The 144,179-nt window shown below is 39.0% G+C and overlaps 7 protein-coding genes and 1 long non-coding RNA gene across 14 annotated transcripts in view; 2 read left to right on the top strand and 6 right to left on the bottom strand.

The window, feature by feature from the left end:
* Positions 1 to 24,771: 24,771 nt before the first annotated feature.
* On the bottom strand, positions 24,772 to 42,149 carry api5 (apoptosis inhibitor 5). 2 transcript variants are annotated; one of them, XM_061894521.1, is made up of 15 exons: positions 41,824 to 42,149; positions 38,010 to 38,171; positions 37,466 to 37,559; positions 37,305 to 37,370; positions 34,821 to 34,972; positions 33,500 to 33,706; positions 32,216 to 32,320; positions 31,477 to 31,566; positions 31,219 to 31,400; positions 29,883 to 29,976; positions 29,731 to 29,787; positions 28,539 to 28,618; positions 28,311 to 28,453; positions 25,515 to 25,595; positions 24,772 to 25,374 (listed from the first exon to the last, which is right to left on the bottom strand). In XM_061894521.1, exons 1-14 carry the CDS (start codon positions 41,893 to 41,895, stop codon positions 25,516 to 25,518), a joined length of 1,584 nt encoding a protein of 527 aa, XP_061750505.1. In that variant the 5' UTR covers positions 41,896 to 42,149; the 3' UTR covers positions 24,772 to 25,374; position 25,515. The 2 variants fall into 2 exon arrangements, with proteins under 2 accessions (XP_061750505.1, XP_061750506.1); XM_061894522.1 differs by lacking the exons at positions 24,772 to 25,374; positions 25,515 to 25,595 and adding an exon at positions 26,544 to 27,097.
* Positions 42,150 to 46,261: 4,112 nt separating this feature from the next.
* On the bottom strand, positions 46,262 to 64,113 carry samm50 (SAMM50 sorting and assembly machinery component). Of its 2 annotated transcripts, none has more exons than XM_061894518.1 (15): positions 63,938 to 64,113; positions 58,485 to 58,595; positions 58,318 to 58,419; positions 58,160 to 58,247; positions 56,191 to 56,297; positions 53,212 to 53,342; positions 53,043 to 53,130; positions 52,841 to 52,969; positions 50,191 to 50,262; positions 50,027 to 50,113; positions 49,850 to 49,920; positions 47,083 to 47,149; positions 46,838 to 46,994; positions 46,518 to 46,659; positions 46,262 to 46,418 (listed from the first exon to the last, which is right to left on the bottom strand). In XM_061894518.1, exons 1-15 carry the CDS (start codon positions 63,956 to 63,958, stop codon positions 46,373 to 46,375), a joined length of 1,419 nt encoding a protein of 472 aa, XP_061750502.1. In that variant the 5' UTR covers positions 63,959 to 64,113; the 3' UTR covers positions 46,262 to 46,372. The 2 variants fall into 2 exon arrangements, with proteins under 2 accessions (XP_061750502.1, XP_061750503.1); XM_061894519.1 differs by having other exon boundaries at positions 46,838 to 46,984; positions 47,082 to 47,149; positions 63,938 to 64,112.
* LOC133549276 (uncharacterized) lies at positions 60,199 to 61,139 on the bottom strand. The gene is made up of 2 exons (XR_009806059.1): positions 60,771 to 61,139; positions 60,199 to 60,698 (listed from the first exon to the last, which is right to left on the bottom strand). It is a non-coding gene; the product is annotated as an uncharacterized LOC133549276 (long non-coding RNA).
* A 2,039-nt stretch (positions 64,114 to 66,152) lies between the features above and the next one.
* On the bottom strand, positions 66,153 to 77,325 carry si:dkey-42p14.3 (EF-hand calcium-binding domain-containing protein 10). The gene is made up of 4 exons (XM_061894515.1): positions 71,820 to 77,325; positions 67,129 to 67,296; positions 66,966 to 67,056; positions 66,153 to 66,904 (listed from the first exon to the last, which is right to left on the bottom strand). The coding sequence occupies exons 1-4, from the start codon at positions 71,920 to 71,922 to the stop codon at positions 66,859 to 66,861; spliced, it is 408 nt and encodes a 135-aa protein (XP_061750499.1). The 5' UTR covers positions 71,923 to 77,325; the 3' UTR covers positions 66,153 to 66,858.
* Positions 77,326 to 77,465: 140 nt separating this feature from the next.
* On the bottom strand, positions 77,466 to 83,731 carry LOC133549274 (ubiquinol-cytochrome-c reductase complex assembly factor 6). The gene is made up of 3 exons (XM_061894517.1): positions 83,570 to 83,731; positions 83,236 to 83,381; positions 77,466 to 77,974 (listed from the first exon to the last, which is right to left on the bottom strand). The coding sequence occupies exons 2-3, from the start codon at positions 83,341 to 83,343 to the stop codon at positions 77,852 to 77,854; spliced, it is 231 nt and encodes a 76-aa protein (XP_061750501.1). The 5' UTR covers positions 83,344 to 83,381; positions 83,570 to 83,731; the 3' UTR covers positions 77,466 to 77,851.
* Positions 83,732 to 87,556: 3,825 nt separating this feature from the next.
* On the top strand, positions 87,557 to 108,076 carry LOC133549271 (G/T mismatch-specific thymine DNA glycosylase-like). 4 transcript variants are annotated; one of them, XM_061894513.1, is made up of 10 exons: positions 87,590 to 87,684; positions 87,890 to 87,961; positions 92,290 to 92,666; positions 96,375 to 96,580; positions 97,587 to 97,656; positions 101,651 to 101,786; positions 104,849 to 104,931; positions 104,997 to 105,091; positions 105,160 to 105,334; positions 107,664 to 108,076. In XM_061894513.1, exons 1-10 carry the CDS (start codon positions 87,674 to 87,676, stop codon positions 107,768 to 107,770), a joined length of 1,332 nt encoding a protein of 443 aa, XP_061750497.1. In that variant the 5' UTR covers positions 87,590 to 87,673; the 3' UTR covers positions 107,771 to 108,076. The 4 variants fall into 4 exon arrangements, with proteins under 4 accessions (XP_061750498.1, XP_061750497.1, XP_061750495.1 ...); XM_061894514.1 differs by lacking the exon at positions 87,890 to 87,961 and having other exon boundaries at positions 87,557 to 87,684; XM_061894511.1 differs by having other exon boundaries at positions 87,609 to 87,961.
* Positions 108,077 to 116,226: 8,150 nt separating this feature from the next.
* On the top strand, positions 116,227 to 129,415 carry LOC133549268 (G/T mismatch-specific thymine DNA glycosylase-like). 2 transcript variants are annotated; one of them, XM_061894506.1, is made up of 11 exons: positions 116,228 to 116,380; positions 119,858 to 119,925; positions 120,132 to 120,292; positions 120,487 to 120,806; positions 120,884 to 120,953; positions 123,235 to 123,370; positions 123,457 to 123,539; positions 123,617 to 123,711; positions 124,738 to 124,909; positions 124,975 to 125,121; positions 125,207 to 129,415. In XM_061894506.1, exons 2-11 carry the CDS (start codon positions 119,867 to 119,869, stop codon positions 125,332 to 125,334), a joined length of 1,371 nt encoding a protein of 456 aa, XP_061750490.1. In that variant the 5' UTR covers positions 116,228 to 116,380; positions 119,858 to 119,866; the 3' UTR covers positions 125,335 to 129,415. The 2 variants fall into 2 exon arrangements, with proteins under 2 accessions (XP_061750491.1, XP_061750490.1); XM_061894507.1 differs by lacking the exon at positions 119,858 to 119,925 and having other exon boundaries at positions 116,227 to 116,380.
* LOC133549269 (patatin-like phospholipase domain-containing protein 2) overlaps positions 123,235 to 144,179 on the bottom strand; it is a 33,983-nt gene continuing 13,038 nt past the window's right edge. Inside the window, exons 4-9 of the mRNA XM_061894508.1 lie at positions 141,438 to 141,647; positions 141,312 to 141,372; positions 141,151 to 141,243; positions 134,506 to 134,632; positions 129,483 to 129,541; positions 123,235 to 125,775 (exon numbers count right to left, since the gene is read on the bottom strand). Of these exons, the coding sequence (XP_061750492.1) occupies positions 125,711 to 125,775; positions 129,483 to 129,541; positions 134,506 to 134,632; positions 141,151 to 141,243; positions 141,312 to 141,372; positions 141,438 to 141,647 (615 nt within the window). The 3' untranslated portion in view covers positions 123,235 to 125,710. The remainder of the gene's footprint in view (positions 125,776 to 129,482; positions 129,542 to 134,505; positions 134,633 to 141,150; positions 141,244 to 141,311; positions 141,373 to 141,437; positions 141,648 to 144,179) is intronic.

Genomic DNA, 144,179 nt, shown 5'->3' with positions numbered 1-144,179 from the left:
TCAGCAAAAATATGGCAATAGCATGAAATGATCAAGTATGACACATGAATAAGAAAATCTCATTTCAGTAGGCCTTTAAACGGCATCAAAAAGCATGTAGTTTCAATGTTGTATATGTGTTGTTGAATATTGGTTGGGAAATGACCAAATTAAATTTCCAACGGACATTCTGCAACACAAACGTTGAAACAAAATGCTTTTTGACAACGTTTATTATATGTCAGGCTCTGATGTACAGTGGGGTAAAAAAGTATTTAGTCAGCCACCAATTGTGCAAGTTCTCCCACTTAAAATGATGACAGAGGTCTGTAATTTTCATCATAGGTACACTTCAACTGTGAGAGACAGAATGTGAAAAAGAAAAATCGAGGAATTCACATTGTATGAATTTTAAATAATTTATTTGTAAATTATGGTGGAAAATAAAAATTTGGTCAACCATTTCAAGCTCACAGTGATGGAAGGAGGTTTTGGCCCAAAATCTCACGATACATGGCCCTATTCATTCTTTCCTTAACACGGATCAATCGTCCTGTCCCCTTAGCAGAAAAACAGCCCCACCCCCATGCTTCACAGTAGGTTTGGTGTTCTTGGGATGCAACTCAGTATTCTTCTTCCTCCAAACACGATGAGTTGAGTTTATACCAAAAAGTTCTATTTTGGTTTCATCTGACCACATGACATTCTCCCAATCCTCCACTGTATCATCCATGTATCCATTTTGGTATAAACTCCACTCGTCGTGTTTGGAGAAAGAAGAATACTGAGTTGGATCCCAAGAACACCATACCTACTGTGAAGCATGGGGGTGGAAACATCATGCTTTGGAGTTGTTTTTCTGCTGAGGGGACAGGACGATTGATCCGTCTTAAGGAAAGAACCAATGGGGCCATGTATCATGAGATTTTGAGCCAAAACCTCCTTCCATCAGTGAGAGCTTCGAATGGTTGACCAAATACTTATTTTCCACCATAATTTACAAATTAATTCTTTAAAATTCCTACAATGTGAATTCCTGGATATTTTTTTCACATTGTGTCTGTGAGAGACAGAATGTGGGGAAAAAAAATCCAGGAATTCACATTGTAGGAATTGTAAATAATTTATTTGTAAATTATGGTGGAAAATAAGTATTTGGTCAACCATTCAAAGCTCTCACTGATGGAAGGAGGTTTTGGCTCAAAATCTCACGATACATGGCCCCATTCATTCTTTCCTTAACACGGATCAATCGTCCTGTCCCCTTAGCATAAAAATAGCCCCAAAGCATGATGTTTCCACCCCCATGCTTCACAGTAGGTATGGTGTTCTTGGGATGCAACTCAGTCTTCTTCTTCCTCCAAACACGACGAGTTGAGTTTATACCAAAATGGATACATGGATGATACAGCAGAGGATTGTGAGAATGGCATGTGGTCAGATGAAACCAAAATAGAACTTTTTGGTTAAAACTCAACTCGTCATGTTTGGAGGAAGAAGAATACTGAGTTGCATCCTAAGAACACCAGACCTACTGTGAAGCATGGGGGTGGAAACATCAGGCTTTGGGGCTGAGTTGATCATTGAAATTTGGTCATTTCCCGACAAATATTTTACAACACAAATATAGCGTTGAAACAACATGCTTTTTGACAACGTTTAATCGATGTTGGGCTCTGATGTTGATTTGACCATTGAAATTGGATCATTTCCCAACTAATATTCAACAACAAAAAAACAACGTTGAAACGACATACTTTTGACTACGTTTAATCAAATTTGGGGTTGTGACGTTGATCTGACATTTGAAACTTGGTCGTTTCCCAACCAATACTCTACAACACAAATACAACTTGGAAACATGTTTTTAAAGATATTTAATCAATGTCAGGTTGCGACGTTGATTTGAATGTTGAATTTAGTCCTTTCCCGACCAATATTCCACAACAAAAATATCAGGACTTTGACTTGGATTTGTTTTGCTGCTTCGACGCAGAGGGAATCTGGAACGAGCCAGGCGTGAATGTGAGTACATGTTAAATTTATCCATCCATCCATTTTCTACCGCTTATTCCCTACAAAAAGGAAAAACAAAGGGCGCGCTCAGTGTCGGATAATAATCTATACTATACTCCAAACAAAACAGCACAATGGCACGACTATATACAAATAAATCAAAAGATACTATCAATGGTACAAAACAAACCAAAAACTTGCACAGAGGTATAAATATAAACAAGATCTTACGTGGCGTGGTCAAATGAATAATCAGCGTGGCAAGGCAGGTGCGTGGTCATAGTAAGTAAGCAAAGTTCCCACGCTGAGGAACAGAAAACAAATGACTTAAATAGTGACTATGATGATGAGAAACAGGTGTGGGGCTGAGGGCAGGGGCGTGACTTGGAGACCAGGTGGAAACTAATGAGTAACTATGGAAACCAACAAAACCAGGAAGTGCAAAACGGGAAACAAGTCCAAAAACGAAACATAACATGATCAAACATAAACCCAGATAAACAGGCATGACAAAAAATACAGCGTTGAAACAACATGCTTTTTGACAACGTTTAATCAATGTTGGGCTCTGACGTTGATTTGACCATTGAAATTTGGTCATTTCCCAACTGATATTAAACAACACAAAAACAATGTTGAAACATGTTTTATGACTATACGTTTCATCAAATTTGGGGTTGTGACGTTGATCTGACTATTGAAACTTGGTTGTTTCCCAACCAATATTCTACAACACAAATACAACATTGAAACATGTTTTTGAAGTTGTTTAATGAATGTCAGGTTGTGACGTTGATTTGAATATTGAATTTGGTAATTTCCCAGACAATATTCTACAACAAAAATACAGCGTTGAAACAACATGCTTTTTGACAACGTTTAATCAATGTTGGGTTGTGACGTTGATTTGACCATTGAAATTTGGTCTTTTTCCAAACAATATTCTACAACACAAATAAAACGTTGAAACAACATGCTTTTTGACAACGTTTAATCAATGTTGGGTTGTGACGTTGATTTGACCATTGAAATTTGGTCTTTTCCCAAACAATATTCTACAACACAAATAAAACGTTGAAACAACATGCTTTTTGAAGATGTTTAATCAATGTTGGGTTGTGACGTTGATTTGACAATTGAAACTTGATCATTTCCCAACCAATAATCAACAACACAAAAACAACGTTGAAACAACATGCTTTTGACTACGTTTAATCAAATTTGGGTTTGTGACGTTGATCTGACTATTGAAACTTGGTCGTTTCCCAACCAATATTCTACAACACAAATATAACATTGAAACATGTTTTTTGAAGTTGTTTGATTAATGTCAGGTTGTGACGTTGATTTTAATATTGAATTTGGTCATTTCCCAGCCAATATTCTACAAAAAAAATTCAGCGTTGAAACAACATGCTTTTTGACAACGTTTAATCAATGTTGGGTTCTGACGTAGATTTGATCATTGAAATTTGGTAATTTCCCAACTAATCAACAACGCAAATAAAACGTTGAAACATTTTTTTTGACTACGTTTAATCAATTTCGGGGTTGTGACATTGATTTGATTTTTGAAACTTGGTTGTTTCCCAAACAATATTCTACAACACAAATAAAATGTTGAAACATGCTTTTTGAAGATGTTTAATCAATGTCGGGTTGTGACGTTGATTTGACAATTGAAATTTGGTCATTTTCAAACTAATATTCGACAACACAAAGTCAACGTTGAAACATGTTTTTTTGACTATAAGTTTAATCCATTTTGGGGTTGTGACATTGATTTGACCATTGAAACTTGATCATTTCCCAACCAATATTCTACAAAACAAATACAATGTTGAAATATGCTTTTTGATTACGTGTATGGGGCTTCACGGTGGAAGAGGGGTTAGTGCGTCTGCCTCACAATACGAAGGTCCTGAGTAGTCTGGGGTTCAAACCCGGGCTCAGGATCTTTCTGTGTGGAGTTTGCATGTTCTACCCATGACTGCGTGGGTTCCATCCGGGTACTCCGGCTTCCTCCCACTTCCAAAGACATGCACCTGGGGATAGGTTGATTGGCAACACTAAATTGGCCCTAGTGTGTGAATGTGAGTGTGAATGTTGTCTGTCTATCTGTGTTGGCCCTGCGATGAGGTGGCGACTTGTCCAGGGTGTACACCGCCTTCCGCCCGATTGTAGCTGAGATAGGCACCAGCGCCCCCCGCGACCCCAAAGGGAATAAGCGGTAGAAAATGGATGGATGGATGGATGGAAGTTCCGAAACAGTAACATGTTACAGTTTCTGTTTTAGCTTTTTAAAAATGCAAAACCCCGCTGACTCATCAAATTAAATCACCTGGGGGCGGGGCGGGGGTTCATGACGGACAATAAAAAATTGCGAAAAAGGTCATGTGACCGTACGGCCATGGTGAGGACGGCGAACCCCCGAGCAGCTGAGATAGGCTCCGGCGACCCCCAAGCGGTAGAAAATGGATGGAGGGATAGATGGCAAACAAAGCCTCCTGTCCATCAACGACAACGTCATCGCCACTTCCTGCTTCATCTTGTCCTCTGCATTTGTCTTTGTTTCCTGTCTTTAGTTCCTGCGAGCACTCTAATTTTGGTTCTGTTTCCTGTTTGTCTCCCTGAGTACTTTGTCCCCTCTGCTGTGGCTGATTGGCACCTGACCACACCTGGTGTCAATCAGCCAGGCACTATTTAGACCTGTTTTCTCCCCCAGTCAGTGCTGGATTTGAGTCGCTCCTACCGGTTGTTTGTCACTAATACCTCTTGTCGATCCTACCTGCCGTTGTCAGTGCGGTAAGCTGTTCCTGTTAGTTCCTATAAGTATTTTCAGTTTGCTGTCTCCTAGCTCCAGGTTTTGTAGTTTCCTGTTAGCCGTTAGCTATTCACAGTTTTCCTGTTTGCTGGATCCCTGTTCCCTATTTCCAGTTTGTCCTCCTAGTTCCTGGTTTGTGTTCTTTTCGTTATTTTTGAAGATTAAATCATGTTTACCTGCCACCATCTCTGCATCTTGGGGTTCGTCACCTACAACTCCTGACAATGACATCATGGCCGTTTCCAAAAGGGCATGAAAAAAACAAACAACACAACAACAAACCAACAAGAGAGAAGACGTCACTGGAGGAAGTCAGGGGCGCTTACGTGTGACCTAGACTTTGGCGACGTGGAAAAAAAAAAAAAACACCTGGAAATGTTGGAGCGGAAATGTTGAGAACACGATGAGGTCACATGACTCCCACTCTCCGTGCGTTCTTCCCCCCCGCCCGCCCGCCCGCACCCGCTCTTACAGGCGCCATCTTCCAGGGAAAGAGTGGGCGTTTGATGTTTACTACTCAGGATTGTCGTTGGGCTGATCGGGTATGAAATGATTGACACATTGATTGCGCAACCGGCACCATGCCTGTTGATATTCATACATTGCTGACATTATTGAGTTTATTCGCAACACAGCCCCGCTCTCACCTGTGCCGAGTTATTTTCCAATGCTTGGTCGGCCGCTGTGGTTGGATTGTGCAGGTGTGCCTATTGTGGTGGCTGGTGAGTGTTTCGTGTTTGAATATTTGAATATGAGGCCCAGATTAAGACGTGAACCCCCTGCCTCCCACCCTTCCCGCCCCACCCTATTTATTTTTCCATCTCCTGCCTAAATGATGTCAATGGAGGCAGCGCTATTTATAGACACGCAGCCAGCAGGCCTGCTTGGGAGCTCTGCTGCACAACCAAGCATCCTTGTCACATGTGCACCCCCCCTACCCCCCCCCCCCCCACACACACACACACACACACCACCCCACATCTCTCTCACACGCACACACACACGCACACACACGCTGGTGAGCATCAATACTTCCCTTCCCATGAGAGAATAAAGGCGGAGGAGAAAAATCTCCATTGAGAAGGACAGACCATTCTCTTTATTCATGACTCCCATGTTCACTCATTCATACGATCACGACCTCATTCACACGCGCGCTCATTCACACAATCCCCCTTTTTGATTCACAATATCTTTCATTCAGTCACACAACCGTTTGAAAAGCACTCGTCCACACGGTCGTCGACAAAATGACTCACTCGATCATAATGTCATTCATTTATTCACACGACGGCTCAGTCGCACTACCGCGCATTCATTCGCACCGTAGGTTATTCATTCATACAACCACTCATTCGCTCACACAATCGTTCACTCATTAAAAAAAAAAAACACTCATTTGCAAAATCACCCACTCATTTATACTATATTCCCTTTTAGGGCTGGGCGATATTGCCTTTTTTTAATATCGCGATATTTTCAGGCCATATCACGATATTTTGAGTTTATTTGAGTTTATAAGTTTATTCACAATACCATATAACATTTACAATTACAATATACGATTTATATTACGATATTTTGCCTTGGCCTTGAATGAACACTTGATGATTATATTATATTATATGTGTCTACATTAAAACATTCTTCTTCATACTGCATTAATATATGGCAGTGGTTCTCAAATGGGGGTACGCGTACCCCTGGGGGTACTTGAAGGTATGCCAAGGGGTACGTGAGATTTTTTTTTTATTCTAAAAATAGCAACAATTCAAAAATCCTTTATAAATATATTCATTGAATAATACTTCAACAGAATATGAATGTAAACTCATAAACTGTGAAAAGAAATACAACAATGCAATATTCAGTGTTGACAGCTAGATTTTTGTGGACATGTTCCATAAATGTTGATGTTAAAGATTTCTATTTTTGTGAAGAAATGTTTAGAATTAAGTTCATGAATCCAGATGGATCTCTATTACAATCCCCAAAGAGGGCACTTTAAGTTGATGATTACTTCTATGTGTAGAAATCTTTATTTATAATTGAATAATTTGTTTATTTTTCAACAAGTTTTTTGTCATTTTTATATCTTTTTTTCCAAATAGTTCAAGAAAGACCACTACAAATGAGCAATATTTTGCACTGTTATACAATTTAATAAATCAGAAACTGATGACATAGTGCTGTATTTTACTTCTTTATCTCTTTTTTTCAACCAAAAATGCTTTGCTCTCATTACTTGAATTAAAAAATTGTTTACAGGGGGTACATCACTGAAAAAAGGCTAAGAACCACAACTATATGCTACTTTTAAACTTTCATGCAGAGAGGGAAATCACAACTAAGTCAATTGACCAAAAGTTATTAAGCAATGGCACAAACATTCAAGTCATTTCCAAAACATAAATTGCAAGATTGTCAGAGACATTTTAAGTGTCAAATAAAAATGAGCTGCATTATAGGAAATCAAATAGTATTCGTCCTTCACTATGTGGTAGGTTACTTACGGTTATGAAATTCCCTTCATTCTCTAGCGAGTGACTTTTCAAATGATGCTACATATTAGCAGTAATGCTACTTTTTATAGCAACGCTTTCCTCCTCACTTGACAAATTACACATCGACATATTCCCACTTGAAGCCGAACCACCACCAGACGATGGACCCCATGCTGTTTTTATTGGGAATTAAGTCTTCCTTCATTTGTTACCAGATCCGCGCCATCTTTCTCTTGTACGGCTATGTTAGCAGCTAACGTTAGCCACGCCGCTGCCTCTCTGCTCTGCGAGGGCGTGTATGTGATGTACAGTGGGGCAAAAAAGTATTTCGTCAGCCACCGATTGTGCAAGTTCTCCCACTTAAAATGATGACAGAGGTCTGTAATTTTCATCATAGGTACACTTCAACTGTGAGAGACAGAATGTGAAAAAAAATCCAGGAATTCACATTGTAGGAATTTTAAAGAATTGTTTTGTAAATTATGGTGGAAAATAAGTATTTGGTCAACCATTCAAAGCTCTCACTGATGGAAGGAGGTTTTGGCTCAAAATCTCACGATACATGGCCCCATTCATTCTTTCCTTAACACGGATCAATCGTCCTGTCCCCTTAGCAGAAAAACATTCCCAAATCATGATGTTTCCACCCCCATGCTTCACAGTAGGTGTGGTGTGCTTGGGATGCAACTCAGTATTCTTCTTCCTCCAAACACACAACCGCTCATTCATTCACACAACTGCTCATTCAGTCACACAACTGCTCATTCATTTACACAAGTAATCGTTTATTCACACAACCTTTCATTCACACAACCACTCAGTCTACCAAATCCCTCACTAATATTTCACACAATCGCTCATTCATACAACCCCTCATTGATTCACACAACAGTTTATTCATTCACACAACCACTCATTCATTCACAATGCATCCACACAACTGCTCATTCATTCACACAACCACTTGTCCATTTACAAAATATATCTTTCATACTTTAAATTCCTTAATTCACACAATTTACAAAATTACACTCAATCATACAATCGCTCATTCAGTCACACAATCGTTCATTCACACAACCGCTCATACATTCACAATTCATTCGCACAACCGCTTATTCATTCACACAACTGCTCATTTATTCACATAACCATTCATTCACACAACCACTCATTGGTTTACAAAATCCCTCACTAATAATTCGCACAATCGCTCATTCATATACCCCTCATTCACTCACGATACATTCACACAACCACTCATTAGGTTACAAAATCAATCACTCATACTTTAAATTGACACAATCGCTCATCCATACAACCTCTCATTCATTCACAAAACCACTGACAAAATCGCACTTCATTCATTCAAACAACTGCTCATTCATTCACAAATCATTTGCACAACCGCTCATTCATTCACAATTAATTTACACAACCGCTCATTCATTCACAATTAATTCTCACAACCGTTCATTGATTCATAAAACCCTTCATTCACACAACCAATCATTCATTTACAAAATCCCTCTCACACTATAATTCCTTAATTCACACAATCGCTCATTCAAACAACCCCTCATTCATTCACACAACTGTTCGTTCAGTCAGACGCTCCCTCATTCATTCACACAAGCGCTCAGTCATTCACACAACCGCTCAGTCATTCACACGACCGCTCAGTCCTTCATAAATCATTCACACAACCGCTCATTCAATAACAATTCATTCACACAGTTGCTAATTCATTCGCAATTCATTCACACACCTGCTTATTCATTTAAAAAATACTTTAAATTCACACAATCGCTCATCCATACAACCCCCTCATTCATTCACAAAAATCGCACTCCATCGCTCATTCATTCGCACAATCGTTCGTTCACACAACTCCTCATTCATTCACAATTCATTCGCACAACTGTTCATTCATTCACAATTCATTTACACAACGGCTCATTCATTCACACAACTGCTCATTCATTCATGCAACCATTCATTCTCACACAACCAATCACTGGTTTACAAAATCCCTCACTCATACTATAATTCCTTAATTCACGCAATCGCTCATTCATACAACCTCTCATTCATTCACACAACCGTTCAGTCATTCACACAACCGCTCATTCCTTCATAATTCATTCGCACAACAGCTCATTCATTCACACAACCACTCATTCAATTACAATTCATTCACACAATTGCTCATTCATTCACACAACTGCTCATTCATTCATACAACCATTCATTCTCACACAACCACTCACTCATTTACAAAATCCCTCACTCATACTATAATTCCTTAATTCACACAATCGATCATTCATACAACCCCTCATTCATTCATACAACCCCTCAATCATGCACACAGCCGTTCGTTCCCTCAGACGCCCCCTCATTCATTCACACAACCGCTCAGTCATTCACACGACCGCTCAGTCCTTCATAATTCATTCACACAACCGCTCATTTATTCACACAACCGCTCATTCAATCACAATTCCTTCACACACCTGCTAATTCATTTACAAAATCAATCACTCATACTTGAAATTCACACAATCGCTCATTCATTCATACAACCATTCATTCTCACACAACCACTCACTCGTTTACAAAATCCCTCACTCATACTATAATTCCTTAATTCACGCAATCGCTCACTTATACAACCCCTCATTCATCCATACAATCCCTCATTCATTCACACAACCGCTCAGTCATTCACACGACCGCTCATTCCTTCATAATTCATTCGCACAACTGCTCATTTATTCACACGACCGCTCATTCCTTCATAATTCATTCGCACAATCGCTCATTTATTCACACGACCACTCATTCAATCACAATTCATTCACACAATTGCTCATTCATTCGCAATTCATTCACACACCTGCTAATTCATTCAACAAATCAATTACTCATACTTTAAATTCACACAATCGCTCATCCCTACAACCCGTCATTCATTCACAAAAATCGCACTCCATCGCTCATTCATTCACACGATCGTTCATACAACTGCTTATTCATTCCCAATTAATTCACACAACCGCTCATTAATTCACAATTAATTTACACAACCGCTCATTAATTCACAATTAATTTACACAACCGCTCATTCATTCACGCAACCGCTCATTCAAACACAATTCATTCACACAATTGCTCATTCATTTGCAATTCATTCAATAAACTGCTAATTCATTCACAAAATCAATCACTCAAACTTTAAATTCACACAATTGCTCATCCATACAACCCCTCATTCATTCACAATATTGCACTCCATCGCTCATTCATTCACACAATCGTTCATACAACTGCTTATTCATTCCCAATTCATTTGCACAACCGCTCATTCATTCACAATTAATTTACACAACGGCTCATACATTCACACAACTGCTCATTCATTCATACAACCATTCATTCACACAACCACTCATTCATTTACAACATACTATAATCGGTCATTCATACAACCCCTCATTCATTCACACAACCGTTTGTTCCCTCGGACGCCCCCTCATTCATTCACACGACCACTCAGTCATTCACACAACCGCTCATTCAATCACAATTCGGTCACACAATTGCTCATTCATTTGCAATTCATTCACACACCTGCTAATTCATTTACAAACTCAATCACTCAAACTTGAAATTCACACAATCGCTCATCCATACAACCCCTCATTTATTCACAAAATCGCACTGCATCTCTCATTCATTCACACAATTGTTCATACAACTGCTCATTCATTCACAATTCATTCGCACAACCGCTCATTAATTCACAAGTAATTTAAACAACGCTCATTCATTCACACAAATGCTCATTAATTCATCTCACACAACCACTCATTCGTTTACAACATACTATAATTCCTTAATTCACACAATCGCTCATTCATACAACCCCTCATTCATTCACACACCCGTTTGTTCACTCAGACGCTTCCTCATTCATTCACACGACCGCTCATTCCTTTACACAACCATTTAGAAAAATCCCTCAGTCTAAACTGTAATTCATTCGCTCACACCGCCAACCCGCTCGTCAACAAAAGCACTCAGGCATGTACCACAAAGAATGAATGTGTGAGGGGGCGTGGCCTCGTGAGGATGAGTACAAAGTGTTCTCTCTGTAGGAGTTTTGGTAGGCCACCCAAAAAATAAAATAAATAAATAAATAAAAAGGCCCCTCCCCCTTCCATTCCCGCCTGACATTCACAAGCTGCGTTACGTAACACTCGGGGTAGGAGGGAGGAGGGGGGGGAGAGGGTATCTATTAAGAACATGGTTAAAGTCTCCTTCATTCAAACGAGCTTTGTGCACAAGCATCTTCAATGGAGAAGCTTTTTTCCTCCCTTTTTTTTTTTAAGCCCTTGTTCTATTTCTGAAAGGCAGTCGTGATAAAAATAGACCCCCCCCCCCCCCCCACACACAAAAAAAAGATCCTGAGACTTCATGAAAAACCTCGCCTCCATCAACAGAAGGTCCGCAGATGGCCATCGTGATTCACCTCAGAATGACGTCGGAGGTCACATTTGCTCCGCATTAGCTACAATTATGACGTCATCCTTTCACGTTCAAAAGCACGGCGGCGAGTGCGCGTGCGCGGTCGCCCGCGCTCGTGCTGAAGTTGACATGTTAACACTCACTGGCTGCTATATTTAGCAGCCTGGCACTGCTGTTACTATTCCCGGCGTTGCTATGAGGGGGCGGACTCACCGCTTCTTATGCACACACTGTACAGTACTGTATATACAGTGCACACACGGCCACTTCATTAGGTACACCTGCCCTGGCAAAGGCCGGCCTGATGTTCATTATTTGCGGCGCCGTGGAAGTGTGTTGCATCTTACACTCTTGGTGACTGTGTGCCGCTAATAATAAAAAAGACATCTTTGTCCAAGTGTGACCTGCCTGGTCCAGACCCTGCTCATGTTCCGCCCCGGACTTTAACACGCCTGTTTAAAGGCCTACTGAAACCCACTACTACCCACCACGCAGTCTGATAGTTTATATATCAATGATGAAATATTAACATTGCAACACATGCCAATACGGCCTTTTTAGTTTACTAAATTGCAATTTTAAATTTCCCGGGACTTTTTTCTTGAAAACATCGCGTAATGATGACGTGTACGCGTGACGTCACGGGCTGTTATGGAATATTAGCGCCGCACACACACACAGCTAAAAGTCGTCTGCTTTAACGGCATAATTACACAGTATTTTGGACATCTGTGTTGCTGAATATTTTGCAATTTGTTCAATTAATACTGGAGAAGTCAAAGTAGAAAGATGGAGTTGGGAAGCTTTAACCTTTAGCCACACAAACACACGGTGATTCCTTGTTTAAAATTACCGGAGGTGAAACTTTACTATGGATCACAGCGGTCATGCGAACATGGATCCCGAAGGAATCTCAACCCGCAGGTTTCGGTGAGAAAATTGTGGTAAAAAGTCACTTGGGGGGTGCGTAAAAAAAAAAAAACGAAAGTCTCCCTGAAAAAATTAATTGTGACCAAGCTCCAACCCGCCCCTTTAATGCAATGCTTCTTAAATAGAGGGGAGGGACCCCCTGTGTGAGGTGTTGAGGGAAAAGGGGCTGTGAGAGGCAATAGCGTAATAATATCTTTAGTGTTAGTTAACACATATCTTGAGAAATTCAGAATAAAATAATAAACATTAACTTTGGGTGGTGGGGGTCAGAGGTGTGTGAAAAAAGTATGGCCCCTGGAAAAATGATGCATCCTAGAAAAATGGAACTGTGAGCAAGTTCCCAAACAGCCTCTTTATGCGATGCTTCTTAAATAGCTAAACGGGGGCCCCCGTGTGAGGTGTCAAAGAAAAGGGGGCATGAAAGGCAATAGCGTGATAGCATCTTTAGTCAATAACTATCTTGACACATACAGAGTCAAAAATAAACATTTGCTTCGAGGTTGGGAGGAAGGACTCTGGGGCGAGGGGGCGATGTCTCTTAGAAAAATGTAATTGTGACCACGCTTAATGCAATACTTCTTAAATAGTGGGGAAGGATTCCCTGTGTGAGGTGTCAAAGAAAAGGGGGCGTGAAAGGTAATAGCATCTTTAGTCAATAACTATCTTGACACATACAGATTCAAAAATAAACATTAACTTCGTTGTTGGAGGGAGAGACTTGAAAAAAATTCTGTCCACTGGGGGGGCGTGAAAAAGTTGGTTGCTGGGGGTCGGGGGCATGAAAAAGTAAGTCTGTCTCTGAGGGGGCGTGAAAAAAATGATGCGTCCTAGAAAAATGTAACTGAGCAAGTCCCCAAACAGACTCTTTAATGTGATAGTTCTCAAATAGTGAAACGGGGGGCCCCCGTGTGAGGTGTCAAAGAAAAGGGGGCGTGAGAGGCAATAGCGTAATAGCATCTTTAGTCAATAACTCTCTTGACACATACAGATTCAAAAATTAACTTTAAATTTGGCGTTGGGGGGAGAGACTTGTAAAAAATTCTGTCCACAGGGGGGCGTGAAAAAAAAAGATGTCTCCCAGAAAAAATTAATTGTGACCAAGTTCCAACCCGCCCCTTTAATGCAATGTTTCTTAAATAGTGGGGAGGGACCCCCTTGTGTGAAGTGTCGAGGGAAAAGGGGGCGTGAGAGGCAATAGTGTAATAGTATCTTTAGTGTTCATTAACACCTATCTTGACACATACAGAATAAAAAAAATAAACATTAACTTTGGGTGGTGGGGGTCAGGGGGCATGAAAAAGTAAGTCTGTCTCTGAGGGGGTGTGAAAAAAATGATGCGTCCTAGAAAAATGTAACTGAGCACGTTCCCAAAAAGCCTCTTTAATGTGATATTTCTTAAATAGTGCAACGGGGGGCCCCCGTGTGGGGTGTCAAAGAAAAGGGGGCGTGAAAGGCAATAGCGTAATAGCATCTTTAGTCAATAACTATCTTGACACATACAGATTCAAAAATAAACATTAACTTCGGCGTTGGAGGGAGAGACTTGAAAAAAATTCTGTCCACTGGGGGGGCGTGAAAAAAAAAAGATGTCTCCCAGAAAAAAATAATTGTGACCAAGCTCCAACTCGCCCCTTTAATGCAATGCTTCTTAAATAGTGGGGAGGGACCCCCTTGTGTGAAGTGTTGAGGTAAAAGGGGGGTGTGAGAGGCAATAGGGTATAGCATCTTTAGCGTTAGTTAATAACTATCTTGACACATACAGATGAAAAAAATGAACATTAACTTCGGGGGTGGCGTTAAAAAAAATGAAGAGTTTCTGCTTTTAGTATTAAACCCCCTCCCCCCTCCCCGTGACGCCAGCACAAAAAAAAAGCAAAGAAAAGGAGATTTCAGCACCAAGGAGAGCTCCTTGTTTAGCACCTTGAGCAACAGCTTGCAGCACAACAAAGCCAAGAAAGAAGCTCAGGCCTGATTGACAATTTTGGGAGGAGTAAAAATATCGCGGCCGCTCTCATTGATGCCAGAAAGAAAGAAACAAGCACTGCTGACGCAGTCTGTTCTTTTTTTAGCCGGCAAACTTCTGAGGCACGATTTTGGACAACATCAAAATACATTTGAATCCTTGAATTTGTAAGCAGATTCACTTTTTCTTTGCTTCTTTAGTTTTTGCCTTTTTTCACGTCTGCTGTGAGCGGTCGCTATGGTAACCCTGGTGACCCGAGTGGGGCCTGAGAACACCACTTTACTTTGACTAACTTCATGTGTTCACAAGAGACTGAGCCGCACACCTGCTTCACAGGTGGACTGGATTCTGTGCTGCTTCAGTCGGACCTCCTGCAAGCATCTCCTTGCTATATGAGCTGCCATCTAAGGCAACTCAAATAGCATTCATTCATTCATATGACCTAACAAGCCACCACACATTCATTCATACATACACTTACACAATGCACTCACTCATTCATACAACCACAACACTCACTCACATTACACACTCATTCCTACAACCAGACAATCCATCCATTCATATTACACTCATCCATTCATACAATCACGCAGTTATATAACCACTCATTATTACACACTTATTCACTCATATGATCAATGTCGATCATGCAATCATACAATCCCTCACTCTTTTATATCACACACACTCACTCATTCCTTCAATCACACAATCATACAACCCCTCACTCATTCATACTATCACTAATTAGTTCACACATAATTCCCACTCATTCATACAAGCAACTAGTCATACAACCATTCACTCATTTATACAATCAAGTCAATCATTTACACAAATTCAATTCACTCACCCGTATATGATTACACAATCACACACTTATTCATACCGTCCACTCAACCATATACTCCACTCACTCATTCATTTAATCAATTACTCATACATTCACTCATAAACAGACATACTCCTTTATACAGTCAACTCACTCATTCACACATACAGTATTCAATGCACTCTTTCATACAAGTGGTCACTCTTTCATACTCATTCATCGTAAGGCCACACAATCCCACTCACTCATTCATACAAATTTAACCCGCTCACTCATTCGTACAATCACAACACTTACTCATATTACACTTGTTTACTGTATAAGACCACAATCACTCATTCATATTACACTCATTCATTCATACGATCACGCAATCATACAATTGTTTACTCATCATTACCCACTTATTCATTCATACAATCAGGCATTTTACAATGCCTCAGTCATTCATACTTTTACACACATTCATTCAATCACCCACACGCTCATAAAATCACAACACACACTGATATTACACACTCATTCATAAACTACATGTTCACTTATTCATATTACACTCATCCATTTATACAATCATGCAAACGTTCACTGACTATCACACATGTATTCATTCGACCATGCACGTATACAATCCTTTTACACATTTTTACATCACTCACTCGCTCAAAAAAATCACAACATTCACTTAATCATAAGACCTCACAATCACTCCTTTATATTACACTCATCCATTCAGACGATCATGCAATCATACAATTCCTCTCTCATTTATTGTATCACTGATTCATTCACATACCTACTACTCAGTGGTCTTGTGGTTAGAGTGTCCGCCCTGAGATCGGTAGGTCGTGAGTTCAAACCCCGACTGAGTAATATCAAAGACTACAAAAATGGGACTCGTTACCTCCCTGCTTGGCACTCAGCATCAAGGGTTGGGATTGGGGGTTAAATCAACAACAATTATTTCTGGGCGCGGCCACCGCTGCTGCTCACTGCTCCCCTCACCTCCCAGGTGGTAATGAAGGGTGATGAGTCAAATGCAGAGAATAATTTCGCCACACCAAGTGTGTGAGTGACAATCATGGATACTTTAAACCACAAAAGCAATTAGTCACTCATTCATACGATCACAATTACACACTCATTCATATTACAAACTCATTCATGATCGCAGTCACGCATTCAAACAATCCCACTCAGTCATGACGTCAACAATTATTTCACACATATCCACTCAACCATATAATTCACTCAAGTCATTAAAGCAATTAGTCACTCATTCATACATCACTAATTAACACATGTCCACTCAATCATATAATTCATAAAAGCATTTAGTCAGTCATTCATATTCCACACTCATTCATACAATCACAAGCATTAAGTCCACTCACTCATTCGGACAACTACACACATTCATTCATACAATCACTCACTTGTTCATGTCACAAAAACTCATTTTCACAATCACCACTGGTCAATCGTACAATCCATTTATACTATCACTCGTTCATTCACACATGTCCACTCAACCATATAATTCCCTCACTCAGTCATACAATCACACACATTCATACAATCACTGTCACACACACTCATCCATTCATATAATCACGCAATCCCTCTGTCATGCCGTCACTAATTAATTCAGACACATCCACTCAACCATATCATTCACTCACTCATTCCTATTTCACACTCATTCATATGATTGCAGTCTATAAATTCACTCCCTCAATCATTTTGCACGAATTCATTACAGTCACACACTCATCCATTTATGCAACCCTTCACTCACAATTACTAATTAATTTACACATATCCACTGAACCATATAATTCATTCCGTCATGCAAGCAATTAGTCACTCATTCATACGGTTACACACTCATATGGTCTCACACTCAACCATTCATATGATCACGCAATCCCTCACTTATTTATACTATCGCAAATTCACACGTATCCACTTAACCATATAATTCACTCAGTCATGCAAGCAATTAGTCACTCATTCATACGGTCACACACTCATATTTCGCACTCATTCGGTCTCACACACAACCATTCATATGATCACGCAATCCCTCACTTATTCATACTATCACAAATTCACACATATCCACTTAACCATATAATTCGCTCACTCAGTCATACAAGCAGTTGGTCACTCATTTATACAATCACACACACTCATCCATTCATACAATCACGCAATCGCTCTCAATCATACTATCACTAATTAATTCACACATATCCACTCAACCATATAATTCACTCACTCATTCATTCGATCAGTCACACACACATCCATTCATACTATCGCAAATTCTTTCACACATATCCCCACAACCATATAATTCACTCTCTAATATTTCACTCATTCGTATGATCAGACATATAATTTACTCTCATTCATTTTAAAAGAACTCATTCAAATAGTCAGTCACACACTCATCCATTCATACCATCATGTCATTCATACTATCACTAATTAATTCACCCATATCCAGTCAACCATTTAATTCACTCACTCATTAATTTGATTGCAGTCACACACACACACACACATAGACACATCCATTCACACTATTGCGAATTATTTCAAACATATCCATCCATCCATCCATTTTCTACCGCTTATTCCCTTTCAGGGTCATGGGGGGGCGCTGGCGCCTATCTCAGCTCCCTGCAACCATATAATTCACTCACTATTTCACTCATTCATATGATCAGTCATATAACTTACTCTCATTCATTTTAAAAGAACTCATTCAAAAAGTCAGTCACACGCTCATCCATTCATACCATCATGTCATTCATACTATCACTGATTAATTCACCCATATCCAGTCAACCATATAATTCACACACTCATTAATTTGATTGTAGTCACACACACACACACACACACACACCCATTCATACTATTGCGAATTCTTTCACACATATCCCCACAACCATATAATTCACTCACTATTTCACTCATTCATATGATCAGTCGTATAATTCACTGTCATTCATTTTACAAGAACTCATTCAAATAGTCAGTCACACACGCATCCATTCATACATCATGTCATTCATACTCTCACTAATTAATTCACACACATCCACTCAACCATATAATTCACTCACTCAGCCACACAGGCAATTAGTCACTCATTCAATATTTTTCACTCATTCATACGATCACAGTCACACACACACTCATCCATTCATAATATCACAAATTCTTTCACACATACCCCCACAACCATATAATTAATTCACTAATATTTCACCCATTCATATGATCAGTCGTATAATTCACTTTCATTCATTTTACATAAACTCATTCATATGATCAGTCACACACTCACCCGTTCATACCATCATGTCATTCACAACATCACTAATTCATTCACACATATCCACTCAACCATTTAATTCACTCACTCGGTCATACAGGCAAATAGTCACTCATTCATGTTTCACACTCATTCATACGATTACTCGGACTCAACGAGTGATAAGAGTGATCCGAGTGATCGTATGAATGAGTGTGAAATACCTCTGGACTGGCAGACCGGGGTGGTGGTTCCTCTCTATAAGAAGGGTACCGGAGGGTGTCTTCCAACTATCGTGGGATCACACTCCTCAGCCTTCCCGGTAAGGTTTATTCAGGTGTACTGGAGAGGAGGCTACGCCGGATAGTCGAACCTTGGATCTAGGAGGAACAGTGTGGTTTTCGTCCTGGTCGTGGAACTGTGGACCAGCTCTATACTCTCAGCAGGGTTCTTGAGGGTGCATGGGAGTTTGCCCAACAAGTCTACATGTGCTTTGTGGACTTGGAGAAGGCATTCGACCGTGTCTCTCGGGAAGTCCTGTGGGGAGTGCTCGGAGTATCGGACTGTCTGATTGTGGCGGTCCGCTCCCTGTATGATCAGTGTCAGAGCTTGGTCCGCATTGCCTGCCCCAAGTGGAGGAGTTCAAGTACCTCGGAGTCTTGTTCACGAGTGAGGGAAGAGTGGATCCTGATCTTCAGTAATGCGGACGCCATATCGATCCGTTGAGGTGATGAAGGAGCTGAGCCGGAAGGCAAAGCTCTCAATTTACCAGTTGATCTACGTTCCCATCCTCACCTACGGTCATGAGCTTTGGGTCATGACCGAAAGGACAAGATCACGGGTAGAAGCTGCCGAAATGAGTTTCTTCCGCCTTAGAGAGAGGGTGAGAACCTCTGCCATTCGGGAGGAGCTCAAAGTAAAGCCGCTGCTCCTCCACATGGAGATGAGCCGGATGAGGTGGTTCGGGCATCTGGTCAGGATGCGACCCGAATGCCTCCCTAGGGAGGTGTTTAGGGCATGTCTGACCGGTAAGAGACTACGGGGAAGACCCAGGGCACCTTGGGAAGACTATGTCTCCCGGCTGGCCTGGGAACGCCTCGGGATCCCCCGGGAAGAGCTCCACGAAGTGGCTGGGGAGAGGAAAGTCTGGGCTTCCCTGCTTAGGCTGCTGCCCCCGCGACCCGACTTCGGAAAAGCGGAAGAAAATGCATGGATGGATCATACGATCACAGTCACACACACACACTCACACTCATCCATTCATACTATCACAAATGCATTTACACATATCACCGTAACCATATAATGCACTCACTAATATTTCACTCATTCACATGATACGTCTAATGATTTATTTATTTTACACAAACTCATTCATATGATGAGTCACACACTGACCCGTTCACACCATCATGGCATTCATACTATCACTGATTCATTCAGATTTATCTACTCAACTCATAAATATTTCACCCATTCATATGATTAGTCTGATAATTCACTCCCTCATTCATTTTACACTGACTCTTCAATCTGATCAGTCCCACACTCACCCATCATGTCATTCACACTATCACTAATTCATTCAGTCGTATCTACTCAACCATATAATTCAGTCACTCATTAATATTTCACCCATTCAAATAATTAGTCTGATAATTCACTCCCTTATTCATTTTACACTGACTCTTCAATATGATCAGTCCCACACTCACCCATCAAGTCATTCACACTATCACGAACTCATTCACACGTATCTGCTCAATCCACTCACTCATTCATATTTCAAACGTATTCATACGATCGGTCCCGCGCACTCATCCATTCCTACAACCAATCCCACAAAATGGGTAAGGACAGTGGAAATGAAAACATTGATGATCCAAAGCATATCACAGCACGTGTCAGACACGTGACAGGAAGTAATTATTTCCAGAAAGTATTACGTTTCAAGGTATGAAATTTTGATGGTACACTATTCGTGAAATATCAAACATATTTCATGTCAAACATTAAATTGAAGTTGGCTGATGGACTTAGGGGTTTGTATATTGAACGCTCGAGATTGCGTCGCTTAAAGGCCTACTGAAACCCACTACTACCCACCACGCAGTCTGATAGTTTATATATCAATGATGAAATATTAACATTGCAACACATGCCAATACGGCCTTTTTAGTTTACTAAATTGCAATTTTAAATTTCCCGGGAGTTTCGTCTTGAAAACATCGTGTAATGATGACGTGTATGCAAGACGTCACAAGTTTTTAGGAAATATGACCGTTACACACACACACAGCTAAAAGTCACCTGTTTTAACGGCATAATTACACAGTATTTTGGACATCTGTGTTGCTGAATCTTTTGCAATTTGTTCAATTAATATTGGAGAAGTCACAGTAGAAAGATGGAGTTGGGAAGCTTTAGCCTTTAGCCACACAAACACACGGTGATTCCTTGTTTAAAATTCCTGGAGGTGAAAGTTTACTATGGATCAGCGAACATGAATCAAGACGGAATGTCAACCAGCAGGTTTCGGTGAGAAAATTGTGGTAAAAAGTCGCTTCTTACCGGAGATGAGCTGAGTTTGTGCCGTCCACAGCTGCCGTCAGAGACACTGGCGTCAAGACACCCGTGGAGACACACCTCCGACTATCAGGTACTGTTAAACTCACTAAAACACTAGCAACACAATAGAAAGATAAGGGATTTCCCAGAATTATCCTCGTAAATGTGTCTAAAAACATGTGAATCCGTCCCAATGCAATCGCGTTTTTTGGGGGGAGGGGGGGGGGGGGGGGTTTCTAGTCCGTCGCTATCAATATCCTCAAACACAAATCTTTCATCCTCGCTCAAATTAATGTGGAAATTGTCGTTTTCTCGGTCCGAATAGCACTTTTTGTTGGAGGCTCCCATTAAAATCAATGTGAATATGTAAGGAGCCATCAACATGTGACGTCATCGTCTGTGACTTCCGGTAATGGCAGGGCTTTTTTGTCAGCACCAAAAGTTGTGAACTTTATCGTGGATGTTCTCTACTAAATCCTTTCAGCAAAAATATGGCAATGTCGCGAAATGATCAAGTATGACACATAGAATGGACCTGCTATCCCCGTTTGAATAAGAAAATCTCATTTCAGTAGGCCTTTAAACATCCATTCGGATCATGCGCGGTGTAATCTACTGGCGCAAGCAAATTTTCCGACGCAAAGCTTGCAGGGAACGCATCATCGCGTCTGCATAGGATGGGCAAATGGAGTCTCCCACAGTAACAACTACAACACGGGGTGCATGTGTCCCCAGGTGGACTTGCAGGGGTCTCCTGAGGTTGACTTCTTATTGATTTACCTTCAAGCCTGCACAGACTCACTTCTCAGCTCTTGGAGTTGGCTTCCTTCGCCGCCTACGCCACTGCCTGATTATTTTCAGCTCTGCAGTGTGTGTGTGTGTGTGTGTGTGTGTGTGTGTGTGTGCTTTGGGAAATACCTGGTCACGATCACTCACCACAGACCTTCTCCACGGTCGCTTACCGCCTCCTGCTGGTCAAAGAGGAGAGGTTCATCACAGTGAACAGAACACAGCGCAACAAGACCAAAAAATAAAAAAAATAAAAACATCACTGGCTTTCATTTTAGATCATTTCCTGAATATCATTTCTTCCAAACGCATATGCACAGAATCCACAAATGCCAAATGCATGGTGGATAATTAAAAAAAATTGGCAGTGGGTTTTTCCCCTCTTCCAAAACACACAAAACCTGTCGACTGTCACATTAATGAGATGGTGCACGTGTATCCGATCAATAGATCAATTTTTGTTGTTGTTGCAACAATCTATTGTTACCTCGCTGCAGTGCTTTTTGTTTGCAGGGGAAAAAATGCGCTTTAAATACTAGGGATAAAAATAGAAGCGTCTGATCTGAGGAAAACACCTGGTGTGGAGCGCCCTCTGGAGGGGAGATTCCGCTAAAACAAGGGGCGATTCCTTCTACACCTGGAGCAAAACGTCAAAATACCGTATTTGCCTTGCAAATACTTTCACAAATGTATTTTCAGATGTTTTCTTGCCGCTTTGGTAAGAGTATTTTTTTTTTTTCAAAATACAAAAGAATGCGTGCAGACTGCAAGAGCAGAACACTTAAATTCACTATCCTCTAAACCAGGGGTGTCAAACACCTTTTAGATGGGGGGGCACATGAAGAAAAATCTACTCCCAAGTGGACCGGACTGGTAAAATCACAGCAAGATACCTTTAAAAAAAGGCCAACTTTGAGATTGTTTTCTTTGTTTAAAAATAGAACAAGCACATTCTGAAAATGTACAAATCATGTTTTTTTTTACACTTACATGTTGCAGTTAATAGTATTCTATCTTTAATATGTGTTAATGTTCATCAGTCAACTCCATCCATCCATCTTCTTCCGCTTATCCGAGGTCAGGACACGGGGGCAGCAGCCTAAGCAGGGAACCCCAGACTCTCCTCTCCCCAGCCACTTCGTCTAGCTCTTCCCGGGGGATCCCGATGCGTTCCCAGGCCAGCCGGGAGACATAGTCTTCCCAATGTGTCCTGGGTCTTCCCCGTGGCCTCCTATCGGTTGGACGTGCCCTAAACACCTCCCTAGGGAGGCGTTCGGGTGGCATCCTGACCAGATGCCCGAGCCACCTCATCTGGCTCCTCTCGATGTGGAGGAGCTGCGGCTTTACTTTGAGTTCCTCCCGGATGGCAGAGCTTCTCTCTAAGGGAGAGCCCCGCCACCCGGCGGAGGAAACTCATTTCGGCCGCTTGTACCCGTGATCTTATCCTGTCGGTCATGACCCAAAGCTCATGACCATAAGTGAGGATGGGAACGTAGATCAACCGGTAAATTGAGAGCTTTGCCTTCCGGCTCAGCTCCTTCTTCACCACAACGGATTGGTACAACGTCCGCATTACTGAAGACGCCGCACCGATCCGCCTGTCGATCTCACGATCCACTCTTCCCTCACTCGTGAACAAGACCCCTAGGTACTTGAACTCCTCCACTTGGGGCAGGGTCTCCTCCCCAACCCGGAGATGGCACTCCACCCTTTTCCGGGCAAGAACAATGGACTCGGACTTGGAGGTGCTGATTCTCATTCCGGTCGCTTCACACTCGGCTGTGAACCGATCCAGTGAGAGCTGAAGATCCCGGCCAGATGATGCCATCAGGACCACATCATCTGCAGAGACCTAATCCCGCGGCCACCAAACCGAAACCCCTCAACTGCGCCGAAATCGGTGACAAAGGGCAGCCTCGGAGGAGTCCAACCCTCACTGGAAACGTGTCCGACTTACTGCCGGCAATACGGACCAAGCTCTGACACTGATCATACAGGGAGCGGACCGCAACAATAAGACAGTCCGATACCCCATACTCTCTGAGAACCCCCCACAGGACTTCCCGAGGGACACGGTCGATTGCCTTCTCCAAGTCCACTAAGCACATGTAGACTGGTTGGGCAAACTCCCATGCACCCTCAAGGCTGTCCTCTGCCACCGATCAGTCAACTCACAGGTGTTAATTTTCAATCTATTAAAATATAATAAAAAATCTAATTACAGTATGCTATGTAGTTTGATCATTTTCCTTGACTGACCTACTAACATGTGGTTTATTTTGTACATATGCAGCATCAGCTACAAAGATATAAAGAATTGCTCTTGCGACATCCAGTGGACACATTTAGAACAGCAGTTTCTTTCATTCAAAATGGCGGATCATTTTTATACTTGGCAATCTCCGGATAAAACCTGTTTGCGGGCCTGATCTGGCCTACGGGCCGAACGTTTGACACCCCTAATTTAAATCATATGGATCCTAAATTAGAAAAACATTCACGAAAGACGTCTTGCAGTGATTTTAAATGGTAAATAAGACATATTTACAAACATTTGCATTCAAATCTAGTTTTATGTTTAAAAAAGCCTCAGGAAACATACATTTTGATGGAGTAATAATAAGTATGTGTCTGCCATTTTGGTGACAAGTGTCTCATGAGTGGCTGTTTGGTGTTGTACTTTAGAAATCGCTAACCAATAATGTTTCAAATTAGTGTTCAATTTTTTTGTCCAGTCAATCAATGAATGAGGGCAGCCGCGTGTGTGCAGCAATGACACCTGTTCCTACTTGCATACAAGTTTATGATAAAAAAAAAAAATCTGACAAAACATCCACAATACAAATTCATAGTACATCGTCTGCAAATTTAGCTAGAGCACTAATAGAAAAAACTGAAAGCAGGATTAAATAAAAGGTGGAAAGAAATGCCTTCAAACATCACGTTGCAAACCAAAAAAGATCGCTTCCTCTCTTGCTTTCTTTTCAAAACACCCAAAAGGGATCAAAAAGTTTGTCAGGAGTCAGCAGTCTTTCGATCCACAAAGACATAAAAACAAGGGGTTGGGGGGGTGGAGCTATGACCGCGGCTTAGAGGAGTTTGGGAAGTCTGTTGTGAGGAAAGAGTGAAAAATACAGTCGTTATCAAAAAAAAAGAAAGATGTTGTGGCAAAGTGGTCCGTTTTGGAACGGTGAAAGATGATGCAGTTCATTGAGGGACAAGCGCCGCCCCGGCACCCACAAGCCCACCTTAGTAGGTCCGCCCTCGGCTTCTGTTGCCTCTGGTGCCGAAGCCCCGCCCCCGTCCGCCCCTGAAGCCGCCGCGCTGCTCTGTAGTCACATAGTGGTGAAGGAAACATTAGCATCAGGGCGACATTTGTCAATTTATTCAAAAACATGACATTCCATTTCAAGGGCTTCGTCTCAATTGGGGCATAATCAAAACTAATTCAAATATCTATGCAACCCGGTTATTTCTAAGTTTTTATTTTTCCCCTTTAAAAGTTTCAGTTTGTTTTCCACTTGCATTGTAGAGGTTATGGGTCACATTAAAGGTGGAAAAAGTTGTGAAAGTATTTCTATTTTATCACGAAAACCTGACATTTGAATATCCACAGGAACACAAAGTAAGTCATACTTAAAACATTCGCATACCTGCCAACTTTTGAAAGTCAGAAAGCCTAGTGAGTTACAAAGTTTCAGCATTCTGACAGGTTAGATCAGGCCTGGGCAATTATTTTGACTCGGGAGGGGCCAAATTTAGAGAAAAAAATATGTCTGGGGGCCAGTATATCGAATTTTTAGGAACACTATTACAAAAACTCACAATAATGCCTGACTGAATGCTAAAAACATTATGACAGACCGCCTTGAAAAACAGAATGGAGTTAAAAACATTTTATAGTGGAATAAGACAACCAGAATGTACATGAAAATAAATGTGGAATTTACAATATTAACTATGAACGATAAAACACTAAATATTGACAACATAAACATCCCACCTACTTTAATCAACATTATTTACAATCAAGTGACACAACAAAAATGCAACAAACAGCAAAATATGAACGCGAAGGGTAAAAAAAAAAACCCACCTACAATCTGATATATTACTAAACTTTAGAACTTCGTTGTAAAAATCTCCTTCCTGACACGTGCATTTCAGGCTGGCCCCCCTGGAAATGCTCCCCACCCAAACTGCTTGGTGCCTCGTCTGAGCTGCTGTGACGTAGATTAACATAGTAACTAGTACAGGACTGTCTCAGAAAATTAGAATATTGTGATAAAGTCCTTTATTTTCTGTAATGCAACTAAAAACATGAACATGTCATACATTCTGGATTCATTACACATCAACTGAAATATTGCAAGCCTTTTATTATTTTAATATTGCTGATTATGGCATACAGCTTAAGAAAACTATAAAATCCTATCTCAAAAAATTTGAATGTTTCCTCAGACCAAGTTAAAAAAAAAAAAAAGATTTATAACAGCAAATCAAAATCAAACATTTGAAAATGTCAATTAATGAACTCAGTACTTGGTTGGGAATCCTTTTGCACGATTACTGCATCAATGCGCCGTGGCATGGAGGCAATCAGCCTGTGGCATTGCTGAGGTGTTATGGATGCCCAGGATGCTTCATTAGCGGCCTTTAGCTCATTTGCATTATTGGGTCTGGTGTCTTTCAGCGTCTTCTTCACAATAACCCACAAATTCTCTATGGGGTTCAGGTCAGGGGAGTTGACAGGCCAATTGAGGACAGTAATGCCATGGTCAGTACACAAGTTACTGGTGGTTTTGGCACTGTGGGCAGGTGCCAGATCATGCTGAAAAATGAAATAATCATCTCCATATAACTTCAATTATTTGAATAATGTTTAAGTACGATTGCTCTGGACTGGACTCTCGCGACTGTGTTGGATCCATTGCGGATTGAACTTTCACAGTATCATGTTAGACCCGCTCGACATCCATAGCTTTCCTCCTCTCTAAGGTTCTCATAGTCATTATTGTCACCGACGTCCCACTGGGTGTGAGTTTTCCTTGCCCTTATGTGGGCCTACCGAGGATGTCGTGGTGGTTTGTGCAGCCCTTTGAGACACTAGTGATTTAGGGCTATATAAGTAAACATTGATTGATTGATTGAAGTACGAGTAACTGAAAGATACATGAATAAAAAGTTAAAACCTATGGTAGCATAGGTTACCATCATAGATGTCTTCAAAAGTATGATTTTTTAAAATGTATTTACTGTCGTTTCCCAAACAAAAATAATTCACAAAAACATTAATATTGTTGCGATATTTGAAATGCTACTTTATGGAAATAACACTCCCGTCTGAATATCAAGATTTAAAAATACTAAAAATAAATTACCTCTGATTTTAAAAGAGTATTATGTTGGTTACAAAATAAGGGAGAGGAAATTCTGCATTTACTAAATTAATTCAGTTTTAGTGCGTATTTCCCTACTTACCAGATGTTTCCGTGATGAAAACACCAACTCCTTTCTCCGATCCCAACATTAATGCAGCATAAAATGCAGTTTACGTAATTTTCCCCTTTTTTTGAACGAATATTTGTTCCTGAATAGGCTTTGGAATATTCTTCACGGAAAAACTGTAATTTTCTTTTTGGTTTAAGACTTGTTTGCAATTTTTCTCCAGCTGATTCCATAGCCATCCATTCGGTTGAAAACCATGACGATTTGGTGCGTAGCTTTTGGCAGTGGAGCTATAAATAGCTGGTCGCGCAGCATACGGAATCGTGCGACAGGAAGTTATCAGAGCAGTGCTGGAAAACGATAGTTTTTACGACTGCAGCCGTAAACCGGAATGGATTATCAAAAACCGTAGTTATTGGCAGGTATGCATTTGTTTTGAGCCAGTAACGAAGACATCAAACACATTGGTGAACTCTGACCTGTCGCAGATTCTTGTTAGTAAAATTCTAACCTCGTTTGGCTGGGAATTATCAGAGACGTGTAAAAATAGATTGTAAATGAAAAATTAAGGTGTGTGTGTGCAATAATAGCCTCACCGTAGTTGAAGTTTCCGAGGGAGGCGCTGTATTTGCCGCTCGGGGGGTTGTAGATTTGCCGCGCGTCCCGCCGAGGCTGGGGGGCGATCTGTTTCTTCACCACGGCCCCCGGGCCCGAGTCGTCACTTGATGGACGTTTGGGGCTGCAGATGAAGAGGAGGAGGATAAAGAAGGGATGAGGATATGTTGCTTCGGGAATATTATAGGCAGCTGTATCACAAAACGTACGCCACAGCCTCGCTCTTCTGGACAGGCTTCCAGGACAGCGTGATGGTGCTCTTGAACGACGGCGGGTTGTGAAAGAGGTCCTGGGGTGGGAGGTAGAATTGACAGTGAGCAATAAATATAAATATAGTTTCAGCAAAGATTATTGACAATAGAAGTTGTTTCACTTTCTGGCTGTCATTTAGCTGATAGGCTTCACCTGCTAAAGTGACTGCCACAGACTCTAAAAGAACCGCTAAGCTGGACTAGGGCTAGGTGATAAAAACAATATCCCTTTACATAGCGATAGAATGTAATCAAAAGCAATAGGAAACAGTTAGATAAAAGGTTTAATATTTTTTTTTCTTCTTGGTCAGAAGAAAGCGGAGGTTGCAAAGCAAGGTTGGTTGCATGACAAGGCAGCAGGTGATCACTGATCAGTGGGAGTGACACGCTAACAGCCAACCATCAGGTAACAGTATCAACTATCTTACGGTTAGTGCCATCTTGTTGTCTGTCGGTTGATTCTTTGAATGGAGTGAGAAGAGAAAGTAAAAATGAAGAAAGTGTGGGTAAAACCGGAAAAGTCACCTGGACAAAATGACACTTTAAAAAAATGTTTTTTCAAAGGAACCGTAGTCAGACCAATGTGGTCTGTAAATGAAGCAAAGCACTGGTCCCCACCAAGATCGGTAATACCTCACCACCTTAGCCGCACTAACCCTTTAGAGCACAGCTGTAACTTCTTGGCACTAAACCTGCAGAAAATAGTTCTCCTCAGGTTTCTCTATGTTTACATTTCCACACTTTGCACTATTTTGTTACACTTTACTTATGCATTTCTTACATATTCATTATTTTTACACCTTAATTTTAGGAGTTTATTTTGAAGTGTTTAATGTCTTTTTATAATTTTGTTTACATTGTTTGAGTGTTTTCTATGCTTGTGTTGACATTTCCTTTCGGTCTTGATCGCTGAGGGAATTATGTATAATCAGAGGAAGCTTACATTTAAAATGTTTACATTTAGCATATTTTTCTGTCCTAGTTTTTATTTCAAATAAATCAATCAATGATAATCGATGTTGACCGATAAACACTTCCATTGTGAACACAGTTTTCAGCCATATTGCCCAGCCCTTGGCTGAACTTTGTTAATTGTGAAGAACATAAGACTGTCAGGGCTAACTCGGGGCCACAGGTTCCTGCAACCTACCTTGATGAGGACGTTGATGTTGTTTGTAATCTTCAGGGCCACCACCTTGATCTTGTTCTGTTGACAACCATAAAAGTCCTCGTCAGCACCAAGTACGCCACAAACACGTGAGCTTGTGTTGCGGCGCCAATAGAAAAGATTGTAGCGTCCACCTCGTCTGTCTTGAGCGCGTCTCCCGTCTTGCCCTGCAGAGCCACTCGCAGCTGTCTGATGTAAACTTGCAGGCCTCTGGCGAAATACTGTAACCTGATGGAGGGCAAAAACAACAACAGGCTTTAGTGCGCACAAGGGATGGCTACCGAATCCAGTACTTTTTTGGCACCGACTGAATCCAGCCGGTCCTAATGGGCACCGATTCACATAAAATCCAACGGTGCCATATTTTGGTACCTGGGTTGCCGACCCAGCCAAACTTACACTTGGTAATGTTTCAATTTTCAATACCAACAAAAAAATGTATTTAAAAAAATGATCCAGCGTAAGTTGCTTAAGGTTCCCCTTTCCCAAAAATGGGCTAGCTTGATGCTTATATGTTGGTTTAGCTAATGACATGTTACTGATTAGCATTTTCAACCATAACTATATTTGGATAATTAGCTTCACTTCGCAGGAAAACGATGATGTTTGAGGAAAGAAGGGAAATGTTTTTAATGCTTAACCTGTGACGCAATTTGATACTTTGTCTAAATTTGCACACCAACGCAGCTTTGCCGTGTAACTTGTTGTGGCGTTTGTTGGTTTTGATCTGCCCCCTTCTCCTGCATGGAGAGGTCATCAGGTGACCATGAATCAGCCTCCACAGATGAGGCTCTGACTGTTTAAAGTCGGGACACATTGTAGACCACTCCTCTTTGCAACAGTGACATCTCTGCGCTGCTGACTTGTCTCCATTCCAGATGATCCCCTGCCTGCCCCACTATGGACTGGACTCCCATATTATTAACCCTATCCCCTCAGCATCCATTACACCGGACACCCAGACCGGTCCCTTCCAAGGTTTCTCGTTGTTCCATTGCATTGAGTTATTTGTGGGATCTGAGCGGAGGATGTCTTTGTGGCTTGAGACATTTGTGATTAAGGGCTATATAAGTAAACTTTGATTAGACTTCCTTTTATTGTCTTGATTCATTATCATTTTTTTTCTTTCAACCCCTACAAATTTGGTAATGAAAAATAAAACCAAAATGCACATTACAACAGTGTAATAAGTACAACACTTCCAGTATTAACACTTTTTTGGGTGCCACAAAAGACCAGCCAACACACCATTAACTATAAATTACTGCCATCTAACATTTTGGACTTGCAACCGCAATGTCAAATTTGCAAATGAGACTCAGAAATGTGATAATAAAACGAGATTTAAGATCCTTTATAAATGGTGCAATAAAAAAAATGTTAAACAAAAAAAATCAAAAACAATGAATTCCCAGTACACATCCTTACTGCACACACATCGCATCGTGCCTGTGCATTCTTAATCCTCACCTTATCTTGAAGTCTTTGAGGCGTTCGGCGTCCACTTTGTCGATGAGGAAGTCCGGCAGCTTCTTGCCCAGCTGGTGGAAGCTGAAAAGGAGACACTCCACGTAGCTGAACTGCAGCTTGGGCTCCTCGCTGGCAGAGTTTTCGCCATTTTCCACTTCGTCTGGCGGCAGAGGCATGTACTCCTAAAACACAATCAACAATTTTTTTAAAGTGACTTTATTGTTGCTATGGCGGCAAAAGCAAAGAGTTTTTGCTCACCAGCAACTTAGTGAATAGCATATTGAGATTGGTCTCCAGCTTATCCATGTCGCCACAGAAAGGACTCATTTCCGCCATCAGCTTCAGGACCTGCGCAAGAAAAGAAAAAAAACACACAAATGCCGCGTTAAGAGTAGCGGGAGTTTGGCAAAGTGGAAATAATGAGGTATGATCATGAGACGATGAGCGGTTCTCGTACGCAACACCTCGTCACCAGATTTCACGTCATGGCGATAGTAAAATGCACAACCACTGAAGTGGCAATTATAAATTGACCCGTAAACTATAGTATGGAGCAGTGGTGTTCAAAGTGTGGTTTGGGGGCCATTTGTGGCCCGCGGCTCATTTTAAAAATACTACCAAAAATAAAAATTACATTGAAATTAAAAAGCAAACCAGCGTAATCCAATGAGAAAATGTAATATTGACTTAAAATAAAAACAAAGCTGACATGCAGGCAGTTAAAAAAAAACTAAACTGTAATTGCTCAAAAAAAAAAAAAAACATAATCAATGGATAAATCTGAAGTTGATCTACAAACGTATTTACTTCGTACCACCTCAGAAAAAGAAGTAGACTACTAGACCTAAATATTAATTTTTCAGTGTGCGGCCCTCAGTGGAAATTTGGACACCCGCTGTATGGAGTATCAGATGATTTGTCTTCCATTTTAGAGAAACATTCTCATAGCAAGCATTGAGGCCTGAAAATCTAACATGGCAAGAAAGTTAAACCTGACCTCCAGTTGAATGTCCAGCTCGGCCACAGGACTCGTCAGCATGCTGAGGTTGGGCAGGACATGCTCACAAAAGTAGGTCACGAAACGCGTGGAATGGACATTTTTCTGCAGGAAAAAGATACTGTTACTAAAGCTAATATTCACCACAAAGTAGACAAGCCAAAGTATTCTCCCTAAACCTCTCCTCGAGGTTTCTTAAGTATTCTAATAGACAACTGCTCTACTTTAGAGTTAGAACACTCGGTATTGGGGGGAAAAAAACTTACCTTAAAGAAAAAGTTGCTTTGACATTGGAAATCACATAAATGATACAAAAAGGTTAAAATATTTAAAACTATTGCTATTGTATTCAAAGTGAAGGAATGGGTAAATAATAAAGCCTTGTATATTTTGTATAATTCACCGATTGTTCCATATCTAACATACTGTGTTAAAGTGGGGGCTAGTGCCTGTAAAACATATTTAAATCCAGTCTTCCTTTTACAGAAGAGAATAATAGAACAGAGTGGAAGCCGTTTTTACTACCATGAACACTGCAGTGTGTGCGATATCATGTCTGCATACAGATCAGGTTGCATTCACATTAGAACTCAAACATTTTTTGTAATGTAAACGGCCACTGAAAAGACCGTATTTGACGGAGAAAAAAAAAAAATCAGAATTGGACATCCGAACCTGCAGTGTAAACATCTACTGTATTTTTCGGAGTATAAGTAACACCTGCCGAAAATGCATAAAAAAGAAGGAAAAAAAAAAAAACATATATAAGTCGCACTGGAGTATAGGTCACATTTTTGGGGGGAAATGTATTTGATAAAACCCAACACCAAGAATAGACATTTAAAAGGCGATTTAAAATAAATAAAGAATAGTGAACAACAGGCTGAATAAATGTACATTATATGACGCATAAATAACCAACTGATAACGTGCCTGGTATGTTAACGTAACATATTATGCTAAGAGTCATTCAAATAACTATAACATATGGAACATGCTATACGTTTATCATACAATCTGTCACTCCTAATCGCTAAATCCCATGAAATCTTATACGTCTAGTCTCTTACGTGACTGAGCCAAATGATATTTGATATTTTACGGAAATGTGTTTATAATTTCACACATAAGTCACTACTGAGTATAAGTCGCACCCCCGGCCAAACTATGAAAAAAAACTGCGACTTATAGTCTGAAAAATACGGTACCTGATTGTTTATTAAAAAGGGTTCCCGGTCCTGACAAGGCTGTTGAAAAAAGCAAAAACGAGTGTATTGTACTCACAGAGAAGAGGGGCAGTGCCTGGCGTGTGCACTGCAGCAGGCGGTCTACTGTGTCGGGGTCGCCGGGGTTGAGCTCCTGCTCCAGGAAGGCCTGCTCCACCACTAGCTCCACCAGCTGCTGACGCCCGCTTACCGTCTGCAGCACGCGAAGGCCCGACACCAAACGCATCAGAAGCACAAACTCCTCTCCGGTCACGTCCTCAAGCACCTGAGAAGAAATAACAAGCAGGTGCTAAAACACATGCAAACTTGATAGCACACGCAAAGCTGATCAGTCAAAGCCGTTGGCTAGAACCCCATAGCCAGCTGCTACACCACAAAAGCAATTTGACTCTATTGATACGCAATGTTTAGTGGTTTTGTACGAACATCAAACATAAATCACTACTTTGGCTAGAAATAGAGGCATCTGGGATCCCTGCCTGATCATCAAAACGCCCACCTACTGTGAGGAGAAGAAGCAAATATAAATATTTATCAACACTCAGCATTTTGCAAGCACTATTTTGTGTTATTGAGCATGTGTCAGAAGGACGTGCAAACTGACAGTTCCACACACGGCTGCAGGATCACTGCTTGCGCTGCTTCGTCCTTAGTGTGTGTCAACATCATGGACGGTCAAAAACAAAAAAATATTCAACATATTGTCTATTCAGCAACATCATTTCATAATTTTATAGCTGCTGGGTGACTTATGGGTCTAATTAAAACATTCAATTGATGTGCGTTGGTGTCTGCCTTCTTTTTTTCAATGTTGTTAATTTTTATTCAGGAAAAATATTACTAATGCGCTGGTGATGCAATCCAGTCTGGCACACAGAATTAAGTGTCCGTGTGCATATGCTTCTGTTGTCTCAATTGCGATTCAGAAAAGGTGTTACAGTTTTAAAATGTGTGTTGCTGGTTCAATACATTGCACACAGGTCGGAGCATGATAACATGAATGAGCAGAACATTATCCTCTCCTTGGTAAAAGCCTTGTATGCACGCAAGATTTTCTTTTAAAAAGGGTGGTGTGCACCACTTTTCAATTACACCCAGTCTTAGTAGAACACGCAACACAGCCACTTACAATATAATTTTTTTTTTTTTTTTTCCACAGACGCTGTCTTGCGCGTTGTTTTTGGATCTTAGTAAATCAGGCCGGATGTCACCTTATTTCACAGGGTGTTATAATATTGTGTAATTGCAACTGGAGCAAAAACCCTGAGCAGGGTGTGCGTGTGTTAAAAAAATGGACCCAGAGAAACACGACCGTGATTCACTAGAAGTTTCTTAAAAATGTCGCTATCGAAAGCATGGTTGGAAAGAAAAACACCAACCTTCTTCGTCTCAGTAAAGACATAGTCTTCCACCTCTTTTGTCATGACGTCCTCTGGTAGGGTCTTCAGTTTGGTGGACAGAAATTTGATGGCCCGTTCACGCACGATGTCTACACCCTGTAGCACCTGAGAAAAGAGGCCCTCCAGGGTGCCTGCGGGACAGACGGCAGACATTGCTGCAAGATGCCTTGACCAAGTGTAAATATGGCATTTTCTTTTAACCCCAAATCTTAAAAAGGGAACTGCACTTTATGGGGGGATTTTGCCTATCATTTCCACAGCAAGACATAAAATACAGCAAGCACGAGGTGGCTAACACTGCAGCTAATAGGGTTAATATATTGCGCCCATGAATCCCTCTAAAAACATCCCAACAATACTCCATTTACATGGCGTGACCTGAATATTAACTAAGTAGGTCTAAAAATAAAATCTGATTTTTTTCACAAAAAAATTCTATTTAAAATGTATTTTCCCTACTTTGTAAAGAAACCATAGAATTAAAATGACAGACATCATTTAAAAAAACGTTATTTAACTGGATCAAAAACTAGTACCGGTAGTTTGGAATTACACTGCATCTTACCCTTACCATATATAAATTGTACTTTTTATGGAATCATTTTTAAAGAATAGGAAGCAATACTTCTGCTTGAAATGAAGAATTAGGTTAACAAAAATGTAGCATTTCAGAATGCATACAAATAATCTCAAACATTAAGATCAATAAAGTGCAAACTCCTGTCTTGAATAACATACTTCTGCAAATAAAAATGTATTACACATTGTATCCAAATCATTAATGAGGTGAAACATTGAAAGGGCTATAGTTTGTTTCAGGAAGTAGATAAAGTAAACGTTTCAGATGCTGGAAGTTTGTTGTGTGGATGCCTTTTTGAAAAAAAAACAACTTTGGCCCGTGCAATCATTTGTTCCACGACTGTTTCCGCGGAACCAAAATACTGACAACACTTTTCTTTGAAACGTCTCTTTCTCGCTTACCATGTTTTGCTATTTGAGCCACTTAGTAAGGGGACGGTGCAAGCTACGATAGCTCCTGTGGGGCAAAAAGTATGCCTGAGCAAGAAGAGAATAAAAATTGATTTTTTAATTTTTTTAGATTAATTCTAATTAAGTCTTATTTAAGTGGCCCCACTTCCACTTTGTTGTACTGGTAGATTTTAAGGCTTCCGTAGCAAGTCTACTGACGTATGTTAATTAGAACTGTACTCTACTTTATATTACAATTGGCAACATCAAAGAATGAATGCCCCAGATCAAGGGAACGAAGAAGGAGCTTATTGACTACGGTGTCAACGTGAACTTCAATGGCGGATGCGTGCACCTTTTTTGGACTTATGCAGATCACATATACACATAAGCAGGTACCAATAAATAAGAAGTTTGTTTTGCATGATAGTGGGAAACAAAACACCAGATAATCGCTCTCCTAATAGGTTCTATTTAGGGGTCTTTATACACACACACACACTCCGTAATAGTAATACTCGTATGTTGAAGCACAGTACGTCTGACCACGGTAGAGGTAATGCTCCGCGTTCTATCGAAGCAGTGCTGCTTCAAAGCTTACCAAAGTCGTGCTAAAAAATTTAGGCAGATGTTTGAGTGCTGTCTGTAAAAATCAATCAATCAAAGTTGATTTATACAACCCTTAATCACAAATGCCTGAAAGGCTTCACAAACCACAAGGACATCCTCAACTCTGATCCCACATCCAGGCAAGTAAAAAACTCAACCCTTTGGGATGGTTAATAATGTGCGAATCCAGTTCATAGGGAGGTTCATAGGGGATCCGCTTACATGTAGATGAGTCGGGACGACACCGACCGACGCAAAGAGGAGTGGTCCACCCGTGGTCCTAACTTCATAATGTGAGGTTCCACTCCAGTAGGAGTGGAAGGTCAGCAGGGGATCCTCTTGTATGTTCTCTCTCAGGGGGAGGAAAATCTATTTCCACGTGGGCCAGACTAATAATAACTTTAAAAAATTGGAATTGACCTGCAGCGTGAACAAGGCCTTAAACTTGAAGATCATCCTCCTAATATTCAAACGCAAAAATATAAGGTTCTGGATCACTTTTTGTCCCAAGGTAATCCTATTTATCATTCATGAACTCTACCACTATTAGTAGTATTTTCTATTGTTGAAGGGAAAAGCGAAATTGATGCGTGCTTAAAATTACAAAAATACTTAAATAACAAGCAGTAATATGATTGTGCATGTTACTACATTACATATATATTCTTACAGTGTGTATATAAATGTTGATGGATGTGTTTGGATGTTTTTAGAGCAGGATGAGAGTTGATTAGAGTGACTCCTATTGGCTCCTTTGTTAAGTGTTTATTTACCAGTTAGAATACATAAAAATGAAAAATGTGTTCTTGTCTTACATAAGGATTGGGAATGATAGGCAAAATACCAAAATGATTTACGTCGCTCATCAAGCAAACATGTACGCACCTTTTGCGTCAATCTTGAAGATAGAAATCAGCGATACGTTGACGAGGTTGAATTCAGCTGTGTCATCTAAGAAAACAAATAAAGAAATGACACTTCCGATTATATTTGATTGGAAAAATGAGTGACGTGTTTTTTTATTGAAATACATCAAAATTAAATACCTGTCTGTAGGAGCTGAGTGAGAATATCCGAAACCTTCAGAATGTTGTCACCAGTTGCAAAGCGCGGTAGCTCCTTAATGGCCTGCCGCCGAATCTGGACCAAAGAAAAGAAACGAGAGTTGACCCCTTTCTTGCTCTGTTCATACATTTTTTGGCTTATACGGAAGCAATCGTTGCCAGGCTATCTGCGATGACATAACCTGTGCTTCTATCCTAGGCCTACACCGAGCCTCCTCCAGCTCAGCACAGGCATTAGGAGAACAGTGATGGAGCAGGGGCTTCACTCTGAACTTCTCACCCCATCTTTCAGGGTGAGCCCACTCATTTCGACCGTAATCTTGCTCTTTCTGTCACTAGCCAAAGCTCGTAACCATGGGCGAGGGCGGTTATATAGATAGACCTTTACAACCATATGACTGTACTTGCCATTCTGATGCGCCTGTCAATGTCACTCAACCTGGGGTAATGCCTTACCCCCAACTTATTACGTTACGTCTACACAAATAAACGACGACATGAGGAAGTTTATATTTGCCCCACTTACCGAGATGTCGTCGTCTTCACAAAGATCCAATTGGGCGTTGATGGCCGCGTCTGCCAACTCCGGGAAACTGCTGAAGAACTTGGGAATGAATTGAGCTGCCAATCGCTTCTCCTTGGGACCACCTTTCACACCATCCAGGATGACTTGGTAGGCATCTTTATGCTGCAGAGAATTGATTGACGACATTGATGACATGAGTCTGAGTCTATTTGTACATAGTAAGTCCAAGGATTTGGCGATAAAAGTATATCAAAAAAATACCAATAAAAAATGTATTCGATAATTGTTTTTCTTTCGTTGGAAGAAAGCTGAAGTTACTAAGCAAGGTTGGTTGCATGAATAGAGGCACTAGCGCTCTGGCAAAACAGGAAGCAATCACTGATCAGTGGCAGTGACACGCTAACAGCAAATCAGGTAACAGTATCAACTACAGGGATGTGAGCACCCTTTAAAGGAAAAAGACAGTAAAATTTAGCAAAATAGTGAAAAAAAGAGAGGAACATTTCTATCATCACGACATGCTTCCAAGTAAACCCCGGAATACATTTTTGAAAAACATTTTCTGCAATTGGATGAACAAATTTTTACCTTTAAATGTATTCTCATCTACAAATATATTTTGGCTGTCTTTTTGACACATGTCCCATATAAATTACCACAGAATTTTAGTAGCTAATTTACTAACATTATTGTCATTGAAATTTCATGTAAAAGTCTATAACATGCATATAAAGAATTCAGACAATGTTTCTCGTTTGGCCACCCTATCCTGTAGCCACGTCCCCTCAGGTAATATACTTCTGGTGTTGTAACCTCAGTTTACAATCAGTCACGTCAAAAATATACCTACTTTCTGGCTACTAATAAACTAGTTCGGGAATTAACAGTGTTTGGGTTGTGCTCTTTCATATAGAAGTACCAGCAAAGTAGACAACTGCCAACGTTGTGGCTCGGACAGCGAACAGAGCTAACTTGCAAGCTTTTTTCGGTGCACCCGATTGTCTCCCTATTCTGCAACGCAGTGCGGCCTATAGGCAAGAAGAAAAGCAAGCACCCGCTCAAGAAAGTTTAGATTGTATTTGTATTGATATTACATGTAAAAACACATAGGTTATATTTTGACGTGAAAATGAATGTTTTGTTTTTACCACGAATTGATTAACGTGGACCCCCAACATAAACAAGTTGAAAAACGTATTCGGGTGTTACCATTTAGTGGTCAATTTTACTAAATATGTACTGAACTGTGCAATCTACTAATAAAAGTTTCAATCAATCAATCAATCAACAGTGCGGATTCAGAGCGCATGTAAAAAAAATAATAAATTCCCAGTCCACAAGTCTCCTCATTCACAACATGTTCTCTTAGATTTCCATTTTATAATACATGTTCACATTATTTATTGACTGTATTTAAAAAATAGAAAAAAATATTTTTATTTATATGAAGATATGTGGGAGAGTGGCCGTGCGCAACCCGAGGGTCCCTGGTTCAATCCCCACCTAGTACCAACACCTTCACGTCCGTTTTGTCCAGAGCAAAACACTTCACCCTTCCTCCTGATTGGTGCTGGTTAGCGCCTTGCATGGCAGTTCCCTCCATCAGTGTGTGAATGTGTGTGTGAATGGGTAAATGTGGAAGTAGTGTCAAAGCGCTTTGAGTACCTTGAAGGTAGAAAAGCGCTATACAAGTACAACCCATTTATCATTTATTTATTTATATAAAATAATCCTAAATGAAATACAACAACTTGGTTTATATTATTGTATACATTAGGTCATAAAATCAGTGTCAGTTGAGTCGGTACATAGGTTGCCTGTAGGGATTTTTAATGTCCAGCAGATGTCAGTATTTAGTGACACAGTATTGACACAGTATCAATACAGTTTTGCAATGTGTCGAAACGCTACATGACGCCTCATCAAACCATCACTAATATTTACACCTTTATTTTAAAAGGTAACTGTTAAATGCAATTTTAGAATTTTGTTTACACTGATTGAGAGTTGTCATTGCTTTTGTAGACCAGTGGTTCTCAAATGGAGGTAGGCGTACCCCAAGAGGTATTTGAAGGTCTGCCAAGGGGTACGTGAGATTTAAAAAATATATATTATAAAAATAGCAACAAATCCTTTATAAATATATTTATTGAATAATACTTCAACAAAATATGAATGTAAGTTCATAAACTTTGAAAAGAAATGCAACAATGCAATATTCAGTGTTGACAGCTAGATTTTTTGTGGACATGTTTCATAAATATTGATGTTAAAGATTTATTTTTTTGTGAAGAAATGTTTAGAATGAAGTCCATGAATCCAGATGGATCTCTATTACAATCCCCAAAGAGGGCACTTTAAGTTGATGATTACTTCTATGTGTAGAAATCTTTATTTATAATTGAATCACTTGTTTATTTTTCAACAAGTTTTTAGTTATTTTTATATCTTTTTTTTCCCAAATAGTTCAAGAAAGACCACTACAAATGAGCAATATTTTGCACTGTTATACAATGTAATAAATCAGGAACTGATGACATAGTGCTGTATTTTACTTATTCATCTCTTTTTTTTTTTAACCAAAAATGCTTGCTCTGATTAGGGGGTACTTGAATTAAAAAAATGTTCACAGGGGGTACATCACTGGAAAAAGGTTGAGAACCACTGTACTAGGTCATAAAATCAGTGTCAGTTGAGTCGGTCCAAAGGTTGCCTGTAGGGATTTTTAATGTCCAGCAGACGTCAGTATTTAGTGACACAGTATTGACACAGTATCAATACAGTTTTGCAATGTGTCGAAACGCTACATGACGCCTCAGGAACCCATCACGATTTCTTACACCTTTATTTTAAAAGGTAACTTTTAAATGTAATTTTTGAATTTTGTTTACACTGATTGAGAGTTGTCATTGCTTGTGTAGACATTTCCTTTCTGCCTTCATAGCTGACAGGATTTAAAGGCCTACTGAAACCCACTACTACCCACCACGCAGTCTGATAGTTTATATATCAATGATGAAATATTAACATTGCAACACATGCCAGTATGGCCTTTTTAGTTTACTAAATTGCAATTTCAATTTCCCGGGAGTTTTTTCTTGAAAACGTCGCGTAATGATGACGTGTACGCTTGACGTGACGGGCTGTTAGGAAATAGTCCGTCGCTATCAATTACCTCAAACACGAGTCTTTCATCCTCGCTCAAATTAATGGGGAAATTGTCGTTTTCTCAGTCCGAATAGCTGTTTTTGTTGGAGGCTCCCATTAAAAACAATGTGAAGACGTGAGGAGCAATCAACATGTGACATCATTGTTTGCGACTTCCGGTAGAGGCAGGGCTTTTCTGTTAGCGTCCAAAAGTTGCGAACTTTATCGTGGATGTTCTTTACTAAATCCTTTCAGCAAAAATATGGCAATATCGCGAAATGATCAAGTATGACACATAGAATGGACCTGCTATCCCCGTTTAAATAAGAAAATCTCGTTTCAGTAGGCCTTTAAATCAGAGGAAATACAAATATTTACATCAAATATTTTCTCCTAGTCCTTAATTCCGAAGAGTCATAAATAATATAAACAGTGATTTAAAACAATACTTATATCGTGATACAGTTTTCAGCCCGAGCTGTAATGTTAAAACATGAGCCTTCGCTCGGCTAACTGCTAGCAGCTAGCTTAGCGCACATACACATCTAGTTTACGTAATTTAGCCGCCGTCAACAGCAGCCCAACATCCAACACGTTGTGCTACAGCAAAGCATTAAAAGCAACGATCGGAATCAGATAGGAAAAACCACGCGGGCCTTGATATCACCTGGCTGACGTCGTCCTTGGCATCGGCAAGGATGCCATAGTTCCGATAGAGATCCTCGATGGTGACCGCCATCAGCGTGGCTCGGAGTGCCTTTTTCGCTCAGATAAAACCGCCAATTCAACCGCGGCAAAAAACCCCGATATATTCTTCTTTTCGTTGGGGTCGTGGCACTATTTAACACCGCATCACCAGTAACTTAGAACAGTGGAAGCAGGAGAATGTGAAACTTCGGGAAAAAAAACATTAGAATAATGCATCGACCCGCCGTCCCTGCAACGTTTTGGGCTTCCAAGGCTAACTTGCTACGGAAGTGAGAAGAATGGGCATGCGTAGCTTTAGCCAACAGCTTGCCGCAGTGTGTACCACGTGACTATAAAATGCGCGAAAGTGCCGTGCAGTAGCTCCTTACCCAACAAAACAATTTCCATCCATAACTTATTAAAAAATACACACGTTTTCAAATACCAATCCCTACAAACATTAATATATATATATGATGTAATTTATAAATATATAATATTAACATTTTTGAAGGGAGGCGGATCTTGAGTAGCCGTTCCTTTAAAGTACCAATGATTGTCACACACACTCTGTGTGGCGAAATTATTCTCTGCATTTGACCCATCACCCTTGATCACCTCCTGGGGGGGTGAGGGGAGCAGTGAGCAGCAGCGATGCCGCGCCCGGGAATTATTTATGGTGATTTAACCCCCAATTCCAACCCTTGAAGCTGAGTGCCAAGCAGGGAGGCAATGGGTCACATTTTTTTATAGTCTTTGGTATGACTCGGCCGGGGTTTGAACTCCCAACCTACCGTTCTCAGGGCGGACACTAAAAGAGCCGTTCAAAAGACTGTCTCGGTATAGTATTTTTTTTTAAGTACCAATGCTTGTCCAGGGTGTACGCCGCCTTCCGCCTGACTGTAGCTGAGATAAGCACCAGCGCCCCCCGCGACCCCAAAGGGAATAAGCAGTAGAAATGGATGGATGGATGATTGTCACATACACACACACACACACACACACACACACACACACACACACACACACACAAGAGGTGTGACGAAATTATTTTCTGCACATGACCCATCACCCCCTAGGAGGTGAGGGGAGCAGTGAGCAACAGCAGTGATCGCGCCCTGTAATAATTTTTGGGTGATTCAACCCCCAATTCCAACCCTTAATGCTGAGTGCCAGGGAAGTAATGGGTCCCATTTTTAGTCCTTGGTATGACTTAGCTGGGCTTCACGGTGGCAGAGGGGTTAGTGCGTCTGCCTCACAATACGAAGGTCCTAAAGAGTCAGGTTTCAATCCCGGGCTCGGGATCTTTCTGTGGGGAGTTTGCATGTCCTCCCCGTGACTGCGTGGGTTCTCTCCCACTTCCAAAGACATGCACCTGGGGATAGGTTGATTGGCAACACTAAATTGGCCCTAGTGTGTGAATGTTGTCTGTCTATCTGTGTTGGCCCTGTGATGAGGTGGCAACTTGTCCAGGGTGTACACCACCTTCCGCCCAATTTTAGCTGAGATAGGCACCAGCGCGCCCCCCCCGACCCCAAAGGGAACAAGCGGTAGAAAATGAATGGATGGGTATGACTCAACCGGGGCTTGAACTCACAACCTGTCGATCTCATGGTGGACACTTATCCACTAGGCCAGTGGTTCTCAACCTTTTTTCAGTGATGTACCCCCTGTGAACATTTTTTTAATTAAAGTAATGAGAGCAAAGCATTTTTGGTTGAAAAAAAGAGATGAAGAAGGAAAATACAACACTATGTCATCAGTTTCTGATTCATTAAATTGTATAACAGTGCAAAATATGGCTCATTTGTAGTGGTCTTTCTGGAACTATTTGGAAAAAAAAGATATAAAAATAACTAAAAACTTGTTGAAAAAGTGAAAAGTGATTCAATTATAAATAAAGATTTCTACACATAGAAGTAATCATCAACTTAAAGTGCCCTCTTTGAGGATTGTAATAGAGATCCATCTGGATTCATGAACTTAATTCTAAACATTTCTCGACAAAAAAAGAAATCTTTAACATCAATATTTATGGAACATGTCCACAAAGAATCTAGCTGTCAACATTGAGTATTGCTTTGTTGTATTTATTTTATGAACTTACATTCAAATTTTGTTGAAGTATTATTCAATAAATATATTTATAAAGGATTTTTGAATCGTTGCTATTTTTACGATATTTTAAAAAAATCTCACGTACCCCTTGGCATACCTTCAAGTACCCCCAGGGGTACGCGTACCCCCATTTGAGAACCACTGCACTAGGCCACTGAATAGTTTTTTTTAAATAATTTTTATCAGTTATTAAGATGTATGGTATGGATACATACATCATCTGAATAATTTTAATTCACACACATTTTACCCGATGAGTGGGATTTATCCTGAAATAGTGGCTCTAATTTTATTGTTGTGGTTTTCATTGTAAACATTCCAAAAGGCGCTGCCATATATCCATGCTTTGAAAGTGGCATCACTGGTTTGAATTTTCCCTCACCTAAAAAACTAAGTAGCATAAGAGAATTTTAACAATAAAAAAAAATACACAATTAGGAATAAAATGCATTGCTGGATATCAAAAATCATATTCAAAACTAGAAAAACATAAATACAAAACACTACCCTACTTGGTGTGTGTAAGCTTCAACTATTACACATCAGAACAATGAACCACAACCACAAAAGGGTATCCAAATAAAAATAGATAAAATGAAAACATTTATACAATTTAAAAAATAAGTGTATGTATACAGTGGCGCAAAAAAGTATTTAGTCAGCCACCGATTGTGCAAGTTCTCCCACTTAAAATGATGACAGAGGTCTGTAATTGTCATCATAGGTACACTTCAACTGTGAGAGACAGAATGTGGGGAAAAAAATCCAGGAATTCACATTGTAGGAATTTTAAATAATTTATTTGTAAATTATGGTGGAAAATAAGTATTTGGTCAACCATTCAAAGCTCTTACTGATGGAAGGAAGTTTTGGCTCAAAATCTCACGATACATGGCCCCATTCATTCTTTCCTCAACACGGATCAATCATCCTGTCCCCTTAGCAGAAAAACAGCCCCAAAGCACCACCCCCATGCTTCACAGTAGGTATGGTGTTCTTTGGATGCAACTCAGTATTCTTCTTCCTCCAAACATGACGAGTTGAGTTTATACCAAAAAGTTATATTTTGGTTTCATCTGACCAAATGACGTTCTCCCATGTGCTCTCTGGCAAACTTCAGACAGGCCTGGACATGCACTGGCTTAAGCAGGGGGACACGTCTGGCACTGCAGGATTTGATTCCCTGTCGGCGTAGTGTGTTACTGATGGCAACCTTTGTTACTTTGGCCCCAGCTCTCTGCAGGTCATTTACCAGGTCCCCGCGTGTGGTTCTGGGATTTTTGCTCACCGTTCTCATGATCATTTTGACCCCACGGGATAAGATCTTGCGGGGAGCCCCAGTGGTCTTGTATGTCTTCCATTTTCTGAAAATTGCTCCCACAGTTGATTATTTCACACCAAGCTGCTTGCCTTTTGTAGATTCACTCTTCCCAGTCTGGTGCAGGTCTACAATTCTTTTCCTGGTGTCCTTCGACAGCTCTTTGAACTTTGCCATAGTGGACTTACAAGTCTGACTGTTTGAGGCTGTGGACAGGTGTCTTTTATACAGATAACAAGTTCAAACAGGTTCCATAATACAGGTAACGAGTGGAGGACAGAAGAGCTTCTTAAAGAAGAAGTTACAGGTCTGTGAGAGCCAGAGATCTTCCTTGTTTGAATTGACCAACTACTTATTTTCCACCATAATTTACAAATAAATTATTTAAAATTCCTACAATTTGAATTCCTGGATTTTTTTTTCTTCACATTCTGTCTTTCACAGTTGAAGTGTACCTATGATGAAAATTACAGACCTCTGTCATCATTTTAAGGGGGAGAACTTGCACAATCGGTGGCTGACTAAATACTTTTTTGCCCCACTGTATATACATATATATAAACACATATACATATATATACATATACACATATATATATATATATGCACACATATATATACGTGCATATGTGTGTATATATATATATATATATATATATACACACATACATATATATATATACACATACATATATATACATATATTTGGTATGTATATATATATATATATATTTTTAAGTGAATCCAAATGCTACTCAGTTTCTGTTGAGTATGACTAATTTTCTAGTACGGTGTACATTAATAAACGGCTCCCAAAAAACAGCTCGCAACTGGGGATCGGTTTCCATTGTTCACTTAAAAGAGCCGTTCGAATGACTTGATTCGTTCGCGAATGTCACATCTCTCGTAATTTGTCATTGCTGAGGAACAGGCATCAAAGTTAGCAATTGAGAGGAGAACAAAATAGACATTGCAGGACAACTTCAGTGCAAACACGGTTTATTGAAGTGATAAGATGCAACACACATCCACTACAAATAATCGTCCTTTCAACAACAACAACAACGTCTAGTGCTGTGGCGCTCCCGTGGCTTCAGAGGAACCGGATTCCTGCTCCAAACTGGACCCCATCACATATCCTGAAAGAATGATGAATGAGCGCAAAATGAAGACATTTACAAAAAACACATCCCTGTACTAGTAGATGACTTCAAGATGGCCTGAGTGAACATCTTTACCTGTCTCCACTCTGGACTCCCATGGGAATGCAGTAATTCAGCTCCAGTCTGGCAATGTTCCCCAAACGTAGCACGATGCCAAGTCCATATGACCAGCGGATGCACTCTGCCAGTTTCTTCAAATGTGCTTGCGGACCCTCCCCTGTGCATTAGAATGACCAAGCTACTTAATATTGCTTCCAGAAGAGAACAACAAGGCCATCGATCTACCAAAAAAGTCCTTTGTTAATTAAATCATTTGTCCCTAGGTCAACATTTTACACGTTCCTGTAAACCCAACCTTAGGGACATCAAACTTCAGAGGTTCTACTCCCGCTCACCATAGTTGAGGTTACAAAGGTTTCCGGCGTTGAGAAAGAAGTGCGTTCGGAAAAGGTCGCCAAAGCCCCCTCTGCCAGGCCGGAAAGGCAGAGGAGTGTAAAGGTGAAGGCCTCCTGCCCAGTAGGCCTCCCCTCCAAGGTAATCGCCTGTCATACCAGTAAAACCAGCACATTCCGTGTTACAAAATCAATTAAAAAAAAAAAAAGAAAACATCAAGGCTGATGGTGCAAGTTGACATCTCACCTTCACTCTGCGGTCCCATGCTGTACATGCTGAAACCACGAATACTGGTAGGGCCGCCCAGGTAGAACCTGCAGAGTTTATAACAGATGTGTTAGGGTAGGGGTGCCCAAAGTGCACGCCATTTGAGGACCAAAGCTTTTTTTTTTCTGACACGCAGAGGATACATAAATGAAATATGAAAATATTATACAAGGAGTATTAGGTTCATATTAGAAAGAGCTGAACAAGATACCGCACTAACAAATATTGGATTACAGAATACAGTGGAGCCGTGATTTACCAAACCCTCTTTTAGCAAAGTTTTTGATTCACAAACTTTGAGATTGCGTCCAATATGCCATGTCTCAGTGTACGAATGCCTCATTTGTTCATTTTGTGTCCTGTTGACAACCATTTTGTGCATGCTCGTATTGAAGAGGTGAAGGAAGCCAGATTTATACCACGGCAAGTTTTTAATTGTGATGAGAATGGAAATTTCTGGAAAAAGATGCCAATTGGACTAGGAGAAAACTACTGTCGACGTCGTGCGGAACCTCTTCCAAAGTACATGTACACACACATCACAGTTAATGCTTTTGATTTCCATTTAAGACCTTAATTTTAGCAAAATCCATTTAATGATTTTTAATGCCTCGCGGAAACCCTGTTAAGAATGATTAATTGCAATACTAATATTATATAATATGATTACTTTACATGATAAATATTGTATAGTATCGGTTATTTCTTCAGTTTAAAAGCATAACGTAGACCAGGGATGTCAAACACGCGTTCCGCCGGCTGAACAGGTTCAATCAAGCCGGCAAGATGAGCTTGCTAAGTGTAAAATTGAGTTGCATTTTTAAATAAAAGAATCTGCTTTTCTAAATGTGTCCATTGGATGTCGTAATAGCAATTCTGTTAGGCAAGAAAATACTTTATATTGAGGCGAGCAAGTATACCAAGCAAGAAGTACAAGGTAAAACAAACAGGAGTAAAATAAACAATTAGTAACGGCAATTAATATTCTGCATGGACATTGATACAGTTCTGTGAAAATGACGGTCTTCTGTGCAAATTTGAAGAAAGTGAACTGTGTGTGATTGACTGCAACACTGACAGTCGTTGAAGTTGTTTTTTGAATTGTTCACACATTGCAAAACTTTTATTTTTCTATCAATATACAGTGATGCCTAGAAGGCAGGAAGTAACTCAACCTACTTGAATAGTTTCTACCTCAATTTTTATGGTTTGTTGAGCTAACACGGAATTAAGATGTGGAAATGACAAATTAGGTAATTAATAGAAGACTTTTTATTTATGCTTTAATCTGTTTTTCGTTCAATCCAAGATGGGCTGTGATTTCAAGTTGAATTGCTTTGAAGCTACACTGATATCAAGTCCAAGGTCACAGGGTTTGTCATGGTGTATTTTTCTTCAGAATTTTCAACTAACGAAGTGTTTTGTCGAGGGATTATTTGGGATATGTACATTTTCAGAACGTGCCTGTTCTATTCTGAAACAAAGAAAATCTGAAGTTGTCGTGGTTGTATTTTTACATTATCATGCCATGATTTTATGCATCTGGCCCATGTGAGAATAGATTTTCCTTAATGCGGGCCCTGAACTAAAATTAATTTGACAAACCTTTGATGTAGACGAAAGCTCTTTGTCTGCTTAAAGTAAACTTTCCTCAAAGTAAAATATTTCATATTGTTCTAATGTGTGGAACCTTGGGACAAAAATATATTAATTGACGGTCTAAAAGTAACATGTCTTCCTTCACTCGTTATTGTTGCAGTTTTATGCATTTATAACTGCCTACCTCCTGAATGCAGCTGAGATAGGCTCCAGCGACCCCGAAAAAGACAAGCGGTAGAAAACGGATGGGTGGAAGTATAAAAAATCGCAAATGGACTTGCAATTTTGGAGAGAAAAATGGTGTAGCCCTAGCTCTAAGTTCAGTGGCCACTTCCCTATGAAAACATACTGTTTGAAGAGCGGCAACAATGAGGTTCTTGTGGCGTGATCTCATGATGTCCAAATATGAACCGCATGATGAAGAGGACTGTTCGAATACCAATTTTAATAAGTGATTCCAATGAGTCCTATTACTGTACAGTATATCGTATTTCCTATTATTTTGTCAACTACCGTATTTCCTTGAATTGCCGCCGAGGTGCTAATTAATTTAAAACCTCTTCTCACTTCTGCGCTTACAAAAGGCATGCGGTAAAAGTAAGCATGCGCTAATTATTTTAAAACCTCTTCTCACTCCGGCACTTACCAAAGGCATGCAGTAAAAATTTGAGTGTGATGTAAGCTTGGGCCTTAAATCCTACTGAATAGCTCTTAATCTTCTTCCCTTTATGCGATTTCAAATTACCGGTATTGAAATCAGCCTCCTCCATTTTGAAAATGATGACAGGGGAAGTGTCACTCGTGACATCACGAATTTGACCAGGCGGTAATACTAAGCATGCGCTAATTATTTTGCGAAGAGAGTTTGACCCGGCAGTAATTCAAGGCAGGCGCGTACTATATGCCCTGCGGCAATTCAAGGAAATATGGTATATGGGGGTAAAATTAGTGTAAATGTGTCCATATGGGTGGTATTTCATGTCTGGATTGCTCTATTGTTGGTAAAAACTGAAAAATTAAAAAAATTAAGAAAAGTAGTCCTGCACCCAATAAGTTTTCTGTATCTCCCCTTTGGCGTAAAAGTTTAGTCATTCCTGTACAACGTTTTTTAATTTTTATAAAAATTTTTTTTAAAAAAGAGAACTTACCTGTCTGCTATGCTTGTGCGCTTGTCACCAAAGGGCAAGAGCAGACCGCCCCACAAGGAGGCAGACAAAACCTAAGCAGAAGAGCCAAGAAGTAAGACATGTCTTTGTGTCCATTTTAAAAAGCTTCAGAGACAAATAAGAACGATGAATGTTCGGTTCTAATAGAAAGCATCTCACAGAGTCCCAGAAGAGGGTTTTGTTGAGCTGGATCTCAAAGTCCTCCTTCAGAAAGCTGGCGTCTCCACCGGTGTAGCCAGCGAGCTCCTGAACACAACGCATGCACCAAGTTGGGTCACGCGCCCTTGCTGCATAAACATCGGTGTCATTTGATGACAAGCAACCTGATGGATCTTCAACAGGCCGCCTCTCCTGGGCAGGATGGAGGAGTTTCTGGTGTCGATGACCATGGCGTGCTGAACAAACGAAGACAGCTCGAGTCAGTTTAAGTAGCTTTTTGCTGGCTGCTAAAAGTCTTGTGCAGAATGTTTACCTTATTTATTTTCGTTTTTCTCTGAAACTACGATTGTTTATTCAGTTTGGGCTGAATCATAATAAACCTTTACGAATGGTTATGGTTTGGTTGTTTACAACTATGCTTTTTAAATAAATGGGTGGACTTGAACATTTTTGAAAAATATTACAGCTGTCAAACTTATTGTGACAATAATGATAATTTCCTTTAACAGCACTATTTTTTTGTAAAATTTGCAAGCGGTAGAAAATGGATGGATGAATGAATGGATTAGCGTGCATGCGTGCGTCATGTGTCGGAAGACTGTCATACTCCAATACGTTTAAATTGGGGTATTTCATCTCTTAATGGGGGAAAACGTTAATGCGTCTTATATTCATGCTCACGTTTAGGCTAGTGAGCTAGCACTTGTCCATTCATGAGTTTATTAAAGTGCAATTATCAATTACGGTTTTACCATAATTTGAATCTTAAATTGTAATATTAACCGTCGCGATTTTCACAGCAGTTATCATACATTCTGTTTCCCTTTACATCCCTACTGCAAACAATGTGATTAATCACAATTAAATACCTTAAATCAATTGACAGCTCTAAATATTTTGATTGTTTGATATCTTGCCGAGTGCTTCAAATACATTCGTTTATTTGTGTCAAAGAACAAGCTGAAATTTGGAACGCCATAAATTAAGCTGTAATTAGTTACTATATTTATTAAAAGGGAACTGCACTTAGTTTGAATTTTGCCTATTGTTCACAATCATGAGAGACAAGCACACACGTCTAATGGCTAAAGGGAGTCATCGTTGTAACCGTCAAAGCCCTCTTAGGCAACTTCAAAACCCTCCAACGTTTTATATACACACTGCAAGTATATATATAATGTAGTAACAATCACGGTCATAACAATATGTAATATGTTCAATATTTACCTTATTTTTATCATTTTAATCGTTTCCGGTAATGATTTACTTCCGACTTCTGGCAACAAATGTGTGTTCCTACTTCCGGAATCAAACACCAGTGTGTTCGAATCATGTCAGACTTGTTTACAGACGACAAAGACGACTATTTTTTGGCAAATTGTTATTCAGAGCCTTACACTTCTGAAGCTAGATGAACTCCCCCTAATAGAAGCGAGCACGAAGAAAGAGTGAGACGTTGGAGCAAACGGAAGCCGAGAGAGGGGGATAAAAGTGATTTTGATGGCTATAAATATGGAAGTCGGAGACAAGCTATTTCGACATAAACGGTTTGCTTACCCAAAATCAACAGGGAACGTCCACGGCCAGCTGGACCAGCCAAACAAATGTCCATCGAGTGAATCATTTTGATAACGACAATGATTAACGCAGCACGTCATGCAAGTTATTACAACAACAGTTCTTATGCTGTCTGGCTTGCTGTGTAAAAACAAAACATGAAATGTGGCCTAATACCTTACAGATATTGTAATATGATTGTTCATGTTTTTCACTCACTCAGTTCTACCGCAGTGTTGGGCATTAAAAACTTAAACGCGTTTCGTGCTGACGTTGAACTTAACTTATCTCTTGCCAAAGCTATCTTTTACTTCTAATACCGAGGCATGCCGACCTGTTAGTACGCTAAAAAAAAAAAGAGTTCCCCAGTGTTTGCTCTTATAGTAACAATGTCACCACAGCTTGGTTCTTATACAGCTTGTGGAGCGTGAATTAAGTATTGACGGTTTTTGAATACATTTTCAAAATGACTTAGAGGTACAATTAATTGCTCCCATTAGCTGCATTGCTAACCACCTCGACCGAGATGATTTGCATATGCGGGAAAAAAAATAAAAAATCTTTTGTTTTCTTGTCTCATAATGATTGCAAACGAAAGGCAAAATTCCAAAAAAGTGCTGTTCCCCTGTAAGTAAGTATTGTTTGTAATGTATTTTATTTTCATATGTCTCAAATAAGGGCAGCACGGTGGAAGAGGGGTTAGTTCGTCTGCATAGCAATACGAAGGTCCTGAGTAGTCCTGGGTTCAATCCCGGGCTCGGGATCTTTCTGTGTGGAGTTTGCATGTCCTCCCCGTGACTGCGTGGGTTCCCTCCGGGTACTCAGGCTTCCTCCCACTTCCAAAGACATGCACCTGGGGATAGGTTGATTGGCAACACTAAATTGGCCCCAGTGTGTGAATGTGAGTGTGAATGTTGTCTGTCTATCTGTGTTGGCCCTGCGATGAGGTGGCGACTTGTCCAGGGTGTACGCCGCCTTCCGCCCGATTGTAGCTGAGATAGGCACCCGCGCCCCCCGCGACCCCAAAGGGAATAAGCGGTAGAAAATGGATGGATGGATGGATGGATGTCTCAAATAAGAACAGTAGAGATGAAAATTGTTTCAGTCAGTCATTATTCAGATTATGATGCTACAGCTAAAGTTTTGGATTTAAAATGCTTTTCTCTGGTCAGGGGGTACTCGACTGAACCAGCCATTTACAACCACGAATTTGTGGTTACATGAAAATCTGGATGATTTATAATAAAAGCCAAATACCGCAAGTGATGATTTGAGGGAATGTCCACTCTCCTCCCGGACAGCAAAGGAGGCGGTTCGAGCTAGACATCCCAAATCTCTCCAAACTCCTTCCCACTTCAGCGTCTGGTTGGTCTTCCACACTGGGAACTGAGCGCCAGACACACAAATTAATGCGTTAATAACTCCGACCTTTAAAAAGAGAAGCTATACAGAAATTTACGTTTAGCTCGGCAGACACGCCCCGATCCGTTTCTCTCAGAGAACTCCATGGAAACTGTCCGGTTACTTTGTATGCGTTGAGGGAGATGCTGGAGGATAGATAACAAAGACATGATAAAAAACAACTCCCGGCAGAAAACATTCATCATCTCCTTGGCTCCAAAGCTTACTTGCGTTCGAAGTTTCCCGGTTGAGGTTTGAAGAAGGACAGTCCGTAGGAAGTCTCTTTGGTGCCGTAGGAGAACTGAAAGGTCAGCTTCTCGGCACGGCCGAACACATTAGGCAACTTCATGCCAAGAACCTAAAAGGCAAACAGACACCATCCACACCTGAGGAAGGAGTCTACACTGGAAGACATGAACATCTAATAAAGTGTTTCTTAACCTTCCGTTGGGAAGTGAGCGACCTCTAGAGGGCCGCGAAAAATATCGAGTTCTAATAGACTTTTCCTCCACTTGTGGCAGTAGTGACAATCTCAAACAAACAAGAGCCGAAGTCATAGAGAAGTTTCTTAAGAGCGAAAATTATGACTAAATTGGTGAAGCCGTATTTACAATTGTACTTTAGTTTTATTGACAGTTCAGTTAAAAAACATTCATTATTAATTTAGTTCATTAATTTTAGCATAACCTAATTTCATGTAAATTTAATTTTTATCAGTTATTTATGCCACAATCTCAAACAAACAAGAGCCGAAGTCATAGAGATGTTTCTTAAGAGCAGAAATTATGACTAAAGTAGTGAAGCTGTATTTACAATTGTACTTTAGTTTTATTGACAGTTTAGTTACAAAACATTCATTATTTATTTAGTTCATTAATTTTAGCATAACCTAATTTTATGTAAATGTAATTTTATCAGTTATTTATGATTTCTATCATATGTAGTATATTTGGTTAGTACCGTAACTTCCGGACTATTAGCTGGTACGGGCGGTTTAGCTCGGTTGGTATAGTGGCCGTGCCAGCAACTTGAGGGTTGCAGGTTCAATTCCCGCCTCTGCCATCGTAGTCACTGCCGTTGTGTCCTTGGGAAAGACACTTTACCCACCTGCTCCCAGTGCCACCCACACTGGTTTAAATGTAACTTAGATATTGGGTTTCACTATGTAAAGCACTTTGAGTCACTAGAGAAAAAGCGCTATATAAATATAATTCACTTCACACTTCACTTCACTACTTTTTTCCTACACTTTAAACACTAATTACGGATTGTCCTCTGCTAGCAGCCATAATGCAATTAGTTTAGTAAAAAAAAAAAAGCAAAGAAACTGAAAAGGTGAGTTATTGATTGGGCACTAGCGCCATCTTTTGGACGAGTTCTTTGAACCGGAAGTAGAAGTGTGGTTCCGTCTTCTAGCCGTCTATACCGTTTCTACATGTATGTATTCTTCATTTATCACTCCAGGCAACATTTGTAAGTTTCAGAATTTTACTAAAACAATTCTTACTTACTAAAATGTCCCATATGTAATGTATGTAGGGGTGTTTTCATGCCTATTTATTTGTACATGCTATTGTAATGTAATGACACTTGTTGTTAGCATTAGCTCATGTGCTAACATAGTCACAAGGGTCTGTGTTAGTCTTATTAACTTACAATGGCACTACTTTTGCATTGTTTCAGTTTCACAAATTCCTAAGTAAATTCACCAAAACATCACAGTGGAGTTATTGAGTCTGTTTAGCTGATTGGAGAGCTAGCTTCCACAGGTAGTGGGTCCATGACGCTGACTTTGGTTTTGTTTGATCAGCCTTTTTACTACTGTATTACAGATACCGCTTGGAAAAAATTAAGGTATATAAATAAACATCTGTGTAAATAACTTCTGTGTAAATAACTCATGTGGCTTATAATCCCTTTGTGGATAATATATGGGGAAAAAAAATTCCCCCCGAAATGTAGTGGGTGCATCTTCTGGAAAATACGTTATGTATTTGTTACATAAATATTAATCTTTGTGATTAACACATGGTATCACATCTTTTGACAAGGTTTTAAACAGTAAGAAGGTTAGATATAATTATTGAATATGATTAAAACCAAGAGCAAGATTACTAATTCAGTGTTAATATTTAAATGGATCCAATCCCCTCTGAAGTGAAAGGTTGGGCCCGAGGTCTAAAAGATAAAGAAGCCCTGATCTAATAGACGGCAACCTCCGTAAGTCGACATAAGCGCTTGTCGACATGACTGAAATTAGACATTGTGTATTCACTTTCATAAATGAGGAAAATAGGAGAATGTTTTTAACCTTCGGCAGATTATTTATGTCATCTTCCTCCATTTGTGCATTTTATTATTTATATTTCTGTGTTTTCATATGAGAATGTATTATGTCAAACAAAACTGAAGAAATATGAAATGTGTGCATGTTCTTAGTTGCTAATACTACCATGCTTTTATTTTGAAGCTTACTTTGTACCGAACAGGAAGCAATTTTGTGCACAATTACGATTGCTACGTTGCTTGAAAATAATGATGAAGTTAACAATATTAAAAGACGTCGACATGACCAAACACATTTTTGATAGCAATGACTATAGGGCTGCAACAATTAAAAGAATAAAAAAATAAGTACACATTTATTTTCTGTTGCTTTGATTAAACGTTTTGATATGTGTGATTAATACAAAATGACAATATTTGGACTGAATGGAGTGCCCAGAATTTTAGAGATGCAGAGATAGTTTCTGCACGGCCGCTTCAAGGGAGCACACATGGCAGCAGTAAATATTGTGTGCCAAGGTTTGTGTGGCAGCAAAAAGCGGATACATTTTTTTTTCAAGTTTGTATTAATGCAAACGTGTTAAAGGGTTGTTTCCATTCCACATTTTCTGCTTGTTACAATAATTAAGATTGTAACAAGCAGAAAATGTGTTGTTTATACAAATAATTTTCCTTGAAATACACATTGAGGGTATTAGGTATGTTTTATCCGAAAATTTGATTAATCGAACGAATCGATTACTAAAATCATCGATAGCTGCCGCCCTAGAAATGACCCCTTTCAGCTCTCCCATTTCATGTGGACTTAAGCGGGTATTTTTTTAGTAATGTAACACGGTGGGCAGAAGCCAGTTGGACAGGGTCGGTCGAGATAGGCAGGTCGTCGACAACTACGGCTTCCACTGTGGCAGAAAACTCACCATGCTTCCTTCATTGTTTCCAACCATGGTGTTGTAACTGCCTGTCAGCCGCCGCAGCTCCACCACTTCAAAGGTCACGTCCAGACCGTTGGGAAGAGCATCCTCACCTTAGGAGCATACAAGAGAAGATATGGTTGCACTCACCAGAGGGTAATTTAGGGATGGGTGGCTTTCATTTCCCGGTACCTGGGAATCGATACCGGCACTGAATGGTAAGGCTGCACAAATAATCATCATCAAGGTTCTATTAATGCAATAACTTGACCACAAGAGGCCAATTTTTTACAAATTTTCTCCTAGGTCTTGGATTTGGAATTGTCAAGGCTGGCGTTTTTGGCCTGACCGTAATTGAAAAGTGGTTACAGGAAACCGCAAGAGTGTGTGCCCCATAGCCGTTGCAGCCAATGCATTTATAAATATAATATATGGATACAATAGAAACTGGATTCAAATAGCCCCATTTGTCACGGTTTACCAGACACATGAAACATGACAAATTGGGGGCGTCCACCACACACATAAGCCGCCACATAGCAAAAGAGTGTTGAATATCTGAAAAACGCGTTTTGTGCTGATTCCAACTTTGACCACAGCGTCAGTTGCTATGTAAAGTGGCGCTTTCCATCAATTTCAACAGACTGTATTGCAAAACAATTCCCCCCTTCCTCTTACGTGAGACCCAACCAGGAAAGGGGCAATATGAATATCTTCCCAACTGTATAATGAAAATCTAAATATCGCAAATACAATTGCTATTGCAGTTCTTTGCCATTAGGTTTTTCCCTCAAAATCCTGCAAACCTACTCAAAGTTAACAATTTCTGGTACTTAAGTGTGTGGTCAACTGCTAATAAATGTTTATTTGTTTTATAATAAAAATATATATTTTAAATTTAACTTTAAACAGTGACCTTTATAATAACTGTGCTGTCCAGTTGTTATATCTTGATTTCTTACACTTTTGAGATATTTTGCAAGTATCCATTTGTGTCAGTTTGTCTTCGGTGTCTTGTCGTAGTCAGGAAGTAGTCTTTGCCATTAAGTTGAATGTGCCAGTCTTGTCTTTTGCAGAGTCCTACAAAGTGTTAATACTGTAGATGTTGAACTCATTACACACCAGCTGTTGGATTGAAACACTCATCTTAGTTGTAGTCTTCATTACCAAATTTGGAGGTGATGAAATCACCATGTAAAGTCGCTAATGCTAATCACTAGCATATATAAGGCATATTCAATGTAAATAAGCATCGAGCTAGCGCATTTAAAAAATGGAGCCTTACTTTCGAGTGCCGGAGATAGATATATTTTTATATCCTAGTCATATTTTAAAACAGCTAAGTGTTGGGCGTACGTAGGCCTTGATAGTTGGAATGTAATTAGCAACAATAACAATCTTTTATCTCAAATGTCTCAGGCTAGGAGGAGGGGGAGAGGAGAAGAAGGGGGGCGGGTGAGAGGGAGAGAAGAGGCAAAACTTCCGTTGTAGTATTAGATCAATTTGGGCAGTGCGATTGAAAGGTTGTTGTATCTAGATTGGTCTCCCAAAGCTTTGGTAATAAAATATCAAAATAAGAAACGCTGCCTGGGATTCATTTATAACCAGCTTACGTGTCATCGAACCAACCTGGGAGGTGACCGGCAGAAGACCGGGTCAAACGCAACACTTTCTATCAGGGAAGCTTGCTTTATTGGTATCTAAAATTGCAACTTTACAGAAAGGCAGTCTGCCCCGAATAAGTCTTCAAGCGGACATGATGTTTTGTGTAACAAAGGTATCAAAATTAAGTACCGTTAGATTTAATTTGAGTGTGTACTCTGTAGTAATTAAGTAATTAATGCGATCCCGCCTCTCGCAAGTAATTCAGTTCAGTGTGAATGCGGGCAATGAGAGGGGGGTACTGATCCTAAATCCATGTAGTGCGCCCAAAGCGACGAGGGATTCTAAATTATTAATGATTATGGTTTAGTACCTCTCGAGGTGTCGATAACAACCTCCACTTTCCTGAATATTCCGAGACGCAGCAGCTTCTGCCTGGCATCGTGCGACCTTTTCATCACCTGCAACAACACAGTGAGGAGAGGTCAAGACTACAAAACTGGTGTGCCAGCCTCGACCGAGTGAACATACATCAATCAGATTCCTGGCACGGAACACATCGGCGATCTCATAGGACAGCAGGTCCTCCTTGGTCCTTCCGAGCCCGTCTATGTGCACTCGCTGGACCACCACCTTTGGACGCAGAAGAGTAAATCTCAATGGCTGTATTACTTGGTGACCCACAACACGGATCTTACGTTCTTGTTTTCCAGGATTTCCTGCTTGGGCTCCTGATCCACTTCCGGAGGCTCAATGTCGTCGGCATGGACTCCCAGTTCAGGCCCATGCATGGGCAGAGGGTCCAGGCTCTGATGAAAAGGAGTTTTTATTTTGTTACTTTTTCCCTTGTTACTTTAGTGGTCTTGTTTGCCAACATTATTACACCCAAATCTGAGAAACACAATATAGTACAGTTGCTAACTATAAGCACAATAATACACATTGTGAAATTGGACTGTCAGCACATTTACTTGCATTAAAACAGTCAAATTCCCTAAATAGTTAATTTCTCACACTACTGCGTGAGGTCACCATTTACAGTACATGCACTATCCACCACTGTAGCGTCCCCCCAACAAATAGATTTAGTACAACTTGTCACACATACGCATAAGCACAGGATTTTTGTTATTGTTGCGGCCTAAAACATCTGAATTGGCAGCAGTTTTACAGGAAGTAAAACACAAAAGTTTATTTATTTTCAATAATAATGAATTCACTCAAGGTTTTATTTTTTTAAGTGTTCCTTGAAACCTTAATCTCAAGAAGCACATGATTTCAACAAAACCTACAACTACTGTATTGATGTTTTACTTATTTTATGCCACACACACTTAAAAGTAGACACTGTATGGCAGTAAAAGCACAAAGCTCATGCTCAAATGATCTTCATCCATCCATTTTCTACCGCTTGTAAATTATCTTAATAATTATAACTAATAATAGTAATTAGAGCTTGGTGATAAAACCATCAATTTATATCGCAATAGACACAACATCTTTATCAATAAAGAATGCGTTCAATAAAATGTCCGGTAATTTTTTCCTCCTCTTTGTGGGAAGAAACCGGAAGTTGCGAATGCACTCGCTCTGGTAACCGAGCAACACAGAAAGTGATCACTGATCAGTGGGAGCTACACGCTAGTAGCCAATCAGGCAACAATATCAACTATCTTTTGGTTGCGCCATCGTGTTGTCTCGTGGTGGATTCTTCGCACGATGCGACAAGAGAAAGTAAAAATGAAGAAATTGTGGATTAAACAAGAAAAGTCACCTCCACAGAATGGCATTTTTAAATATTTTTTTCTAAAAACGGACCGCAGTCAGACCAATGTGGTCTGTAAATGATGCAAGGCGCTCGTCCCCCACCTCCTTAGCTGCGCTCACCCTTTAGAACACAACCGTAACTTCCTGGCACTAAAACTGCAGAAAATAGATCTTCTCAGGTTTCTCTGTTTACATTTTCTCAAGTTTCGCTATTTTCTTACACGTTATTAAGCATTTCTTACATATTCACATTATAATGGGACCATCTGTGAATGTTAAATGTATGCCACTTTGTACAGCAGACGCATCGTAACTGCTTCTTAACCAGCTCATATACACGTTCTTGTTGTTCAGGGTATTGATATAGTCGGTTATAATGGTGTATAATATTTCATGTTTTATTATTAAGTTGTACTCACGCTACAGTGGCAATTAATTTTTCCAAACGCTGTTTTTTGGCTGTCTCAGTTTTCATACACCGTCTCAGGTTTAGTACCATGAAACACACGTTGGCGTTTCAGTCTGTGTGCTTTTTTTTATATTGAGTACGACTGCAAAATAGGCAACCAAAAAGCGCATTTATGTCGTAGCTTACGATAATAATCCAAAATCAACGAGAGACACTGAACACACCACACTGCTACCAACAACTGAAGGTAATATGTGCTTACCGGCTGTACTTTGGAGTTTTTTTTTTTTTTTTTTTAGAAAGCCTTATCTTTCACCTTGATGGAACAGATGGAATTTTTTCGCACTAACAAAACTACTTTAAATGTACTTGGCGCGCTCAGATTGCACACACACACACACACACACACACACACACACACACACACACACACACACACACACACACACACACACACACACACAAGTGACGTGCAGTGAGGTTCATGGCCGGTGAGGCACTGACATCATCACAGTCAGATTTATAAACATATGAACCCTATAGAGCAGGGGTGCACATTACGTCGATCGCGATCGACTGGTCGATCTCGGAGGGTGTGTCAGTCGATCTCAAGCCAGGCATTAAAAAATATACATAAAAATGAGCAATCATCAATCATACCAAGACTTCACTTTCGTCAGTTGTTTGACATTCTCGGCACCCGAGGATCTTGTGAGATGACACTGGCTGCTGCAAGCTCATATTTAAGAAAAAAATCACTAACAGGGCGGACGCAGAGAAACACATTTTATTTCTAGAGACTCCGTACCTACTGTCAAAACTCTAAAGACCGACTGCACAGTTCCTGTTTTCACCATAAAATACCTGTTTCATCCTGCCTGTGCTAACAAAATAAGAGTCTCAGAAAGCTAGCAAGCTACGGAGTTTGATGCCAATGTATTTCTCCCCCGCCCTCAGCGACCGCTTTCTCACTTGCTTGCCCAACCGCACACTCACTGACGTCACTCACCTGCAGCCAGACATTAAAGGGCCACACACATATGCTACTCTCATAACAAAGTGTTTAAAAACGAGTATGCAAGTTGGACAAATGAGATGCCAAATCCAACCACTTTCATGTGGTATTGGACAGAAAGGAGGACTTTTTTTTTTCCTCCATTTAAAAATGCGGACGTTATCAGCACCACTGTCTAATTCCAATCAATGCAAGTCATCAGAATCAAATACAACAACTTATATTCTTGTCTTCATGAAAGAAAGGAATCTATGTGTGTTAAACATGCTTGTATTATCATTAAACACCATTAACTTGTTAACAAAAATGTCTCTTTCATAAATAAATAAATATAAATTATAAATAGGAATGAGGTAGATCTCCTCGACTTGGTCAATTGAAAAGTAGCTCGCCTGCAGAAAAAGTGTGAGCGCCCCTGCTATAGAGTATCTTATTCACCATTTGATTGTCAGCAGTTAACGGGTTATGTTTAAAAGCTCATATATACCAGCATTCTTCCCTGCTTGGCACTCAGCATCAAGGGTTGGAATTGGGGGTTAAATCACTAAAAATGACTCCCGGCCGCTGCTGCTCACTGCTCCCCTCACTTCCCAGGTGGTGAACAAGGGAATGGGTCAAATGCAGAGGACAAATTTCACCACACCTAGTGTGTGTTTGACAATCATTGGTACTTTAACTTAATGTAGCAGGTACTTTAGCTAGTATAGTATGAATAAATTACACATATTATTATCATTATTAGCAATAATACTTCTAACATTAAAAATATTAAATAATCACATGTATGCACAAAATAACAAACACGACAGTACACAGTGTTGTCACTATGACAGGTGAAACCGCGCTCCAGCGGCCGTGTTCATTCATTGCCTTTACTGTAGCATAAAAAATGCAGATGGCCTTAAAACGCCACAATACTCAGTCACCATATTTTAGTACCCAAAATAAAGACTTGACATAAATATAAATTCAATCGGATCCACAACATTGGAGGAAACGGGATTAAAACCCGATGCTAACCGCCCATAGAAAAATATATGGGTACGGCTGGTAGCTACTATTAGCAAACAAATTCACTTACCAACTCGGCTTAATATCTCAACATCAACACACTTTTCCGTCGCAACTCGGTCCTGATGGTCGGCACCTATAAGTTTACAATTAGTTGTAAAATGTTGGACGGTTGTTTTTACGATATGCAGGCAAACGACAACTTTAAAACATACTGGCTTTGGCCTAGCCGACTAGTGCAAGAATGATCTCTGGGATCACTAGCGCCCTCTACCACCAGGAAGCCAGAGGACAGGATCCTCACATTGTACGTCTTCGCAGCAGTTTTATGATTGCCCAGCACAAGAAATATGTTACACACATACAGTTGTTGACAAAATACACTGTACATTATATACCTCAGCTAACTAAACTATGGAAATGTATAATATAATTCATATAGCAATACGGTCTCAATGCACAGCAGCCAGCAGTTAGCCGAGTCATTGCGCAATCCATGGTGACGGGGAGGCTCAGTTGGCTGTGACTCACCGCAAGTAATTCTCAGTATTTGAACGGCAAATGTGAAAATTAAGCGATTTTGAATAAAAAATAATTTAAAACTGGTGAAGTTAAATGGAAAATAACTTTATAGTATAATCACTGGATACATATAATATATATATTTTTTTCTTTTTACTTTTTTTTCTTTCCTGACTGCACGTCACTGATATATATATATATATATATATATATATATATATATATATATATATATATATATATATATATTCATACATATACACACACACATATATGTGTATTATATATATGTATGTAATATATATATATATATATATATATATATATATATATATATGAGTATATATATTATATATAGATGTATATATGTACACACATTTATATTACATACATACACGTTTATATATGTATATATATATATATATATGCATACATACACATATATACACTTATAAACAAGTACATATATCTATACATTCTGTTTTTCCATATCTATTCATATATACATATTAATACACACACATATATACATATATATATGTGTAAATATATATTATATATACATGTATATATGTATATGTATACATATATATATATATATATGTACACACATTTATATTACATACACATACACACACACACGCATATATATATATTATATATACATGCATATATGTATATGTATACAGATACATATATGCATGTACACACATTTATATTACATACATACACACACACATATCTATACATTCTGTATATACATATCTATTCATATATACATATTTATACACACACACACATATATATATATACATATGTATACATACATACACATATATATATATATATATATATATATATATATATATATATATATATATATATATATATATATATATATATATATATATATATATATGTATGTATGTATGTATGTGTGTATGTATGTATGTATGTTGGGAGTATATTTTCGTCCATTTGGCCCCCGATCTAAAATGAGTTTGACACCCCTGCTTTAAGTTAACATTTTAGGGTGTCTTGAGCTGAATGAAGTAATTTTCTGCGGGATATATTTTTTTCGGTTTTCAATGCAATTCCTAGAGAAAAAGGGAAAAGACGCTGTACTACGCAAGGTGACATTGTAAAATAAGTACAAAATGAAAGAGATGGAGAAGAAGAAAAAATGCACCAAATTGATCGTCAGGTTACCAGAGAGGCTTCCGTCAGGGAAAGACGAATGTTCTCTACCGGACAGCAGGCAGTCGGACAAAACAGTTGGTTTTGAAACTATGAATTGTTCTGGAAAAAGTGTGAGTTTGTGGAGGGCAGGACGCACACTCGCACAGGCGGACAACTCGGGGCCTCTCCTTAGCAGCACAACACGCCGAGAGGTCAAACTACTAACGGACACGTTTGCTCGGTCTTACCCTGGCGTGGACGGCGCCCATGCTGAGCTCCAAGGGACGCCGACCCGGTGAAGGACACACAAAGCCTGAGACGGCGAAGAAAGGCGAGAAGAGGCGCTAAGACGAAGCGGAGGCGGGCGACGGGAAGCTGCTGCACAAGGAGGGCGCCATGTCACTTCCGGGTCTTGGTCACGCCCACTGTCCGGCGGCCATCGCCGACAAGCGAAACATAAAACTTACATTGTGTACACCAGGGGTGTCCAAACTTTTTGAAACCAAGAACTACTTCTTGGGTGCTGATTAATGCGAAGGGCTACCAGTTTGATACACACTTAAATAAATGGCCAGAAATAGCCAATTTGCTCAATTTACCTTTAATAGATAAATATATATATATATATATATATATATATATATATATATATATATATATAAATGGGTATTTCTGTCTGTCATTCCGTCGTACTTTTTTTTTTCCTTTTACGGAAGGTTTTTTGTAGAGAATAAATTATGAAAAAAGCACTTAATTGAACGATTTAAAAGAGGAGAAAACACGAAAAAAAAATGAAAATGTAATTCTGAAACATTGAGTATCTTCAATTTCGACTCTTTAAAATTCAAAATTCAACCGACAAAAAGAAGAGAACAACTAGCTAATTCGAATCTTTTTGAAAAACCTAAAAAAAGAATTTATGGAATATCATTATGGATGGATGGATGGATGGATGGAATAGCATTAGTAATTTTTCCTGATTAAGATTAATTTTAGAATTTTGCTGACATGTTTTGTATAGGTTAAAATCCAATCTGCACTTTGTTAGAATATATAAAAAATTGGACCAAGCTATATTTCTAACAAAGACAAATCATTATTTCTTCTAGATTTTCCAGAACAAATTTTTTTCAAAGAAATTCAAAAGACTTACAAAATAAGATGTAAATTTGATTCTACAGATTTTCTAGATTTGCTAAAATAATTTTTCTGAATTTTAATCATAAGTTTGAAGAAATGTTTCACGAATATTCTTCGTCGGAAAAAAAAAGATAAAATGAAGAATTAAATAAGATTTATTTATTATTCTTTACAAAAAAAATAAATTACTTGAACATTGATTTAAATTGTCAGGAAAGAAGAGGAAGGAATTTAAAAGATAAAAAGGTATACGTGTTTAAAAATCCTAAAATCATTTTTAAGGTTGTATTTTTTTCTCTGAAATTGTCTTTCTGAAAGTTATACGAAGCAAAGTAAAAAAGTAAATGAATTAATTTTACAAGTGAAGACCAAGTCTTTAAAATATTTTCTTGGATTTTCAAATTCTATCTGAGTTTTGTCTCTCTTAGAATTAAAAATGTCAAGCAAAGCGAGACCAGCTTGCGAGTAAATAAATAAGATTAAAAAAATAGAGGCAGCTCACTGGCAAGTGCTGCTTTTTGAGCTATTTTTAGAACAGACCAGCGGGCTACTCATCATGCCTAAATCTCTAGATCAATTTTAGATCTATTCGATGATTATATATTCTTTTATTATTTTTTATGTTTTTTGTTTGTTTTATTATCCTTTTTGGATATTTCCCCCAAAAATATTTCAACATTGATTGTCATTCATTATTTTTTGGGACTGATGTCAGTTTAAAATGAAATAAAATTTCTACTAAAATTATTCGGTTCTTAAAGGACCCCACACAAAAAAATTGTTAAAAAAATAAGTAATACATTATTTTTGACTTTCAATGCTTAAATCTCCATATCAACTTTAGATCTATCCGTTGATTGAAAGTTATTTTTTTTATTTTGTTTTGGATTATTTAGTTTAATGGCTTTTTTGTGTTTGAAAACATGTTTGATGTCAAGTCATTAGAGCCTTCAATAGGTAAATAATTCAATACAACATTGATTTTTCTCACTGGTTAATATTGGAGCAATGACAGTTTAATGGGAAAAAAAAGCCTGCATAGTAGCTTTGACTTATTAGAGTCAACGTTGCAAGTTTTTCTTTTTACATTCGACCAGTTTGCGCTTTAATTTCACTTTTTTGATGTTGTTTTTGTGTGATAGTATTTTTAGTATGTGCCACAAGTGTTGCGTGCTGCACTTGGGCACCTCTGCTGTAAATAATCACAAAAAGCTTCAAAACTATACCTGAAAAAACAATACATTTGACCTAAATAGCAGTACTTAATGAAAATAAGTAAATAGATAAAACTTAAAGATTTTATTACAATGAAAAATACTCTGACAAATGCACACAAGAACTAACTAACATACAAACAATATGCAGATTGTAAATACACTTGTTTACATACTTTTCTACACAACAGAAATGTATTTATATTTATTTACAACGCACAGCACATATCCAAATGTCTACTTTGTAAACATGCACATGCATAGAAATACTTCACTGTGCACTAAATTTGGGTTTTTGACATCGGGGTCCAACTTTTCCAATACAGAGGTGCCCGGGGCCCATTCATATATTGACACTGATTTAATGATCTTACTCTTGATTTTAATTATATCTAACTTACTTGCAGTTTACAACCTCGTCAGATGATATGAAATGGGCATTGATAACAAAGAGTATTATTTATTTAACACAAAAACGTTAGGCTGATTAGAAAAATAAGTATGAACCAAATACAACTGCAATGGATTCTAAATAATAATAACTGACAAAAAATAAATTAAAATAACAATGAATATATTTTAACTAAACAAAGCGAATAAAACACAGCTTCAACACCTAAGTCATAATTTTTGCGCTTAATTTTAGCTCCAGACTTCTTTTCTTGGCTTGGTATTGTTATTACTGCCCCGAGTGGTGGAAAAGTGTATTACAATCGAGCGCCGCTACGGCCTGGGCAGACCACAGCTTGGACACAGATATTTTTTGGTGGACCTCTAGGCGGCGCTCGCGGTCAAGAAACGGTGCACTGAATTGTTTAACGTGGTTCATACGTTGCTGAGCATCTCTCCAGGCTCTGCATCCTGCGACGAGAAGACGATAAAAACGTGCAGAAAGTGCTGAATTTGAGCAGAGCTCTCTTACCCTTCGTCGATAAAAGTATCATAGGATATTTTGTCTTCGTCTGCGCCTTCAGGACACTCATTGATGTCTTTCATGCCCAACGAGATCAGCGCTGCGCAGGAAACACATGCATTGGTTTGAATCGTGGAGCGTTTGTTCGCGGCAGCGTCGGGAGTGCACTCACCCTGCTTGTATTGTGCAAAAGTGACATGTTTGTCATTAGCCGGGTCCACGATCCCGAAGGCTGCAACCAGGTTAGCATGGCTGAGCAGACTTGGCGCTTTTGCACCGGCACCGTCTCGGGATTCTTTGAGCTGTTCCAGTTTCTCAATGAGAAACTCTTTGGGGTCCTCTGAATGGCAGGGGGAAAAAACAGCTCGGTCAGTACTTGTCAGTTAGCAATGCAGTTGCACTTCCAAGACACTAGATGGCAGTGTTGCTATCTATGGTATGTCGTCTAACTCGGAAGTAGCTTTTTCCATGAAGCGTCACATGCAACAAACCTACTGAAATATCAATTCATCCATTTTCTACCGCTTGTCCCTTTCAGGATTGCGGGGGGTGCTGGAGCCTATCTCAGCTGCATTCGGGTGGAAGGCGGGTTACACCCCTAACCAACACATGTGGACACACAACATTCACACACTACGGCCAATTTAGTGTTGCCAATCAACCAATCCCCAGGTAAGACTTCAACGGTGGAGTGGGCGGATGATGGTTGCATGGAAGCTCCACAACCGTCACAAAGGCGGTAAAAGTCTGCAGCAAAGATGGGCCCCCAATTGTCTTGGTCTTCGTGCCATTGGACCCTGGCCTTCTCTTTGCCAAGGACAGTGTGGTGGCTGTCTGTGCATCAGTCTCCACACTTTAAAAGATTCCACGTACAGGCGTTCTCCCGAAGGTAGTCCCATCAACAGGAGGACAATCATACTCGTTACAAGTAATCACCGACGACGATCCCCAGGTCCATGTTTTTGGAGGTGGGAGGAAGCCGTAGTACCCGGAGGGAACCCAGGCAGTCACGGGGGGAACATGCAAACTCCACACAGAAAGATTCCGAGCCTGGGATTGAACTCAGGACTACTCAGGACCTTCGTATTGGCACCGTTAAATGTTATGGCAGTACGGGCAGAATTCCGTCGCCTATAAAAGTAACGACGCCAACACATCCACTCCCACTCGTTAGGAACATTTGTGAATTTTGGAGAGTGATCTATAGCAGTGATTTCTGTTAGTAAATAAAATATTACGGTGAGAGATTATTATTATCAATGCCTCTTTGCTAAGTCAGCATTTCAATGTTTTTAATAGTCTTATCCTGGATGAATAAATATAAACAGACATGTGAATACATAAAAACCAGGAGGTGAGGACAGTGTGTTGCTAAATGGTTATATACTACATTACCCAGAAGGCTTAGCGCTGTAGACAGGAACCTGACGTTAAGTCTGAGTTATGCAGAAGGACAATAATTGTGCCGTCTGATCAATAAAGAGTTGATATGCTGTCACATATTGTTGTTCCCGCTTCGTCTACGCAAATAAACAGACAAATTGGATTGGCGAAATTTATGCATGATTGATTGATTGATTGACACTTTTATTAGTAGATTGTACAGTACAGTACATATTTCGTACAAATGACCACTAAATAGTAACACCCAAATAGGTTTTTCAACTTGTTTAAGTCGGGGTCCACGTTAATCAATTCATGATATTCTTGAGAAAGTTGTGAGAATCGGACAAAGTTGCAAGGCCTTGTTGAATTTGCGTGAATTTGGCGTCATGGTGACATCCTTGAGGGATTAAGAGCATGCTCAAATGAGTACACTAACTTTTTTTTTCATAATTTTGCAACTGCAGTCATGGGTGTAGAGGCAGTAGAGGAGGGGGCTCAGCACACAGCCTTGTAGGGAGCCGATGCTCAGCCTGCGGGTGGATGAGAGGTGGGGGCCAAGTCTCACATTCTGGGGTCGGTCCGTTAGGAAGTCCCTTATCCAGGCGCGTGTGAGAGGGGGGAGACCAAGAGTGTCCAGTTTATTGCAAAGTCTGTCCAGGATGATTGTATTGAAGGCAGAACTATAATCCACGTAGAGCATCCGGACGTAGCTCTGCTGCTGCTCCAGGTGGTTCAGAGCAGAGTGGAGAGCAACAGCGTTGGCGTCCTCTGTGGATCTGTTCGCCCCGTATGCGAACTGGTGGGGGTCAAAATCTGGAGAGATGTGGTCATTGATGTGCTAGAGAACCAGTCTCTCGAAGCACGTCATGATTACCGGTGTGAGGGCCACTGGTCGGTAATCATTCAGGCTGGTGATGGGAAACTTCTTCGGCACCGGTATTATTGTAGATGACTTCAGGCAGAATGGGATGACTGCCTTAGCCAGGGAGAGGTTGAAGATCCTGGTCAGGGGGGGAGCGAACTGGTGGGCGCACGCCCTGAGCACCTTTCCAGGTACTCCGTCTGGTCCGGCAGCCTTCCTGGGGTTCACAGCCAGGAGCACTTGTCTGACACTGTGCTCCTGTACAGTGAGTGGAATATATTTATATTATCCATATATCATATATATAATATATAAATGATAAATGATAAATGGGTTGTACTTGTATAGCGCTTTTCTACCTTCAAGGTACTCAAAGCGCTTTGACACTACTTCCACATTTACCCATTCACACACACATTCACTCACTGATGGAGGGAGCTGCCATGCAAGGCGCCAACCAGCACCCATCAGGAGCAAGGGTGAAGTGTCTTGCTCAGGACACAACGTATTTTTTTGGGAAAGAGATATATGTATTTGAGACAATACCGCCATCTTTTGATGTGCTTTTGTTGTGGCCGTTTGCCTTTGTCTGCGGCTTTGGCTCGACTACGCCCCTGCGAGTTTACATAGGCTTCTCTGACGCAACACAAGCTTTTCGAAAGAATATAGTGGCTCCAGTGCCGACCTCTCAACTCCTGAGTAATGCAATGTTTAGTCACACATACACCCATTTGTATTAGAACCTATATCTATCCATGTGACGACCATCACTAATTATTATTTTAGCAACTTAGCCCAGCAGCTCCTCTTTGTTCTTCGCTCGGTGTGACAAATGTTTAGCAGACTCCTTGGCTCGAAAGTTCCTCTCCCAATAGCAAGTTTGGACTAACCTAATATAGCAGCTGGGTGGCGGAGTAGTTTCAAACCGAACAGTCAGTGGCCTTCACTGCAGTAAGCGAGTAGAAGCGAAATCCATCCCCGCGCACAAGCGCGAGGTTATAAACCTAACAATGAACAAATGTAACGAAAACGGCTTTGAAATAGTAAAGGCTAACTAATTATTTTAAAAATTAACAAGTTATGTTACCACTTACAACAAAAATAATCTGAGTACTCAACACTGGTTATCTAGCCTTAACACACTTAGGCAACCTTCAGCATGTCGCACGTTTTGTTTAGATAACGGTATATATATATATACATATATATATATATATCGTATATCGCCATTCGGCCTAAAAATACCGGGACATCAGTTTTGGTCCATATCGCCTAGCCTGAACTGACAACAATATCGCCATGCGGCACAAATATGTAGACACAGCGAAAGAGGCCTCAGTTGTCAGGAAATATTTTTTTCCTAATATATGTATATAGTGTTTTTCTCTAGTGACTCAAACTTTTACATAGTATAACGCATTACTTAAGTTATAAAGTAGTGTTTTTTTTTCTACCCATTACATGAGCTATGGCGTAGTGGTGTTATGCCTGGCATCAAGCTGACTTTATACTATTATAACTTATCTATGCATCAATATAGTGATAGATGTACAATGATGTGTACATTATACTTACAATGAAATCTAACTTACATGAATACAAATGGTATTTAACCACCGTGCGCATCATAAATCACACACATGTATCCTAGTGGACAAAATTAGATTGTAAATAACTTCATGTTCAATCGTTAAATAAGTTTTAAAACACAAGATAATGTCACACATTTATAGAATATAATAGAATAGAGTTTTATTGTCATTATTGCAATGAACAGGTTCAAAGAACAACGAAATTGGAGCAGCTCCTCCTAAGGTGCATATACAATAATTTATGTATGTGAACTAATAAGCTGTGTTGGACAGGAAAGGCAATTGAAGCCAGCATTTCTTCTGATCCGTTTTTACAAAGTTTAACATCTAATTGTGACAAATTTATCAAAAAACCAAATTTGTTAAATTTGTTCTTGAACTATTGGTAACATAAGCTAGCACTGATGCACTGATGTATTGTCAGTTGTTTTTATGTTTTTAATATATGATACAAATTATATTATCTATTATTATTATTGTCTATTATGACCAAACAGTGGTGCTGAAATACCCCCAGGGATCAATAAAGTACTTTCTATTCTATTCTAGAAATTTGACATTTTATTCTTTACAGGTGGAGCAGGAAAGGGCTAGGAATATAAAAAAAATAGGGCTAAAAACACTTAAAATTAGGTGCTCAGTCTTTCATTAATTGAGATTTTCCATGAGCTTGTTCACACAAAACGGGGCCTCTATACGCGTAGCGTGTGATCTGGGGCTTCTTTGCATGGGTGTGGCCCCACAGACCCCCACAGGGGGTGCATTGTGATGTCAGGGGGAGCATGAGTGGCAGCTATTTTAGTACAGTAGTATATGCCTATTAACATTCAAAAGTGAACACAGCTCATGTTTTATCAAAATATTTTCAGGCGCTGACTTGAGAGACTGTGCCCTCTGCTGGACTCACAGCTGCAGTACTCCTTTCCCCCTGCAGATGACGCCATTACAAAACTATTCAAACCGTTAACACATTGCTGAACTATAGCCATAAAAAAACAATTGCTTCGAAGATAAAAGTCTCACCGGGTCTGTAAAAGAAGAGCATGCTTGTCAAATTTTTCATGAGGTCGAAGACTTTGTGTTTCTCCAAATAAGCAGCGGACTCTTTCTCTCGCTCCGTCGCCATCTTGTCTTCTTTTGTTTGCCTTTGTTGGTTGCTAGGCGACGACTACACTCTTTTGTTGCTTTTTCGCCTTGCTGCTTGCTAAGAGTAATTATTTATAACAACTATTTATTTAGTTTGATTAATCATTGAATAAGAGTATATTGCCAGTCATACCAGTTAAGGCCTATTGAAAAACTATAAAACCCTGTCAGACTGCTTATTAAATAAATACATTTTAACAGATTTATTCAAACTACCTTGAACACTGTAATATAGAATTTGTTGCATGTATACAAAAATTGTACTTTACCAAATATAAGCACATAAATCCTTCTAAAAAATAAAATTTTCTATATTTTTGTGACACATTGTTTGTTTTCTCAACAGCAACAAAAAGTTTTAAAAAAAACACACTGAATTGTGTCCATGTGTTTTTCCATCAGACCTGTTGCCCTAACAGCCACGAAGTCAAATATTTTAAAATGTATTTACGTAACAGCCATATAATATATTTTTAACACTGAACACAACTAAAAGCGTGCATTTTTAAGTAAGACTAACCTTTCTAGAGTATAATAGGTCTCTTATTCTTTGTAATAACATTGTTATTCTGAAGCTAACTGTGGAGGGGGCGTGACCTGCGGGCCTGCAGCGAAGCGGGGTGTCCCAGGACCGGCCTCCAAATCATCGACAGGTGCCCAGAGGGCCCACCTGGGCCTTGTTATCTAATCACCTGTCACTCTGTTATAAGCAGCAGCCAGGAGGAGATACGGGACTCGGGCTGGAGCCAGAGTGCGAGCGAGAACGAAAGAGAAAAATACAATTGCTGGAAAGAAACTGAGAGACTTATTGAAAATAAGACAATATTGTAACCCCGATACAGGCTCTCATGTCGGTGCTTGGTGGTCTGAAGAACCCCCAGGAGGGCAAGCCCCACACTAACCAATAATAAATAGATAACTTCTTACCATTAATGCAACTTCTTTAACATTAAAATGCATGAGAATGTTTTATATTTTGAACGTTATTTTTAACACTGTGATTACAAGTGGAATTCATTACTTATCGTGTTAAGCAATGTCAGCTAAGATTTATCTGAGAGCCTGATGCAGTCATCAGAAGAGCCACATCTGGCTCGCGAGCCATAGGTTCCCTACCCCTGCCCTAACACATGACCCCATTCTTATATTTTAAAATATTAAATTGGTCTTCAGTATCAACATGCCATTATGTCTCATCTGGATATGTTTTCTGTATTGGATCATTCTGGAAAACTCACACCTGTTACTTTCAGCCATGTACTCAAAGAGACGTCTTCCCAATTGGAACATTAATGTAAATAACAAATGTTGCAAAAGACAGGTTAGTATACAAATTGAGCATCGTGTAATATGAAAAATGTATTAAAAAGTTAGTTTTGAAAGCAAGAAAATGGCACCCTTTGAGTAGAATGTCCTTATTTTAAGAATAAAAAATAAAAAAGTTAGTCGACGTCTAATTTTGCATTTTGGGGAGTGGCGGTCTACAACATTTCCTTAACCAATTCATTTGGAGGAATCAATCTTTTTTTAAATTTAACTACCATGAATTGATTAACGTGGACCCCGACCTAAACAAGTTGAAAAACTTATTCAGGTGTTACCATTTAGTGGTCAACTGTATGGAATATGTACTGAACTGTGCAATGTACTAATAAAAGTATCAATAAATAAAAAAAAAAAACGTGGATTTAAATATCGAGACCTGTCGTGTATAGTATAGCCAACAAATCAACAGGCGCCATTTTTGCTACCGTGCGCGGCTGTGGCCGGATGCATCCAATTGCTGTCGTTTTCCTGACAAAATAAACCAAAATATCACGTCTATATAATTCTAAACTTACAATAAAACATGCTTTTTTTTAATGTATAATTTTGCAGCCGCATTTGATTGCTCCCACGTAGTGTTTAGTAACCAGCACGCACTCTAAAACGTCGGCAGAAACGTTAAAAAATACACCAAACAATTGAAAAAATGATTTACTACCATAATTTTTCCAAAATCTTCATTAGCTTTGGACCAACATTTAGGAAGAAATTTGGACTTTTGTGTGAAGTATGTCAACTGTGCTGTTTATGTACTTATAATGACTGTGCCGTTGCTTTTAGACTTCAACTTTATTGATCCACTAGCAATATCATTACGCCCAATTTATGCCTGCTTTTACTCTTTCAATGTCCGTCTGTTTGTATTCGACTTTCTTTTCTGCTGTTACCGAATAGCATTGTCTTACTTTTACTGAGTTTTTGTCAAACCCATCCCTTCAATTTGTTCATTTCTTCTGTTATTGTTTGGATTAGCTCATGAACAAAACGCTGACGACATGTCGTGCGTTCGCCTCCAATGAGATGCTGTAATCGGTGGCTGTCCAGTGTTGACGGCAAACCTTCACTTCCCATACTTCTTTCCGGGGTTGTGGGAAAAGCGATGTCAAATCTTTACCCCATGCTGCACAAGATGGCATTTTTACACGCCGAAAAACTAACGAGGAAGCGCCGCAAACACATGGGTTTACCCAAAGTTGGTAGCAGTCATGGCGCCCTGTAGGTGACTACGTCATTATTTATTTAGCACTTAAATCTCTAGAGCAGGGTTCACCAACCTTTTTGAAACCAAGAGCTACTTCTTGGGTACTGATTAATGCGAAGGGCTACCAGTTTGACACACACTTAAATAAATTGCCAGAAATAGCCATTTTGCTCAATTTACCTTTAATAAAAATTTTTATATATATATATTAAAAAAATGGGTATTTCTGTCTGTCATTCCGTCGTACATTTTTTTTCCTTTTACGGAAGGTTTTTTGTAGAGAATAAATGATGAAAAAAACACTTAATTGAACGGTTTAAAAGAAAACACGAAAAAAATTAAAATAAAATTTTGAAACATAGTTTATCTTCGATTTCGACTCTTTAAAATTCATAATTCAACCGAAAAAAATGAATAGAAAAACCAGCTAATTACATTTTTTTTTTTTAAATAAAAAAAGTATTTATGGAACATCATTAGTATTTTTTCCTGATTAAGATTAATTTTAGAATTTTGATGACATGTTTTAAATAGGTTAAAATCCAATCTGCAATTTGTTAGAATATATAACAAATTGGACCAAGCTATATTTCTAACAAAGACGAATCATTATTTCTTCTAGATTTTCCAGAACAAAAATTTTAAAAGAAATTCAAAAGACTTTGACATAAGATTTAAATTTGATTCTATAGATTTTCGAGATATACAGAATAATTTTTTGAATTTTAATCATAAGTTTGAAGAAATATTTCACAAATATTCTTCGTCGAAAAAAACAGAAGCTAAAATGAAGAATTAAATGAAAATGTATCTATTATTCTTTACAAAAAAAATAAAAATTACTTGAACATTAATTTAAATTGTCAAGAAAAAAGAGGAAGGAATTTAAAAGGTAAAAAGGTATATGTGTTTAAAAATCCTAGAATCATTTTTAAGGTTGTATTTTTTCTCTAAAATTGTCTTTCTGAAAGTTATAAGAAGCAAAGTAAAAAAAAATAAATGAATTTATTTAAACAAATGAAGACCAAGTCTTTAAAATATTTTCTTGGATTTTCAAATTCTATTTGAGTTTTGTCTCTCTTAGAATTAAAAATGTCAAGCAAAGCGAGACCGGCTTACTAGTAAATAAATACAAATTAGAAAATAGAGGCAGCTCACTGGTAAGTGCTGCCATTTAAGCAATTTTTAGAACAGGCCAGCGGGCGACTCATTTGGTCCTTACGGGTGACCTGGTGCCCGCGAGCACCGCGTTGGTGACCCCTGGTCTAGAGTCTATATCAACTTCAGAACTATATATAAATTCTAAGTTTTTTTTGTTTTTTTAAAGTTGGTAGCAGTCATGGTGCCCTGTACTTAGATTAGATTAGATAGTACTTTATTTATTCCGTCAGGAGAGTTCCTTCAGGAAAATTACAATTTTCAGCACACTCACTTACGTGAGTGCCGTTCGACTAGTCATTGAGGAGAGCGCCTGGAACCGGGTTGGCCATACTCTTGTTATGCACAACTCAGGTTAAGACTAAATAAACAGTCCCTGCTGGTTGTAGCAAACTAGTGCAGTCCAGCTGTACAGCATAACTTAATCACTTCCACACAACTAATTCTTAAAATAAACTGATTACTAAGCCCATCCTTCCACTTAAAGGCCTACTGAAATGAGATTTTCTTATTCAAACGGGGATAGCAGGTCCATTCTATGTGTCATATTTGTTCATTTCGCGATATTGCCATATTTTTGCTGAAAGGATTTAGTTGAGAACATCCACGATAAAGTTCGCAACTTTTGGTCGCTAATAAAAAAGCCTTGCCTGTACCGGAAGTAGCAGACGATGTGCGCGTGACGTCACGGGTTGTGGAGCTCCTCACATTGTTTACAATCATGGCCACCAGCAGCGAGAGCGATTAGGACCGAGAGAGCGACGATTTCCCCATTAATTTGAGCGAGGATGAAGGATTTGTGGATGAAGAAAGTGAGAATAAAGGACAAAAAAAAAAAAAAGAAAAAAAACTAGACGGCAGGGCGATTCAGATGTTATTAGACAAATTTACAAAGATAATTCTGGAAAATCCCTTATCTGCTTATTGTGTTACTAGTGTTTTAGTGGGATTATATGGTCGTACCTATACAACCTGAAAGTCGGAGGGGTGTGGCCACGGTTGTGGTGACCGCCAGTGTCTCCGAGGGAAGTCACGTTTCTCGACAAGGCGAAGGCAGCCGGGCTGAGATTTTTTTTTCTCCCTCCTCCACGGTGGAAGCATCCAACGGTCGGGGGCGGCCGGTGGGAGGAGGCAAGAGAGTCCACAGCTGCCTCTTCGACAGGTGCAGGAGGAACAACGCAAGCTCTCCGCTCATGTCTATGGTAAGAGCGGACTTATTACCACCATTTCCTCACTGAAACCTGCCGGTTGACATGTGGTAGGGAACCATGTTTAATTGACCGTTTTGTTCCATAGTAAAGCTTCACCGTCATCATTCAATAATGTAAACAAGGAAACACCGGCTGTGTTTGTGTTGCTAAAGGCGGCCGCAATACACCGCTTCCCACTTACATCTTCCTTCTTTGACGCCTCCATTATTAATTGAACAAATTGCAAAAGATTCAGCAACACAGATGTCCATAATAATGTGGAATTATGCGATGAAAACAGACGACTTATAGCTGTGAACGGTGCTGGACCAAAATGTCCTCTACAATGCTTGACGTCACGCGCATGCGTCGTCATACCGCAGCGTTTTAGCTTGATACTTCCGCGCGAAATTTAAAATTGCAATTTCGTGAACTAAACCGGCCGTATTGGCATGTGTTGCAATGTTAAAATTTCATCATTGATATATAAACTATCAGACTGCGTGGTCGGTAGTAGTGGGTTTCAGTAGGCTTTTAATACTGATTATGCATTCTAAAAGTTCTTATCCTAATAATTTTTATTTTCTAAATCAAAAGGTTACTGAGAGACATTTTGATATTTTTGATTCACTAAAAAGCTGAAAAAGATAAAATAGTGATTTAATTTATTTGAGACATCTTTGAACATATATATTAAATTTAGTGGCTTCACTGCGATAGCCTATAAGCAACGTTTCTCCCGCATTACCAGGAAATGAAAGGTGTGAGAGTGCAGGTAAAATAAACACCGAGGCTGTGTCTGAATCTGTGCACTCCCGTACTTACACTTTGCATTTTTGTAGTGCACGGCTGCATTCACACTGAGTGTGCAGCCATCAATCATCACTATCTTGAACACTTATTGAAGTGTACTGGACAAAAGTATTCCCTTTAAAACACAGCCCAAACAGTCATTTTGAAGCCCCGGGGTTGTCTTGCAGCCTACGACAAAGTTGTGATGATTTAGCGTCCGTCCTATCAAATACGTCCCCACATCAGTCCAGCTTCTGTTTGTCCTCCAGTTGCTGTTCGATGGCCGCCTTCATTTCTTCACGGACTTTGAAGCCGAGCAATTCCGTCCGAAGCTCGCCAGGCTTTGGCGGCGTCTCCGGTATACTCTGATGGAGGTGGTTAAAAAAAAAACAAGCGGTCAGAATTATTAATAAGATATTAGTCAAATCAGTAAAGGTTAAAACCAAATACTTGGCAGTAATAATTTGCAATATTGTGCGGACCAGCAATGATGGATGTCACAGTATATAGTAAATATCCTGGTATGTGACCGTATCAAATCATTGCAATATTATTTGCACCTAAAAATACTTGTTGGTTGTAATAACAATTCTTAAAACATTTAAGCATTATGCTTGCGTACAATTACAGTATATGTGTTAATGCTTAACATTACAGCCACTTCCTTTTACACACTATAGTATTTTTTTTCCTTACAATACTACAATAATATCGTAAGCTGCAACTGGGATAGGCTCCAACACCCCCGCAGCTCAGAGAGGGACAAGAGGTAGAAAATGAATGGACGGATGAATGGTCTTAAAAGACAACTGCACCTTTTTTGGAATTTTGTCTATCGTTCACGATTAATATGAGAGGCAAGAACACACATCTTTTTTTATTTGTTGTTTCATTCTTATTTTTACGATTATAAAAGACGTGTGGAAAATGCGGCGAACGGAAGTCACTGTTGAAGCCTTCAAAGCCCTCTAAAGAACTTCAAAACCCTCCATTAACAATGTATATGCACACTGCAAGTATATATATATATATATATATATATATATATATATATATATAATGTAGTAACAAACACGCTCAAAACAATATGCAATAAGTACAATATTTACTTCCTGGCTACATTATACACCCCCGCTAGCACCAAAACCCTCCCTCCCCCCCGTCCGTGCGTCGGTTGAGGTGGGCGGGGTCAGGGGGCGGGGGTGTATAATGTAGCCAGGAAGAGTTAGGAATGCATGGTATTCTGGGTATTTGTTCTGTTCTGTTTATGTTGTGTCACTGTGAGTATGTTCTCCGGAAATGTGTTTGTCATTCTTGTTTGGTGTGGGTTCACAGTGTGGCGCATAACAGTAAGGGTGATAAAGTTGTTTATATCACAACCTTCAGTGCAACCTGTATGGCTGTTGACCAAGTATGCCTTGCAATCTCGTACGTGTAATGACAGAAGCAGCGAAATGCATGCATGCGTCCGGCCGGCATGCAGATAGCACGGTGTAAAAGCGGGCGCGATGACATGTTGTAGAGGGCGTTAAAAGTATAGCCATCACGGCACGCCCTCAATATTGTGGTCCGGGTGAAAATCGGAGAATGTTAGCCCCGGGTGATTTCCGGGAGAGGCAGCAAAATCCGGAAACCTCACGAAATAATCGGGGGGAGGTCGGCGATTATGCGGCTGAGCCATATCAGAATGGCCAAAGAGCCGCATGCGGCTCCGGAGTCGCGGGTTGCCGACCCCTGATCTGGAGGAAATCCACGCAGTCACGGGGAGAACATGCAAACTCCACACCGAAAGAACCCGAGCACAGGATCGAACCCAGGACCTTGATATTGTGAGCCACACATCCTAACCCCTGTTCCGCTGTGCTGCCCAAAAACTGTAATATTCCATCCATCCATCAATTTTCTACCGCTTATTCCCTTTGGAGTCGCGGGGGGCGCTGGTGCCTGTCTCAGCTACAATCGGGCGGAAGGCGGCGTACACCCTGGACAAGTCGCCATCTCATCGCAGGGCCAACACAGATAGACAGACAACATTCACACTCACATTCACACACCAGGGCCAATTTTAGTGTTGCTAATCAACCTATCCCCAGGTGCATGTCTTTGGAGGTGGGAGGAAGCCGGAGTATCTGGAGGGAACCCACGCAGTCACTGGGAGAACATGCAAACTCCACACCAAAAGAACCCGAGCACAGGATCGAACCCAGGACCTTGATATTGTGAGTCACACATCCTAACCCCTGTTCCACTGTGCTGCCCAAAAACTGTAATATTGTACATGGTAATTGGGATTTATTATATATTGTATAAAAATATAATACAATAATATAATACATCAGTATACATTATATACTGTATATATAATATGTAAATATTACATATGTTATATTGCTACAATGGCACATTTTTAGTCTACTCAATGCCTGCATTATCCTTTCCATCCTATGAAACTCAGCTACTGTGTGGAACAATTTCCCTCGTGGATAAATAAAGTTTGTCTACGTCGAACTTTCCACCGAGTGAGACACATTATGATTGATTGATATGCATTGGTGATTCAGTGGTAAGATCCGCGCCTGCCACACAGGAGGCTGGGTTTTGATTCCCGTCCAATACACACATGCTTTTACCATGAATTAATTTACGTGGACCCCAATTTAAACACGTTGAAAAACTTATTTGGGTGCTACCATTCAGTGGTCAATTGCACGGAATATGTACTGTACGTTCTACTAATAAAATAATCAATCAATCAATCAAGTTTAAACTTTTATTAGTAGATTGCACAGTACAGTACATATACCGTACAATTAACAACTAAATGGTAACACCCGAATAAGTTTTTCAACTTGTTTAAGTCGGAATCCATGTTAATCAATTCATGGGACAAATATATACTATCAGCATAATACAGTCATTACACAAGTTAATCATCAGAGTATTTATTTTCGAGATTTTTGATTGATTGAAACTTTTATTAGTGGATTGCACAGTTCAGTACATATTCCATACAATTGACCACTAAATGGTAACAACCGAATAAGTTTTTTAACTTGTTTAAGTCGGGGTTCACGTTAATCAATTCATGGTACAAATATATACTATCAGCATAATACAGTCATCACACAAGTTAATCATCATAGTATATACATTGAATTATTTACATTATTTACAATCCGGGGGGTGGGATGAGGAGCTTTGGTTTATATCAGTACTTCAGTCATCAACAATTGCATCGACAGAGAAATGGACATTGAAACAGTGTAGGTCTTACTTAGTAGGACATGTACAGCGAGCAGAGAACATACTGAGTTCAGATAGCATAAGAACAAGTATATACAAACAAATACATTTGATTATTTACAATCCTGGGAGATGGGATGTGAATGGAGAGGGTATTAGTAAAGGGTTGAAGTTGCCTGGAGGTGTTGTTTTAGAGCGGTTTTGAAGGAATATAGAGATGCACTTACTTTTACACCTGTTGGGAGTGCATTCCACATTGATGTGGGATAGAAAGAGAATGAGTTGAGACCTTTGTTAGATCGGAATCTGGGTTTAACATGGTTTGTGGAGCTCCCCCTGGTGTTGTGGTTATGGCGGTCATTAAAGGCCTACTGAAACCCACTACTACCCACCACGCAGTCTGATAGTTTATTTATCAATGATGAAATATTAACATTGCAACACATGCCAATACGGCCTTTTTAGTTTACTAAATTGCAATTTTAAATTTCCCGGGAGTTTCGCCTCAAAAATGTTGTGTAATGATGACGTGTACGCAAGACGTCAGGGTTTTTAGGACGTATGAGCGCTACGCACACACACAGCTAAATGTTGTCTGCTTTAACGGCATAATTACACAGTATTTTGGACATATGTGTTGCTGAATCTTTTGCAAATTGTTCAATTAATATTGGAGAAGTCAAAGTAGCAGAATGGAGTTGGGAAGCTTTAGCCTTTAGCCACACAAACACACGGTGATTCCTTGTTTAAAATTCCTGGAGGTGAAAATTTATTACGTATCAGAGCGCGGTCAAGCGAACATGAAACACGACGGAATGTCAACCAGCAGGTTTCGGTGAGAAAATTGTGGTTAAAAAGTCGCTTCTTACCGGAGAACAGCTGAGCTTGCCCCGTCCACAGCTGCCGTCGACTCCCCTGAGACACTGCGCGTCAAGACACCCGTGGACGTACACCTCCCGACTATCAGGTACTATTTAACTCACTAAAACACTAACAACACAAAAGAAAGATAAGGGATTTCCCAGAATTATCCTACTAAATGTGTCGAACAACATCGGAATGCAATCGTGTTTTATTTTTTTTAAACTTTTTTTTTTCTAGTCCGTCGCTATCAATATCCTCAAACACAAATCTTTCATCCTCGCTCAAATTAATGTGGAAATTTTCGTTTTCTCGGTCCGAATAGCACTTTTTGTTGGAGGCTCCCACTATAGACAATGTGAATATGTGAGGAGCCCCCACACATGCGACGTCATCGTCTGCGACTTCCGGTAGAGGCAGGGCTTTTCTCTTAGCACCGAAAGTTGCAAAATTTATCGTGGATGTTCTCTACTAAATCCTTTCAGCAAAAATATGGCAATATCGCGGAATGATCAAGTATGACACATAGAATGGACCTGCTATCCCCGTTTGAATAAGAAAATCTCATTTCAGTAGGCCTTTAAGGAAGTAGTTTGACATGTAGATAGATAGATAGATAGATAGTACTTTATTGATTCCTTCAGGAAAATTAAAATTCCAGCAGCAGTGTACAGAGTTGAGATCAATTTTAAAAAAAGTAAAAAGTAAATAATGGGGGTTTAAAAGGAAACAAAATAGAGAAATATTACAAAAAGAATAAAAACAATGGGAATAACAATATAACAGTAAAATAAGAATATAACAAGACAAAGTAGTCAGTAGTGACCATGTTATGAAAACGTATTGCACTGTTAATGTTTTGCATCCCCTGTCATCCTAAACCCCCCCCCCCCCTCGTCCCAGAGAGGAGTTGTACAGTCTAATGGCGTGTGGGACAAAGGAGTTCTTGAGTCTATTAGTCCTGCACTTGGGATGAAGCAGTCTAGCACTGAACAGGCTCCTCTGGCTACTGATAACGCTATGCAGAGGGTGACTGGCATCATCCAGGATGTTCACTAGTTTTTCAACAGTCCTCTTCTCTGCCACCGTCACCAGTGTGTCCAGTTTCATTCCGATTGTAGAACCGGCCCGCCTGATCAGTTTCTCGGTACTTCGGTATCAGGGAGGTGTAGCGGATTTTATAGACTAGGCTCAGTGCAAGTTGTTTTACTCTGTACTCCACCGTGAGCCAGCCCACTTTGGAGAAGTGGGGTGTGATCTGGGGTGTAAGTTTAAAAGTAACTGGACTAGCTTGTTCTGGGATGTTTGGAGTCTAGATTTGAGGGTTTTACAGGTGCTGGGGTACCAGGAGGTGCAAGCGTAATCGAAAAAGGGTTGAATGAGCGTTTCCGCTAGAATCTTCAAGGTGCTTTTGTTGAGATACTATCGATCATGTTTTTAAAAAAACAATTATTTACCTCGCGTCTAAATATTAGTATCATTCAAGTATTTATTTATGGTATAATGAATAATGCCTTCTCACCAGGTCGGGTAAATAGTACTGGTGGACCACCTGAGCCCCTGCAAACAGTGCCAGCATGCTTGCTCCATACATCCTAACGTAGCGAGTCCATGACACCCCAGCAGGCATGTTCTCAGCTCGGAGGGATGTGGTTCGGGCTGGAACACCTTAAAGGACAAAGACCATCATTACATAAGAACTTGATTTGTTTTCCAAAAAACACCACGCCACATTGCAACTTTAACAACAACATGTTAGCTGCTTTAACCCCTGTCACCTCGCAGCCAGCACACAGAACATTAACAAAGGAGCCGGACCACAATAACCTACATTAGTTCGCCGAATGAATACATACCTCGTTTATTTCAGTAGAGTATGTGAAAGAAAAGTTTAAAAAACGCTATTCGGTAATCATTACCGAACATCAGGACACAAGATCAAATCACAGATCGCATATGTAGAGTTTCACAATACAGAGCACCTACTCCATGGCTTTTTTCTGAAACATCTACGTAGATGTTAAACAACTAATTACCTGTGATTATTATAAGATGAATAAACTATGCTATGTATATAAATAAAAACATGTATATTTTTTAAAGATATTACTTAAACGATTTTAAAGGATTTCCTACCGAGTGATACACCTTACATGCGTAAACGATCTTTGGTCGCCGTGTTCTTCGACTGGGAGGAAAAAAGGCTTTTTAAGCTTGTCGCCAGCTAGCGGTGACGCTTATAGAAAGAATTCAAAACAAAATACAACTTTTTGTTCAACTTCACCAAAACACTTTAATAAGGTTTAGGATGCGTTATTGTTTATAAATGTGTTTATTTATTACCATTTGCCTTTTGTTCATGTATCGCGTTCCCCGGCCCGGCAGGTCCCCTCCCAACCATCAGGTGGCGGTAAGCACAGAGCCTGCAGAGTTTAAAATGGTCTGTTTTGTGGTTGTTGTTGTTGTTTTTTATTGAACAATTGTGCAAACTAATATGTATTCAGAATGTACAAAAAATCTAAGGCACTTTCATCATAATCATTTTCAACATCCACAAGGTTGAGCAATTTTTTTTCTTTAACAAAAAATGTCCATAAAAGAGAATAAAAACACATACAAATAGAATATGAAAACATTTAAAACTTAAATAAATAATAATAAAAAATAGGATAGGATGCAAAATACAAAGAAAAAAAGGCTAATCTAAATCATTTTATATTTCTCCAATGAAGATATCAATTTAAGGGCTTTTGTATTTTTAACCATTTTCCAGGATTTAATTGGTAATTTGAAAGCATTAAGCCCATGGGAAAATGTAGGGCTTACTTTTAGAAATCGACAATGATGTATAAAAAACTTAGCTTGAAGGATAATAATATGGATGAGCATTTCTATGTCACCATCATTTATAATTTTAAATGGTCTTTGATTTGTATCTCCCAACCATCAGGTGGCAGTAACCACAGCAAAGTTTAAATGGTCTTTCTTTTTTTTTTTTGTTTTTTTACTGAACAATTGTACAAACAAACATATATTCAAAATGTACACAAAATTTAAGGCACTTTCATCATAACAATTTTCAACATCCACCAGGTTAAGAAATTATTGTCTTTAACAAAAAAAATGTCAAGGAAAGAGAATAAAAGCACAAACAAATACAATATAAAAAATAAAAAACTTAAATTAATATAAAAAAATAGGATGATATGCAAAATACAAAGAAAAAAATGCTCATCTAAATCATTTTATATTTCTCCGATAAATATATCACTTTAAGGGCTTTTGTATTTTTAACCGTTTTCCACGATTTAATTGATAGTTTGAAAGTATTAAGCCCATGGGAAAATGTAGGTTTTACTTTCAGAAATCAACAATGATGTATAAAAAAATTTACCTGAAGCATAATAATATTGACGAGCATTTCAATGTTACCATCATTTATAATTTTAAATGGTCTTTGAGTTGTATCTCCCAACCATCAGGTGACGGTAAGCACAGAACCCGCAAAGTTTAAATGGTCTTTGTTTTTTGATTTTTTGAACAATTGTACAAACAAACATATATTCAGAATGTATACAAAATCTAAGGCACTTTCATCATAACAATTTTCAACATCCACCAGATTAAGAAATTACTGTCTTTAACAAAAAAAAAATTCAAGGAAAGAGAATAAAAGCACATACAAATATAATATAAAAAATAAACAACTCTAATAAATATAAAAAAAATAGGATGAGATGCAAAATACAAAGAAAAAAATGCTAAAATAAATAATTTTATATTTCTCCAATAAAGATATCAGATTCAGGGCTTTTGTATTTTTAACCATTTTTTAAGATTTAATTGATCATTTGAAAGTATTAAGCTCATGGGAAAACGTAGGTTTTACTCTCTGTTGGCCCTGCGATGAGGTGGCGACTTGTCCAGGGTGTACCCTGCCTTCCGCCCGATTGTAGCTGAGATAGGCGCCAGCGCCCCCCGCGACCCCAAAAGGGAATAAGCGGTAGAAAATGGATGGATGGATACTTTCAGAAATCAACAATGATGTATAAAAAAAATTAGCTTGAAGCATAATAATATTGACGAGCATTTCAATGTTACCATCATTTATAATTTTAAATGGTCTTTGATTTGTATCTCCCAACCATCAGGTGGCGGTTAACAGAGACGGCAAAGTTGAAATGGTCTGGGTTTTTTTTGTTTTTTTATTGAACAATTGTACAAACAAACATATTTTCAGAATGTACACAAAATCTAAGGCACTTTTATCATAACAATTTTCAACATCCACCAGGTTAAGACATTATTGTCTTTAACAAAAAAAAATGTCAAGGAAAGAGAATAAAAGCACGAACAAATACAATATAAAAAAATAAACACTTAAATTAATATTAAAAAATGCTTCCCGGTGGCACTGGCTTTAGTGCAATATATAATAAATCCCAATTACCATGAACAATATTACAGTTTTTGGGCAGCACAGTGGAACAGGGGTTAGGATGTGTGGCTAACAATATCAAGGTCCTGGGTTCGATCCTGTGCTTGGGTTCTTCTGGTGTGGAGTTTGCATGTCCTCCCCGTGAATGCGTGGGTTCCCTCCAGATACTCTGGCTTCCTCCCACTTCCAAAGACATGCACCTGGGGATAGGTTGATTGGCAACACTAAAATTGGCCCTAGTGTGTGAATGTGAGTGTGAATGTTGTCTGTCTATCTGTGTTGGCCCTGTGATGCGGGGGCGACTTGTCCAGGGTATACTCCGCCTTCCGCCCGATTGTAGTTGAGATAGGCACCAGCGCCCCCCGCGACCCCAAAGGGAATAAGCGGTAGAAAATGGATGGATGGAATATTAAAAAATAGGATAAAATGCAAAATACAAAGAAAAAAATGCTAATCTAAATCATTTTGAATTTCTCCGATAAATATATCAATCAATGTTTACTTATATAGCTCTAAATCACTAGTGTTTCAAAGGGCTGCACAAACCACTACGACATCCTCGGTAGGCCCACATAAGGGCAAGGAAAACTCACAACCAGTGGGACGTCGGTGACAATGATGACTATGAGAACCTTGGAGAGGAGGAAAGCAATGGATGTCGAGCGGGTCTAACATGATACTGTGAAAGTTCAATCCATAGTGGATCCAACACAGTCGCAAAGAGTCCAGTCCAAAGGGGATCCAACACAGCAGCGAGAGTCCCGTTCACAGCGGAGCCAGCAGGAAACCATCCCAAGCGGAGGCGGATCAGCAGGGCAGAGATGTCCCCAGCCGATACACAGGTGAGCAGTACATGGCCACCGGATCGGACCGGAACCCCTCCACAAGAGAGAGTGAGACATAGGAGAAAAAGAAAAGAAACGGCAGATCAACTGGTCGAAAAAGGGAGTCTATTTAAAGGCTCGAGTATACAAATGAGTTTTAAGGTGAGACTTAAATGCTTCTACTGAGGTGGCATCTCAAACTTTTACCGGGAGGGCATTCCAGAGTACTGGAGCCCGAAATGAAAACGCTCTATAGCCCACAGACTTTTCAATTTAAGGGCTTTTGTATTTTTAACCATTTTCCAAGATTTAATTGATCATTTGACAGCATTAAGCCCATGGGAAAATGTAGGGTTTACTTTCAAAAATCGACAATGATGGATAAACAATTTAGTTTGAAGCATAATAACATCCATACATCCATCCATTTCTACCGCGTATTCCCTTTTGGGGTCGCTGGCGCTTATCTCAGCTACAATCAGGCGGAAGGCGGTGTACACCCTGGACAAGTCGCACCCTCATTGCAGGGCGCATAATAATATTGACGAGCATTTTCTTTGTTTTGTATGGCGTTCCCGGCCCCGGCAGGTCACCTCCCAACCAGCAGGTGGCGGTACGCACAGAGCCCGCCAAGTTTAAATGGTCTTTGTTTTGGACGCGTTTCCCTGCCCCCCATCGCAAAATTGGAAGCCGTAAAAATGTATGACAGGTATGTCAAATTCTTTCGGCACGTTTGATCCTTCCAGGTCTTTTCTCAGGTTAAAGTCGTCGTTTAGTCCTTAACGTTGACAGCCAGCAAGCCACATTGTGCGCTGATGTTTTTCTGGCGTTAGCCGCGTCGCAGAGCCGCTGATGTTGGTAACTGCTCTAACAATTACCGTGAAGACCAAATGAATCTTGATGTTTTTCCTAAGTAAGCCATCAGTTAATATGGAGGACAAAGAGTTTACACCACTGACGGTACCCACGGATTATTTTCAGCAGTGGTGAGTTGTTGCTGCAGGAAGTCGTGGAATGTCATCTTCCTGATTTTTACATTTTCACTGTTTTTATTCCTCACGACAAGGATTATGTTCATGCATGTTAAACATCTTACTCTTATCTTCTTGCACTTCTTCTCGCACTTTCACTTTCAATTGCTGCAGGCTTGAAATGCATGTTTGAGTCGTGGCTGCAAAAACATCACCATTGTTGTGTGCATTATATCAGTGCAACTTTTTTTTTGCAGGTTTATTCTCATCTCATCAAAGTTGAACTTTTTGAACTGAAAACTTGTATTGTCCCTGGATTTATGCACAGACCAAACACAACAGGGGTGTCCACAGTCCGCCCGGCAGCACATCTTTGTAACCCATGGGTGCACAAACTTTTACCACACTGACAATGTTTATACTGCAGGCCAAACTGGCCCAAATTGGATTTTTTAGAAATCTGATAGCTGGCTGTTTAGTTTACTATAAAAATTTAATATTTATCAGACTCCAGTATAAACGCAAACCGGCCCCAATGTGGTCTCGACATCACTTGCGTGTGCAGTTCAATAAAGTGAAAACAAAGGATGTTGACAGGATTCCATAAATGAACAAGAAAGCCACTACTACTAGGGACGGCGTGGCCGTGCGCAACCCAAGGGTCCCTGGTTCAATCCCCACCTAGTACCAACCTCGTCACATCCGCTGTGTCCTGAGCAAGACACTTCACCCTTGCTCCTGATGGGTGCTGGTTAGCGCCTTGCATGGCAGCTCCCTCCATCAGTGTGTGAATGGGTAAATGTGGAAGTAGTGTCAAAGCGTGTTGAGTACCTTGAAGATAGAAAAGCGCTATATACAACCCATTTATAATTTATTTATTTACTACCATCCATCCATCCCTTTTCTACAGCTTATTCCCTTCGGGGTCGCAGTGGGCACTGGAGCCTATCTCAGCTACAATCTGGCGGAAGGCCGGGTACACCCTGGACAAGTCGCCACCTCATCGCAGATAGACAGACAACATTCACACTCACATTCACACACTAGGGCCAATTTAGTGTTGCCAATCAACCTATCCCCAGGTGCATGTCTTTGGAAGTGGGAGGATTACCACAAAATAAAATGAAAGTTGCCACACATTAAAAATTAGTGTCTTTTCTTTGAAATAAATTACAGTAATATAATGTGTGGAATAAGCGGTATAAAATGGATCCATCCATTCATCCAGGGATGGATGGATGGATGGATGGATAATGTGTGGATAAATATATTTGCAATATATTGCAAAAATTATTTGGCCACCTGCCTTGACTCACATATGAACTTGAAGTGCCATGCCAGTCCTAACCCATAGGGTTCAATATGATGTCGGTCCACATTTTGCAGCTATTACAGCTTCTTTGAAGGCTGTCCACAAGGTTGCAGAGTGTGTTTACAGGAATTTTCTAACTTTCTTCCAAAAGCGCATTGGTGAGGTCACACACTGATGTCGGTCAAGAAGGCCTGGTCCTCAGTCTCCGTTCTAATTCATCCGAAAAGTGTTCTATCGGGTTCAGGTCAGGACTCTGTGCAGGCCAGTCAAGTTCATCCACACCAGACTCTGTCATCCATGTCTTTATAGACCTTGCTTTGTGTACTGGGGCAGAGTCATGTTGGAAGAGGAAGGGGCCCGCTCTGAACTGTTCTCTCAAGGTTGGGAGTATGGAATTGTCCAAAATCTTTTGGTATCCTAGATCATTTAAAGTTCCTTTCACTGGAACTAAGGGGCCAAGCCCAACTTCTGAAAAGCCACCCCACACCATAATTCCTCCTCCACGAAATTTCAGACTCAGCACATTGCAGTCTAAAATGTACCGTCCTCCTGGCAACCTCCAAACCTTCCATCAGATTGCCAGATGGAAAAGCGTGATTCATCACTCCAGAGAACGCGTCTCCACCGCTCTCGAGTCCAGTGGTGACGTGTTTCACACCACTGCATCCGGCGCCTTGCAATGGTCTCGGTGATGTATGGCTTAGATGCAGCTGGTCGGCCATGGAAACCCATCCAATGAAGCCCTCTGCATACTGTACGTGGGCTAATTGGGAGGTCACGTGAAGTTTGGAGCTATGTAGCAGTCGGCGACCTCTTTGCACTGTGCACTTCAGCATTCACTGACCCCTCCCTGTCAGTTTACATGGCCTACCACTTGGTGGCTGAGTTGCTGTTGTTCCCAAACTCTTCCAATTTCTTATAATAAAGCCAACAGTTGACTTTGAAATATTTAGGAGCGAGGAAATTTCACGACTGGATTTGTAGCACAGGTGGCATCTTGTGACAGGTCCATGCTGGAAATCACTGTGCTCCTGAGAGCGGCCCATTCTTTCACAAATGTTTGTAGAAACAGTCTACATGCCTAAGTGCTTCATTTTATTCACCTGTGGCAGGGCCAAGTGATTAGGACACCTGAGTCTCATCATTTGGATGGGTGGCCAAATACTTTTGGCAATAAATCTGTGTGTGTGTGTATAGATATACAGTGAAGTGAAGGGAATTATATTTATATAGCACTTTTCTCTAGTGACTCAAAGCGCTTTACATAGTGAAACCCAATATCTAAGTTACATTTAAACCAGTGTGGGTGGCACTGGGAGCAGGTGGGTAAAGTGTCTTGCCCAAGGACACAACGGCAGTGACTAGTATGGCAGAAGCGGGAATTGAACCTGCAACCCTCAAGTTGCTAGCACAGTATTTAGTCAGCCACCGATTGTGCAAGTTCTCCCACTTAAAATGATGACAGAGGTCTGTAATTTTGATCATAGGTACACTTCAACTGTGAGAGACAGAATGTGGAAAAAAAATCCAGGAATTCACATTGTAGGAATTTTAAATAATTTATTTGTAAATTATGGTGGAAAATAAGTATTTGGTCAAACATTCAAAGCTCTCACTGATGGAAGGATGTTTTGGCTCAAAATCTCACGATACATGGCCCCATTCATTCTTTCCTTAACACGGATCAAACGTCCTTTCATCTTAGCAGAAAAACAGCCCCAAAGCATGATGTTTCCACCCCCATGCTTCACAGTAGGTATGGTGTTCTTCGGATGCAACTCAGTATTCTTGTTCCTCCAAACACGACGAGTTGAGTTTATACCAAAAAGTTCTATTTTGGTTTCATCTGACCACATGACATTCTCCCAATCCTCTGCTGTATCATCCATGTATCCATTTTGGTATAAACTCAACTTGTCGTGTTTGGAGGAAGAAGAATACTGAGTTGCATCCCAAAAACACCATACCTACTGTGAGTGTGAATGTTGTTTGTCTATCTGTTTTGGCCCTGCAATGAGGTGGCGACTTGTCCAGGGTGTACGCCGCCATCCGCCCAATTGTGGCTGAGTTAGGCACCAGCGACCCCAAAGGGAATAAGCGGTAGAAAATGGATGGATGGATGGATTGTATTACTTTAACATCTTTTCACGTTTCATAAATTAAATACACAGAGGAAATAAGTAAAGAAAATTAAATGAACTCAAATAAAAGAGGCTTAATGATGCAATACATACATACAGCTAGCCTAAACAACATTGTAGTCATGTATTGACCAAATATGCCTGATTAGCACTCCACACAAGTCAATAACATCAACAAAGCTCACCTTTGTGCATTCAGGCACTGAACAAAAAGTTTGGTGGACAAAATGAGACAAAGGAGTCGCGTAAAACACGTTTTTCTGTGGCAGCATCGGAAAACGTTGTACATGTAAACAAACTGTCGCGTCACAATCCATACAACTATGGTATGTTCAAGAACCGTCGAAATTAGTAGGACAGAACGGCGCTCGACAAACACTTCCAGAAGTGAAGCATGAATACAAACATATTAAACAGTTGGCTTTCTAATAATTAAGAAGGTTTCTGTCATGTTTTCCCCTTTACAGAAACCATAATAAAAATAAAATATATTTTTCCCCCCATCTTTTTTCCATTTTCATACATTTAAAAAAAAAAAAAAGCTCCAGGGAGCAACTATGCCGACAGCTGGCCTAAAATATGAAGACAAAGTCACTGATTGGGCAACACGGATCCCTCCTGCTGTGTCGTCTTATTCTCTGGCAGACCAAGTGCATTTATAATAGGTTTATGAGCAAGGGCGACCAAACTTCCTGGTAGCCTGGATAACTTTTCTCTAATGAACTCGCAGCATTTGTGGAAGAAGTTTGGACACCGTTGCGATGCGACGACATAAAAATCAAACCTCTGCACGTATGTTTTGTACCCCTCTTCATGCACACCCTTTAAACGCCGCCTGTGGAGAATCGGTAACATTGCGAGCCGTCACCTGCTCCTCCTCTCATCGTCAGGTACCAGTCGAGCCAGCAGCACCCCGAAGTGCACCATGTGATGTCCTACCACTACGGCGAAGGCCCGAGAGACGAGCCCGTCATGGCAGAGCTGTCCGTCCACAGGGAGACGCCGCACTGCCAGGAACAGGTGTACCACAACTTCTCCGCAGACAACTACCCGGAGTCGGCCTATCAGCAAAGTGCCGTCGAGCAGCAACATCCTGCATACCCGCAGCATCCTCAGCAGCCGCACACGGTGCAACAACAACAACAACAACAACAACAAGAATCGTTTCAACAAACATGGCAGCAACATCAGCCTCACTATCACGACACGATACAACAGCAGGAGACAAACGTTTATCAACAACCTCCGCCTGCTGCTCCGCCTCAAGGTAAATGAGCAAACATGAAGTATGTTTATACAACAGAGGTGTAGCGGTCCGCTTGCAGTACGTTCTAAAAATACTATAACAAAAAAATATTAAAAAGCGGTGAAATGTTACAAGAAAAAATCGTAATGTTGACTATAATAACATAAAGCTGCTATGCAGGCTGTTTTTTCTTAAAAACTGTCATTGCTTCATAAATAATAAATATCATATTTTTATTTTAATGTTATGAATTATTGACCTATTAAAGGCTCCAATTACATCACATCAAATAGGCCAAGGAAATGTTTTTTGGGAAAAATATTGCATATTTTGTGTGTTTGCCAAATAAAACCAAAGATTTGTATGACAAAAAGGGCATTAAATAGACAAAAAAAGTAATCAAAATAATACAACTTTATAATCGTCTGAATCTCAAAGTGGATACAGACTGATTTAAGTGTTAAAAATAAAGGAGATATAAAATAATGTATGACCTATTTTTAACACATGGATCCCTGAGAATTTTTGTGGTTTTCTTGTTTTTATATAGTCATGATCAAAAAAATTAATCAATATCAATATTCTGAACTATTGACTTAGTGAAGGCTCCAATTACTTCACATCAAATATTCCACTATGAAATGTTTTTTTTTTCGAAAAACATTTGCATATTTTGTGTTTGCCATAAAAAGCGAAGTTTTGTATGACAAAAAGGGAATTAAACAGACCAAAAAAAGTAATAAAATAATAGAGCTTTATAATCAACAGCTATATCTCAAAATTGAACTAAACAGATTAAAGCGTTAAAAGTAAAAGTATATACAATTATTTTTAACACTTGGATCCCTGAGAATTTTAGTGGAACTTTTGTTTTTAAACTGTCATTATCAATAAATAATAATGAATCAGACTCAATATTCTGATCTACTGACTTATTACTTTGCATCAAATATTCCACTTTGAAATATAAAAAAAAAAAAATTTTGCATATTTTTTGTTTGCCATAATAAAAGCAAAGTTTTGTATGACAAAAAGGTCATTAAACAGACAATAAAATATAATAGAGTAATACAACTTTATAATCGATGGCTAGTTCTCTAAGTGGATCTAGACTGATTTGAGCGTTAAAAGAAAAAGAAAAAAATAATAATAATGTATGGTTTATTTTTACCACTTGGAGATTTGAGAATTTTAGTGGGATTTTTTTTTTTAACTCAATCAAAAAAATATAACTAATCAAAATCTTTATAATGAACTATTGACTTATTCAAAGCTCAAATTACTTTGCATCATATATTCCACTTAGAAATTATTTGAGGAGAAAACTGTTTTTTCTTTAACGAAAAGGGCATAAAATATATATTAAAAAAAAAAAAATGTTTGTCGACTGCGATCTAAAGTTGATCTAGAGATTTAAGCTTTGGGGAAAAAAAAAAAATTTGAAAAACATTTGCATATTTTGTGTTTGCTATGAAAAATGTACATATTGTATGAAAAGGGGATTACACAAACAAAGAAGAAAAAAACTTAAATAAATAAAAAAAACTTAAAACCGACGGCATGATCTCAAAGTTGATCCAGACTGATTTAAGCGTTAATAGTAAAACAAATCATGTATGACTTTTTAACACTTTTAGATCCCGGAAAAATTTTATAGGATTTTTTTTTCCAACTCATTGTTCAAAAAATAATAATGATGGATCAAAATCAAAGTTATGAAATATTGATATATTGAAGGATTCATAATCAAATATTCAACTTTAAAATATTATTTAAGAAAAAAATTGCATAGTTTGTGCTCCCCCCCTAAAAAAAACTAAGTGTATGTATAATGCCCTTTTTGACAAAAGAAAGTTTTGTTTTGGCATAGAAAGCATTAAAGAAACAAAAAAAGGTTAAAAAAATGTATAAAAACGTATTATTGACGGCTCGATTTCAAAGTTGATTAAGAGATTTAAGCCCTGAAAGTAAAAAAAAATAAAAAAAATTACATTTATGACTTAATTTTAACACTTGGACCCCTTAAATTTTAGCGGGATTAAAAACAACTGTCGTTGCTCAAAAAATTTATGTTATGAATTATTGACCTACTGAAGCTGAGATAGGCGCCAGCGCCCCCCGCGACCCCGACAGGGAATAAGCGGTAGAAAATGGATGGATGGATGGATGACCTACTGCAGACTACAATTACTTCAAATATTCCACTTTGAAATATTTTATTTAAAATAATTTTTGTGTGTGTGTGTGTGTTTATGAATGTTTGCCGTACAAAACCATTTTTTTATGACAACAAGGGCATTCGTTGAACAAAAAAATAAATAATAAAATAACAAACAATTATAATCGAAGGCTAGATATCAAAGTTGATTTTGACTGATTTAAGGTTTAAAAGTATAACAAATTAAAATAATGTATGACTTTTTTGACGATTTCAATGTTTTTGTTTTGTTTTTTTTAACTGTCATTTGTCAAAAATATAATAATGAATTATTATTATGAACCACGGACTTATTGAAGGGTTCCAATTAAAATATTGCACTTTGAAAGATATCTATTTTTAATTTTGCATGTTTTGTGTGTTTGCCAAAAAAAACTAAGTTTTGTATGACAAAAAGGGCATTAAACAAACAAAATTGCAAAATAAAACACAACTTATAATTGACAGCAAGATCTAGAAAATGATCTAATGACTTAAGCGTTGAAAGTAAAACATTTTTTAATAATTCATGACTTATTTTTAGCCCTTTTGGATCCCTGAAATTTTTAAAGCAGGATTTAAAAACAATACTGCCATTGCTAAAAAAATAACATTTAAAATCAATTTTATGATTATTGATCCATCAAAGGCTCCAATTACTTCACACCAAATAATCCTCTTTGAAAAAAAATTTTTGAAAAAGTTTTCTGTGATTGCCATAAAATATTTTTATTTTAGTTTTGCATGACTAAAAGGGCATTATAAAACAATCAAAACAAAAAAAACTTAAAAAAAAATTTAAACTTATAATCGACATCGAGATTTCAGTTAATTTAAACTCATTTAAGTGTTAAAAGTAACAAAATAATGTATGACTTCTTTTTAACACTTTTAGATCATTGAACATTTTAGAAGGATTCATTAAAAAAAAAAACATTGCTCAAAAAATAATAATGATGGATCAAAATCAATTTTATAAATTATTGAAAAAATTAAGGCTCCAATTAATTCACATCAAATATTCCACTTTCAAATACTTTTTTTTTTTGGGGGGGAAAAAATTGCATATTTTGTGTGTTTGCCATTAAAAAATTGTTTTGTATGACAAACGGGGCATTAAAAAATCATTAAAATGTGATAATAATAATCAATGACGTTGAATGTAAAAAATAATGTATGGTTTATTTTGGATACACATTTAAGTGGGATTTAAGGAAAAAAAAAACTGTCATTAGAGTGGAAATTAATGTTATGAATTATTGACCTTTTAAAGGCTCCAATTACTTTATATCAAATATTACGCTGGAACACGAGAAAACAGTTTTTTCTTTAACAAAAAGGGCATAAAACATTAAAAAAAAAATTTAAAAATTAATGTTGACTGATAGATCTAATGTTGATCGAGAGATTTAAGCTTTGGGAAACTGAAAAATATCAAAACGGCTGCCGCATGCTTTGATTGTTCAGTGTGCGGCCCTCAGTAGCTAAGGTTGTACACCCATGCTAACGGCTCATTACCGCTTTTCCCCCAGCAGCGGTGACGCCGGTGAAGAAGAAGCGCGGCCGTCCGCCAAAGAACCAGAGCGACAGAGGGGCGGTCAAAGTGGAGGAGGACGACCAGCGGGAGCAGGCGAAGAAGGCCAAAAGGATTCTCAACCGCTTCAACGGCATGTCAGTGGCTGAGGTTATGGCCAAAACGCTGCCCGACGTTATTACCGGCAATCTTGACATTTTGATAGTGAGTTGTAAAGAGCCCTGTGAAGGAGCGCCCGAGCCACGCGTGCGTCTCGCCGGCTTTCTGTCTGAAGAGCTTGGCTGTGTCTCAAATGGAACACTTCAATAAGTGTACTAGTATGCACATTGCAGGGTTCTCAGTGCGCTCATTTTGAATCCATTCCATCCATTCGCAGAAATTTCCCGCTTTTTCGTCTTCTCTCATTTTTATTATATATATATATATATATATATATATATATATATATATATATATATATATATATATATATATATATATATATATGTATATATGTATGTGTCTTGATTGGATTATCCGGAGAATAGTGCTCGATACCGTGGTAGAGCGCAATATGTAGGTGTGGGAAAAAATCACAAGACTACTTCATCTCTACAGATCTGTTTCATGAGGGGTTCCCTCAATCATCATGATATATATATATATATATATATATATATATATATATATATATATATATATATATATATATATATATATATATATATGTATATATATATATATATATATATATATATATATATATATATATATATATATATATATATATATATATATATATATATATGTATATATGTAGGTGTGGGAAAAAATCACAAGACTACTTCATCTCTACAGATCTGTTTCATGAGGGGTTCCCTCAATCATCATGATGATTGAGGGAACCCCTCATGAAACAGATCTGTAGAGATGAAGTAGTCTTGTGATTTTTTCCCACACCTACATATATATATATATATGTATATATATATATATATATATATATATATTATGATATAATTAACCCCTCCCCTTCCGGTGTGTCCATCACCGCACACTCCCCATTTTGAGTGCCCGCATCGCAGTGTGAGCGCACTTAGGCACTCAAAGTGCCAAGTGTAAGTGTGTTAATGTGCCATTTGAGACACAGCCTGTCTGGGGTTTTATTTATTTATTTATTTATATATTTTTTGGTCTGTTTCCATGGTAACCGCCTGACGTTTCTCCTCAGATTGGAATCAACCCGGGACTGTTGTCGGCCTACAAAGGACACCATTACCCCAACCCCGGGAACCATTTCTGTACGTAAAAATGGAATTACTGTAACTATCCTCATTATTTTTCTTGTTCATGGTGCTTTTATCACGGCTTAATCACTGAATTATTCCTTTTTTTTTTTTTTTAAACGCAACCATGGCTGCGCAAAATGAAAGTGAATTAGTTTTCCCCGAAAATTGGCTCATGGTTCTTAGTAATATTTATGTTGTATTTATTAAAATAGATTGTATAATAAAAAAATGGGGAATACATAAAAACAAATGTTAAAATGTAATTATAAAAAAAATGGAAATAATTATAATTAAATCTTAAAAATGTTTGTGTATTATTGTAATATATTATAAGCAATATTAAAAAAAATATGTAGAAGTTATAAAAAATTGAATGATTATATCCATCCATCCATCCATCCATCATCTTCCGCTTATCCGAGGTCGGGTCGCGGGGGCAGCAGCCTAAGCAGGGAAGCCCAGACTTCCCTATCTCCAGCCACTTCGTCTAGCTCTTCCCGGGGGATCCTGAGGCGTTCCCAGGCCAGCCGGGAGACATAGTCTTTCCAACGTGTCCTGGGTCTTCCCCGTGGCCTCCTACCAGCTGGACGTGCCCTAAACACATCCCTAGGGAGGCGTTCGGGTGGCATCCTGACCAGATGCCCGAACCACCTCATCTGGCTCCTCTCGATGTGGAGGAGCAGCGGCTTTACGTTGAGCTCCTCCCGGATGGCAGAGCTTCTCACCCTATCTCTAAGGGAGAGCCCCGCCACCCGGCGGAGGAAACTCATTTCGGCCGCTTGTACCCGTGATCTTATCCTTTCGGTCATGACCCAAAGCTCATGACCATAGGTGAGGATGGGAACGTAGATCGACCGGTAAATTGAGAGCTTTGCCTTCCGGCTCAGCTCCTTCTTCACCACAACGGATCGATACAACGTCCGCATTACTGAAGACGCCGCACCGATCCGCCTGTCGATCTCAATGATTATAATTAAATGTTAAAAATGGATGTGAATTTTTACTAATATATTATAAAACCTTTTTTTTTTTAAATAATTAATTATTTTAAAAACATCTTTAAAAGGTAATCATTAAAAACATATTTTGAAATAATTATAAATAATGTAAAAAATGTGTCTGTAGTTTTTTGATAAATTATATAATTTAAAGGCCTAGTGAAACCCACTACTACCGACCACGCAGTCTGATAGTTTATATATCAATGATGAAATATTAACATTGCAACACATGCCAATACGGCCTTTTTAGTTTACTAAATTGCAATTTTTAAATTTCCCGCGAAGTGTTGTGTTGAAAACGTCGCGGTATGATGACGCGTGGGTTTGATGTCACCGGTTGTAGCGGACATTATTTTCCAGCCCGATCCAAGCTATAAATAGTCTGCTTTAATCGCATAATTACACAGTATTCTGGACATCTGTGTTGCTGAATCTTTTGCAATTTGTTCAATTAATAATGGAGAAGTCAAAGTAGAAAGATGGAGGTGGGACGCTTTGATCCTTTAGCCACACAAACACAGCCGGTGTTTCCTTGTTTAAAATTCCCGAAGATGAAGCTTTACTATGGATCAGAGCGGTCAAGCGAACATGGATCCCGACCACATGTCAACCTGCAGTTTTCGGTGACAAAATTGTGGTAATAAGTCGCCTCTTACCGGAAACATCAGCGGAGCTTCCGTCCTGCTGCAGCTGCCGTGACTTCCCTCAGAGATTCTGGCGTCAACACACCCGTGGCCATACCCCTTCGACTTTCAGGTACTATTTAATCTCACTAAAACACTAGCAACACAATAGCAGATAAGGGATTTTCCAGAATTATCCTAGTAAATGTGTCTAAAAACATCTGAATCGCTCCTACTGCAATTGCCTTTTTTTTCCCTTTTTTCTAGTCCTTCACTCTAAATTTCCTCATCCACGAATTTTTCATCCTCGCTCAAATTAATGGGGAAATTGTCATTTTCTCGGTCCGAATAGCTCTAGCTGCTGCTGGCTATGATTGTAAACAATGTGAGGATGTGAGGAGCTCTACAACCAGTGACGTCACGCGCACATCGTCTGCTACAAGGCTTTTTTATTAGCGACCAAAAGTTGCGAACTTTATCATCGATGTTCTCTACTAAATACTTTCAGCAAAAATATGGCAATATCGCGAAATGATCAAGTATGACACATAGAATGGACCTGCAATCCCCGTTTAAATAAGAAAATCTCATTTCAGTAGGCCCTTAAACACATTTTTTGTAGTTTTTTAAATAGATTATATAATTTAAAAATACATTTGAAATATGAAGAAATTATAAAAAAATGTTAAAAGGTAATTGGTAAAAAAGATATTTTGAAATAATTATAATTTAATGTTAAAAGTATGTGTGTTTTCTGAACATTTGTATTAAAAAATGAAGAAATTATTTTAAAAAATTTAAACGGTGATATTTGAAAAATATTTTTGAAACAATTATAATTAATGCGGTATGAAAAAAAAAGATTATATATTAAAAATATTCAAATTTTTTTTAATCTATAAAGAAAATATTACAAATGTATTTTGAAATAATTATAATTAAATAATAAATATTGATAAAGTAGCTAATAACTTTTTAACATATGTAATTCAATTAAAAATAACATTTACGAACTTAATTGGTTCTTAAAACAATTTAAATATGATTAATGGGTTCCAGACTCGACAAAAGTCCATATTTTAGTGACGGTTTGTACACTTTGAACACAATATAAAGTGCTATACAGTCCCCTGAACTGTCCCATTGGTGCCTTTACAAATGATAGGAAACTACAGAAATCCTTAACTTTAACAACCACATTGCTACAGTGATAAATATTTTTTTTTAAAAGTAGAATCCACTTAAAGTACATTAACATCGGAAAAGGAGGATCTCACAAGAGGAGAGAAATTAGCAGACGGGGAGGAGCTAGCAGGTGGTCAGGGAGGGAGGGCGTGTGTGTGTGTGTGCTCTTGGAAGAGACGTCGCCAAATGAGAGGTTGTCTGCTTTGGCTTTTTTTTTCTCAGAAAAGTCAGTTGGCGAGCGAGCTTCTTCCATCGCTTCAGTATGAAAAGGCAAAAAATGGCTGCAAATGATTGAATGTAGCATCCATACATAGAAGTATATCAGGCCCGATCAAAATGTTTGTAAACCGGAAAGCTGGCAAATACAGGCGTTAGAAAAATCGAGGTTGTGCTGTGGATTTCATTTATAAATCAAACCAGATTAATTAGACTGATCCACAAGTGAAATTGTTCCACACAGTAGCTCAGTTACAAAAGATGGAAAGGATAATGCACACGAAGGCACAAAAAGAGGGCGAAAACTAAATATATAAAGTAGACTCAAAATGTACCATAGTAGCAATATAACATACATGTAATATTCACATATTATATATATACTGTGTATAATATATACTAATACATGATATTAATATATTATATTATTTTATTATATAATATATACAATATATAAACCATCCCAATTACCATGTGCAATATTACAGTATAAGTAACAGCTGCAGCATAAAATAAAGAGTGTTAGAAAATTACACCTTTGAATTGGATTAATCATGATTAATCAAAGGTTATTTCTCGCTCGCATAATTTAAATTAGCTTAGAGCTCAATATTTGGACACAAATGCAATGTTGTTGTCAAAATGTCATACAGGAAAATTCTTTTTAATGTTTTACTTGAATGAGCGTCATTATTTGCTCAAAACTTGGCAACAGTTTTATCTAAATTCCAGTCGGGGTTTATTTTGAATTGAAATTTGCTGTTAAGATAAAGGAGCATTTACAGTCACAATAAATAAAGTGAATACTGCAATATTTTATTGTGATACATCACAAGAGTTACCTTGTTATTTTTGACAGTCCTATTTATTATATAGTTGTTATTAATGGTACAAATAATGACACCCTGTAAAATAGCTGTGGACGCTTAAAAAAATCCTTTCTATCTGGAGTGAATGAGACCTTTGTATGTTTGTCTGCAGGGAAATGTCTATTTTTGTCTGGCTTCACTGAGCAGCAGCTCAACTACATGCATGACGAGAGCCTGCCGGAGAAATACGGGATAGGATTTACCAACATGGTGGAAAGGACAACACCCGGCAGCAAGGACCTCTCCAGGTGATATACACCTGCCGCCAACGAAAACGGCTAACGCAGATGATGCCTTTACATTAGAGATCCGATTATCGGGACTTATATTTGACATTTTTATACATACATCGGTATCTGCCTTTTTTATTTGTATTTTTTTTACAACTACAACAGAACTACATCAGCAGATACAATATATACACATACAGTGGGGCAAAAAAGTATTTAGTCAGCCACCTATTGTGCAAGTTCTCCCACTTAAAATGATAACAGATGTGTGTAATTTTCATCATAGGTACACTTCAACTGTGAGAGACAGAATGTGAAAAAAAATCCAGGAATTCACATTGTAGGAATTTTAAAGAATTTATTTGTAAATTATGGTGAAAAATAAGTATTTAGTCAACCATTCAGAGCTCTCACTGATGGAAGGAGGTTTTGGCTAAAATCTCACGATACATGGTCCCATTCATTCTTTCCTTAACACGGATCAATCGTCCTGTCCCCTTAGCAGAAAAACAGCCCCAAAGCATGATGTTTCCACCCCCATGCTTCACACGACAAGTTGAGTTTATATCAAAATGGATACATGGATGATACAGCATAGGATTGGGAGAATGTCATGTGGTCAGATGAAACCAAAATAGAACTCAATTCAACTCAAGTGGCTGTGTTTGCAGGAAGAATAATACTGAGTTGCATCCCAAGAACACCATACCTACTGTGAAGCATGGAGGTCGAAACATCATGCTTTGGGGTTGTTTTTCTGCTAAGGGGACAGGACGATTGATACGTGTTTAGGAAAGAATGAATGGGGCCATGTATCGTGAGATTTTGAGCCAAAACCTCCTTCCATCAGTGAGACCTTTGAATGGTTGACCAAATACTTATTTTCCACCATAATTTACAAATAAATTCTTTAAAATTCCTACAATGTGAATTCATGGATTTTTTTTCACATTCTTTTTCTCACAGTTGAAGTGTACCTATGATGAAAATTACAGACCTCTGTCATCATTTGAAGTGGGAGAACTTGCACAATCGGTGGCTGACTAAATACTTTTTTTGCTCCTCTCTATGTTACCAGCATTTAGTATATATACAATTAAGGAGATAGTAATAACCATTGCTCAAGCCCTGCATTAGAAAAGTTCCCTTTTTTTCCCCGCAGCACTTTGTCGGCCAAAACTTCAGTTTTTTTGCCGGGAAATCTTTCCAGTGTTGTTTTTCGTCTTCACTTCTACAGCAACCGTGTCGCTCGACCCACCTCCCTGCGCAATAATCGTATCTTGGACTCATTCAAGAAGCACCTACAGTTTCATGTTCAGTGAATCAATCAAAAAAATTATAATTACATGTTAAAAATGTGTGTAGAATTTTTTTGATAGATTACATTATAGAAAAATATTTTTTTAAATGTTGAATACATTATAAAAAATATTAACTGGTAATATTAAAAAAAAATTGGAAATACTTGTAATTAAATGTTAAAAATGTGCGTGTAGTTTTTTTAATAGATTATATCATTTTTAAAAAATGAAGAAATTACAAAGAAATGTTAAAAGGTATCTATTAACAATTTTTTTTAAATAATTATGATTGAATGTTAGAAATGTGTGTGTAGTTTTTTAATAGATTATATAATGAAGAGATATATTTTTAGAATTGTAAAAAAAGGTCAAGGTTATTATTAAAAACATATTTTAAAATAATTATATGTAAATGATAAATATTTATAAAGTAATTACTAACTTTTTAACATGTATAAATCAAATAAAAATAACATTTACAAACTTAATTGGTTCATGAACAGGGTTTGTAAATTGTAAAATTAATATAGTGAATCAAATTCCCCCATAAATAATGGGTTCCAGCCTCCACAAAAGTCCATACTTTAGTGATGGTTTGTACTCTTTAAACACAATATAAAGTGCTATACAGTACTGTATAGCAATTATAATAAGGAGATAATGAAACAACTGTCTCTGTATTAACAAGCTAAAACAACAAGCTGAACTGTCCTGTCTGCACTGATCATCTGCCAACACACGCGCACACAGACACACGCACGCACACACACACATACACACACAGCCGTAGATGCACAACTCTATTAAGAAGTAAATTTAAAATAAAGTGATTTTGAGTCGAGATTTATTTTGAATCGAATTGTTACCCCCAAGAATGGAAGCGAATCGTGTGAAGCCCAAATATTCACATTCCTATAAAGAAGTACTTTGATTTTCAGCGGAGAATAATTTTGAATCGAATCGTTACCCCCAAGAATTGAATTGTGTGGTGCCATAAGATCCCCAACTCCATTAAGAAGTATTGATTTTGCGTGGAGAATTGTTTTGAATCGAATTGTTACCCAAAAGAATCGGACCAAATCGTGTGCAGCCCAAAGATTCCCTGCTCTATTACGAAGTATTTATTTTGAGTCGAGAATGGTTTTGAATCAAATCGGTACTCCCAAGAGCCGTATTGGATCGTGTGGAGCCCAAAGATTCACAACCCTATTAGGAAGTATTGATTTTGAGTCGGGAATCGTTTTTGAAACGAATTGTTACCCAAGAAATCAAGTCAAATCATGTGACGCCCAAAAATTCACAACTCCATTAAGAAGTATTGATTTTTAGTCAAGAATCGTTTTAAATCTAATCGTTACCCCAAGGAATCGGATCAAATTGTGTAGAGCTCAATGATTCCCTGCTCTATTAAAAAGTATTGATTTTGAGTCGATAATCATTTTGAATCGAATCGTTACCCAAAGAAATTGAATTGAATCGAGTGGTGCCAAAAGATTCACAACTCCATTAAGAAGTATTGATTTTGAGTCAAGAATCATTTTGAATCGAATCGTTACTCCCTAGAATCGAATGGTGTGGTGGCCAAAGATTCACAGCCCATGAATTACCATGAATTGATTAACGTGGACCCCGACTTAAACAATTTGAAAAACTTATTGGGGTGTTACCATTTAGTGGTCAATTGTACGGAATATGTACTGAACTGTGCAATCTACTAATAAAAGTATCAATCAATCAATCAAAGCCCTACTGGATCGCTTCTCTTCTTTTTCATCCCAGTAAGGAGATCCGCGAAGGAGGCCGACAGCTCCTTGAAAAACTCCAAAGATACAAGCCACGGATCGCCGCTTTTAACGGAAAAGGTACGTGACAAGATGGTCACTTGTCGCCTGTTTGTCACGAAACGTTTGCAATTGTATTTTATCAGGCATTTATGAAATCTTCTGCAAAGAAATCTTTGGCGTGAAGGCAAAGAATCTGGAGTTTGGTCTGCAGCCCCACAAAATCCCAGACATTGAAACGGTACGTCGGACAGGGAATGCACGGGAACATGACTCATCGTCCATGAGTCATGTTTGCTACTTTTGCAGGTTTGCTACTTGATGCCGTCCTCAAGCCCGCGCTGTGCCCAGTTTCCACGTGCCCAGGACAAGGTGCACTTCTACATCAAGCTGAAGGAGCTGCGCGACCAGATGAAGGGAGTTGCAGCCACCGGCCACGATGTGCTGGAGACCGAGTACTCCTTTGACCTGCTCCAAGCTAAAGGTAAACATGCCCTACATGGGTTGTACGGTACACCGGTACAAACAAACTACTATACAGCCTTTAAAATACCGTATTTCCTTAAATTGCCGCCGGGGCGCTAATTAATTTAAAACCTCTTCTCACTCCTGCGCTTACCAAAGGCATACGGCAAAAGTAAGCATGCGCTAATTATTTTAAAACCTCTTCTCACTTCGGCACTTACCAAAGGCATGCAGTAAAAAATTGAGTGTGATGTAAGCTTGGACCTTAAATCCTACTAAATAGCTCTTAATCTTCTTCCCTTTATGCGATTTTAAATTACCGGTATTGAAATCATCCTCCTCCATTTTGAAAATGATGACAGGGGAAGTGTCACTCGTGACGTCACGAGTTTAACCAGGCGGTAATACTAAGCATGCGCTAATTATTTTGGGAAGCGAGTTTGACCCGGCAGTAATTCAAAGCAGGCGGATACTATATGCACTGCGACAATTCAAGGAAATACGGTATACCCGTACTTTATTTTTTGGGATGAGACAAGACACATGGGAGTCAACACACACAGAGCACTTATGAGCAGAGACAGAAAAGGGACAAAGAACGTATTTTGGCATAAAATTAACAATAAAGGTGAAACTATAAACCCTGAAGCACCGCTTTGTAAGAGGTGCGTTCAAACCTAGCTAGTGGCTAACATCCCTTCACGGTGTTTTAGCTTCTTCTAAATCATCAATCCATGGCAACAAATAAAGTATGTTTCTTCCAAGTATCATCCCCGCAGGACGAGGAATAGCTAAACATGCTTCACTACACACCGTAGGAGGATACAATAGCTAACCGCTAACAGCAAGCTAGTGTAAACAAACGACGGCACGCGTTCAATTTCAATGAGCGGGATGTTTTAATCCATCCATCCATTTTCTACCGCTTATTCCATTTGGGGTCGCGGGGGGCGCTGGTGCCTATCTCAGCTACAATCGGGCGGAAGGCGGCGTACACCCTGGACAAGTCTCATCCTCATCGCAGGGCTAATACAGATAGACAGACAACATTCACACACTAGGGCCAATTTAGTGTTGCCAATCAACCTATCCTCAGGTGCATGTCTTTGGAAGTGGGAGGAAGCCGGAGTACCCGGAGGGAACCCACGCATTCACGGGGAGGACATGCAAACTCCACACCAGAAAGATCCCGAGCCCGGGATTGAACCCTGACTACTCAGGACCTTCGTATTGTGAGGCAGACGCACTAACCCCTCTGCCACCGTGAAGCCTGGATGTTTTCATATTAAATTTAAATACCCAGAGGTCTGACAGGGGACAAATTGTAACCATCTTGTGGACAACGTGGGAAACTCAGGTCAGTCAGTGACCACGATGTGAACTTTCTTGACAATTCAATCACACAATTTACCTATATGACCCAATCCAAACAACTTTTCCTAGTCATGGTGCAGTGTGAAAGCCGATGTGTTTACTTTGCAAGTAAGGAAACATTCTTAAAGGAATATAACCTGCGGAGGCACTTTCTGACGAAACATCCGCATTTCTATGTTCGGCCCCTGTGTCCTTGGGCTTAGGAAACTGCGGACATGTTCGCGATGTAGTTGAATAGCCCTGGTTTAAGGCCTGCAAATTCTTGGTCACCCTTAGTCGATACTGCAATGATTACATCGATATTTTTTTATCATCACTAAATCTTTTGTCACTTTTGTTATTGTTTATAAACTCAGGAAATACGCCTCTGCATGGACACAGGAGAACGTTAATTATGACCAATGTACAACTCTAACTACTTGGTATTGGATTTATACCAACATTTGTAGTTTATGCAAACAGAAGAATATGTAATTATTACAATTTAACAGAAGTGTAGATAGAACATGTTAAAACAGAAAGTAAGCAGATATTAACAGTAAATGAACAAGCAGATTATTATTCCATCATCATTTTGACAAAATAATAGAATAGGAAATGACACAATATGTTACTGCATACGTCAGCGGAAAAATTATGGGCCTTTGTTTGCTTACTTACTGCTAAAAGACTTGCTATTTAGTATGTTTACTATCTTATGTGATGCAGAAAATGTTGTTGCAATAAAACCCATTTGTTTATACATATGTTTATTGTCGCATACGATTTTCTGTTAAAAAAAGGCCAATAATTAAATTTTTTGTGGTCGCCTTTATTTTGAAAAGTATTGAAATCCATTTTGGTACCGGTACAAAAATACTGGTATCGGGACCAATCCCTACATAACCTTTATTGATTAGTTTCACACCGAAGGTTATTTCATTTATACTTTTGAATTGCCGGGCCGCTGACTTCCATCTGCGTTTGTTCTACAGAAGACGCAAAGAGGATCGCCATCAAGGAGGAGCAGATGGACCCCGAGTACGAAAGCTGTAGCGGAGGGCATGAGAATGTGAGGCAAAGCGACAACTTCTACAACTAAAGTCGGCATGGATCCGTCGCGTCCACAGCTGGAGAGGAATGAAAATACAGTTTACTGTGGGACTTTAGTGAAGTGCACTGAGGACTTGACCGCACACGACTGTTGGATTCTTCTCCTGCACTGTGCATGTACTGTACTAGGCGTTATATTTCCCCCTATTTATTGCATTTGGTATCATTTATTTGACTTATTTTTGTACTGTATTTTGAAATAATGGAATTTTATGTATGATCATTTGTGTAAACAAGTAATTCGACTCCACAATTTCTAATCTGTTTACACAACTATTAAATTCTTCGTTATGGAGATCTATGTTTTTCGTTGGTGGGAAATGATTGGATTCATCATGTCTTCTTTAAATATTATAGATTTTTACCTAATCTCTAACTCAGGGGGTCGGCAACCCAAAATATTAATAGGCCTATGAAATCTGTCTGGAGCCGCAAAAATTCTATATAAGTGTTATAATTAAAGCAACACATGATGTAAGTTTCTATATTAGCTACAGTGGGGCAAAAAGTATTTAGTCAGCCACCGGTTGTGCAAGTTCTCCCACTTAAAATGATGACAGAGGTCTGTAATTTTCATCATAGGTACACTTCAACCGTGAGAGACAGAATGTGAAAAAAAAATCCAGGAATTCACATTGTAGGAATTTTAAATAATTTATTTGTAAATTATGGTGGAAAATAAGTATTTGGTCAACCATTCAAAGCTCTCACTGATGGAAGGAGGTTTTGGCTCAAAATCTCACGATACATGGCCCCATTCATTCTTTCCTTAACACGGATCAATTGTCCTGTCCTCTTAGCAGAAAAACAGCCCCAAAGCAGGATGTTTCCACCCCTATGCTTCACAGTAGGTGTGGTGTTCTTGGGATGCAACTCAGTATTCTTCTTCCTCCAAACACGACAAGTTGAGTTTATACCAAAATGGATACATGGATGATACAGCAGAGGATTGGGAGAATGTCATGATGTCAGATGAAACCAAAATAAAACTTTTTGATGCCTGACTCTCACTCCACACTAGTCAAAAACATCAACAAAGCTCATATTTGTGCCTCTGCGCACAGCATAAAAAGTTTGGTGGACAAAATGAGACAAAGACGGATTGGCATTAAACACGTGTTCCTGTGGCAGTGGCAGAGAAAGTTGTACATGTACACAAACTATGAGTTCAAGGTCTGTCGGAATTAGGACAAAACGGCACTCGCCAAATACTCTCATCAGTGAAGGATGCTTTAATATAAAGAGTGGGATTTTTAACAATTAGGGAGATTTGTGTCATGTTTGTCCTCCTACAGAAATCATATTAAAAATATATATTTACATTATTACCCCAACTTTTTCTATTTTCATACATTTTAAGGCGGCGCTAAAGCGCTGCATGCGCTGATATATTCTAAGAGGTTTTATTTTTTAAAAACTACAAACTTTTCAATGCTCTAATGGTCAAATCAGTTATATATATTTTTTTCGTTATTTTAAAGTATTTTGATAACTTTTTCGTTATTGAACAATTTAACAAACAAACAATATATATATATATATATATATATATATATATATATACACATACAGTGGGGCAAAAAAGTATTTAGTCAGCCACCTATTGTGCAAGTTCTCCCACTTAAAATGATGACAGAGGTCTGTAATTTTCATCACAAGTACACTTCAACTGTGAGAGACAGAATGTGAAAAAAAAATCCAGGAATTCACATTGTAGGAATTTTAAATAATTTATTTGTAAATTATGGTGGAAAACAAGTATTTGGTCAACCATTTAAAGCTCTCACTGATGGAAGGAGGTTTTGGCTCAAAATCTCACGATACATGGCCCAATTCATTGTTTCCTTAACACGGATCAATGGTCCTGTCCCCTTAGCAGAAAAACAGCCCCAAAGCATGAGGTTTCCACCCCCATGCTTCACAGTAGTTATGGTGTTCTTGGGATGCAACTTAGTATTCTTTTTCCTCCAAACACGACAAGTTGAGTTTATACCAAAATGGATACATGGATGATACAGCAGAGGATTGGGAGCATGTCATGTGGTTAGATGAAACCAAAATAGATATAGTATATATATATATCCATCCATCCATTTTCTACCGCTTATTCCCTTTTGGGGCCGCGGGGGGCGCTGGCGCCTATCTCAGCTACAATCGGGCGTAAGGCGGGGTACACCCTGGACAAGTCGCCACCTCATCACAGGGCCAACACAGATACACAGACAACATTCACACACTAGGGCCAATTTAGTGTTGCCAATCAACCTATCCCCAGGTGCATGTCTTTGGAAGTGGGAGGAAGCCGGAGTACCCGGAGGGAACCCACGCATTCACGGAGAGGACATGCAAACTCCACACAGAAAGATCCCGAGCCTGGATTTGAACCCAGGACTGCAGTACCTTCGTATTGTGAGGCAGACGCACTAACCCCTTTACCACCGTGAAGCTCCATATATATATATATATATATATATATATATATATATATATATATATATATATATATATATATATATATATATATATATATATATATATATATATATATATATATATATACATACATACAATCAAATGAAGGCACTTCCAAATTAAGCAATCAACATCTTTATACAAACAAAATGCTAAGGAAAGTAAAGTAAGACCCAATACAAAAATAAAAGAAAAAAATTACAAATAAATAGTATAAATGAATAATACAAACAATTGGGCTTATCTAAAACAACTTGAATTCCTCTAAAATATGTGGACAAGATTTATTTTTTTATTTTTTTTAAATTATTTTTTATTGAACAACAAACATACATTTACAATGCACACAAAAGTCAAGGAACTTTCAACATCAGTGAAACATGTCAAGGAAAGAAAAGAAAAGCAAACACAGATAGTGTATTAAATAATAATAATAAAAAAATAAAATACAAAAGACAAAAAGGGCTACCTAAATCACTTGAAATATTTTTAACATAGATATCAATTTGAATTGGGTAAAATATGTGGACAAGTGAGTTGTACGGAGGGTCTGTCCTACTGAATGAACAAAAATTTGAAAAGGAATTCTACCTTTGCAACCTCATTATTCTATTGGCTAAGTTTTATATTCATAAATATAAGTTTCTCAATACCCGACCTGTTTTTTGTGCCTTTAAAAAAGACTTTGAACTTTACGTTAAAACGCTCTCTACCTCTAACAACAAAAAAGCTATGTAAACGATGATGCTGTGTTCCAAATTTAATTTATTTAATAAATCTGAATGAGCCTATGGCTTTGTACTTTGTTTATTGTATATATTTTTGTTTGTATTCTATTTTTGTTATTTTGAATTTACAACCCCCTGGCGCTGTTTTGTACTGTTTTCATAATGTTTTTTATTGTTGTTTCGTCAAACTAATAATAATAATAACTACTATAGCAGCCGCAACATTAATACGGCCACAACGACAACTCTTGCTGACCTACTGCCCTCGGTAATGGCACCATTCCCAAAGTATGTGGGCTCTATTGATAACCTCACTAACAACTTTAACGACGCCCTGCGCGAAACCATTGATAACATAGCACCGCTAAAGTTAAAAAAGGCTCCAAAAAAGCGTACCCCGTGGTTTACAGAAGAAACTAGAGCTCAGAAATTATTATGTAGGAAGCTGGAACGCAAATGGCGCACGACTAAACTTGAGGTGCACCATCAAGCATGGAGTGATGGTTTAATAACTTATAAACGCATGCTTACCTTAGCTAAAGCTAAATATTACTCAAATCTCATCCACCGTAATAAAAACGATCCTAAATTTTTGTTTAGTACGGTAGCATCGCTAACCCAACAAGGGACCCCCTCCAGTAGCTCCACCCACTCAGCTGATGACTTTATGCAATTCTTTAGTAAGAAAATTGAAGTCATTAGAAAGGAGATTAAAGACAATGCGTCCCAGCCACAACGGGGTTCTATTAACACCGATAAGATGGTATATACGGCGGATACTGCCCTCCAAAATAGTTTCTCTAGTTTTGAGGAAATAACATTAGAGGAATTGTTACAACGTGTAAATGGAATAAAACAGACAACATGTTTACTTGACCCTCTTCCTGGGAAACTGATCAAGGAGCATTTTTTATTATTAGGTCCATCAGTGCTAAATATTATAAACTTATCAATTTCCTCGGGCACTGTTCCCCTAGCATTCAAAAAAGCGGTTATTCATCCTCTTCTTAAAAGACCTAACCTCGATCCTGACCTCATGGTAAACTACCGACCCTTTATTTAAAAAATCCTCGAAAAAATTGTTGCGGAGCAGTTAAATGAACACTTAGCGTCTAACAATCTATGAGAAACCTTTCAATCCGGTTTCAGGGCAAATCACTCCACGGAGACAGCCCTCGCAAAAATGACAAATGATCTATTGCTAACGATGGATTCTGATGCGTCATCTATGTTGCTGCTCCTCGATCTTAGCGCTGCTTTCGATACCGTCGATCATAATATTTTATTAGAACGTATCAAAACACGAATTGGTATGTCAGACTTAGCCCTGTCTTGGTTTAACTCTTATCTTACTGATAGGATGCAGTGTGTCTCCCATAACAATATGACCTCGGACTTCGTTAAGGTAACGTGTGGAGTTCCCCAGGGTTCGGTCCTTGGCCCTGCACTCTTCAGCATCTACATGCTGCCGCTAGGTGACATCATACGCAAATACGGTGTTAGCTTTCACTGTTATGCTGATGACACCCAACTTTACATGCCCCTAAAGCTGACCAACACGCCGGATTGTAGTCAGCTGGAGGCGTGTCTTAATGAAATTAAACAATGGATGTCCGCTAACTTTTTGCAACTCAACGCCAAAATAACGGAAATGCTGATTATCGGTCCTGCTAGACACCAAACTCTATTTAATAATACAACTCTAACATTTGACAACCAAACAATTAAACAAGGCGACACGGTAAAGAATCTGGGTATTATCTTTGACCCAACTCTCTCCTTTGAGTCACACATTAAAAGTGTTACTAAAACGGCCTTCTTTCATCTCCGTAATATCGCTAAAATTCGCTCCATTCTGTCCACTAAAGACGCTGAGATCATTATCCATGCGTTTGTCACGTCTCGCCTCGACTACTGTAACGTATTATTTTCGGGTCTCCCCATGTCTAGCATTAAAAGATTACAGTTGGTACAAAATGCGGCTGCTAGACTTTTGACAAGAACAAGAAAGTTTGATCACATTACGCCTGTACTGGCTCACCTGCACTGGCTTCCTGTGCACTTAAGATGTGACTTTAAGGTTTTACTACTTACGTATAAAATACTACACGGTCTAGCTCCATCCTATCTTGCCGATTGTATTGTACCATATGTCCCGGCAAGAAATCTGCGTTCAAAGGACTCCGGATTATTAGTGATTCCCAAAGCCCAAAAAAAGTCTGCGGGCTATAGAGCGTTTTCCGTTCGGGCTCCAGTACTCTGGAATGCCCTCACGGTAACAGTTCGAGATGCCACCTCAGTAGAAGCATTTAAGTCTCACCTTAAAACTCATTTGTATACTCTAGCCTTTAAATAGACGCCCTTTTTAGACCAGTTGATCTGCCGTTTCTTTTCTTTTTCTTCTATGTCCCACTCTCCCTTGTGGAGGGGTCCGGTCCGATCCGGTGGCCATGTACTGCTTACCTGTGTATCGGCTGGGGACATCTCTGCGCTGCTGATCCGCCTCCGCTTGGGATGGTTTCCTGCTGGCTCCGCTGTGAACGGGACTCTCGCTGCTGTGTTGGATCCGCTTTGGACTGGACTCTCGCGACTGTGTTGGATCCATTATGGATTGAACTTTCACAGTATCATGTTGGACCCGCTCGACATCCATTGCTTTCCTCCTCTCCAAGGTTCTCATAGTCATTATTGTCACCGACGTCCCACTGGGTGTGAGTTTTCCTTGCCCTTATGTGGGCCTACCGAGGATGTCGTAGTGGTTTGTGCAGCCCTTTGAGACACTAGTGATTTAGGGCTATATAAGTAAACATTGATTGATTGATTGATTTATTGTTTGACTTACTGTTTGTAATTCTTGAAATTTATAAATAAACATTTAAAGGCCTACTGAAATGAGATTTTCTTATGTAAACGGGGATAGCAGGTCCATTCTATGTGTCATACTTGATCATTTCGCGATATTGCCATATTTTTGCTGAAAAGATTTAGTAGAGAACATCCACGATAGAGTTCGCAACTTTCGGTGCTAAGAGAAAAGCCCTGCCTCTACCGGAACTGACAGACGATGACGTCACATGTTTGATGGCTCCTCACATTTTCACATTGTTTTTAATGGCAGCCTCCAACAAAAAGTGCTATTTGGACCGAGAAAACGACAATTTACCCATTAATTTGAGCGAGGATGAAAGATTCGTGTTTGAGGATATTGATAGCGACGGACTAGAAAAAAAAAAAAAACGCGATTGCATTGGGACGGATTCCGATGTTTTTAGAGACATTTACTAGGATAATTCTGGGAAATCCCTTAACTTTCTATTGTGTTGCTAGTGTTTTAGTGAGTTAAATAGTACCTGATAGTCGGAGGTGTACGTCTACGGGTGTCTTGGCGCTAACGTCTCAGGGGAGTCGACGGCAGCTTTATGGACAGCACAAGCTCAGCTTTTCTCAGGTAAGAAGCGACTTTTTACCACAATTTTCTCACCGAAACCTGCTGGTTGACAGTCCGTCGTGATTCATGTTTGCTTGACCGCGCTCGGATCCATAGTAAAGTTTCACCTCCAGGAATTTTAAACAAGGAATCACCGTGTGTTTGTGTGGCTAAAGGCTAAAGCTTCCCAACTCCATCTTTCTACTGTGACTTCTCCAATATTAATTGAACAAATTGCAAAAGATTCAGCAACACAGATGTCCAAAATACTTTGTAATTATGCCGTTAAAACAGGTGACTTTTAGCTGTGTTTGTGTGTAACGCTCATATTTCCTAAAAACCTGTGACGTCTTGCATACACGTCATCATTACACGATGTTTTCAAGACGAAACTCCCGGAAAATTTAAAATTGCAATTTAGTAAACTAAAAAGGCCGTATTGGCATGTGTTGCAATGTTAATATTTCATCATTGATATATAAACTATCAGACTGCGTGGTGGGTAGTAGTGGGTTTCAGTAGGCCTTTAAGCGACGCAATCTCGAGCGTTCAATATACAAACCCCTAAGTCCATCAGCCAACTTCAATTTAATGTTTGACATGAAATATGTTTGATATTTTGCGAATAGTGCCATCAAAATTTCATACCTTGAAACGTAATACTTTCTGGAAATAATTACTTCCTGTCACGTGTCTGACACGTGCTGTGATATGCTTTGGATAATCAATGTTTTCATTTCCACTGTCCTTACTCATTTTGTGTGAGTGGTTGTAGGAATGGATGAGTGCGCGCGACTGATCGTATGAATACGTTTGAAATATGAATGAGTGAGCGCATTGAGCAAATACGTGTGAATGATAGGATAATTTTGAGGAATCCCTTATCTTTCTATTGTGTTGCTGGTGTTTTAGTGAGTTTAACAGTACCTGATAGTCGGAGGTGTGTGTCCACGGGTGTCTTGACGCCAGTGTCTCAGGGAAGTCGACGGCAGCTGTGGACGGGGCAAGCTCAGCTGATCTCCGGTAAGAAGCGACTTTTTACCACAATTTTCTCACCGAAACCTGCTGGTTGACATTCCGTCGGGATCCATGTTCGCTTGACCGCTGTGATCCATAGTAAAATTTCACCTCCGGGAATTTTAAACAAGGAATCACCGTGTGTTTGTGTGGTTAAAGGCTAAAGCTTCCCAACTCCATCTTTCTACTGTGACTTCTCCAATATTAATTGAACAAATTGCAAAAGATTCGGCAACACAGATCTCCAAAATACTGTGTAATTATGTCATTAAAGCAGACGACTTTCAGCTGTGGGTGTGCGCTCATATTTCCTAAAAACCCGTGATGTCTTGCGTACACGTCATCATTTTTTAAGACGAAACTCCCGGGAAATTTAAAATTGTAATTTAGTAAACTAAAAAGGCCATATTGGCATGTGTTGCAATGTTAATATTTCATCGTTGATATATAAACTATCAGACTGCGTGGTCTGTAGTAGTGGGTTTCAGTAGGCCTTTAAGAAAATAAATAAAAATAAAATAAAACCGAGGGTCTATCGTGGTTTTACACGTCATAGACTTGCAGCCAATAGAAATTGCCCTCGATGTTTAAAACCCGCCAAGCTCGAACCAATATTGAAATAGGGGTGCATTGTTGTTGAGTGTGCAAAGTGCTGAACAGACACGTGGTGCGTTGAAGAAACCAACAAAGACAATCAGATAAAAAATGACATTTATGAACATAAACTCTTTAAAAATGACAAAAATAGTTGTGTTAATTATGTTTCTCCTCGTATATTATTTCAAGACCCCTACGTTTTGAACTTGGGATCGCCCAGTGTCAAAGTTGACCGGGACTGCGCTGTCACGTCTTTGTTGCCTCTGGAGCTATTCTGATGTTGTGAGTAAAAGAGCTGCACATATGGGAAAAGAACAACTTCCCCGCCGAGGAATCTGATTAAAACACACGCCGACAGGTATGTTGTTTATACCTTAACAATGGACTCTTGTTTTATTATCAATTATCGTACTCATGCGAAGTCATTCATCCGTGCTAGCCTTGTTCTAGCAGCTAGCTCTGTGCTAACATTACCTGTAGTTGTGTCCCTTCTACTGATTTTTACCGAATAAATACAAATTATGTCGACAAGCACTAAACTTATGTGGTTCTCAAACTTCACATTTGATAGTAATCGATTATTTTACTCATTGTAAGGTTCACATTGTGGCTCAACATTGTTAGCTTAGCTACTAGAAGAATAATAGGGGCTTTAACTTTTAACAAGTGTCGATTTGTAGCAATATATGTGCAGTTTTGTTTCATCATTATCTTAATTAATCATTTATTGTCTTTGTTTATTTGATTTTTTTTTTTATTGTTTGAACATTTTATTGTTGCGCTCATGCACATGCGTTCCTTACGGTGGCAAATATGCGCAAACGCGCAGCAACGTCCAAACACACAATCTATCCATCCATCCATTTTTTTATCGCTTATTCCCTTTTGGGGTCGCGGGGGGCGCTGGTGCCTATCTCAGCTACAATCGGGCGGAAGGCGGTGTACACCCTAGACAAGTCGCAAACTCATCGCAGGGCCAACACAGATAGAGAGACAACATTCACACTCACATTCACACACTAGGGCAGGGGTCACCAACCTTTGTGAAACCAAGATCTACTTCTTGGGTACTGAGTAAGGCGAAGGGCTACCAGTTTGATACACACCTAAATAAATTTCCAGAAATAACCAAATTACTCAATTTACCTTTAATAAATAAATCTATATATATAAAAAAAAATGTGTATTTCTATCTGTCATTCCGTCGTACATTCTTTTTTCCTTTTACGAAAGTTTTTTTGTAGAGAATAAATGATGAAAAAAACACTTAATTGAATGGTTTAAAAGAGGCGAAAACACACAAAAAATGAAAATTAAATTTTGAAACAGAGTTTATCTTCAATTTCGACTCTTTAAAATTCAAAATTCAACGGAAAAAATTAAGAGATAAATTAGCTAATTCGAATCTTTTTGAAAAAATTTAAAAAAATAATTTATGGAACATCATTGGTAATTTTTTCCTGATTAAGATTAATTTTAGAATTTTGATGACATGTTTTAAATAGGTTAAAATCCAATTTGTATTTTGTTATAATATATAACAACTTGGACCAAGCTATATTTCTAACAAAGACAAATCATTATTTCTTCTAGATTTTCAAGAACAAAAATTTTAAAAGAAATTCAAAAGACTTTGACATAAGATTTAAATTTGACTCTAAGGATTTTCTAATTTTTTAAAATTTTAATAGTAATAAGTGTGAAGAAATATTTCACAAATATTGTTCGTCAAAAAAACAGAAGCTAGAATGAAGAATTAAATTAAAATGTATTTATTATTCTTTACAATAAAAAAAATTAATTTACTTCAACGTTGATTTAAATTGTCAGGAAAGAAAAGGAAAGAATTTAAAAGGTAAAAAGGTATATGTGTTTAATAATCCTAAAATAATTTTTAAGGTTGTATTTTTTTCTCTAAAATTGTCTTTCTGAAAGTTATAAAAAGCAAAGTAAAAAAAATAAATTCATTTATTTAAACAAGTGAAGACCACGTCTTTAAAATATTTTCTTGGATTTTCAAATTCTATTTGAGTTTTGTCTCTCTTAGAATTAAAAATGTCGAGCAAAGCGAGACCAGCTTGCTAGTAAATAAACACAATTTTAAAAATAGAGGCAGTTCACTGGTAAGTGCTGCTATTTGAGCTATTTTTAGAACAGGCCAGCGGGCTACTCATCTGGTCCTAACGGGCTACCTGGTGCCCACGGGCACAGCGTTGGTGACCCCTGCATTAGGGCCAATTTAGTGTTGCCAATCAACTTATCCCCAGGTGCATGTGTTTTGAAGTGGGAGGAAGCCGGAGTACCCGGAGGGAACCCACGCATTCACGGGGAGAACATGCAAACTCCACACAGAAAGATCCCGAGCCCGGGATTGAACCCTGACTACTCAGGACCTTCGTATTGTGAGGCAGACGCACTAACCCCTCTACCACCGTGAAAATGACCCAAAAAATAAAAAGACTGAAGGATGCTCTTAATTAAAACTGTTGCAATTAATTAAATTCTGCACGTCCAGAATCCAATAAACGACCAAAAAAGAGAGCAACGCTGCAAGGGTGCAGTATTTTCCAGTTGTATGTTATATCAGGTGTAAAAGTAAGTGCATCTCTATATTCCTTCAAAACCGCTCTAAAACAACACCTCCAGGCAACTTCAACCCTTTACTAATACCCTCCTCCATTCACATCCCATCTCCCCGGTTTATAAATAACCTAATGTAAATAATCAAATGTACTTCTAATGTATTCATTTGTTCTTATGCTATGTGAACTCACTATGTTCTCTGCTCGCTGTACATATTCTACCAAGTAAGACCTACACTGTTTCAATGTCCATTTCTCTGTTGATGCAATTGTTGATGACTGAAGTACTGATATCAACCAAAGCTCCTCATCCCACCCCCCGGATTGTCAGTAATGTAAATAAGTCAATGTATATACTATGATGATTAACCTGCGTGATGACTGTACTATGCTGATAGTATATATTTGTACCATGAATTGATTAACGTGGACCCCGACTTAAACAAGTTGAAAAACTTATTCGGGTGTTACCATTTAGTGGTCAATTGTACGGAATATGTACTGTACTGTGCAATCTACTAATAAAAGTATCAATCAATCAAATCAATCAGGCGTGTCAAACTCCTTTTTATTGAGGACAGTATAACAGTAAATAATATATGAATATAAATGTATATGATACACATACAGTATGTAGTTGCATTTTATTAGTCTCTCTTACGTACGCTGTAAAAAAATTTATTTAAATGTTATATTAAAAAGCTCAGTTGCTATATATTTTTTTGTTTCATTTACAGCATAACACTGTAAAATCTACAGTTCTTTTTACAGTGCATTACTACTCATGGAAAAAACTGTACCGAAGGTGTAATAGGGTAAAAAACTGGCAGCTTAGTCGCCAGAATTTTACTGTAAAATCTGTTGTCATTTACACATTGTACAATTTGATGGATAACTTGCTTTGAAATCATAAGTCAATGTATTTTTATTTTAACGAAATAAAACAAAAATTTAATGTTTTTTTGCAATATTAGAAAAATATTTAAGATAAACATTTGCATGTTTTTGTTAATGTCAAAATGGGAAGAAAAAAAAATGCATTAAATAAGAAAAGATAAGGTGCTTTATTATATCCCGGCTCTTTCGGACCATTTAAATGATGTGGCGGGCCACATCTGGCCCCTGGTTTTGGATCGTTTCTGCGTTTGGACGTTGTTTGCAAGATTGTCGGCCACCCTAGTTTAGCTTGACGCAAACATTGACAACAATCTGAGCGTGTAATATGCATGTTGATTTATTTAACAAAACTAAAGGCTCAAAAGATGGACGATAGGCTGAATGGATCCTTGCCTGTTGGCTCCTCGGAGTATCTCCAGCAGTGGTGAGTTTCCACATGAGTGTACGGATGCTAACCTTCGAGTGTGAGGAACATTGAAAGCATGTGCACCATATATACATTTGTAATTTATTTTTTATATATTTTTTTCATGCTATGATTTAACTTTAACTGGCACTGTATCATTGCTAGTACATGTTTTACCTTATGTGTCAATACGCCCTGCCCCATTTATCCTTGCCATGCCTCAGGATTCAGTCGACACAGCAGTTCCAAGCTCTCCAAGCACAATATTCCGCCTTCAGCCATCAGTCTCCCTACCCGCAGGCACCGACGGGAGCAACAGCCACACCTGCCGTGGTTAACCCTCAGCCAATGATGGAGCAGCAGGAGCCGGCTGACCTGACCAAACGTAATCTTCTCCTTATTGCCGAATTAATCTGTCGTCAGGCACATTTCCATCAAGTGCACCTTATTTCAACTCCCCAATTTGTTAATTTGCCTTTCTTTTATACTTCTGTATTTAAAGGAAATTTCATTATGTTGTTCCTTTTTTTTTTTTTATCAGTCATAACTGATTTTTTTTGTGTTTAATTGTCCTTGCAGCCCCGGCCAAAAAGAGAGGCAGATCAGCTCAACCCAAGGAACCACGCCCACCCAAACCACCAAAAGTCCCAAAGGCTCCCAAGCCCCCTAAGCCCCCAAAGGCACCAAAGCCCCCAAAGGACCCCAACGCCCCGAAGCGCAAACCGGGCCCAAAGCCCAAGAAGAACGCAGAGGGTCAAGCTGACGGAAAGCAGGAGAAGATTGACGAGAGCTTCAAGAAGGTGAAGAGGAAAGTGGACCGTTTTAAAGGGATGTCTGAGGAGGAGGTGATGAAAAAAACCCTCCCGGATCTGCTGGAACAGAATCTCGACTATGTCATTGTAAGCAGTCTTTACTGACGTTTTTTTAAAAGGCGTGTCCCGCACCACAAAACCGTGTTCGTTTTTTCCTCTAACAGATTGGCATCAATCCAGGGTTAATGGCCGCTTACATCGGACGCTGGTTTCCTGGTCCTGGAAATCATTTTTGTAAGTTTTATCAAATTGATTCTTCTCTACAAAAATGAAGTTGCTGTATTTCTCGGAGTATAAGTCGCTCCGGAGTATAAGTCGCACCTGCCGAAAATGCATGATAAAGAAGGAAAAAGACATATACAAGTCGCATTTTTGGGGGAAATTTATTTGATAAAACCCAACACCAAGAATAGACATTTGAAAGGCAATTTAAAATAGATAAAGAATAGTGAACAACAGGCTGAATAAGTGTACATTATATGACGCATAAATAACCAACTGAGAACGTGCCTGGTATGTTAACGTAACATATTATGGTAAGAGTCATTCAAATAACTATAACATATAGAACATGCTATACGTTTACCAAACAATCTATCACTCCTAATCGCTGAATCCCATGAAATCTTATACGTCTAGTCTCTTACGTGAATGAGCTATCTAATAATATTTGATATTTTACGGTAATGTGTTAATAATTTCACACATAAGTTGCTCCTGAGTATAAGTCGCACCACTGGCCAAACTATGAAAAAAAAACTGCGACTTATAGTCTGAAAAATACGGTACTCTGTTGGGGTGTCGCAATCCCATATTGATATCGGTTTTCGATCCGATATAATAAAAAAAAGAAAAAAAAAACAAGAATCGGATGATAATGGCTTGTAAAGTAGACACCAAAAGGGGCAGAGTGCTGCAGGTCCCCGGCCTATTTTTTACATTTTCCCCCTAATTTAGTAATGGGGAAGGGACCTGTAGGTGTCCCGGGTGTTCTAGAGCCCTCTGGTGGGCTTCTGCAGCAGCAGGACATATTCCCGGAATCATGAATGGCCCCTACAGCCGGCAGCTACCCGGTCTTGGAGAAACCAAAAGCGGCCAAGTGTTAGGTGTCGAAAGCGGCCGAAAAAGGTCAGAATTCTCCCCCGGGGAATGACTCAAAGGGGACCCAAAACAAGAATGTGGGGAAAAAAGCCAAAAAAAGGTCATAATTCCCCTCCGAGAAATGACTCGCAGGTAGGAACCCAAAACAGGCCAACATGTTTAAAAAAAAAAAAAAACGTTGAAAAAAGGTCAAAATTTTCCCTGGGAATGACTCAAAGGGGACCCGGTTAGCCAGACCAAATGATGAAGGAAAAAAAAGTCCAAAACAGACCCGAATGTGGGGGAAAACATTTGCTAAAAATGTCAAAATTCCCCCTGGGTTATGACTCGCAGAGGCTTCTGAGACCCCAAAACAGACCAAAATGTGGGGGTGGGGGGGAGCCTAAAATAGGCCACCAGGTTTTTAAATATAGTTTAGTCAAGGCAGAAGCGTATTAGTAAGTATCCAGTATCAAACGTGCTTGCCTCATTAGTAGAGATGGGTACCGAATCAGGTCCTCTTTTGGCACCGACCGACTTCCAGCTGGTCCGAGACTAGACTTTGGCACTCTGAGCAAATTTAGCCAAACTACCTTAGATTATTTTGCAATTATCAATGCCAATAAAGAAATTGATTAAAAAAAATGCTGCAAAGTAACAAATTTCCATAAATTTGCTAGCTTGATGCCAATATACATTGGCTTTGTTATTGACATACTACTTAATAACGTCAGTGATTTTAAATAGCGATTTCAACACCTCCAAATTTGTTAATAAAAACTATAGCTAAGATGCATGTTTCGATCAAACAGTTGGTGCATAATAAGTACAATTCTTACACTATAAACACTTTGTAGAGCGCAACAAAAGACTAGATTCATCAAAGACTGAACTGATGAAACAACACGCCATAAACTATACACCACTGCCACCTGACGTTTTGGACTTGCAACTGCAAATGAGACTTGGAAATGTGATAATAAAACACAATATAACTAGATAGCAGTTATCATAATTAGCTCATTCCTTAATGTTTCTGTAAACAAATGATAATTTATTTTTATCAAAAATAATATTTATTAACACACAAAAGAACCAACAATTGGTACTGTTGACTTCCTGGCAATCAGTACCGTATCGGTTCAAATGTGAACGGTACCCGTCCTTAGTCATGAGCTTAACTGAATGAAAATTGTGGCTGCAATGTGTCGCCAATAAAATAACCACTCCACTTCAAACTAAAGACTGCATAAGTCCAGTTAATGATAAATAGGTTAGTGTTTTTCAAACCAACCATTGTTTTGGTTTAACTAACTGCACAAACCTTTTCCAACATTCCACATTACAAAATAATACAAGTGAGAGGGGCAGGGACCCTGTGGAGGTGCCCTGCATCTGCCAGAAAGCTCATTGACAGCCTTTTCTTGTTTTTCAGGGAAATGTCTCTTCCTGTCGGGATTCACTGAAGTGCAGCTCAACCACATGCACGACACAGCTTTGCCGGGCAAGTACAAGATGGGCTTCACCAACATGGTTGCCAGGGCGACGCCGGGCAGCAAAGACCTCTCAACGTAAACAGCGTCCCAACAATATTTTTTTGTTCATTGAGCATTTTATTCCTTATTGCTTGAACAGTTTGTTTTTTTTGTCCCTACAGCAAAGAGCTGCGCGAAGGAGGCACAATTCTAGTCGAGAAGCTTAAGAAATTCAAACCTCTTATCGCCGTCTTCAACGGCAAATGTAAGCAATACCTATCTATTTATGGGCGTACTGAAGAGGAGATTTAATCATGTTGTTGTTTTTTTCCGTCCTCACAGGCATATATGAAATGTTTTGTCGAGAACTATTTGGTAAGAAACCAAAGAAGCTTGATTTTGGTTTGCAGCCTCACAAGATCCCCGACTGCGAAGTGGTGAGCAAACGCCATCAATTTGACAAACACGTGTGTACATGCGCTCAATATTTCTGTATCAACCATAATAAAGGTATATAATATAATATATAATAATGTAATTTTACGTACAATATACACTCATTTAGGGCCTAAATGACGACCAGGAAGCATGTAGGAGGGGTTGTCATGTGACAGTCATGTGACTATCACAGATAGGGATTAGTACCTTACTCTGTACTTTTATAGGCATTGACCGAATTCTGTCAGTACCACCAGTTATCGATTCAATTAAAATAAAACGGTGCCATATTTCGATGAAAGAAGATTTTTTTTTGTTTGTAAAATTAAAAAAATATCTGATTATAATAACAGTGCTAAATGGCAGTAATGTATAGGCTATGTATGGTATGTTGTCTAAAAAGGAAGTGGCTTTTTCCATGAAGCTGAAATGTGTTATGTTGCGCCCTACAAAGTGTTGGTACTGTAAGTATTGTGCTTATTACAAACCAGCTGTTTGATTGTAACATTCATCTGAGTTGTAGTTTTCATTACCAGATTTGGAGGTGTTGAAATCGCCATATAAGATTGCTAATAGTAACGTGTCTACAGTAAATCCAATGTAAATTGGCGTCAAGCTGGCGCATATAGCAAGAGTGGAGCCTTACTTCACATTTGAGCCTTTTTTTTTACCAGGCATACTTGCTTTGTTTGGCGTTAAAAAATTGCAACATTCGAGGGAGTTGTACTGATCGTTTACGTGAGCCACTGTTTAGTCTGCACGTCTTAAATCGGATGTTTTGTCACATGCAACAAAGGTATTGGAATTCGGCACGGTTGGATTTTACGTGACTCGATACACGCCAGTACCGACAGAATTCGGTCGGGGCCTATAAAAGCACCAAACTTTTCAAAGCAAAATACCACAAACATCTTCTTCTTCACTGAATATAATACTGTGTGCACGCATGCGTGGTTCATGAAAAGCTGAACCCATTTCAATGAAAGGACAACCAAGCAGTAGTGAAACGTCCCTCTTGCTCTCAGGCTCTGTACCTGATGCCTTCATCCAGCGCTCGCTGTGCGCAGTTCCCACGCGCTCAGGACAAAGTGCACTTCTACATCAAGCTGCGGGAACTCCGAGACCAGCTGAGAGGCGCGGCCAAGCCCAGGGAGATCGAGGAGGTCCACTACTCCTTTGACTTGAGTCTGGCCAAGGGTATGAATGATGATGATGATGATGAAAATGCTGTGTTTACTTGACACTTCCCTGTGTGTTCACAGAGGACGCCAAGAGGCTCGCCATCAAGGAGGAGCAGTACGATCCAGGCTACGAGGACGCCTACGGCGGAGCGTACGCGCAGCCCGGAGGTGAAGGAGACCAAAGTCAGGCCAACGGTCACTGTACCTTCTCCCCTAGTGAAAACACAGGTGAGCACACGCACCTGAACACAGACGGTCAAAGTTCAGATCGTTTGGTAATAAAGGAGTAATATTTGTGTGTCCCGCTCGACAGACCGAGCACAGGAGGCGAGCACGTCGCAGACCCCGGAAGGTCAACTCCCTGACGGACAGTGGATGTCGCAGTCTTTTGCCGACGAGATTCCAGACATCAGTGGAGGAGCGAAAGACGGCGCCGCGTGAGGAAGAAAAGACATTAGTGAGGCTCCACTGCCGTTTTTCCGTCTGGAAAACCATTAGCGTACATGTCCGCGCTTAGATAGACTTGGTAGGCGTCTTGCAGAATCTTCTTTCTGCATCCTTTTAGATTTTTCTTTGTTCTTCACAGCGACGGCGGTGGTTTTTACCGACGTCCAATCAGGGACGAGGACTTTTTCCCACTGTCCTTTTTTTTTTAAACGGGGACTCAGTCTTGTACTTTACACTCCCGACCAGTGGGGGTCAGCGTATTACTTGAAACAGGCTAATATCTGTGTTTCATTTTGCACTCTTCCATACGCACACAGTCTTTTCAGCACGCCCAAGTTGGTGAGCACGCCGCGATGGACCCAAACCACCCCTAATCGCCACCTTCTTGGCGACGTAGCGGACGGGTAGGGGCTTCCTCAAGTGGTTGCAGTTCAGCTTAAAAAAGGAGAGAAGACGAGGTCACAGATAAATATTGCAATTGCCATTTCCGGATTTGAGACAGCGCAACACAAAATTGGCACACTCAGAAATGTAAGTACACAGTATTCACAGTACACCTAAAAAAAGAGTAATGATGGAAGTACTCCATTTGAGACAGGACGACTCTGCCGAAACTGGCACACTGCAAAATTAAGACATCCTTATCCAAATTATACTTCGATATGTGCACTAATGGACGTACTCCATTTGAAACGGCACTACTTTATCAAAATTGGCGCACTCAGAAACATAGGTTCACAGTATCTACAGTGTATTTACATATTGAGGGAAGTACTTCATTTCAGACGGCACTATATTGTCAAAATTGGTGCACTCAGAAACTAAGTACAAAGTATCCACAGTATACTACAATAAGTGTCCTGAAGGAAGTACTCCATATGAGACTATACAACACTGTCAAAACTGGCGCATTCCGAAACTAAGTACACAGTATCTAAAGTACACTTAGGTACTGATGGAAGTACTTAATTTCAGATGGGACTACATTGTTAAAATTGGTGCACTCAGAAACTCAAGCACACATTATCTACATTATACTTAAGTGCCCTGTCCATGTGAGACAGCAGTAAAATTGGCACATTCAGAAACTACATTAAGTACACTGTATCGACATACTTATATAAGTGTCCTGATGGAAGTACTCCATGTGAGACCGTACGGACCTGTCAAAACTGGCACACTCTGAAACTAAGTACATAGTATCTGTAGTACACTTAGGTACTATAGACGCCACTACGTTGTTAAAATTGGCGCACTCAGAAACTCAAGCACACATTATCTACAGCATACTTAAATACGTTTCCTGTCAATTTGAGACAGAATTACAATTGGCACATTCAGAAACTACAGTAAGTACACAGTATCTACAGTATACTAAAATAAGTGTCCTGATGATACTCCATTTGATACAGTCCTTAATTTCAGACGGCACTATATTGTCAAATTTGGCGCACTCAGAATGCAACTAAGTACACAGTATCTAAAGTATACTTAAATAACTGATGGAAGTACTCCATTTGAGATGCTCTATGTTGTCAAACGTGGCACACTCAGAAACTCAAGTACTTATCTACAGCCTACTTAAGTGTCCTGTCCATTTGAGACAGCAGTAAAATTGGCACATTCAGAAACTTCAGTAATTACACAGTATCTACAGTGTACTTAAATAAGTGTCCTGATGGAAGTACTCCATTTGAGACAGCATGGGACTGTCAAAACTGGTGCACTCTGAAACTAAGTACATAGTATCTATAGCACACTTACGTACCTATGAAAGTACTTCATTTTAGACTCCACTACATTGTTAAAATTGGTGCTCTCAGAAACTCAAGCACATTAAATGTTATAATTATAATTAAATAAGTTTCCTGTCCATTTGAGACAGCAGTAAAATTGGCACATTCAGAAACTACAGTAAGTACACAGTATACTTAAATAAGTCTCCTGATGATACTCCATTTGATACAGTACTTCCTTTCAGATGGCACTACATTGTGAAATTTGGCGCACTCAGAATGGAACTAAGTACACAGTATCTACAGTCCACTTAAATAAGTGTCCTGATGGAAGTACTTCATTTGACACAGTACGGGACTGTCAAAACTGGGGCACTCTGAAACTAAGTACATAGTATCTATAGTACACTTAGGTACTTATGAAAGTACTTCATTTTAGAGGCCATTACATTGTTAAAATTGGCGCACTCAGATACTCAAGCACATTCTCTACAGCAGGGGTCACCAACCTTTTTGAAACCAAGATCTACTTCTTGGGTACTGACTAATGCGAAGGGCTACCAGTTTGATACACACTTAAATAAATTGCCAGAACTATCCAATTTGCTCAATTTACCTTTAATAAATAAATCTATTTACCAATATATAAAAAAATGAGTAATTCAGTCTGTACATTTTTTTTCCTTTTACGAAAGGTTTTTTGTAGAGAATAAATGATGAAAAAAACACTTAATTGAATGGTTTAAAAGAGGAGAAAACACGAAAAAAAATTTAATTAAATTTTGAAACATAGTTTATCTTCAATTTCGACTCTTTAAAATTCAAAATTCAACCGAAAAAAATTAAGACAAAAACTAGCTAATTCGAATCTTTTTGAAAAAATTAAAAAAAGAATTTATGGAATATCATTGGTAATTTTTCCTGATTAAGATTAGATTTAGAGTTTTGATGACATGTTTTAAATAGGTTAAAATTCAATCTGCACTTTGTTAGAATATATAACAAATTGGACCAAGCTATATTTCTAACAAAGACAAATCATTATTTCTTCTAGATTTTCCACAACAAAAATTTTAAAAAAAATTCAAGACTTTGAAATATTTAAATTTGATTCCACAGATTTTCTAGATTTGCCAGAATATTTTTTTTGAATTTTAATCATAATAAGTTTGAAGAAATATTTCACAAATATTCTTCGTCGAAAAAACAAAAGCTGAAATTAAGAATTAAAATGAATTTATTATTCTTTACAATTAAAAAAATAAAATTACTTGAACATTGATTTAAATTGTCAGGAAAGAAGAGGAAGGAATTTAAAAGGTAAAAATATATATGTGTTTAAAAATCCTAAAATCATTTTTAAGGTTGTATTTTTTCTCTAAAATGGTCTTTCTGAAAATTATAAGAAGCAAAGGAAAAAAAAATAAATGAATTTATTCAAGCAAGTGAAGACGAAGTCTTTAAAATATTTTCAAATTCTATTTGAGTTCTGTCTCTCTTAGAATTAAAAATGTCGAGCAAAGCGAGACCAGCTTGCTAGTAAATAAATACAATTTAAAAAATAGAGGCAGCTCACTGGTAAGTGCTGCTATTTGAGCTATTTTTAGAACAGGCCAGCGGTCGACTAATCTGGTCCTTACAGGCTACCTGGTGCCCACCGGTACCGCGTTGGTGACCCCTGATCTACAGAATACTTAAATAAGTTTCCTGTCCATTTGAGACAGCAGTAAAATTAGCACATTCAGAAACAACAGTAAGAACACAGTATCTACAGTACACTTAAATTTAAGTGTCCTAATGGAAGTACTTAATTTGAAATCGCACTACATTGTCAAAACTGGCGCACTCAAAAACTAAGTATACAGTATCTAAAGTATACTTAAATAAGTGTCCTGTTTTGAAGTACTCTATTTGAGACCGCTCAATGTGTCAAAAAGGGCGCACTCAGAAACTAAGTAGACAGTATCTACAGTATACTTTAGTATGTGTACTAATGGAAGTACTCAATTTGAGACAGCACTACATTGTCAAAATGTAGATTTTGGATTGTATGGCCTGTTTTTCAGAGGTCCTTTTGAAGACGCTGTCACTTTCACAAACTCCTGTTTTGACCAGTTTTTTAAAAACCTGCGTTGCCATGAACTCACCACCAGATCTCCCCTGGTCTCAAACGCATCATCACTGACTCCTCTGTTAAATTACCTCAGCAGCCTTTCATCATGAATCTATTCTTTTCTGAATTTTAGCAATTTTAGGATTGTTTTGATGTCGCTGAAAATGACACACACGGAATTTGATGATGTTTGTGTATTAAAATGTCCTGATGGTGCTTTTTTCTACATGGTTGATGCTCATTTGTCACTTAGCTGTGTTTTTTTTTTTTAATCAACAAAATGAAGCACACACCTTGTCGTCGTGGTCGTGATCTCCGCAGCCCAATCAGATTGTTGGTGGTCATCAGCAGGCTGCCAATCACAACACAGTTACTGCATCTTTTTTTTATTTGTATACAATGTGTCTTAACATCAAATACTCAACTAGAATACCAAGAACCATTCCTGCTTTCATCGGTTTTAATACATGGATTAAATATCCAGACACTATCCTGGTACTTTTCTACTGCAGTGCATTGATAAATGCCAGAAATCATTCACTGTACTTCATCTATTTTAGTGTTTCTATAAAGCATCTTATTACAGTTCGTTATGGTGTAAACATAAAATGAATACCAGGACAAATTCCTGGTATTCGTCTGTACACTAAAATAGTACAAATGCTTGAAATATTTTCTGTGTTTAATCCACTTCATTGTTGCAATAAATACCAGAAAGATTCCTGCTTTTTATCTATATACTAGAATAGGGGAAATAGTAATCTTTCATGGTAGTCTATTTTAGTGCATAGATAAATACCAGGAACCTATCAGGGTATCCTAATCTTTCCTGACGGTTAATCAAGATTAAATACCAGGTATTTAATGTTGGTAAACTATTCCTGGTATTTTATTTCAGGGCTTATAATACCAGCAACATTTCCTGGTGTTTTATCTATAGATAAAATACCAGGAACCTTTCCTTGTATTCTATTTTAGTGTATCGATAGATTAAATACCAAGAACCTTTGTTAATATCCTATTTTACTCTATAGATGTATTACATACCAGGAGACTTTCCTGGTATTATATTTTAGGGCATATCATAGCACAAATATTTCCTGGTGTTTTATCTGTTTTAAATTATACAAAGACTACTTACCAGGAACCTTTACTGGTATCCTATGTGTGTGTGTGTGTGTGTGTGTGTGTGTGTGTGTGTGTGTGTGTGTGTGTGTGTGTGTGTGTGTGTGTGTGTGTGTGTGTGTGTGTGTGTGTGTGCGTGTGCGTGTGTGTGTGCGTGTGCGTGTATTTACCAGGAACCTTTCCTGCCAGTTATTCTATTTAAATTCTTAGATTAAATACCAGGATCCTTTACTGGTATTGTATTTCAGGGCATATAATACCAGCAACATTTCCTGGTGTTTTATCTATAGATAAAATACCAAGAACCTTTCCTGGTATTCTATTTTAGTGTATCGATAGATTAAATACCAATAATCGTTGTTAATATCCTATTTTACTCTATAGATGTATTACATACCAGGAAACTTTCCTGGTATTATATTTTAGGGCATATCATAGCAGCAATATTTCCTGGTGTTTTATCAGTTTTAAATTATAAAAAGACTACTTACCAGGAACCTTTACTGGTATCCTATTTGTATGTGTGTGCGTGTGTGTATTTACCAGGAACCTTTCCTGCCAGTTATTCTATTTAAATTCTTAGATTAAATACCAGGATCCTTTCCTGGTATTGTATTTTAGGGCATATATTACCAGCAACATTTCCTTGTGTTTTATCTATTTTAGCGTATGGATAGGTTAAATACCAGGAACCTTTCCTGGTATCCAATTTTAGTCTATAAATATATACCAGGAATATTTTTTGCAAGTTAATCTATTGAAATTCATGGATAGACTAAATATCAGGAAACTTTCCTGGTATTTTATTTTAGGACATATAATACTAGCAATATTTCCTGGAGTTTTATCTGTTTTGCTGTATAGAGGAGGAGCCTTTCCTAGTACCCTATTTTAGTGAATAGATATATACCAGAATTCTGTCCTACCAGTTACTCTATTTAAATTCATAGATATATTAAATACAAGGAACCTCTCCTGGTATTCTATTTTGGTGTAAAGATCAGTGGTTCTCAAACATTGTTCACCAAGTACCTTCTGAGAAAAAAACTTGGTTCTCCTAGTACCACCATAATGAGGAACATAAAAAAAATACAGTAGCGTAGTAGGCCTAAGTATTCATTAAAACAAGGCTGAGGTTGTATTTAACATGTTTAATATTTTGGCCACTGTAACATTACACATAGTTTGAACAGTAACACTGTGTTTGAATAAAGGGAAAAAAAATGTAAATTAGTGATTATTTGGCGAACCACCAGATGAAGCCTACGTACCACTAGTGGGACATGTACCATAGTTTAAGAATCACTTGGATAGATAAATACCAGGAATCTTTCCTGGTGTTTAAATTCATAGATGCGGGAGATTAAATACCAGGAAGATGACTGGTATTCAGCAGTACACTAAAATAGTTCAAGTACCCCAAATATTTTCTGGTGTTTATTTCAGTGTTGGAATTAAATACCAGGAAGATGACTGGTATTCAGCTATACACTAAAATAGTTAAAATACCAGAAATATATCCTGGTGTTTAATCTATTTCAGTGTTAAGATAAATACCAGGAGATTCGCCTTGTCTCATATATTAGATTAAATACCAAGAAAGATTTATCTATTCACAAAAATAAATACAATGGTAATCTTTCCTGGTAATCTAATTTAGTGCGTTGAAAAATACTAGGAATATTTCATGTCGTTTAATTTATTGAAATTCATAGATACAATGTATACCAGGGATCTTTCCAGGTATTTTATTTCAGTGAATGGATAAATACTATAAATATTTCCTGTTTTTTTTTAAATCTATTTAAGTTCATAGATATATTAAATACCAGTGCCCTTTCCTGGTATTTTACTTTAGTGTATAGATATACACCAGAAATAGTCATCCTTTTTTTTTTTTTTTCTTTGTCATGAAAAAGGGAGGTTTTTGTGGTTGGTGCACTAATTGTAAGTGTATATTGTGTTTTTTATGTTGATTTAATAATTATTATTATTATTTTTTTTTTAAATAAAAATTTATAAAAAATTCTTCTGCGGCCTGGTGGTTGGGGACCACTGGTGTACGGTACACTGGCGCAGGACAATCAAGGACAGTAATGCCATGGTCAGCACACCATACTGGCATTACATTACTGCCATGGCAATACTGTCCTCGATTGTCCTGCCAACTCCCCTGACCTGCACCCCATAGAGAATTTGTGGGGTATTGTGAAGAAGAAGCTGAAAGGCACCAGACCCAATAATGCAAATGAGCTAAAGAATGCTATTGAAGCATCCTGGGCATCCATAACACCTCAGCAATGCCACAGGCCGATTGCCTCCATGCCACACCGCATTGAAAATATTTCCCAACCAGGTACTGAGTGCATTAATTGACATTTTTAAATGTTTGATTTTGTTTAACTGTTATAAATCTTCTTTTTTTACTTGGTCTGAGGAAATATTCACATTTTTTGAGATAGGATTTTTGAGTTTTCTTGAGCTGTATGCCATAATCAGCAATATTAAAATAATAAAAGGCTTGCAATATTTCAGTTGATGTGTAATGAATCCAGAATGTATGACACTTTCATGTTTTTAGTTGCATTACAGAAAATAAAGGACTTTATCACAATATTCTAATTTTCAGAGACAGTCCTGTATATTAAATACTCGGAACCTTTTCTGGTAGTCTGTTTTTGTCATGAGGGCAGTTCTCCTGCTTTTTTCCCCCTCTTGTTTTCCTACCCCCCTCCCCTCTTGTGTCTGTAAATCTCCTACCCTGTCGTTAGTTCCAGGTGTGCTGCCAGTCATCCAGCCCACCTGTTGCTAATCAACCACCACACTTAAACCCTGGATCTCCAATCAGCCTGTGCCAGTTCCTCCGTTGCATGCGGTAGAATCTAGTCCTGATCTCACTGACTCTAACTATTGCCCTGAACTTTTGTAATTCCTGTTTTTTTATTTCCTGAGGCAGAGGACATACTTTTGACACGGTTTTCCTGGAGCTGATCTTTCGATACAACTGATTATTTTCTCCAGTGATTTTTGTTATTAAATAGACATTTGTTACGGATCTGCATTTGGATTCTTATTTTTTTAGAGGCCACAACAGAGTCAGTGCCAGAATCCTGGTGTTTAATCTGTTTTGGTGTATAGGTAAATTTAAGTACCAGGAATCTTTTTAGATAATGTTATTTTATAGAATTATCAAAGATCTTTTTTGGTATTTAATGCTTTTTTTTAAAAAAAAGTGTATAGTTAGATGAAATACCAGAAAAGATTACTGGTATTGTAATTTAGTGCAGAAATAAGGACCAATCTATTTGAGTGTATATATAAAATGTCTTGTTTTTTTTATACTTTTTATTTATCTTTTTTGTTTTATCTTAAAAAAAAATATTTGATGCATTTGATTAAAAAAATAAAGTTTTTTTTTTAAATACATTTATCTTTTTACGATTTATTTTTTGGGAATTATTTTTTTTTATTTTTTATTTTTATCACTTTTTATTATAAATATTACTATTAATTTTTTTATTTTTTTTAATCCATTTATCTTTTTTTTTTCTTTGTTTACATCAGGGTTCCCCAAACCTTTTGACCCGGAGGCTGCATTGGGTTAAAATAATTTGGCTGTGGGCTTGGCTGTTTATATACATATATATATGTGTGTGTGTGTGTATAAATACATATATATTTATATACTGTATATATATATTTGTATATATATATATATATGATATCAGGTCATCGATTGGAAAATGCATTTTTAGACAATGTGAGCGGCTAGGAGACTGAGAGTAACAAGCAACAAGCAGTAGAAAATGAATTAGAAAGGACAGATAAAAAAAAAAAAAGTTTACATTTTTTTTAAACTTGGGACTTCCAGTGGGGCAGATCTCGAACGCTACGGGCCGTAGTTTGGGGACCCCTGGTAAGGATAGATGAAATACTAAGTACATTTCCTGGTAATCTATTTCATTGCACAAATTAATACCAGACCTATTTCCTGGTAAAGTTGTTACATTTGTTTTAGTGTATATAAATAAAGGAAATACCTGGAATCTTTCCAGGTGATATCTGTTATTTCACAGATATAGTATATAACAGAGGTCTTTCTTGGTGTTTTACAACTTTTTTTGTTTGTTTACTATAGATAGACGAATTACCAGGATTTCTTCCTGGTCGCCTAATCTCTGAACGCTTCACCTTTTGATGAGGAAGAAGATCAACTCCGCACCCAACACAAGTGGAGTCAGCAGACAGAACCAAATTCTGAGTTGCCAAGACGGACCGGCGCCAACGAGACCCGCCTCTCTCCACCCTGCACACATGGCTGGTAACACACCGACAGTTTTTAGAAAACTTTCCAGTCAAGCAAAAGAAAACAAACACACATTTTACTGTTTGGCCTAAAATCACCAGAAAACTCTTAAATCCAAATGTCATTTGATAAATGTCATGCAAAAAGTCAATTAGTGAATGACAAGGCGCTTTATATGAAATTGTACCACAAACGGATTCCTAGCCTCTTCCTGCTCCATCACTGATAAGAATGTAATTGCAAATTTCACGTTCATTATGTCCCCTATGGCTGTTCTTGTCCGCAGAAACCCCGCATTCAAAAATAAGGTGAATTTATGTTTTGAATTTTGTTATTTTGCACCAAAAAAAGAACAACAACAACAACAACAATTTGCCATTAATTGGTTTCAGCCCAAAACATGCATCAAATTCAATTCAAGTTTGATCAAAACAGTCTAAAAATCGTATGACAAGTGTGAACTAAATTCTACTTCAGCCCCCAATTTAACGTTCACAACTCCATCCATCCATTTTCTACCGCTTATTCCCTTTTGGGGTCGCGGGGGGTGCTGGCGCCTATCTCAGCTACAATCGGGCGGAAGGCAGGGTACACCCTGGACAAGTCGCTACCCCATCGCAGGGCCAACACAGATAGACAGACAACATTCACACTCACATTCACACACTAGCGACAATTTTTGTGTTGCCAAACAACTCGAAAAGCAAATATGAAATGTATAGTGCACTTTATTGATGTTTATTGATACAAATGTAATAATGTATAATATATTGTATTTTGTATATTACATGATGTGTATTTTAACGGTGGGTCCCTGTCCACAAGCTGTGTGCTACTAGGGATAACTTTTTTGCAGAACGGACTCTGATATTAACAAAAGAAACAATGATGTAATACAAAATTATGTCTGTCTGTAAATAAATAAATATATTAAATTAAATAATTAAAAAACTCATGGACAAAGACAATGTTAGACACATTGTTGAATACAAAGATGAAAGATACATACAAAGACAGACAAAACAGTGTAAGGGGAACAACCCTTATGCAAGACAAAAACCCGTTTTTCTTTTTTTAATGCATTCTAAATCATAAATAAACACTAGCAAAAGTCAGCGAACTTTGAAGGTAGTGGAAGTCGCTCTATTCCGCCCATAAATACCCTCTAAAAACATCATAAACCCAACAATAACGCTACATTTTCATCTCGTGACCTGAATTTTAACCAAGTATTAGCAATAATGTTATTATCAGCGCTGACGCAGACAAACCATTTTTTTTAGCCGCACCATGATCACAGAGCGCTAACTAGCTTATATCGACAACGATATTGTGCCCGCGAGCTGCTGCATCGCCTCTAAATTGGTGAAAGTTAATTCTAGATTAAAAATCATGCCTCTCAACTGGATAGCAGAAGGTTGTGGACATAAGCCGAGAAGTTGATCAATTTAGACATTTAGCTAATATCTGGAGATGGCGATAAAGATGTGAAAAAAAAAAAAACACTAGTTTGCTGCAACTGTAACCCAGTGAGAGCATACATTGTACAGTAAGTGATTGTTTTATCATGTTCATAGCTTGTATTTATTGTTTAGCACTTAGCAATACTGCTACATGAGGCTTTGTGTTTTACAACCGTTGAATCTGTTTAGCAAACAGCTTCTAAATCATCCTCCTTACATTCAGGCTCAAAAATATTCAGGATCATAATTTGTCCCAAAGTACTCTTGAGGTCTGCCGTGAATAATAATGTTGTTGTTGAAGGGAATAGCAAACGTTGTGATGCGTTTGTGAAATTACAAGGCCGCCACATGCTTAAAATGAGCAATGATGGGTTCCCACTTCTCTGTGAGCGCTTTGAGTATCTAATAATAGAAAAGTGCGATATAAATCTAATCCATTATTATTATTATTATTATAATAAATATTACATGTTACTGTAGATGTCGCTAAATGACATATATACTTACAGCGTGTGTACAAAACGTTTTTGGAGTTTTTTAAAACCTTTTTAAAGGCGGAATAGAGCGAGCCCAATTACCTCCATTGTTAGCTGACTTTTGCTAGTATTTATTTAGGATTTAGATTGCCTTGAAAAAAGATTGTGCTTGGCTTCTTGTCTTACATAAAGATTGTGAATGATGGGCAAAAAGCCAAAACATGTGCAGTTCCTCTTTAAATGTACAAAACTCAAAACCAGTGAAGTTTGCACGTTGTGTAATTCGTAAACAAAAACAGAATACAATGATTTGCGAATTCTTTTCAACTTATATTCAATTGAGTAGACTGCAAAGACAAGATATTTAATGTTCAAACTTTTTTTTTTTAATAATCATTAATTAAGTTAGAATTTAATGGCAGCAACACATGCAAAAAAGTCCGGACAGGGGCAAAAGACGTTGCTTGGATGACAACATATGTTGTTCCAAAACCTGTATGTACCTTTCAGCATTAATGGTGCCTTCACAGATGTGTAAGTTACCCATGCGTTGGGCACTAATACACCCTCATACCTTCACAGATGCTGGCTTTTGAACTTTGTGTCTTTATCAATCCGGATGGTTCTTTTCCTCTTTGTTCCAGAGGACTCGACGTCCACAGTTTCCAAATATAATTTGAAATGTGGACTCGTCAGACCACAGATCACTTTTCCACTTTGCATCAGTCCATCTTAGATGAGCTCGGGCTCAGCGAAGCCGGCGGTGTTTCTTGGTGTTGTTGATAAATGGCTTTTGCTTTGCATAGTAGAGTTTTAACTTGCACTTACAGATGTAGCGACCAACTGTAGTTACTGACAGTGGTTTTATGAAGTGTTCCTGAGCCCATGTGGTGATATAGGATATGACAGGATAGGATAGGTCTTTACTGTAATTGCACAAGTACAACGAAACTTTGTTTTCAGCACAAACCTGTTCAAGATTAGACAAACAAACAGTGTACAGGGTTACAGAACAAGAATGCTGATGGGTCGCCATAAGGCGCTCCGTAAAAGATGGGAAGAAGCTAAATGCTGGGGAAGGATGAGTAAAAAAAATACAATGTAGACTGGGCTCCTAAGGGGGCCCAGTCTGGAGTGGGAAAAAAAACCTCCAAAGCAAAACACATATACATATTACAACATACATCTCGAGATATCTAGCAACAGAGGGAAGGGAGTTCGGGGTCATTATGGTAGGGCGCAGCTCTCAGGCGCTGACCATCCATTTATCACCCCTATGGGATTTGCGTCGAGGGCGTTGGGTTGGGGGGGTGTCTCTGTTCCGCGGCCTTGATGTATTGCGGTCGCTAGTCCAAAGTCAACAACAACAGGTGTGTGTCCGTGAGAGACAAGAAGGGAGTTTGTTGTGTCTTCACAGCACCGTCCTTCGGGAGAGTCTCGAAGCCAGGGAAACAATCCAAGTTAGAATGTTTTGTGTGGGGGTGAAAATAGAATTTGCTTTTCATTCTAAATTGTCTATGACTGGTCGTGGAACTGTGGACCAGCTCTATACTCTAGGCAGGGTTCTTGAGGATGCATGGGAGTTTGCCCAACCAGTCTACATGTGCTTTGTGGACTTGGAGAAGGCATTCGACCGTGTCCCTCGGGAAGTCCTGTGGGGAGTGCTCAGAGAGTATGGGGTATCGGACTGTCTTATTGTGGCGGTCCGCTCCCTGTACGATCAGTGCCAGAGCTTGGTCCGCATTGCAGTAAGTCGAACACATTTCCAGTGAGGGTTGGACTCCGCCAAGGCTGTCCTTTCTCACCGATTCTGTTCATAACTTTTATGGACAGAATTTCTAGGCGCAGTCAAGGCGTTGAGGGGTTCCGGTTTGGTGACCGCAGGATTAGGTCTCTGCTTTTTGCAGATGATGTGGTCCTGATGGCTTCATCTGACCGGGATCTTCAGCTCTCACTGGATCGGTTCGCAGCCGAGTGTGAAGCGACCGGAATGAGAATCAGCACCTCCAAGTCCGAGTCCATGGTTCTCGCCCGGAAAAGGGTGGAATGCCATCTCCGGGTTGGGGAGGAGACCCTGCCCCAAGTGGAGGAGTTCAAGTACCTAGGGGTCTTGTTCACGAGTGAGGGAAGAGTGGATCGTGAGATCGACAGGCGGATCGGTGCGGCGTCTTCAGTAATGCGGACGTTGTACCGATCCGTTGTGGTGAAGAAGGAGCTGAGCCGGAAGGCAAAGCTCTCAATTTACCGGTCGATCTACGTTCCCATCCTCACCTATGGTCATGAGCTTTGGGTCATGACCGAAAGGATAAGATCACGGGTACAAGTGGCCGAAATGAGTTTCCTCCGCCGGGTGGCGGGGCTCTCCCTTAGAGATAGGGTGAGAAGCTCTGCCATCCGGGAGGAGCTCAATGTAAAGCCGCTGCTCCTCCACATCGAGAGGAGCCAGATGAGCTGGTTCGGGCATCTGGTCAGGATGCCACCCGAACGCCTCCCTAGGGAGGTGTTTAGGGCACGTCCAACCGGTAGGAGGCCACGGGGAAGACCCAGGACACGTTGGGAAGACTATGTCTCCCGGCTGGCCTGGGAACACCTCGGGATCCCCCGGGAAGAGCTAGACGAAGTGGCTGGGGAGAGGGAAGCCTGGGTTTCCCTGCTTAGGCTGCTGCCCCCGCGACCCGACCTCGGATAAGCGGAAGAAGATGGATGGATGGATGGTCCTCAAAACCGGCGGGGTAGACAGTCCGATGTAATCCACAGTTCTTCCCGCGTCATTTGTGGCAGCTTTGGGGTACTTTGAAGACTGCCAGCAACTTCCAATTTGTCCACAAACCAGAGCAACGCTTACTCCAATCAGCAGATGTCCTGTTGTCATAGTTCCGAATAGGTGGATATCTTCACGTCCTCGACAGAAAAGGGTCGCCAGGCACGCGGCACTCATTCTTCTCCCAAGAGACGGTCGTGTGTCCAGCAACAACCGCTTCGTCACAACAGCAGGTTCCCCCAAACCCAAGATCTTGTCAATTTTGTTGAGGCCAGTTAAATAGGTCCAATGTTGAGATTTGGAGAGCAGTGCAAAAAAGAGGCAACAAGAAAGGTAAGACAAGACAAAACAAAGAAGCAAGCAGGAGAGATAAGGGAGAGGAAAGTGGAGCGTCCACCCTCTGAGTGCCAGCGAGAAAGACTATCTTTTACACACTGACGTCACTTTTTGATGCAGTACCGCCTGAGGGATCCAAAGTCACGGGCTTAGCCGCTTACATGCAGTGATTTCTCCAGATTCTCTGAACCTTCTGATGATGTTACAGACGATACCTGGTGAAATCCCTAAATTCCTTGCAATAGCTTGTTGAGAATTGTTGTTCTTAAACTGTTAAAAGATTTGCTCACGCATTTGTTCACCAAGTTGTGACCCTCACCCCATCCTTGTTTGTGAATGACTGAGCATTTCATGGAAGCTGCTTTTATACCCAATCATGGCACCCACCTGTTCCCAAATTAGCCTGTTCACCTGTGGGACGTTCCTTTAAGTTTTCGATGAGCATTCCTCAACTTTTTTGCCACTTGTGCCAACTTTTTCGAAAAGTGTTGGTGGCATCAAATTCCAAATGAGCTAATATTTGCAAAACATAAACTTTTCCAGTTCGAAGATTAAGTATCTTGTCTTTGCAGTATATTCAATTGAATATAAGTTGAAAAGGATTTGAAAATATTTGTATTCGGTTTTTATTTACCATTTACACAACGTGCCAACTTCACTAGTTTTGGGTTTTGTAATAGAATATTTATTAATAATTCTATAACGAGAATGCAGGCAGTTAAAATTAGTTCTACTTGTGCAAAGCAATTAATGCATCCGTCCGGTTTTGGTTTACCTTAATAGAGCAAATATCTAACATCAATGAAGCACAACAATAACATCCTTCCAATAACTGCTTCCACAGTGGAGTGTTTTAAGTCTCGTCTTAAGACCCACTTTTATTCTTTGGCTTTTAACACTACGTGAGTTGTGTGGTCCTCTGTTCTCTGTTGTCCTCTGTGTTTTTTATACACTTTGATTTCTATTCTACTGTTTTAATTGATTTTACCCTTTAAAATAGTTTTTAATCATATTTGTTTTTATTGGTTTTATATTTATTTATTTTTTGTTTTTATTCAGTCATTGGTGGAGCATAATATATTTATATATATATATATATATATATACTTTTTTAATTTTATTTTATTTTTTTATTTTTTTTACAATTGTTTTTAACATGACTGTGCAGCACTTTGGAAACATTATTGTTGTTTAAATGTGCTATGTAAATAAAGTGGATTGGATTGGATTGGATCCTTCCGCCCGATTGTAGCTTAGATAGGCACCAGCGACCCCCGCGACCCCAAAAGGAATAAGCGGTAGAAAAATGGATGGATGGATGGAAGTGTAAACTGTGTAGGAATTTCTAAAGCCATGATGGCAGTGTTGGCTTACCTTGCCCTCTGCAACCAAAGGGCCGCGAATGCCTTCTCTAATGGACGACTACTACACTGAAACATGCGAGGTTCTGGTTCTGGACTCCAGAGATTTGAATAAAAACACAAAGTGAGTGACCTTTCTTGGAGCTGAGTGGAATGTCCTCCTGTAGTCCCTCAGCCGACTTTAGACTGTCCCCCTTGTCCTGCCAGGAAGATGGTCCGAGCAGATCTGGAAGACAAAGACCATGCTGAGGACGTGTCCTCCACAATACAGTTGTCCACACTTTCCAGGCTGACCTCCTCGTATGAGGAACCGGAGGGCGTCCGCGTAGCCGCCTTGAAAGATGTCCGCCAGCTCCTGTCCGTAAACATTAGTTCATGTGCCCAGTGTCCCCGCTGAAAGACTCCCAGAGGGAGACTCACCTCGAACGCGGGGGGCAGGAAGGACGTGCAGATGCGGTGCACGTTGCCCGTGGTCACTTGGATGCTGAGGTTGGCGTAGTGCACGGACACGCAAGTGAAGGCGCCGTCTTTGGGACAGATGTCGCTCTCGCTGCAGAAGGGCGCCAAAGTGATGGTGTTGCGCTGCTCGAACAGCGGCATGTTGTTGCTCAGGGCGCCGTCCATGAAAAGCTGATAGGCATCAAAGATACACATAAATAAATATACGATATATATATATATATATATATATATATATATATATGAATATGTGTATATACATACACATATATATATACGATATATATATATGAATATGTGTATATACATACACATATATATATATATATATATAGGAAGCTTCTCCCCCGCCACCGTGACCACCACTTCCCGAAGACAGCTGGCACTCCACTCGGCGACGGAAAGTTTCTGTGAGTATGGCTTCCTGCGCTTCGTGCACTTTACTCATGGATAGGTTGGCTTTGCTAGAGAGCCGTGTCCGCCAGTTAGAGCAGTGTAATTTCGTAACTTTAGATGTTGCGGACACATCTGCTAGCGTTAGCTGTAGCGAGCTAACTAGCCCAGCTTGTAGCAGCCCTAATCGGCCTACAAGCTACGGTGTACCGGTTGAGACGCATAATAGATTTAGCCCTTTAGCTAGTCCTACACCCCAGTCTACCGGGCACCACACTTTAGTTATAGGGGACTCCATCACCCGAAACATAAAGCTTAGCAAACCAGCCACAATTAAGTGTATTCCCGGGGGCAGAGCACCTGACATTGAAGCTAATCTTAGGGAGCTAACTCGCAACAGGTCTAGTAAGCACGTACGGCAGGCTAACCGCACCACTAGTTATGCGAATATAGTAATACACGTTGGCTCCAATGACGTTAGGATGAGACAATCAGAGATTACAAAGAGAAACATAGCCAGGGCTTGTAATCTCGCCAGAAAGATGTCCAGGCATCGAGTAATTGTCTCTGGCCCCCTGCCTGGGAGAGGCAATGATGAGAGATATAGCAGATTAGTCTCTCTTAACAGGTGGCTGGATAGCTTCTGCAGACAACAGGGATTTACGTTTATTGATAATTGGCCCTCTTTCTGGGCCAAACCTGGCTTGCTGAGGAGAGACGGCCTTCACCCTAACCAGGAAGGCGCTATCCTCTTGTCTCGGAACATAGACTTCGCATTGAGCCACATTTGACTAACTGCACTAGAGCAAGCCCGGTCACAGGCAATTACAGAGCCTGCTAGCCTGGGTATGGAGTCAGTTAAGTTAGAGCTAGCCAGCGCCAGGCTGGATGATCCCTGTACACATAGCAATTTTCGTAGAATAATACACAACTCACAAAATGTTTTTTCTACTGTGTCTATGACTACGTCAGAGTTAGACATGCGTTCTACTGAGGTGGCAAATTATGATGCGTTCAGTTTATCGCAGCGCCAAGTAGACAATCTGAAAATTCCCGTCATATCAATTCCTAGATATGGTCGTAGTTATTTTAAGTACACTGCGCATAATAAACGCAACATTATTAATATTGCTACTACGGATAATTTTATCAACAACTCCTTAAAACAGCCCACTACCTATAATATGGGCTTTCTAAACATCAGATCTTTGTCTCCCAAAACGTTATTAGTCAATGAGGTCATTAGAGACAACAACCTTAACGTCATCGGTCTTAGCGAAACCTGGCTTAAACCAGACGACTTTTTTGCGATAAATGAGGCATCCCCTCCTAACTATACGAATGCGCATATTGCCCGTCACCCCAAAAGGGGAGGGGGTGTCGCACTAATATACAACGAAAACTTTAACTTTAGTCCTAACTTAAATAATAAATATAAATCGTTTGAGGTGCTTTCTATGAAGTCTGCCACACCTCTGCCTCTGTGCCTGGCCGTTATCTACCGCCCCCCAGGGCCCTATTCGGACTTTATTAGTGAATTCTCAGAGTTTGTTGCTGATCTAGTGACGCACGCCGATAATATAATTATAATGGGGGACTTTAATATCCATATGAATACCCCATTGGACCCACCGTGCGTGGCGCTCCAGACTATAATTGATAGCTGTGGTCTTACACAAATAATAAATGAACCGACGCATCGCAGCGGTAATACGATAGACCTAGTGCTTGTCAGAGGTATCACCGTCTCCAAAGTTATGATACTCCCGTATACTAAAGTAATGTCCGATCATTACCTTATAAAATTCGAAGTTCAGACTCATGTTCGGCAAGCTAATAATAATAATAACTGCTATAGCAGCCGCAACATTAATGCTGCCACAACGACGACTCTTGCGGACCTACTGCCCTCGGTAATGGCACCGTTCCCAAAGTATGTGGGCTCTATTGATAACCTCACTAACAACTTTAACAACGCCCTGCGCGAAACCATTGATAGTATAGCACCGCTGAAGTTAAAAAAGGCTCCAAAAAGGCGTACGCCATGGTTTACTGAAGAAACTAGAGCTCAGAAATTATTATGTAGAAAGCTGGAACGCAAATGGCGCACGACTAAACTTGAGGTGCACCATCAAGCATGGAGTGATAGTTTAATAACTTATAAACGCATGCTTACCTTAGCTAAAACTAATTATTACTCAAATCTCATCCGCATTAATAAAAACGATCCAAAATTTTTGTTTAGTACAGTAGCATCGCTAACCCAACAAGGGACTCCTTCCAGTAGCTCCACCCATTCGGCAGATGACT

Source organism: Nerophis ophidion, linkage group LG03, assembly GCF_033978795.1.
Source record: "Nerophis ophidion isolate RoL-2023_Sa linkage group LG03, RoL_Noph_v1.0, whole genome shotgun sequence".
Taxonomy (NCBI): domain Eukaryota; kingdom Metazoa; phylum Chordata; class Actinopteri; order Syngnathiformes; family Syngnathidae; genus Nerophis; species Nerophis ophidion.
The sequence above is the reverse complement of the archived record's forward strand: the minus strand, read 5'-3'. Positions and strand labels throughout refer to the sequence as shown.

Bases quoted from the DNA above. Each gene is read 5' to 3' on its own strand.
- api5 (XM_061894521.1), bottom strand. From the start codon at position 41,895: ATGGCGGTCACCATCGAGGATCTCTATCGGAACTATGGCATCCTTGCC. The intron at 32,321-33,499 runs GTGAGTACAATA...TTTTTCCTGCAG, and splicing joins AGGCACTGCCCCTCTTCTCT to AAAAATGTCCATTCCACGCG. The intron at 29,788-29,882 runs GTGGACGCTACA...GGTTGTCAACAG, and splicing joins ACGCGCTCAAGACAGACGAG to AACAAGATCAAGGTGGTGGC.
- samm50 (XM_061894518.1), bottom strand. From the start codon at position 63,958: ATGGGCGCCGTCCACGCCAGG. The intron at 53,343-56,190 runs GTGAGTTTTCTG...TTTGCCTTTTAG, and splicing joins GAAACAATGAAGGAAGCATG to GTTCTTGGCATGAAGTTGCC. The intron at 47,150-49,849 runs GTAAGTTCTCTT...TAAACTCTGCAG, and splicing joins CGCACAAGCATAGCAGACAG to GTTCTACCTGGGCGGCCCTA.
- si:dkey-42p14.3 (XM_061894515.1), bottom strand. From the start codon at position 71,922: ATGGCGACGGAGCGAGAGAAAGAGTCCGCTGCTTATTTGGAGAAACAC. The intron at 67,297-71,819 runs GTGAGACTTTTA...CCTGCCATTCAG, and splicing joins GCTCTTCTTTTACAGACCCG to AGGACCCCAAAGAGTTTCTC. The intron at 67,057-67,128 runs GTGAGTGCACTC...TTTCCTGCGCAG, and splicing joins TTTTGCACAATACAAGCAGG to CGCTGATCTCGTTGGGCATG.
- LOC133549274 (XM_061894517.1), bottom strand. From the start codon at position 83,343: ATGCCTGCTGGGGTGTCATGGACTCGCTACGTTAGGATGTATGGAGCA. The intron at 77,975-83,235 runs GTGAGAAGGCAT...CACCTCCATCAG, and splicing joins AGTACTATTTACCCGACCTG to AGTATACCGGAGACGCCGCC.
- LOC133549271 (XM_061894511.1), top strand. From the start codon at position 87,876: ATGTTTTTCCTAAGTAAGCCATCAGTTAATATGGAGGACAAAGAGTTT. The intron at 96,581-97,586 runs GTGAGTTGTAAA...GTTTCTCCTCAG, and splicing joins GCAATCTTGACATTTTGATA to ATTGGAATCAACCCGGGACT. The intron at 97,657-101,650 runs GTACGTAAAAAT...GTTTGTCTGCAG, and splicing joins CAACCCCGGGAACCATTTCT to GGAAATGTCTATTTTTGTCT.
- LOC133549268 (XM_061894506.1), top strand. From the start codon at position 119,867: ATGGACGATAGGCTGAATGGATCCTTGCCTGTTGGCTCCTCGGAGTAT. The intron at 120,954-123,234 runs GTAAGTTTTATC...CTTGTTTTTCAG, and splicing joins TGGTCCTGGAAATCATTTTT to GGAAATGTCTCTTCCTGTCG. The intron at 124,910-124,974 runs GTATGAATGATG...GTGTGTTCACAG, and splicing joins TGACTTGAGTCTGGCCAAGG to AGGACGCCAAGAGGCTCGCC.